Below are 136,285 nucleotides of genomic sequence, written 5' to 3' on the forward strand. Positions count from 1 at the left end.
TGATGGCACCTGGTGACCCGCTATCCATCTCCCCTGCACCCCGCCCAGCCGAGCCCCACGCACGCACCCTCAGCCTCACATCCTTGGAAAGCCCTGTGGGCGACGCCAGGTCAAGTTCCTTTCTGTCCGCGTCCGTGGGACCCTCTCCACTTCGCTCATGCCCCCCACGCCCGCGTGCAGGCTGGAGGCTCCCTGCACACCGCTCACTGCGGCAAGCCCGGTGCTTGGCACCCAGGAGGGGTCGGAAACACACGCCGGGCAGGGCTGGGCTGGCACCTCCAGGGCCGCGCCCTGGTTGCTCTTGGGTGATGGCGGCCCAGGGACCCAGGACCCGGGGGTAGCTACGCCCTCTGTAGACGGGCTGCCTGCGGGGGCGAGGACTGGACCCGAGGGAGGCTGGAGTGCTGACTCGGTGGGGGTGCAGCTGGGAGGGGCCTGGGGGCAGTGTCCACGGTGCTCCCCACAGGGGGACTTGCTCACGGGCCCGTCCTCTCCTGGTGGCCTGGGTTCCTGGACTCTCCCCGGAAAGAGTGGCCCAGACAGAGCGGCCCAGCAGACGGACGCTCGGTCAGCGCTCGGGGAGGAAGCTGACACTTTCAAAGCGAAAGGAGGAGAATGAAGAAAGTGACACGCACGTCTTCCCCAAGGCCCAGCACATGGGGCTTCCCGGGAGGCTTGAGATTCGAGCCCCATGGGGTGCACACGGCCTGGGCTGGGCTCACTACCCCCCGCCCCCAGGACGGCCTGGAAGCACGCAGAACGCGCAGGAACGACGTGTTCGAGGGTCCGGCTCTATGCAGCCAGGCCGGACCGGGCCTCTCTCGTGACTGCCCAAGACATGCCTGCCAGGGAGTCCCGGCTCTGTCCTGCACCCGGTTCCTCGCGCCGCCCCCTTTCCATGCTCACAGGCATCGTGGTTGGGCCCCTGTGACACGACTATCCTCGGAGGTCTACCTACTGGGTCTGTATGTCCGTACAGGGGTCTCTAAGGCCGCGTACTCGAGCCACGGTCGCCTAAAGGTGCGAGCAACAGAGCGGAGCGTGCGAGGTCCCGGCGTAGGAGGCTGTGCGGGCGCGTGGCTGAGCGGGGCCCCCCGGGGAGGCGCGGATCGGCCACGGGCGGCCGGGAGGAGCTCTGGGGGCGAGGGCCTTGGCGGCCCTTCCGTGTCTCCCGGGAGGCCCCTCTAGCTGTCCTGCCAGGATGGCCACACGCCTTGTGACGGAGTCTGGTGGCTTGGCGGCGCCTGCGGGGCCAGCACGTGCGGGGCAGACTGTGCTGCGTGGGGCGAGGCCACCGCGGGGGCGGCTCAGGCTCCCGTCCCGCTGGCTCGGCGCCCGCGGCCCCACACGGGCTGAGGAATCCCGGGAACGCGCGGGGCCGCCGCCAGGGCCTCATGCTCTGCGTGTGACCGGCCGCGTGCCTCCCGCGGGAGCCGGGTGGGGGAGGCGCGCAGGGTGGGCCTCAGCACCCTCGCCTGACTCCCCGGCGCCCTCCGAGCCGGCTCTGAGAAACCCAGAGCACAGATTCGAAGCGGGGAGCGGTCGCCAGGGGCCGCCCCCTCTGTCTTGGGGACGCAGGACAAAGCCGCCAGGGTGGTGAGGACCGTGGTGGCAGTGAGCCGGGGAGCGGGTGCTGCATGCAGGCACCCTCCCTCTTGGTCTCCGGGGCAGCCCCACCCGTGGGCGCTGTGGTCACACCCGATTCAGGGGCTGGAGTCACTCGCACGGCTGGTGGTTGGTGCAGCCGGGATTCGAGCCGAGGGCGTCCCGCAGGCCTCCACAGCCCGGGGGCTGTCCTAAGTACTCGCCTACTGGTTTCTACCCCCGGTGGCCCAGACCCACGGTTCACCGCGGCCACAGGACAAAACCCCCCCACACCTTGCCACGGCGCTTCTCACCTTGATTTCTCCTCCTCCTCCTCCTCCTTCTTGTTATTATTTAGTAGCATCATTTTAGATGTTATGAGCCGCAACCAAATGAAGCTTCTGGAAGCCGAAGCCTGACGCCAAGGGACTGCCCGGAGTCCCCCTGTCGGTAAGGACACCGGTTACACTGGGTTTCAGGACCCACTCTAAGGACCTCACTCATCCTTGTTATCTCTCCAAGACCCTATCTCCAAACAAGGTAATCCCAAGTACCGGGGTTTGGGACTCCAGCAGGACCGTGGCAAGGGCGTGGGGCAAGTCAGTTTCCAGCCTCAGTTTCCTCGTCTATGAAACGAGGTTGGGAGCAATCCGTCCCTCCCACCACGAGGAAGAGACACGCTGCTGCTCCGGCCAGCTCATCGCCGGCGCCCAGGGACACAGCGGCCGTCACCCCCCACGGCCGTCCTGGACGAGCTCAGCCAAGGTCAGGAAGTTCCTCTGGGAGATTCTGGCGTCGTCTGGCCTTTCCAGGGGCTTCTGGTGCGGGGGGGTGGCAGGCCCTGGGCTCCCAGACAGAGCCGGACTCGGCGTTTGCATCTCTGGGCGAGGGATCAGACGCCTCGCCCGTCCAATGATTTTGGGCTGAACATTCTTTGTTGGGGGGGGGTGTCTTGTGCATCTTGTGCAGCTTCCCTGGCTGCCACCCACCGAGGCGGGTAGCGCCCCCTCCCCGGTTACGACCCCCAGTGAGGTCTTGGACGTTACCCCGTGCCGTCCAGGGGTTGGGACCCTGCTGGGTTACCGGGTGCCTTAGGAGGGGCCCTGGTGCTGTTGCATTTGGAATCCCACACCCGCCTCTCTCTAACCACCGCCCCCTGCCCGGCAACCAAGGAAGATTCTGGAAACCAGGCCTGGGCCTGCACTTGGGGCAGAAAACATCTGGCACCGTCGCCCCCTCCGTGTCCTCAATGAGCTGTCCTTCCCGATCCTGCTACTGCAAGCCTGGCCGCCTGGGGTCACCTCAAGGTGACCGTGGCCTGGCCTAGGCACGGTGGCCAGGGCTTGGCTGTACACAGGCCACAGGAAGTGAGAGCAGGCCGGGCCCAGGCGGGCAGGGCCAGGAGCAGGTGTGGACAAGGCCGCTGACAGGCCGGACTTATCAGGCCCAGAGGCCCAGGCTGCAGACGAGCAGGTCGTGGGGCTTTATCAGCCGTGACAGTGACGGAGCCTGCAGCCATCCCGCGGGCCCAGGGCGCTGACAGCGGGAGCTGGCGGGGGTGGAGGTGGGGGGTGGGGGGCTCCCGGTCCCAGCCCAGGGCGCAGGCGGAGGGCACAGGATGGCGGTGCCCAGAGAGGGGCCCAGCCTTGCTTTTTTCCCCACTTGCTTCAAAGATTGAAGCCTGTGTTTATAGTTTCAAAGCTGATGCTGCTTTGCTGCAACAAGTTATGTTTATTAAAAAGGGGCGGGGGCGCTGGGGTGCACTGGGGAGAAAGGAGGAGGTGTGGGGGGAGCAGAGCTGAGTCAGGGGCTGACTCCCGGCTCCCACCTGCTGCCCCGTCACCATCTCCATTCAGCTGCTGGAACCAACAACCAAGGTCCCGCAGGCTTGGAGCAGGGCAAGCCTCACAGTTCCGGAGGCCGGAGTCCCTATGAGGCCAACGTCAGGTGTGGGAGGCCCACGGTCCCCTCTATGCGGGGAGAGCCCGGCTCCCAGCTTGTGGCCCCAGCCTGCCCGCCTCTGCCCCGGTCTCCTCCCATCGCCTGGGCCAAGCCTCCCTCCGCCTCCTCTTCTAAGGACGCCCGGGACCCTTATAAGGTCACCCGATGATCCAAGCTGATGTCCCCACCTCAAGACCCGTCTTTGGGTCATAGCCACAAAGTCCTCCAGTGGCCGTGGACCGCGACGCTCTCCGGGTGCAGGGAGGAGGCCGCGGACATCTTCCGGAGGCTTCCGTTAGCCCCTCTCACCCTCGCTGCTGCCCCAGCCCGTGGCCCTTCTGCTGGTCCTCAAACGCATCACCTCCTCCCTCCTCAAGCCCTGGGCTCCCCCTGGACTCCTGGGTCCTCCTGCTTCGGGGCTCGGGCCACTGTCACCTCTGGGGAGAGAGCCGTTCTCGTCCCTGCCTGGCATGCAGTGGGTGCTCACGGCACAATAGTGAACGGAAGGGCCCAGAGAAACCCCATTCTGAGCACCCAAGAGTCCTGGGGGGGGCCTGGCTCCCTGAGCCTCCCCTGCCTTTGTCGTCCCACATCTGGGCACAGGCTCAGCCCCAGCCCCAGCCTCCCCACCGGTGACCAGGCCCGTGTAGCTCCAAGCCTCATCTCCGGGGCCAGGGCCTTGGCCTTCCCTGGCCAGTGCCTCCAGGCAGGGTGGGTGGGTGGGTGGGGAGGGGCCACACCCGGGTCCCCTTAGGCACCCCCAGCACCGCTTCCCCACGGCAGTGTCTCCGGCCCAGCCCAGCACACCTGTCGTCCACCCACCGTGTTGCTCAGGCCTGTGTTCCCTGCTTGTCCCACAGGCCCCCGAGCACTGGGCGGGGTGACGCAGGCACGTTGCCACCACCCACCCACCGGGGCCTCCGGGCAAGGCATCCGCCTTTTCCATAGTAAAACTCAGAGCCAGCGACGATGGATGGAGCTGGATGGAGCCTGCCGGGACGCCAGGCCCTGCCGGCTTCTTCCTCCCCGGGGACCTGGGATTCCCTCCAGGGTGTGGAACTGCTCGTGCACTTGGTGTGCTCAGTAACACAGCGTGGCTCCCAGGGTCTGTTCGGGGCTCCTGGTGTGCATCGCTGAGCACAGAGAGGTGGCGGGGGGAGGGGGGGAAGGATGGAGGGAGGGGAGGGGAGGGGATGGAGGCAGGGAGGCAGGGAGGCCAGAAGCTGGCGTCAGAACCTGGAGTGGTGGCTTTCCGCGTCTGGGCGTCAGGTTCTCTTTCTCCTTAGATGTGGGGCTGGGAGCGCATGGCTTTCCAGGTCCTCTTCATCGGTGCTTCTCCTTGAGGCCGAGGGCTGAGCCGTCCTGGTAGCCAAGGCCCAGGGCACATGCTTCCGCCCGCAGAGGGGTGTGGGCCCCCGAGCTGTGCTCTCGGCGCACAAGCAGGCACCTGCGTGCCCCTGGGACCCCCGGGGACCAAGGCCCGTGCGATTCTCGAAGCACAGACCTGTCTACGGCCCTCGCCTTGGAGCTGGGAATAGCCGAGCCCCCCGGTGGGTCCCCGAGAGCACGAGTCACCTGTCACTGACCACGAACAAACAGTGTTCGAGAGGGTCCTTAACCGGTTTGCCGTTCTGTCTGCAGCTACTTGGCGTCACACAACGGAAGCCGTCCTGAGGAGACGAGCGCAGGGGCCGCTGTTGGTCGGCTCTGCTCCTCAAGTGCTCCCACCCCGGGGATGTTCTTGTCGCTCTCCTCCCTCACTAGAGTTTCCTCTTGGGTGGCAAGTGCCTGACCCCCTCACCCCCACCAGGTCCCCCAGCAGAGCAACGGGGGTGCAGCCCTGTTCACAGGTTGCTCCCCTGGATGGATCCGCACTTCCACGGGGAGCTGTCCCTCGGGCCTCCACTTCGGGGGTGGGCGGTGGGAGGTGAGCACAGTGGCCTCCAGGGAATGACGTGGGGGGGGAGCTCTGGGTATCGGGGGGTCACAGACTCAGAGACGGAAGGATAAAAGTCGGACCTTGGTTGTGCCTCTTTGCTGTGAGTCGAGACCCCGTGACTCAGCGTGTTGGTGTCTCGTGCTCTGGGAGGACGGGAGCCCTGTAGCCCTGGTTCCTGTTTGGTCCTGGTGCTGAGCAGGTGCTGCATGTCATAGACACTCAGCAAACAGCTGCAGAAGGGGTGGATGAGTTCCTCACTGTCCTCAGCTCCAGAATGGAGATTAAAATGCCCACTTGTATTATGCTGTGCTGGGTTAGTTGTCCGTTGCTATGTGATGAAGCAGCCCAAACTTAATGACCTAAAAAAAGTAGGTATCGGACCCACAGGTTATCTGCGGGTGAGGAATCTGGGGTGGCTGAGCCTGGCTGGGGGTTGTGGCACGGGGCCCCTCACGTGATTACTGTCAGGCTGTCCACAGAGGCTGCAATCTGAAGGCCCGACTGGGGCTGGAGGATCCGGTTTCCTGTTCGCCAACATGGGCTCGACAGATTTCTCGGTGGAAATTACATATAACAACCACGTGTTATATAGTTATATACAGTAATTCTAAAAATAACGGGCCTGATTGCTCTTGAATTGCGTGTCTATTTTGCGCAGGTCCTGAGACAAACGTCTCACACATCTTATTCCATTTAATCTTTCAACCATCTCGAGAGGTAGGTGCTGTTACTACAGGCGAGGCAAGGGGAGGCTAAAGTCGCTTGCCCCAGGTATTCAGCTAGCATTCGGTCATCAGTCGCTGCGTGACAAATCGCCCCAACATTTAGCAGCTTGAAGGGACAATAGTCATTTTGTTCTCTCATGGTTTTGTGGGTCAAGAGTTTGGGAAGGGCTCATGGGGTTTCGGTTCAGGGTCTTGTTTTTTTTTTTTAAGATTGATTTTATTTATTTATTCATGACAGAGAGAGAGAGAGAGAGGCAGAGACACAGGTAGAGGGAGAAGCAGGCTCCATGCAGGGAGCCCGATGTGGGATTCGATCCCAGGACCCGGGGTCACACCCTGGGCCGAAGGCAGACGCTCAACCGCTGAGCCACCCAGGCGTCCCTCAGTTCAGGGTCTTTGATGCCACTGCAGACAGACGGTGGCTGGGGCTAGAGCGGGTGGGGCTGGGCAGGCATTTCTGTCTCTTCATGTGGCTTCGGGCTCCTCCAGGTGGGGCCACGTTGGGCCTCCACGGCTCAGGCCTCCAGCCCCAGGATTCTGGACAGCAAAGCGGAAGCTTCTTCACCGCCACGGCCCCGCCTGAGAGCGCGGTGTCGCTCCTGCATAATCACAAGCCTGCCCAGATTCCAGAGGGGGAAGCGTGGGCTCCGGTTCGACGGGAGGGAGAGTTCAAGTCCCTTTGTAGGAAGAGCGTGCCGCGGGGGAGACCTCGTGCCCCACTAAAGGTTAAGTCCTCCAGGGACCTGAGCATAAACCGAAGGACACAGGGGCCCAGACCAAAGAGCCCTCGCAAATGCAAGGGGCCTGTGGCTGCCCCAACACAGCACCGCAAACTGCAAACTGCGCGGCTTAACGCAGCAGAAACGGATTCTCTCCCGGCTCCGGAAGCGGAAGCCCGAGAGCGAGGTGGTGGCAGGGCCCTGAGGGCCCTGCTCTCTCTGCAGGCTCCGGCGACCTCTCCTTGCCTCTTGCGGCTGCTGGTGGCCGCTGGAACTCCTTGGCTTGAGGACGCACTGCTCCCAGCTCTGTGCCCCTGGGTGTCCCTACCTGTGACTCTTCTCGTCTTCTAAGGAGACCAGTCATGTTGGATTTAGGGCTCACACTACTCCAGTGTGATCTCGTCTGAACTAATTACATCGGCAAAGATCCTATTTCCTAATAAAGTCATATTCTGAGGTGCTGGGTGGACATGAATTCTGGGGGGACACTGTCCCAGTACGATGTCCCTGTCTGATTCTCCTGTCCCTCTTATCATTCTCTCTTTTTTTAAAATGTGTTTATTTATTTTTTTATTCATGATAGAGAGAGAGAGAAAGAGAGAGAGAGAGAGAGAGAGGCAGAGACATAGGCAGAGGGAGAAGCAGAGGGAGAAGCAGGCTCCATGCACCGGGAGCCCGACGTGGGATTCGATCCCGGGTCTCCAGGATCACGCTCTGGGCCAAAGGCAGGCACCAAACCGCTGCGCCACCCAGGGATCCCCTTATCATTCTCTTTTTAATGAGGGAACACGGCTCCAACCATGGGGACAGGTCCCCAGATGTGTGCCGGAGGATGCGACTGGCTTCGGAGGGCCCAGGGCTCTGAGCCTGCCAGGGACAGGCCCCTTCACCGGGGAGTAATGTCAGGGGACAAAAGCCAGCCCGAGGCCGAGGCCGTTGGCTTGGCGCCTCGCCAGCGCCTCCCCCACTTCCCACGGGGGGTGGCAGTGTCCCAGAGCCACCTCCCGCACACCGGCCGGCCCTGCTCCCTCCCGCCTGACCGTCCCCAAGCACAGAGTGTCCTCTCCTCCGACAGCTCTATTAATATCCCCCACGAGGATGTTCCGGGACGGCCATTCATGATCTCGGCCTCCGGGTACCCCCCCTCCGTACCCCCCACTCCAAGCCATTCATGAGCGTGACCTCGGGCCTGGCCGGCTCCCTGCGTCTCTCCTGTGCCCTCCCTCTGTTTTCTGCTCGCTCACTCTCTCCCCTCTCCACTTCCAGAGCCTGCAGGGTCTAAGCCACTGTGTGCTGGTCCCCCAGGTGACCCCCCGAGCTAGAGGGAGATGCGCACTGTCCAGCCCTTTCCAGGGGCTGCGGTGTGAGCAGCGCCCCCTGCGGGTGTGCGAGCGGCAGCAGGAAGCCATGCTGTCCCTGTGTGTCAGGTCCCTGCTTCCACGATGGTCCCTGACTCATTCTCCTGACGCTCGTGACAAAGACTGTCAGCTGCTGTAGTCCTCTGGGGGGGGGCCAGTCACTCAGCATCGAGACCCCTGAACATGCTCATGCCTTCAATTCAGCCAGTCTTTCTTGGGCACGTATCCTGAGCAAACTATCTCGAGAAGTGGTTCTCAACCAAGGGCGATTTCGCCCCCATCCGAGGACACTTGACAACGTCTGGAGACGCCTTTGGGCTTCGCAGTTTGGGTGAGAAGGACGCTACTGCATGTCGGGAGACCGGAGGCTGCTAAGGATCCTGTATGCAGGACAGCTCCCCTCACCCCAACGAGGAGTGATCTGGCCCCGACACTGATGGGGTGGACATTGAGGAACCCACACCTAAAAGGACAAAAAGCCTACACATATAAAGATTTTTACAGCAGCGTTATTTTTTGAAGTTTATTTATGCTTTTAGTAATCTCTATACCCAACGTGGGGCTCAAACTCACGACTCTGAGATCACTCCTGTTCTTCCGACTGAGCCAGCCACGTGTCCCTATAGCAGTATTACTTAAACTAACAGCAACAGGGCAGCCCGGGTGGCGCAGCGGTTTAGCGCCGCCTTCAGCCCAGGGCCTGATCCTGGAGACCCGGGATCAAGTCCCACGTCGGGCTCCCTGCATGGAGCCTGCTTCTCCCTCTGCCTGTGTCTCTGCCTCTCTCTCTGTGTGTGTCTCTCAGGAATAAATAAATAAAATCTTTAAAAATAATTGGCAACAACAAAAACTTCTAGGTGTTATCTATCAAATTAAAAAGTAATTATATTAAGAATATCAAATTCAGTGGATTATAAAATGACCACTTAAAAAGATAAATGATAGCTCTTTAGCAACACTGAGAACTATATTAAAACTTATATATAAATATTGTATATAATTATACATATACAAATTCCTCAAATGATTGAACGTACAGTTGCTATATGACCCGTCCATTCCACTCCGAGGTGTACACGCCCAAGAGAGATGAAAGCGCGTGTCCTCGCAGAGACCGCCTGAGTGTTCATTCTGGTGTTATTCGTAACAGCCTAAAGGTGGGAGTAACTTAAAAGGTGGATGAATGGATAAACACAATGTGGTTTGTCCACGCAGTGGGATAGTATTTGGCTGTAGAAGGAATGTAGTTCTCACCCATGCTGCAACGTGGATGGACCTTGCAAACATTATGCTAAGTGAAAGAAGCCAAACACAGAAGGTTACAAATCTATGACCCCGATTTATATGAAATATCCAGAATAGGCAAATCTATGGAGATGGAAAGAAGAGTGGTTGCTTAGGGCTGGTGATGAGGGTGAGGGATTATAGCAAAAGGGCCTTGGGTTTCTTTGAGGTGATGCAAATGTTCTAAAATTGTCTATGAGGATGGGTGCATGTATCTGTGACTATAATAAAAGCCACTGAATTGTACACTTTATTTTTTATAAAGATTTTATTTATTTATTTGAGAAAGAGAGAGAATGAGCAGAGGGAGAGGGGGAAGCAGACGTCCCGTTGAGCAGGGACCTGACGTGGGGCTCGATCCCATGACCTGGGGTCATGACCTCAGTGGAAAGCAGATGCTTAACCAGCTGAGCTGTCCAGGCGCCCCAAATCATACACTTTAAATGGATGAATTGTATCTCAATAGAAATGTTTCAAAAAATACATGTGTATATGCATTAAGTGATGTAAATGCAAAAAGGAAGGTAAACACATTCACCTATTACTCAGTCAACACGTGTCTAAGGAGGCCGCTTCCGTGCGTCTGGCCCTGCGACAGCCATTCCAGGTACAAAATGGGCCAGCCTGACTCGTGCCCTGCGCAGCTTCCACCCCAGCAGGGAAAACTGACAGCCGCTGGATAGTTATGCTAGTTATACAGGTTCGGGAGACTGTCAGTGCAAGTCCATATACCTGATGCACTGGGGAAGGGTCTTCTGGGATGGCCATTGATGACCTGGGCCTATGTGCATCCTCCACTTCAAGCCATTCACGATGGCGGAGCCGGGTGGTGTGTGGTTGGCAAGGTCGATGCCGGCGTCCCAGCATCAAGCAAACGTGACACCAAGCTGAGCAGAGCTTCCCAGATGGAGGCAGCAGACACACTGTGAAGGGCCTAGGGTCTCAAGGACTGTTGGTCCGTTGGCTCGGGGGAGCTCAGGTGTAAAGCTTGTGCCCAGAGAAGTGGAAACGAGGTGCAGCGCCCTGTGAGGGCACTTGTGAGGGAGGCTAGGAGGTTTGGGTGAAGGTGAGCAGAGAGCTTGGTACAGTGAGACCAGCATTTGGCAGTGCGGTGGGGGTTGCATTATGGTGAGTGATGGCCTCCAAAAAGGTATGTTCATGTCCTCACCCCTTGCACCTGTGAATGTAACCCTCCTTGGAAAGAAGGTCTTTGGAGATGTAATGAAATTAAAGATTTTTTTTAGGGGGGGGCGGGCTGAGTGGCTCAGCTGGTTAAGCATCTGCCTTTGGCTCAGGTCATGATCCCAGGGTCCTGGGATTGAGCCCAGCATTGGGCTTCTTTCTCAGTGAGGAGCCTGCTTCTCCCTCTCCACCCATCACCCCAGCTTGTGCTCTCTCTTTCTCCCTTGCTGTCTCTCTCTCAGTCTGTCAAATAAATAAAATCTTAAAAAACGAGAGGGAAATTAAAGGTCTTGAGATGAAGTCATCCTGGATAAGAAGCAGGCCCTATGTCCAATGACAGGTGTCCTTATGAAAGAAAAGGAGAAGGGGATTTGAGACACAGACGCAGAGGAGCCTCGATGACCTGAAGACAGAGGCAGAGTTTGGAATGGTGCACCCGGAGCCACCAGGAGCTGGAAGAGGCCTGGAAGGATCCTCCCCTGGAGTCTTCCGAGGGATGGAGGCCTAGCCAACAACTTTGGTCCTGGACTTCCGGCCGCCGGAAGAGTGAGAGAATTTCTGCCGTTTTAAGCCGCTGAGCGTTTGGTAATTTGTTATAGTGTATGCGACATCCCAGGACCCCGACGGATGGGACTTCCCTTCCTACCACCGTACAGCTCGTCCTTGAGCCTGGAGACCAGGCCTCGTTCCCAGGGAAGACTCACTGCCGGGTGTACCGCTGAGGGTCCGTTAGAGACAGGAACCACACCAGTTATTTCAACAGAGGGAATTTAATATGTAAATCTGTTAATTAAGCAACGAAAATCTGAAAAAGCAGAAAAGAGAACGCTAGGTATCAGGGTGGGGGGAGAAGCAAAGCACGAAGTAGCTATTCACCCCCTTCCCTATTGGGGTAACACAGGGGAAAGGTGGGAATTATTCAAGTTTGGCAGCTTGAAGGAGGAGCCCCCGGGGGACCCAGCCCCGGGAGGTCAGTGCAGAGGCAGCAGAGGCACCTGGTGTCAGCGGAGCACGAGCCTCTTTGACCTTAGACACGCCGGTGGCCTCCGCTGTGCACGAGGTAACGTTAGCCAAAGTCCTAAGGAGAAGGCTGTGCTCTGTGGAGCCCTCACTGCGTGTCCGAGCCCATTTCCCACCGCTGCCCCCACTCCCAGGGCTGGCCTCTTTGCCGCGCTCCGACACGCCGGATTCACCGTGGGGCTTTGGCGCCGCCTGGTCCCTTCGTCGGGCCCATGTTTGCTGGAGACCGTCAACACTTTGCCGTGCTGGCCCTGTAGGTCTCCACCAGGATACTGTCGTCGACTCTAGCGACAGGGTCACTCACACGGTGCCCGTCAGTGAGGGCTACCCCCGGCCACACCAGCCGGCATCCAGACCCGGCTGGCTGACCCTAAAGGACCGCCGCGAGATGTTCAGGGAGCCTGGCTGCAGCTCCAGCACCACGGGGGAGCGGAAATCCTGTGTGACATCATCATGGAGAAGCTGGGCTAGGGTGCCTTGGACTGGGAGCAGGAGATGACCGCCACGGCGCTGTCCCCCTCCCTGGAGAAGAGCTACGAGCAGCTCGTCAGGGGGTGATCACCACTGGCCATGAGCAGCTCCATGCCCCCAAGCATTCTTGCACTCCTGGCGCCTGGGTATGGAGTCTGTGGGATCCTCGAGGCCACCTTCAACTCCACCATGAAGTGTGACGCTGACATCCAGAAGGACCTCTACACTGTCACGGTGCGGTCTGCGGGGACCATCACGTACCCCCTTGTCATTTCTGTCTTGCTCATCTGACAGGGTTGGGAAAGTCTGAGCCTCAAGGACTCCCTCCCTCCCTCCCTTCCTTCCTTCCTTTTTCCTTCCTTCCTTCTTTTTACTTATTTTTAAAAAAATTATTTATTCATGAGAGACACAGAGAGAGGCAGAGACACAGGCAGAGGGAGGAGCAGGCTCTCCGTGGGGAGCCCGATGTGGGACTCGATCCCAGGACCCTGGGGTCACACCCTGAGCTGAAGGCAGACGCTCTACCCCTGAGCCCCCCAGGCGTCCCTCTTTCTTTCTTTTTTAAAATAAGATTTTATTTTTTAAGTAATCTCTACACTCAATGTGGGGCTCGAACTTACAACTCTGAGATCAAGAGTCACATGCTCTACCGACCAAACCAGCCAGGATCGCCTTTCTCTGTTTTCCTTTCTTAACTGATGTTTTCCTGTCAGAATACAGTGGGTTGTTACTTGCCTTGAGTTGAGAAATGGTTTGCATTAACACCTGTAAATTTATTCCTCCTTTTAATTTATGTGAGGTTTTCGCATGCGACTCTCAATTCTTGAAGAGATGACAAATTTTGGTTTTTTACTGTCATGCGAGAACATTAGGCCCTGGCAATGCATCACTGTGGGAGGGAAATAAAGTGCTACAGTAAACCGGAAAAAAAAAAAAAATTAGGCAGCTGTCTGCACAGGCTCCAGACCTTGGGCTTTTACTAATGGCTGCAATGTCTTGTCCTCAAGAAACATCTCTAAAAAGTTTTAAAAATATTTTTTAATTTATTCATTTGAGAGATGCAGAGAGCACAATCAGTGGGAAAGGCAGAGGGGGTGCAGCCCGGGGGGCTCAGCCTTCAACCCAGGGCGTGATCCTGGGGTCCCAGGATTGAGTCCCACGTCGGGCTCCCTGCATGGAGCCTGCTTCTCCTTCTGCCTGTGTCTCTCCCTCTCTCTCTCTCTGTGTCTCTCATGAACAAATAGATAAAATCTTTAAAAAAAAAAAAAAGGAAAAGAAAGAAAGGCAGAGGAAGAAGCAGACTTCCCGCTGAGCTGGGAGCCCGATGACGTAGGACTCGATCTCAGGACCTGGAGATCATGACCCGAGCCAAAGGCAGACGCTCAACCATCTGAGCCACCCAGGTGCCCCTCAAGAAATATTTCTAAGAAAAAAGCGTGCAGTTTCTTTTGGGGACTGGGTCAGTTAAATAGCTTCGGGATGGAAGTGACAGAAATCTAACTTAAATTGGTCTGGGCAGAAAAGGGAGGGAGATTTATCAGCTCCCATGACAGCAAAGGCCAAAGTAGATTAACTTCAGGCATTTATGGGTCCGGGAGCTCTGATGATGCCACTGATGCCGGCTATAGAGGCAATATGAGCACAGGCCTTTGTGGAGGTGGTGGGAACACGCACACAGGCGCACTCACACACTCACACACACACACACACACACACGACTCTGCAGCCTCGGAATCTTCGCAGGACTGGCGTGGCACCTCTACAGAGCCCTTACCCCTCCTCCATCCTCATCTGCAAAATGGTCATCTTGGCCACGCTTTACATCCTTCTCCTTGCACACACAGCCACCAACTTACGCATCCCTCACGCCACAGCTTTCTGTACCTTCAGAGACGACAGTGGATTAATCTAATTCTGTCTTGCCGTCACCCTGGCAGTGATTAAGAGCATGAGGTCTGGAGTCAGACTGCCTGGGTTGCAACCCAAGCTTTACCACTTGTCAACTGAGAAAGCAGATCAATTCCTCTGAGAATCAGTTTCCCTCATTTGAAAAATGGAAACCGGTAACAGTATTTTTTCTCACATGTTTGGCAGATGCTATTTTTCTAAGGAAAGATTTGCTTCGAGGCCATAGCTTCTGCCTCTTGCTGCCTTTTCTCCGTCACCCATATCTCACTCTCTCATCCTGCTGCTTGTCAACACAAGGCATCTGGAAGGGGTGGTGACATCAGTCATGCATGCTTTAGGGGAGATTTAATCTGCTGTGTCTCTTCCCAGGGCCATTTTTCTTTGCAGCCTCATTTGTGATCACAGACAGGAGGCCGGGACCATCTGCTAACAGGAATTAGGTCATGGACGGTCAGATGAAGGAGGCACCGGGGAGGGGTGCTCCCCACACTTCTAGTGTCCTGCCAAATAGATAACCATCTTCCGGTCATCTTTGCCCTTTTTCCTGTCCTATGTTGGCTTGGTGGGGGTGGGGGGGTGAGAGGAGGCGTTGGCACCTGGAGGAGGTTTGATAGACGGCATTCCTGGGTGACTTCATCTCTGGGCTTTGCCTCTCAAAATTCCAGCCAAATCAAGCCCTACCGTGTAAGGGATGGAAGCAGGGTCAGCATTCCAGAAGTTCCTTGTCATGCTCAGGCTTTTAATCAGATGACATTGGAAAATGAGCATCCTTGTGCAGGCGGCGGGTGCGGGGGGGGGGGGCGGTGTCTCAGGGTCTCGTCCCTACTCCATGCTTGTCTTCCTGGCTGGACCTGAGTGGGGAACTAGGCCTGAGGGGAGAAGAGCCAAGACCTTTTGGGTTGAGTTTGCTCAGATGGCTCAGCACCACGGACAGCGGCCGGGCCCCGGGGAGCGGGGAGCGCAGCGCAGAGGAGGCGAGGGGGGGACGCGGAGGGGGGCGCGCCGCGGGTGGGCTGCGGGCTGGGGCTCCTCAGCTCTGAGTCACCCCGGCGCCCCGCACTGGTGGAGCTGTCTCTCCGCACTCCAGGGATGCTTGGGGGCGGAGGAAAGGCAGGGAAGGAGGGAGCGGAGGAGGCCGAGGACCTGTTGGTGTCCCCCTCCTGCCCCCCCCCCGGGGGCCAGGCCCACTTCTATACAAGGCCTGCTCTCCAGCCTCCACCCCGGCGGGTATGGTCGCAGGCGCGGAGGGGCGCATTCCCCCGCCCTGAGCTCAGCCGGCCGGAATGCGGCCGATAAATCAGAGATAACCCCAGGCGCGGGATAAGGGATAAAAAGCCCCCGTTGCCGCGGGATCCAGGAGAGCACCCGCCGCCCCAAGCGGTGACACTCGACCCCGGTCGCAGCGCAGCAGCTCAGCAGCCGGACGTCTCTTTCCCCACTTCTCTCCAGCGACATGGAGCCCTGCGCAGCGCTGCCCCGGGCCCTCCTGCTCCTCCTGTTCTTGCACCTGTCGCCACTCGGAGGCCGCCCCCACCCGCTGGGCGGCCGCAGCCCCGCCTCGGAAGCCTCGGAAGCCTCAGAAGCCTCGGGGTTGTGGGCCGTGCAGGTGAGCGCTCAGCCTGCCTGAAGGCCGCGGCGGGTGGCAGCAGGTCACGGGGGCTTAGCCACTGTCCCAAGTCCTCAGTCTCCCTTGGGAATTAGTGATAAGGGAATCAGAAAGTGACGAGATTGGGTGCCAGGACTCCATACCCAAGGCGGCGGCTTCACTTGGGTGCAAGGGTGGTTCCGCCCCGGCGTGGGTTCCTGAGGCTCAGGCCGTCCATTGCAGGAGCTGCTGGGCCGTCTGAAGGACGCAGTTTCAGAGCTGCAGGCAGAGCAGTTGGCCCTGGAACCCCTGCACCGGAGCCACAGCCCCGCAGAAGCCCCGGAGGCCGGGGAGGAACGCCCCGTGGGGGTCCTTGCACCCCATGACAGTGTCCTCCAGGCCCTGAGAAGACTACGCAGCCCCAAGATGATGCACAAGTCAGGGTGCTTTGGCCGGAGGCTGGACCGGATCGGCTCCCTCAGTGGCCTGGGCTGCAATGGTAAGCCGCCTCCCTGCCACCTTGGCTCCCCCTCCCCAGCCCCCTGGGTTCGACCCTTGGAACCCCTTCTGGGTTTGTTGTCTCGGGGGATCACACTCTGAGGAAAGGACATCTGGACATCGCTCCTTCTTGCTGACAGTCCTAAGGGCCAAGGAGTACGTTTCTGGAAATACTACGTGTGGACATCGTTGTCCAGGGTCCCTACCCACCTCCTAGCCCCCTCCTGCCTCTCGCACCCAAAGGGGCAGAATCATCTTAGGATGGAATCCAGTCGTTGTCTGGAAGCATCTCCTTGGAGCAGAAAGAGTCCTAAACATCGTCCTCGTAGCTCTCTCTGTCTGTCTGTAGCCACGAAGGCAGAGGTCAGGGTCACCAGGGCAGTGATGATTCCCAGTTAACAGAGGAGGAGACTGAGGTCTAGAGAGATGGATTATTCCAAAGCCTCAAACATCCAGATCGGCTGAGGGTGGGGGTTGGTGGCAGGGATGGCTCCTGGGCTTGGGAAGCTCGGATCCTGCCTCAGTCTCCCACCTGACGCCATCATCCCCCTCTCTCTCCTCCCACAGTGCTGAGAAAGTATTAAGAGGAAGTCCCGGCTGCAGACATCTGCATCGGATTCTTCAGCAGCCCCCTGAGCCCCTTGGAAGCAGATCTTATTTATTCGTATTTATTTATTTATTTATTTCGATTGTTTTATATAAGATGATTCTGATCCCCGAGCACGGATTTTCCACGGTGAAATAAAGTCAACCTTAGAGCTTCTTTTGAAACCGATTTGTCCCTGTGCATTAAAAGTAACACATCATTTAAAAAAACAAAACCCCCAAACCACAAACCCTTTTGTTTTCTTGAAGCTTCCAAGGATGTCTTAATGGCGGGGTGGGGACACGGCGGCGTCAGGGCTGGTCAAGCAGGAGCGGGGGCGCCTTCCTTCTCCTGAAGAGTTTTTCATGCTCTGGAACCGTCTATAAATACCCCAAGCACTCAAGACACTTTGCAGGAACTGCTCTTCAAAGTGGTGGTTTCTCCCTGGGAGTGGAAATGGGCCCTGATACGTTCGTTGGTGCAAGCGAGGGTGTGTGTCGGCCTTTGCTTTACTAGTTTCCCCTCTGCCCGGAATTGTGCGATCGATCAATTGATCGGACGCGCTCTCCTCGGTCGGTGGTTTTGTTTCCAGGAAGGCTAAGCGGAAATCTCAGAGATTAGGGGCCGTGTGTGTGGGTGCGAGGCACGCTGGCTTGCTCGCACCTCTAAATGGGGGTGAGCTCTCCACTCTGCCCCAAACCTCAGCCTCCAGTCTTCGATTCCTGATGTCATCCTGGGAAGGATTTTAAAACCCTGAGATTAATTGTATTTCCATGTCTCAAGCCCAGAGGTGTAGACGTGTCCGAAAAAGGCCCAGCGTTCCAGGGCGCCCCTCTCTGCGGGCTCCGCATCTTTACTTCTCTGCCTCGGAGAGAGAAACCTCTCCTTCTAGGGCAGGAAAGGAGCAGCCACCAGAATCCTACTGTGTCGCCTTATTCAGCAGGGAGTCCGCGGGGGTCACTGTCCTGTCCTCTGTAGCCCCCCCCACCCCCGTTCCCATGCAACCTGCCTCCCAGGCATCCAGGGCCGCGCTCCCCTGCTTTCGGGCTTTCAGGACTCGGCTCACGCAGCCCGTCTGCGCAGAATGCCTTTTGTGACCCTAGCTCTGCAGAGGGCACAGGACCATTCTTATCTCCATTTGGCGGGTGAGAAAACGGGGACCCAGAAAACCGAAGCCTCCCACCCGGCAGTGGGTGGCCACGAACACCAGCCCCGAGATGTGCGTGGAGAGGCAGAGACTCTGGAGCCTGTGCTCTTTGCTGCGCTCCTGGTCTTGACCTTCACCTCCTGACCTCTCTGCTGCTCTCAGCAGATGTTTCTCCGAGAGCGAGCGAGGGGAACCCCGAGTGGCGTGGGCTCTGTTAGTTCTCATTTCAACGCAGCGCGTGCCAGAGGGTATGGATAGCCAACGACATCAGCTAAGATTTTTCAAATGAGGTTTAGGAGTGAGTTACTTTCTAATAAGACCGTGAGCCACCGTTGCCTGGCGTCTCTGACCCGGGGAAGGCGACGAGTGCTCGGTGTAGTTGACTTTCACAGGGGCCTCGGTATGCCACAGGTACAGTTCTGCTAACTCGTATAGTCCCTTTTTAAAAAATTTTAATTTATTTATTTATTCATGAGAGGCAGAGACACAGGCAGAGGGAGAAGCAGGCTCCCTGTGGGGAACCTGATCCCGGGACCCCAGGATCATGACCTGAGCCAAAGGCCGACAGATGCTCAACCGCTGAGCCTCCCAGGCCTCCCTAGGCTTTTTGCAACAAATCTCTGAAGAACTCTCCCTCTCCCTCATTTTAACAGAAGGGGAAACTGAGGTACAGGGAGGTGATGCAACTTGCTCAAGACCATGCAGTGAGCAAGTGGCAGAGCCAGGGTTCAAGGCCACACAGCCCGGCTCAGCACCCAGGCCCCTAATCCCTGCACCCCCGGCCCCTCCCAGGTCAGTGAATCAGGCTTGCGGGTGGGAGGGCAAACTGCCCTCCTAAGGGCCTCATTCAGGGCAGCGTTTGGCGCCCCTGCCTGCGGGCAGCCTCTCCCCTTGCTCAGGGGATGAGGGCGACCTCGCCCAGAACACCCGCGCCCCCAATCCAGCCAGCATGTCACAATCCTTGCCGTCGAGTTTGGCTCATCCAGGTGGGAACATCTGTTGTTTGTACCTTTTCCCCAAGCAAAGGTCTAGGGAAGAGGACCCCAGAGAGAACTGCGAGGGAGCCAAATGTGTGTGCCTGAGATGCTGGGAGCCTGCGGTGCCCGTGGCGTCACAGCTCACCGAGCTCCCCAGGTGTCTGGTGTTTGTGGGAAGCCTGGCACACGTGCACCGTCTACAGATGCCCTTAAACCCCGCCCTCCCTCACCGTGATCCTGGCCCTTCAATGTTCCCCAGCACAGCCACAGCCATGGCCTCGACCTCCCTGGCTTCCCTATTACCAGTGTCGCCCAACGAAGCTGCCAGAGTTCGTCTCTCCGCAGATGCTCGTCGCTATAAGCGTCCCAGAAAGATGGGCCGGTGAAAATAGAGCCCAGGGGGCCCAACCCCAGGCTTCAGAGCCGGAGGGACTCTCCGCGGAGGGTGGACGAGCTTTCCCGGGGGCCAACTGTTGAGGCTACAGGAGTCAGGACAGCGCTGGGACTGAATGTCTTCTTGTGCCACCGAATCTGCACCTGTGACATCCTCAAAGGATGCTGAGCCTGCTCCATCCCTCTTGTGGCAGCTTCGACCCTCGGAGAAACTCTGACTCTCCCCCCACAGAGCCAGACGTGACCAAGACCACAGACTCGGCCTCCTGGCTTGGTTCCCGTGGCAGGTCTCAGGCTTCCGCCTCGGCCTCGGGAGGACTTCTCACGCGCTCCCTTAGCTTGCACAACCAGGCCTGTGTCACTAGGTGACCCATTTCTCCCATCGGGGCAGGGACCAGCCCCCTGGACCTGCCTGGATGTTCCGGAACGTTTCCCGGGTGCTGGCTCCCACCCTCACCGAGAGACCCTGGTGGCCTGCGTCTTCCACCTCTCCTGGGGGTTCTCTGTGGGACGAGGGCTCGAGCCCGCTTGGCCATGGTGGTCATTTCCTCCTCCTCCTGCCCATGTCTCCTGGGGTTGTGTCCAAAGTAAACTACTTGTGCTTGGATCCTTGTCTCTGGTTCAGGAGAACCCAAACCCAGACACTCCCCAGTGATTAAAGCTCCTCCGGGAGCTCCACCCTGGGTGATTAGAGCCCCTGGACTCTTCCTCGACGTCCTTCCTGCCGGACCACCCAGGCAGGCGCCGGGTCCACTCCGCCTCGTTCCTAGCATCTCCTACACACAGCCCTTCACTTCCATTCCTGGCTTGTGTCCTCATCACTCACGTTGACGTCCGCTCACCAGCCTTCTAACTGGCCTCTCCACTCCAGGCTCCCTCATCTGGTTCTTCCTGCATCAGGGGAGAAGCGGAACCTTCATGTTTTGGCCAGAGAGTGACGACTCCTCTCCGTGAAGGCCCCGGGGTGGGTAAGGTTCAGTCGTGGGCACTCAGGCATGTACCGCGGAGGGCTGGGTGCGTAGGAGAGGCGCTGAAGGCACACGCGTGGATTCCACCATTCGGAAAATATTTTCTTAAGAATCCGGATGCGGGGATCCCTGGGTGGCGCAGCGGTTTGGCGCCTGCCTTTGGCCCAGGGCGCGATCCTGGAGACCCGGGATCGAATCCCACGTCGGGCTCCCGGTGCATGGAGCCTGCTTCTCCCTCTGCCTCTCTCTCTCTCTCTCTGTGTGTGTGTGACTATCATAAATAAATAAAAATTAAAAAAAAAAAAAAAAAAAAAAAAGAATCCGGATGCGTCAGCTCCGCGCTCGGCGCTGGAACAGCACGGCAGGGGCGTCCTGCGGTGACAAGTGCACTGCCGCGTACTCGGCCTGTGTCTCTGGCCTCCCAGAAATGCAGCCTAGGCATAGGCGGCCCGGTTCCCCGAGCTGCGGTCTGACCGCCTCTCCGCCTCCGTGTGCCACCAATCCCCGTCCCCCAGCAGGCAGGATCACCCGGAGAGATTGCCAAACCAGTTCCCGAATGGATGGAATCTCGGGTCCCCCCACCCGCTACCACCTGAAGGAGCTGGGTAGTGCAGCCCAGAGGGAAGGGGAGTTCCTGGCCTTGGGGCAGCGGTGGGGTGCGGGTACGGAGTTAGAAAGGAGCCCATGGATACAGTGTTTGCAATGGGCTGAATCCCATCTCCCTAAAAGACATGTTGAAGTCCTGAACCCCCAGAACCTCAGAATGTGACCTCATTGCAAAGTAGGCTCATCGTAGACGGGATGAGTTAACGCGACGTCAGACCGGAGCCGCGTGGGCTCCTAATCCAGTAGGACTGGTGTCCTTATATGAAGAGGACAGAAAAACACAGAGAGAGGATGGCCTCTGAGGGCGGAGGCCGAGCCTGGGGGCTGCATCCACAAGGCGAGGACGCCGAGGGCCGGCAGGTGCCGGAGGTGGGAGGAGGCAAGGAAGTCTCCCCGTCACAGGGTTCGGGGGGAGTGTGGCCTCCCCGACACCTCGATTCTGGACTTCTGGCCTCCAGCACCGGGAGACAACAGGCTTCGGGCGCCGGAAGCCCTCCAGTCTGCGGCACTTCGTTAGAGCCGCCCTGGGGACCTAACGCACTGCCCTCACCCTGCTCTCCCCTCAGGCTCCCCCGGGCGCCAGGCTCCAGGAAGCTCCGTGGGGATGTCCAGCCGGACCCTCCGAACACTAAGGTGGCCAGCTTGGGAGCGTATCACCTTCTGTTTGCTCTCCCTCTTCTTCCGTGATGGGCAGCCTCTGAGGGGGCCCCGCAGCCCCCCACCTCCTGGACCCCAAGCCCTTGTGTAATCCCCGCGCAGCACGACAAAGATGTTGGGATGCCGCTTCCAAGGCGAGGTTACCGAGACTTTCCATAACCTCTGTCTCTACCAGAGGAAGTCAGCTGCACGGCTCCAGAGGGGCCCCGACTGCTGAGTAACGGGTGTCTCCGGCCAGTGGTCACCCCAGAGCTGAGGTCCGTCAGTGGACGGAGGGGTGACCCCGAGAGAGATCGTCCAGCCGAGCCTTGCGCTCACTGCAGCCCCAGCCAACATCTTCCCGAAGCCCGTGAGAGCCCCGAGCCAGGGGCCGGCAGCTGGGCGGGCCTGATTCCTCACCCACAGAACTGTCAGGTAAAGGGCGTGTGTCCTTTCAGGTTGCCAAGGTTCGGGGTAACTTGTTACACAGCAGCAGTTAAATAATACCCTGCCTCGTTTCTCTTTTCTCCTCGCTCTCGCTTTCCTTGAACTTTAGCAACTGAACTTTGGCCTTGAGCCTTGCTTTCTAGGGAACCTGCCGCCAACTTCCAGTCCCGGTGACCTCCACGCTGTGCCAAAGAAACAGAACATCGTTTTCAAAGTCAGAGACAACCATCCCTAAGTATGCACCGGGGCCTTACCGACTTCTCCCAACTGGGGCTTCTGCTTTAGACCACTTGTGTCCGACGGCATCACGCCGTGCCCGTGCCGGGTTTCTCACACCAGCCTTGTGCAAGTGTTACACTGCTGGGGTCTCACGGCTCCGGAAGCAGCCTGCGGCATCCCCACGGAGGATCCTAAAACAGAAACCCTGAGATGGAAACTAGAGACGCCCCAATTCTGGGCTCCCCCACCCATTTGCAGGGCTCATCCCATCCTATGACTAAGACAACTTCTTTCCAGTGATCGGGAAATAAAGGCTCTTGACTTTTTGGCTAATGAGGGACGTGGGGGTGGGAGGTGGATCTGGTTTTCTCTGCTTTTTGCTTTTCTTCTGTCTCACTCCTCCAGGCTGGCTTCCCAACGCTCTGTTATAGATCGACCCCTCCCAGCTGAGGAGGGGCGTGGGAAAGAAGGGAAACTTGACGTCAGGCCATTTTCGGTTACAGGCACAAAGCAAAGCTTTGCGAGGGTCGGGGTAATAAGGGTATTTGAGGATTGTCTTCCTACTAAGCCTTGTCAGGGTAGGAGCTGCTGTTGGTTCTGCGTGAAGTCCTCGGGGCAGCAAAACCAAATATTCTTTTTCTCGCCACCCCCCTTCCACACACACACAAAACCCCAAAACCAAAGCAAACAAAAACCCTAGCTAATAGAAGAAAGTCAACCACTGGGGCACCTGGGTGGTACAGTCGGTTGAGTGTCTGCCTTGGGCTCAGGTCACAATCCCTGGTCCTGGGATCGAGCCCCGTGTTGGGGAGTCCGCTTCTTCCTTCGCCCCTCCTCACCCCCCACCCCGTGCTCCCTCGCTCTCTTACACAAAAGTAAATCAATAAAATCTTTAAAAAAGAAAGAAGAAAGAAAGAAAGAGAAAAAAGAAAGAAAGAAAGAAAGAAAGAAAGAAAGAAAGAAAGGAAAGAAAAAGAAAGAAAGAAAGAAAAAGAAGAAAGAAAGAAAGAAAGAAGAAGAAAGAAAGAAGAAAGAAAGAAAGAAAGAAAGAAAGAAAGAAAGAAAGAAAGAAAGAAAGAAAGAAAGAAAGAAAGAAACTCAACAACTGGTACTAATGCCCTGCTCAGGATTCCGTCTGGAAGAGGATCATAAAAGGAGCTGGGAAAATTCTGATTTCTCCTCCTGGAGCCCTGAACAGCATTTCCGCTTCCCTCGGGCCGCCGCCAGCCTTCAGAAGAGGCTCGGGGCAGAGGAAGCCGCAGCGGCCCCCGGGCCCCAGCCTCCCCAGAGCCCACCTGCCCCGCCGCCCTTCCGGAAGCCGCCGCCCTGCAGCCAGGCCTGTCGGAAAGGGCATCTCCAGGAGCCGGGCCGCGTGACGCACCCAGCAAGGAGCGTCAGTCCCCCCAGGAGGCTGCTCATGAATCCTCTTTGCTAATAATAACCCTGCCAACCGCGCCATTAAGCTGTGAGCACATTCCAGGGACTCCTCTGCATCCAGGGGTTTGGCCCCCAGAGCTCCTCTTCGGCCTTGCACCCACTTTGGATTTCAAGCTGAGGTCAGCTGACCCGGATAAGGTTACCGGACAGGGCTCCTTTCTCCTTCTGCGTTAGAGTAACGTCACCCTGGGTGCCTCTCGTGACCCCTGGCCGCGTGCTGCCCCGACATCCTGCCCCCCCCCCCCCTCGCTGCCCTGGGGAACAGCCTGTGCACCTGATCGGCCAGCGGGGGTCTGGCTGGGGCAGAGCAGGTCATTCCACACACTTTCCTGAGTTCCGTGGGGTACGCCGAGGCACGGCAAGTGCCGTCAACAGGTTGTGGGGCTTGGACGACCCCCTCCTTGGGGTGGTCCACACACACTCACACACACGCTTGCCAAGCACCCGAAGCTACAGCCCCTAGGAAGGGGGCAGGTGAAGGAGCTTCTTCGAGGCCACCCGGGACAGGGGGTTCAGGGGTGTGTTGAATCAGGAACCGCCCTGAAAGGGCTGGTAAGGAACCATCATGCTAAGAGGCAGCAGCAGCAGCATCTGCGAAATGGGTAGGAGTGTGGGCATTGGCGTCAGACCTGGGGTTCGAGCCCTGGCTCTGCCACTTGGGAGCTGAGTGACCTTGGGCAGGGGACATAACCTCTGCCTCAGTCTGCGCCCCCCTGAACGGGCGGTGATGGCAGTTAGGTCATCCACACGGAGCTCTCGGTACAGCGTCTGGCACATACAGCTGCTCAATAAAGGTAACCGTCAGTACCATCTTGCAAACAGATGGCCCTTCATGGTGCGTTCACACCTTAGTTCACCTGACAACCTTGGTGGGGGGAGCAGGTTTTTACAAATGGGGAAAATGAGGCGGTGATGATGTGTGTAACCCGGTTTGTCTGGGGCTACGATGCAGGCCTCTCCACCCTTCACACTTAGCATTTGCCCCCCGGTACCTGGTGCATCGAGTAGGAAGCAATCAATCCATCAATGTGGAGTTCGGTGCTCAGTGAATGGAAGCCACTCGTTACACGTGGACAGGACAGTCTTGCTGCCTGTAAATTCTCTTTGGGGCCAGGAAAGCAGAGGCCTTGGTGGCTCATCACTCGTGTGGCCTCGCAGCAGGACGCAGGAGGCATTAAGGGAAACCGTGTGCCACTTCCCCACCCGCCGACTCGCCAAGGGAGGTTTCCCGGGAGGGTTGGGGGCGTCGGAAGCCTCACATTCAGAGCCTGGGGTTCTATGGGCAGCGAGGTGATGGGATGAAAATGTTGGCATCTCTACAAACCCACCTCCCTCCACACTGCAGAGGGGAAGGAGGAGGGGCTTGGCGGAGGGATGGCTGTGTTTCCAAAACTTTGCTTGGTGTTTATGTCTGGGAGCTGAATTCTTGGGACACTCATCACATTTGGTTCCAGGCTGACTATTTAATACTCTAAAAAATAACTCCCTCTTCACCTGACCGCTGAGAGCGAGTGCCAGGAGCGAGGGCGGCCCAGCTGGAGGGGAGGTCTGCCCCCACGGCCGATGAGTCAGGTGTGAGGCCAGCGTGAGCATCTGGACTAATTTGTCCCGAGCTGCAGGCTTCCTGCCACTTCCTCCCCTCCCGCCCTTATTTGGAGCCCCTGACAGCTGAGCAGAAAACCAACCGGGGGAGCTGGGCGCCGGCCAACCGTCACCCTCTGCCTCCCTGCGTGGGTCCCGTTGCTGAGGAGAAAGAAGCCCCAGGCATCGCTGTAAGATAACCAAGGACTCTTTTTTGCTCTTCTCACACCTTTGAAGTGGGAACCTCTTGAGGCAAATCAACAAGAATGTGGCTCTTGCCGCTGAGGGTCCGGGGCTGTTGGGCTGCTCAAGGTGGAGGGGTAGTGACAGGCTCTGCGGGCCTGATAGCTTTAAAAGGCCATCTTCTGCTGCTCCTCATTCAGCTGCTTTATCGCTGCAAGTGACAGAATGGGGAGGGTTCCGTCCCTCTTGTGCTCTTGGAGAGCCGGGGGGCTATAAAAAGAGGAGGCGCAGGGCAGCTGGGAGACAGAGGCAGACGGAGGCTGAGAGAGGGAGGCGAGAGGACAGGGGAGCAGCAAGCACCGGGCCACTCCTCGAGCGACGCCAGCATGGGCTCCCCCATCGCCGCAAGCTTCCTCCTCTTCCTGGCAGTTCAGCTCCTGGGGCAGACGGGCGCTAACCCCGTGTACGGCTCTGTGTCCAACGCAGACCTGCTGGATTTCAAGGTAGGGCCAGAACAGGGGCCACAGTGCGGGGCCAGGGGGCCTTGTGACGCTGTGCCGGTCAGTGAGACCTCTCCCTTTCCCTGTGTGTTCCTTTTGTAAAGAACTTGCTGGACCGCTTGGAGGACAAGATGCCTTTAGAAGATGAAGCCGAGTCTCCCCAAGCCCTGAGTGAGCAGAATGCGGAAGCTGGGGCAGCTCTCAGCCCCCTGCCTGAGGTGCCTCCCTGGACGGGGGAGGTCAGCCCAGCCCAGAGAGATGGGGGTGCCCTTGGGCGCAGCCCCTGGGACTCCTCCGATAGATCTGCCCTCCTGAAGAGCAAGCTGAGAGCCCTGCTTGCTGCCCCTCGGAGCCTGCGGAGGTCCAGCTGCTTCGGAGGCAGGATGGATAGGATTGGAGCCCAGAGCGGACTGGGCTGCAACAGCTTCCGGGTAAGAGATGCTGGGGATGGATACAGGATGGGGAGGAAGTTAGTTGTGGTTTCACCCTGTCAAAAAGTCCGGCCAGGGCATGCCTCCTGCAGTAGAGACCAGGGTGGAAGCTTACTTCCTTTGAAATGCTTGCCCCAACTTGGGGCAATGACCTCATCCTCAGCTACAGGCTGCCAAGGATACTCTAAGGGAAAAAAAAGGTACTGCCATGAACACTGGGAACTTAAAATGTTCATGGGGCCAAATCACCTTCATCCTGCTGATCGGTAGTTCATGTTTCTCCCCAGAATTGCCAGATCCCAAAGGATGAAATGATCATGACCAGGTTGGGGTGCTTGGGTGGCTCAGTAGGTTGAGCGCCCGACTCTTGATTTCCGCTTGGGTCATGCTCTCATGGGTTGTGGGATCGAGCTCCAGGTGGGGCTCCAGCCCCATGTCCATCTCCATGCTCGGCGGGGAGTCTGTTTGAGATTTCTCCCTCTGCCCCTCCCCTCACGCACACATGGATGTGCTGGTGCTCTTCTCTTTCTCTCAAATAAATAAATCTTAAAAAGAAAAAAAGCAAGCAAGCAAGCAAGCAAGCCATCGGGGTTGACTTCTAACTTTTACCGAGCAACTTGTGCACCCATTCGTGAAACTCCTGGCGTTGTCAGGCTGGGGTGGGGGGTGCTGGTGGGAAGTGAACACAGTCCTGTGAGATTGACCTTTCCAAAAGAGCCAGGTCACCAAGTCAAACTTGTGTCTGTTCTCTTTGTAGTACTGAAGATAATGGCCAGGGAGGAAAAGGAGGCCCTGGCCCGGGGGCAGACTCTGAGAGACCCTCGTCCCTTGGGGTCTCTCACTCAACTTTGTCCCAGCTCATTGCCATCAAGTTGAGCCGTGACGAGCACCGAGACCGTATTCAAGCTGCAGCCTCTTGGCGATGTTTCTCACGTTCTATGCTAAACGTAGATAACTTGGCTGAATTGTGGCTTTCCCACCCCTCCCACCCCACGCGTTAACAGTTTAGCATAGACACTCACCTGTTACTGAAAGGGGTTTGAAAACCAATAAACTTCAGCACCACGGACAGCAGCCAAGTCTGGGTTGGCGTGGTTGGCGTGCGGGTGGCGTGGTTGGCGTGGTCTTTCTTCTCCCAGTCTGAGGACCCGGTTACCTTTTGCCAGAGAGGAGAGCGCTCAGTTTCTTTCTTCTTCCTTTCAAACACAGTACGCTCTATTTCGGGGAGCAGTTTCAGGTTCGCTGCCAAATTAAGCAGAAAGTACAGAGGTCTCCCACAACCGCCTGCTGCACACACGCAGGGCCTCCCTCCCGCACGGCCAGAGCCGTGCCCTTGCTACACACCATGACTCTACACCAGCACATTCTTACCACCCGGAGCCCACACTTGACATTAGGGTCAAGCCTTGGTGTTGAGCATTCTGCGGGTTTGGACAACTTTTTTTCTCCTTTCATTCCCTCCCCAGCCCTCACCCCCAGCTTTTTCCTTGGTTGGAGGTGTGGGTGGGGCTCAAATTGCAGTTCACAATCTTGTTTCTTCACTCTGGCCTCATCACAGATCCCGAAAATGCCCCAGGAGATGGACGGAGAGGGCACTTATTTTTCAGATTTTGCTCACACTCGGGGCACTTATTTATTGAAGAGGAAACTTAACAAACATCTGGGCTTTTTTCATGGTGGCATCAAATGTCGCTTGTACTCCATGGACAATTTTTTGTACGACCAAGTTCTTTTTTTTTTTTTTTTCCCAGAGACATATTTATAAAGTGAGGACACTAATGAAATCTTTTTTCTTTCTTTTTTTTTTTTTTAAGATTTTATTTATTCATGAGAGACAGAGAGACAGGTAGAGGGAGAAGCAGGCTCCATGCCTGACGTGGGGCTCGATCCCGGGTCTCCAGGATCATGCCCCGGGCTGAAGGCGGCGCTAAACCGCTGAGCCACCCGGGCTGCCCACAAAATGTTTTCTGATGCATTTTGAGAGAGTTCGTGGCTGCGGCTGAGTGAGTTGCACTTGAAGGTTTAGGAAGAGTAGTCACCGTGTTTGGGTTTGAGAGCTGAGCAAGGTGTAAAGAAACGTTTGCTTTGTTGACCAATGGCATGTTTGCGTGTCTTTTGGGTAGTAACACATAATTAAAAAGTAGCCACCAGCTTGCTCTAATTCAGGTCCCAGGTGCCTCGGCTGAGGGGGAGGCACTGGGGAAGACACCATTTCTTTGTATCTGCTTCTGAAAAGCAGAGAATACCGGCCAAGTTAATGCACGTCCCCTTCTCCACAGCAGAATCTAGGACATTCCTCCAACCGCCCTCCCCCACCGACGCATTCACTTCTCCAGCCCTCATTCATCCTGTCCCTTCCTCTTGTAATGCCATTTATCCAGGGCTCCCGGGAACATTCTACACATTCAAGGCCCGTGGAGAATGCCACGTTGTCCCTGAAGCCTTCCCCGATACCACGTGCCTGGCACGAATTGAGCTCTGCCCCAGCAGCATTTTCCATATAACAGTTATAATACAACACAACTTGCCTGGGTTTGCCATCGCGTCTGTGCCTCTGGATTGCAAACTCCCTGAAGGCAAATGCCTGTTCAGAGCCACTGCGGCGCACGGCGTAGCCCGAGCTCTGTAAACGTCGCTGGAGATGTCTTGGTCTTGAGCAGAAATTAGGAAAAGGGGGAATAAAGTATTAATTCACTCTTTGCAGGAGGGAGGCCGCAAGTGAATTGACGGATAGGGAGTGGAGGTGGGGAAAGACCTCTAATCTACTTCCTTTTTTTAAAAAAATATTTTATTTATTCATGAGATAGAAGAGAGAGGCAGAGACACAGGCAGAAGGAGAAGCAGGCTCCATGCAGGGAGCCCGATGCAGGACTTGATCCCGGGTCTGCAGGATCACACCCTGGGCCAAAAGCAGGCGCTAAACTGCTGAGCCACCCGAGCTGCCCTAATCTAACTACTTTCAATAAAAATATTCTTCACGTGGACTTTGAACACAGGTGGGCAGAAAACCAGGAGGCAGAGAGGAACCAAGAAGGACCAGGGCAGGGACAGGATAAAGTGTCCAAACTGGGCTCCTGAGGCCCGGGGACTGGGAGCTGAAAGGAGGCAAGTGTGGTGGCCTGGGCACACTCCCAGGGTGTCAGTGGGACACGGGGGCACAGAACCTACTGAGAGCACTTCTAGTGCTGGTGGGATGGTGGCAACTTGAAGCAGATCGACCAGAGACAAAGAAAATCCTATTTCCGGCAAAAACAGGGAGCAACGGCAGACGGCACCATGGAAGCTAGTCCCGAGGCCTAAAGGCCTGTGGACTGGGCACGGACTTTCCGGGAACCCGTGAGCGGGGCAGATTCCTACGCACAGTGCTGTCGGGACAGTCGGGCCACCCGAGCCCCACTGCGGCAGCAGTCCCTGAAGGAGCAGGTGGGTTCTTACAAGCAGGAGCACAGGAAACGGGGTCGCACAGCGTCTGGAGGAGACCGAGGCCTGGGAACCTCGTGAGGTTTGCGAAGGACTAAGCTGGTAGCAGGTGGACCCCTGGGAATGAAGTCTTGCTGGCAGAGCTCTGAGACCATGAATCTACTCTCCCGCTTTCCGATTATTACACATTAGAGAGAAAGAGAAGCGAGTCTCTCTAAAGCAAGCACCGTGGAGACATTGAGACGGAGGTTAAAGGAGACAGATGAAGACATTTTATTCCGACAGGTTACGGTTACAGTGAGAACTTCCAAGTTCCAAAAGTTCAAATAAAAATAGAACTTTACAAATTAAAAAAAATACAATGTATGTACACCATAGAATTAGCTAGTGTTACTATATAAACCAACAGTGCAAACAGAACGAGGGAAGCCTGCGACTGTCGGGGTGGCCGTGTCCACGGAGCCGTGGGTAATACTGCACGTCAACGCCACAGGGCCCGGGACGGGGCTTCTGGCCTTTCCAGAGGCTTTCTAGTCTCCAGCGGCTGCGTCAGTACAACTCTGCGTCAGCAATGTCATATAGTTGGTTGGGTCAAGCAAGCGAGCGTCCGTCCCAGCCAGGAACCGTTAGTTGAACAAGGTCATGAGCAAATCACTCCCGAGTGCCGAGGCCCCACGGTGGGGAGGGACCTCCCAGTCACCCCAGCTGGGAGCCCGACACCGCAGGCAGGAGACCAGCACGCGGAGAACTGTCCCCAGCCAGCCCCAGGGCCCCTGTGCCTTGTGTGTGTGGACGTACCCTATTGCCAGGGGGCGACGGGGCTGGAAATAGGTGGGACGTGGACACCGTGGGTTTCTAACTATCAAGGGGGTGAGGCTTCCAGTTATTTTGTTACAAGTGGGGCAGTGGTTGTCTTTGGGCTTATCTGGTAAGGGCAGACACCCACGGAGGACAAGAAGCCACGTGCCTTTCCAGAGGGGCCTGAGTTTGGGTCCTCGGCGGCCTGTGCGGCCGGTTCATGCGGAGGGAGGCGCCTGCCAAGCCAGCTACCTGTGGGCCGCACCAGAGGGAACGAGCATCTGGGGACTGCATGTGCACGAGGGGAAAGTCCGACCACACTCACCCGGGGCCGCCTGGAGGCAGGCCGCTGCTGACCCAGACCCCGGAGGACTTTCCTTCTGCCAGTTTCAGGGAGGGGTGGGAAGAGGGCTTCAGTTTGTGGGACGGGCAATCCCGGTGTTCCCTGACCTGGGCGACTGGAAGGAGCAGCGCGGCCAGGCTCCGAGTGCCGCCGCAAGTGGCAGCTGGCGGAACACGAGCACGCCGAGCAGGGCTTGCCTTTTTGGTCCTTGTGATCTCCCCAACTACTTGCCGGGGGGTCCCATCCACATTTCACAGGCCAAACGCATTCAAGGAAGCTGAGACATTTAGAAGTCGAAGTATTTTTGGTCAGAGAGATGAGAAAATGGGAAGAATAGAGGCGGCCAGTCAGGAGGCAAAGAGCCTGAAGCAGCCCCTCACTGAGCTAAGCACACCGAGCATGAGACCTGGGCGGCCGCGCCGGGACGGGCGCCCACCCCCAGGCTGTGTGCCAGACTCTGCGACGAAGTCAGCCCGAGGCAGAGGGCGAGGGGACGGAGAGGCCGGGTGCCAGGCTCTCAGGCGACTGCCAACAGTTTACACAAAAAAGCCCAACAGGAACTTAAATGCAGACGGATGCCGTCTTGGTGCCCCGGGCGCATCTGCCACGGGCTGTGCCGGGCCCAGGGTGTGGCTGCAGGTGGGGGGAGAGCACAGAGCTTGAGAGAGTGAGTGCAAAACACCCAACACCGCATGTTCACTTTGGGGGTCTAGTCAGAGGGCCTCCCGCCTGGAGACACAGGTCACGGACACACAGGGGCTTCCTTCCTGGGGTCAGTGCCAGGGCTTGGGCACGTGCGGCCAGCTCTCCCCCAGCCCAGGGCCCCGGCGGCACAGTTTCCAGGTCTGGGCCCCTCGGCGGGCTGGGGACAGCCAGGACGGGCACACCCCCTCCCCTCCTGGAATAAGCCATCTGCTCCATCCTGACCCGGGCTTCTCAGGCCGCGTCACGTTCCTACAGTGGCCACTGGCTCAGGACTCGCTTCTGCCCACCTTAGAGGTAATGGTACCGTTTCCCAGAGTTGGGTGGAGCAGTTTTATCATGGGATGCTTAGCTTGTAGCTAACTTGGTCGGGGGGTGGGGGGGACATACGAATACCCTCTGGGCCGTGGCTGCTTCGCCAGGAAGACACGTGTAAGAACTCAAGGGAAGTTACTAACTCGGCGCAGAGGGTGGGAGGAAGGACGGACCTCGGGAAACTGGAATCACCAGGAGAGAAGCTGAGATGCTCAAGACTAGGGCGGCTGTGAACCAGACGTCTCGTCAGACTTATCCTTCAGGGCCGGTCAGGGGGATGTGTGCTTCTGGAGGGTGGTGCTTCCGAGGAGGCTGTGCCCACGGCGGCAAGCCTGAGCAGCAGCGCCCCCCAGAAGCAGTGTTTCCCTTCAGATGAACCGCTGAGCATGGCAACAGCCCAGCGAGGGAAGGCCTCCCCGACACACGGGCAACCGTCTCAGCGCTCGGTCCCTAAATTTGGTGATTCACTTCAGTTCACAACTGGCCTTCGCCCCAGCGCTTGCCTTGGCAAAGCCTCCCCCGTCGCGGTTTAAGGCAACAGCTGGGTTCCCTAGGAAAGCAGCAGGAGGGGCATGAAAAGTGCTCCAGGTGTCCCCCCCGCCCCCTGCCCCCCCCGGTGGCTGAGGCCTGGTGCCCCCTCTGATCCTGGCACGTGTGGGGTGGAGGGGCCTGGGGCCTGAGCCCATGCTGGACGGCAGGAAAGCAGGGAGCAGGAAACAGGAAGATACTTGCTGAGAAAGTCAGACAAGTCCAAGCTCTTGTGGTTCAACACCATCCCCGGGATCTCTGACCGGCGGAGTGTTGGATGATTGTAGGCTTTCCGAGCGAGTGGGTGAGTGGGAATCTTCCGTGTCCTGGAACAGCCCCAGCCAGCCTGTGGCGGCGGAGCACGAGCGAGCTGCCTCCCCGGGCAGCTCCGGGACAGGGCGGTCCGGCGTGTGGCAGTGAGGCCACGCCGGGCCGTCAGATGGTCTGGTAGTGCTGCCGCAGCCGGGCCTGCAGAAATTCGTAGGTCAGGTTGTGCCGAGTGATGATCCCCACGATCTAGGACAAGAAGAAAGAGATCCACGTCACCTGCAGGGTAAACCCGCTGGGGCAAGAAGGGGAGTGGGCTCAGCTTGCCTCATCCACCACAGTAAACGCTGGGGACGGACGCCCGGCCCACAGAGCGCCGTGACAGACGCCGACAAGCTGGTCACGCTATGCATGTCCAGGCCACCCCGGTTTCCAGAGGAGGAGGAGATCCACAGGGAACTAGGGCTCCTAGAGACCAATGGGACAAATCCAGCTCCAAGAGAAAGTTCAGGAAGGCCAGCTAACTCCGCATCGGAGTGTCTTTTTCAGCAGGCACATGCTCTCTAGGCTTCTCCGTTCCCACCACCTGCCCCCTGCTTCACACATGTGTGCAAGAGACAGACAGCCCAGTGCAGGCTCCGAGCCGCTGAGACCCCAGAACCTTGCTGTGGTTCACAAACACCGTCTCTCCGCACTACCTGGGTCCTTGTGTCACGGTGACTTTTAACAGGAAATATATATGTGATCTTCACCCTCGTTCTGGCACAAGGTCCTAAGAACTCTTGGGATTAAGTGATAAAGAGCGAGAAGGGTGTCCTTTGCCGTTCATGACGAGCCCCTTTCAGCTACATGAATGACAAACTTCTACAAAGCCCCTAAAGATGGAGGCTAGTTACCAGGGCAACCAACCATGTGAGCAGAGGCCTGGCTGTTCCAGCCCCGAGCCCCATCTGGGGGTGGGGAGCGGCCGGAGGTTGAATCAATCACCAATGGCCGCGATGTCCTCAATCACGTGTTCGTACGTAATGAAGCTACCAACACTGGAGAACGTCTGTGCTGGCGAGCACGTAAGGTGCCAGGAGCAGAGTGTGCGGGAGACGGTGTGGAAGCTTGGCATCCCTTCCCCATACCTGCCCCAGGCCTCTTCCACCTGGCCGTTCCTGGGCACACTGGGAACCTGCTAAGGAAACTGCTCTCCTGAGTTCCAGGAGCAGAAGAGCACGGGAACCTCCAATTTACTGCCACCTGCCCAGAAACACAGGCGACAACCTGGACTTTTGATTGACGTCTGAAGTGACGGCAGCGGAGGTGGGGGTGGGGGGTGGCCCAGTCCTGTCAGGCCGAGCCCCGAACGTGTGGGGTCTGGTGCTGTCTGCAGGTGGATGGTGTCAGCGTGGGGTCCTGTTGCCGGGCGCCCACCGACGTGCAGTCAGAACCGCTGGCACAGGGAGCAGCCTGGCCCCTCTAGTGACAGGGCCTGTGTGCGCAGAAGCTGAGCTGCTCACGGCGGCCACTGACTTGGCGCTTCATGCCACAGCCTGTTGGAACCGTCAGCGGGCTCGTGTTTCGAGGAACCAAGTTTGATCAGTGCAACCACACACCCCGGAGAGCAGGGCAGGCTGTGCTGTGCCCGCGTCCTGCTGGGCGGCGCTCCTTTACCGAGGTTTCACTGCCCGGAGGGGAGACTGGCAACGTAAGGGCATCAAAAGCCTCACGAGGGGGATGGCGACCCTTAAATACCGCCCACCAGAGGGCTGTGGCCAGCGGGACGCCGGCGAGCCCACTAAGACACCATCAGGGACCGCTTCCTGCCGCGGAGAGGCATCTCCCGCAGCTCGCCCAGACCAGGACGGTCTCCGTGCACACAGCGGTGACGCTCTCGTTAGGTCCTGATACGTAAAATCTCTCCTCGACGCAGAGGGAAAAACACCAAAGGATCTACCTTAGGAGGACTGTGGCTACCTCTGTGCGGTGGGCGCTTGGTACTGCTCTTTTGTTCATATTATCCTGCCCTGTATTTTCTTTTTCTTCTTTTTTAACAACTAAACAGCCGTGTGATGAGGAAAAAAAGAAGTTCTAAGAAAAAAAACCGGGATCCCTGGGTGGCGCAGCGGTTTAGCGCCTGCCTTTGGCCCAGGGTGCAATCCTGGAGACCCGGGATCAAATCCCATGTCGGGCTCCCGGTGCATGGAGCCTGTTTCTCCCTCTGCCTGTGTCTCTGCCTCTCTCTCTCTCTCTCTCTGTGACTATCATAAATAAATTAAAAAAAAATAAAAATGTATTTAAAAAAAAAAAAAAAACCAGGAAAGTCTGTAGCACTGATTACTAGTCGTATCTAATTGGATCTTCTACAATTCTGAGCGCCCTGCTGGAAATGCCCTCATTTACTGTCCTAAGTGCCCAGGACGGGCGGGGAGCAGCCCCTTCCTCCTCCAGGAGGTGCAGGCTGGGCGAGGCCTGCGAGGCCTGCGAGGCCTGGCGGAAAGAGCAGGAGCTGGCGGAGGACAGGAGGACGGAGGACGGAGGAGGACGCCCCGGACGCCCCGCGCTCGCGACACTGGCGACACCTGCTGGCCGAGCTGAGGGCGTGCAGGGGGCAGCGGCGGACGGGGCCTCCGGGGTCCTCCGGGGTCCTCCTGGGTGGGAAGCCCTGACTCACACAGTGGGGACGGGGTCCTTCCAGAAGCAGGCACAGCCGCGGGCACGACTGGAAACCAGACTCACCTCTCCCACGGCATTCACCACGGGCAGGTGCCGCAGGCCCATCGTTCTGAACAGGTTGAAGACTTGGGAGACGTGGGTGTTGGGTGAAACGGTGAAGGGCGAAGGGTTCATGTATGGGGTGACATCCTGCAGAGAAGACAACACAAGTCACCTGTGGCCACTCACGCCCTGCCCTGGACGAGGCGCGAACACGCGGACGAGCAGCGGTCGGCTCCGTGCAGGACAGGCTGCTGGCCACCTCCAGGGGCCCGGCCCCACGGGGACAGCCCTGCTCACCACAATCATGCGCGGGTTTAGGAGCGTCAGGTCCAGGTCGTGGATGTCGGGGTACCGCGGGTAATCCTCAGCCATCTCGGCGTAGGACAGGCGCGGCTGGCTGGCGCTCTGCAATCCCAACCAAGACACATCCTTGTACCCAGTACAGCCACCGTCGGGGACATTCACAGCCCCTCCCTCTCCACGTCCACAGCCCCACCTGGTGCGAGGTGGTACAGAACGGGGGCTCTGCCGTGAGAGGCCCGGGGCCCGAGGCCAGCTCCCAGCCTCGCTGTGCCCCTCGGCGAACCTCCTACTCTCTCTGAACCTGCTTCTCTCCGTCTGTGAGGTGCACACGGCTTGCCCTGGAGTCTACGTGAGAGCAGAGCTACCTACCAGCTCCCGTGGGTTGACGTGTCTCTCAAAAGACACGCCTGACTAGCGCTAACTCCTGCTACCCTGTGGGTGTGGCCATGTCAGAAGCAGGGTCTCTGCAGACAGAAGCCAGTTCAGAAGAGGGCAGGCAGGATTGGGGTGAGCCCCAGTCCACTGACAATATCAAGAGGAGAGGCGCACAGGGAGCACACCACGTGACACGGGAGCAGAGGCTGCAGTGGCAGATCCACGGTCAAGGAGAGCCAGGCATGGCTGGCAGCCTCCACGCACGAGGAAGCCAAGGCCCCGCTGACGTGCGGGCTTTGTACTCCGGCCTTGACAACTACGGAAGAACGCGTTCCTCCTGCTTGCAGCCACCTGGTCTGTGGCAGTTGGACACAGCGGCTCTGTTCCCACCCCTGCATCCCACGTCTCCCGCATTTGCCCTCAGCCCTCCAAGGGCACCTGGGCCACACCAACAGGGTCTCAGGCTGGGCGCAGTGGCCACAAGTGCTGGTCACTGCTCTGCCCTGGTCACTCTCCCCGCGGCTCCACTCTGCACGCTGCATTCTCCGCCCACCGCCCGCCCAGCGGCACGCAGCTCCCGCTGCTCCATCAGGCCAGCACTGGCTGGTTTCTGCCTTTAGACAAGGCCTCTAACGCAGCCCACCTCGGCCCTCCTGTGCTCCTGTGGGCAAGAGCTCAAGCAGGACAGTCAGTCTGGAAAGCAGGCCTCTGGGCAACCTCTGCAGGCTTTGTCTACAGGGGGTGACGTGTGTGGGGATGGCCAGGCCTTCAGGGCACGAGAGGGACCACTTTGAACAACACACCCCACCCACCCCCACTTGTCTCTACAAAACCCAAATGAAAGAAAAAAAAATTAGTGGGAAGAACAGCATTTTAAAAAAACTCAAAGTCTATTAAAAGTCTACAGGCTACAAGGGCAGCAGTTGTCAGGGGGCCTGGGGGAGCCCCCCACCGCGTGTCACCTGACAGGCGCCGGCCACGGCCGAGGTGACCACGGGGCTGGCTGCACAAGCACGGGACAGCAGCCCGCCGGCACACAGACTCCCAAAGGTCCACTTCTGTTCCCCGTGCTCCTACCACCCTGTGCCTTCCAGAATCCCAGCGCAGACCAGAGAGACTCACTGATTGATTTTCAGAGTAACAAACTCCTCGGACGAGCAGGGTGACAAGCTGTGACCGCAGGATCAGGCCGTGGAAGGTCAGAGGGCGGAAGCGCTCCTCCATGGTCCAGTCTTCGCTCGGGGACTGGTCAGGGTATAGGTTGGGGTAGGGAGTGTATCTGTTATATAAAAACCAGATGCTGCCTAGCACACCCTCAGCAGGATTGCTTCTTGCTTTGCCCCCACGTCCCTGACCAGCTCCCCGAATCCCCAAGGAGCTCGGGAGCTGCCTCAGAGCAAAGCGCCGGCCCTTCCTGAGCCCCGCGAGCAGGTGCCCACGCAGCGGGGGGCCGTGCTCTCACCTTCGCTCCAGCATCTGCTGCAGGAGGTCCTCCTTCTCGGCGGGCTCCTCGGAGGCGAGGTGCTCGTCACACACGTTTCGTAGCTCACTCGACGGGTATGACTTCATGGACTGGCTCCGTCTGCGCTGCTCGCCAGCCCGGGTGAGGATGCTGGATTTCTGTGCGTGGGAATGGGTGATGGGGACAGAGGTTTCTACCAGGGAGGCCACGGATTGCTGGGCCCGGTACGCCACCGTGACACCTCCGTAGCTTAAGGATGCGGGTCCAGTGAGGCCAAGCTTATGCCGACACAGCAATGGCAAGACGTCTTCGCCATGGCTCACGGGCCGGGGCTGCAGGGAGCCTCTCCGCTCTCAGGGCGTGCAGACCAGCCCAATGTCCCCCCTCCTTTGATTTGAGAACAGCACCTCGACTCTCCAGGGGGAGCCCTTTCCCATGCGATGTCATGGTGGGACCGTCCGTGTGCCTGGCCCCCAGAGCCAACGGTGGGCACACGGGACTCTTCCTCTGCCTAGATTTCAAATCAGGAGCAAAGGCTGGTGGCCACGCCTCCCAACACCCTCCGGGGTCTGCCAGCCGCCTGCACACCCAGCGCACCGCTTCTGGTCCCCCAGCTCCCCGGTCAGCCCTGCAGCTTCCAGCTGATTTGTCTTTGTCTTAAGAAGGCCAAAGTCCATTTCTGCCTAGGCAACTCTAGAAAGCTCCTGAAACCACTCACACACCACAAACAATGCCGACTAGGACAAAAAATTCCATCCATGCATTTACTTGGGTGAGAATGGACACGTGTCCTGACGGCCAGCAAAGTCCACACTTGCGGTCACGTCTACACTCACTGCCACAAGAACAAGGAGGCTGATGCTCCCTGAGAGCCCACCGGCGCCCCCATCTACGGGGTGTGGCAAGCACTAGCAGGTGCGTGCGTCAGGGAGCACCTTATTTCTCGTCCACCGTTCCCTCCGGCTGCCGTACCTTGAACCTGATGTTGTTACTGATGAGCTGGTTGCCCTTCATGAACTCCTTCTCGTTGCCCCGGTTCTCCGTGACCACCGGGAAGGCGTGGTGGACCGTGGTGCGCAGGATGCTCACTAGAGACTGGATGCGGGTGTGTGGGTAGACGTAGGTGAGGTTGGGCTCCATGATGTCACTGGCTCTCAGTCTGGGGGAGGGAGGAAAGCCGTCCAGCCTCACAAGAGCCCACAGTGCCCCAGGAGCGAGTCCTGGCTCCCCCGCACACCTTCTGAGCCACCTCCAGCAGTTACTTGCACACGCGCATTCCTTGGTACTTCTATCCTTCGGCAAGTGCCCTTCCCCGTGCCTGGAATGCACTTCCCTGCTCTGCCAAGCCGGTGGGCCTTTCCTCACCCCTCAGCTCAACACAAAATATCCTCTCAGCACAAACCTCACCTACTTGCCTGGGTGACTGGCCATCCCTTCCTCAGCCCTCTGTGGCAATTCCTCATGTTATCACGGATTGCTAATGGTACTACCAGAATTTATCAAAAAAAAAAAAAAAAAAAAGGCGGGGGGGCTATCCCTTTAGACCAGGGGGCAACCGCAGGTCCCAGGTCAAATCTGGCCTCTCCCACTCATTTACCAATCGTCCACGGCTCTGTCCGCACTGCGGTGACAGAGCTGAGGAGTTGTGACAGAGACCACGCGGCCTGCAAAGCTGAAAGGATTTACCAGCGGCCCCTTTACAGAAGTTTGCTGATCCCTCTGTTGGACTATAAGGGCCTTGTGGGATCCCCAGACACAGGAGGCCCAAACCATTTGCAGGCTGATGGATAAATCGGCGACTGTGCCCAGAATAATCACTGCTGATGGCATGACACTTCCTTGGGCACGCGTGGGGCAGGCTGGTTCTCACTCACAGGGCTCAGCAGACCCTTAGCGGAAACATCCGGTCCTAACGCAGACCTGATCAGAGACCTGCCTTCATGTTGAACCAGGAGGCCATGGGAGCCACACCAAACCATGCAGCAGCCGCCCGCCTCCGGCCCTCAGCTCCCACCACACCCCGCTGCTTCCGTAGTTACCTACCAGTTCACTGGACTCCCACCCCACTCCCCACCCTGATGACACCACTCCCCACCCTCGGGCCCGAGGTCATACATTCTGCAACCAGGACAGAAGAGAAGGGCGAGCCTCACTTGTCCATTTCCGCCTCTGTCTCCCATTCCAGGAGCGGCACGCCCCGCAAGCCCACGTGGATATCATAAATGCCTTTGTTGAAAAAGTCCCCTGTCCATTTGGCCACCTGAAACACAGAGGAAAGATTGAAAAGAGGCTGCTGGGGGGCTGAGCTCGGCCCTGCGCCTGAGAGAGGCCCAGAGGGGGAGTACTCACCATCAGAGTGATCATAATGGGGAGCCCGTATGTAATCTCGTTGGTAGATTCGATCAGGATGACCGTGAGACTGATGGTCATGCGGACCACCCCGCCCAGGAAAGCTGCGGCACCAATCAGGGCGAAGGTCCCCGAATAGATGTGGCCCAAGCCGATGTAGCTGGGCAAGAGAGAAACCAAGACCACGGCTTAGAGTGACAAGGTTTGCACACGTGTGCACATGCACACATGGCCATGCTCGCACACACACATGCACACACTTACCTTTTGAGGACATTGGCCACTAAACGTCCAAAAGCAGCTCCGCACAGCAGGGAAGGCACAAAAAGGCCACTTGGAACAGAAATGCCATAGGTCCAACATGCGAGCAGGAAGTAGAGCACGAAAAACAAGGCCAGAGTGACTGGGCTAAAAGTACCTGCGAGGCAAGAACCAACCTTAGTTCCACCACCAGGTGCCACCAGGTCCACCGGGCTGCCCTGGCCCATCCCAGGTCCTTCCACACCCCAACCAGTTCACTTCCAACACTGGAGGCAGAGACTCTAGCCTTGTCTGGGTTGCTAGTACAAAAGAAAAGTCCTATTTTGATCAGAATTGAGGGCAAGCCTGGCCGTGTCTATGGGCCAACAGAAGGTGTAGAGGAACCATCATCTGTTCCCTGCAGAAAGAAAACAATCACCCAAGAACGGGCAGGCTCCCAGATACTCACCATCCTGGTGGAAAAGCTGAAGGATGGCAGACTCCTGGGGATTGAAGAAGAGTGTGGCCATGTCATTGTAAGTCTCATTGGGACAGAAAAAGGTCTTGATACTTGAATTGACATCTTCTGACGAGACCTAAGACACAGGGATCAAAAAGTTAGTACAAGGGCAGTACAAAGTCCGCATACGTGACCAGGGCGCTCAAAGTCTTGGAGTGGCAGGTCTCCGCTGAGGTGGAGAAAGTCTGGCTTGCAAGCTTTACTGGGAGATGAGACAGGTGGCAAAAAAAATACATCTCTAGCCAAGAGCAGTCAACCATGAGACTATATTCCTTACACTTTGAGAAAGAAAGACCTGGGATGAGGGCGCTTGAGTTACGACAATGAAACACCACGGATCTGGCTCTGCTTCCCCTCCCAGTGCTAATTCTGTAAGTGATACCACTGGAAGTCTGGCCCAACAGCCCCTGTGCACTGTGGGGGAGACGAGGCAGGTGACAGGTGAGTAGCTGGGAGTTGACAGGTGATGGTGGAGGACAGGCCTGGGTACTGCCTGACCCCACACCCCAACTTTGGCTCCAAATGGAAAAGGTCTCTGCCCTGAATTTTCTGCAGAAGAAAACACACTCCCACATGGGGCCTGGATGCTCCTGCCTCTCCCTCCAAGGCCCAGCTGGCTGAACAAAACCCAACCTGGGAAAAGAGGTTATTTCTCCATATCTCAGACCTCTTGCTCTCTCCACCATTTTGTGCAGGACAATGGAATCCTGATACTTGCCTGACTCATCAGGGGCAAAGGCGCTGGAGTTACTTGCCTGACTCATCAGGGGCAAAGGCGCTGGAGTAGGACAGTCCTTATTTTTATTTTTTGCAAACACACGAGGGTTATTTACAAGCTCGAGCTTGGGTCCAAGTGTACCCGACACAGCAGAGCAGGATAGTCCTTATTTTGTAGCTGATAGTGTCCAACGGTGCAGCTGGTATACTTCACATTTACCCCAGCGCGCACACACACAGAGTGTTAGTACACGGTTCACTGAAAGGAATGGACTTTCCTGGATTCAAGTCTGTCGGGGATGCTGTAGAGATACCCTTATGTGGACACTATCACCACACTAGGTGATGGGGGTGCAGTCCTGCCAGGTGGGCCTGCCTGGGCAGGATGGCTGAAGACCGCCAAGAGAAGCAGGTCAGTACCCGCTCCTGGTGGAACCTGGCAGAGACGAGCAGCCAAAGGAGAAACGTGTGTGGCTCACAATGAGGCGACCACGGGATGATCCACACGTGCAGGGTTTCCCAAACCATGTCGGGGGGTACACCAGGCCCAGGGGCTCCCTGGAAAGAGTCCTGCGTCAAATGGGCGGAGATGCATCACAGCACTTGCTGGAGCTCAGAAGACCTGCTGAAGGCAGAGCAGAGGCTCCAGCATCAGACGGCCACTCTACAGCGACCGTGGGAGCGGCACTTCATTCTGTAACGCTCTGGCTGCCTCACCTGTGAAATACGTTAATGCTGACCTCATGGCATATACTATCCCCTGTGAGAGCAGGTCAAGACCTCACTTTGTGGGGCGCCTGGATGGCTCAGTCGGTTAAGCGTCTGCTTTTGGCTCAGGTCATGATCCTTGGGTCCTAGGATCGAGTCCCACATCGGGCTCCCTGCTCAGTGGGGAGCCTGCTTCACCTCTGCTGCTCTCTCACGGACTCTCAAATAAATAAAGAAAATTTCAAGAAAAATAAAAGAAAATAAAAAATAAATAAATAAATAAATAAATAAATAAATAAATAAATAAATAAAAAGAGAGGCCTCACGTTGTTTTCTCCTCTGTAAACGTGGATAATAACAGCAGCCAGCATGGCGGTGGTAAAGACCACACGAAGTCATGTATGTGAGTGCTTGGTGGGACAGCTGGCGCACAAGAAATACTCCAAACACTTGTAACACTTACAGAATTTTAAACGCCCTAAAATGTCCTGTATTAAAGCAATTCGTTTAATTTTGGCTAACCCCTTAGACCACAGGATTTTTTTCCATTTGTTTTTGAATCATATGCATCAGGGTTCCACAGAATGCGTCTAGGAAATACTGCTCTGTAATGAGGTAGCCTCAGTATTAGCAAGTAACAGGGGTTGGTGAATTTTTTCCATAAATAGCCACACAGTAAGAATTTTAGATTTCATAGGCCACAGAGTCTCTGCTGTATATTCTTTTTTTCCTAAACACTCTTTAAAAATGTGAATACCATTCTTTAGCTAGAGGGCTACAGAAAAACAAGCAGTTGCCAAAGCCACATTTGGCCAATGGGCCACAGTTTGGCAACCTCCGATCTAACACTTGTTACTCTTCATGGACATTCCTGGGGACACCAAAGGGGCAGCCATCCAAGACAGAGTCCCCACGAAGCTCCGCAGGGGCAACAAGATGACAAGGAACTTAGGGACCGTTCCTGAGCCTCACCCCTAGGGGCCAGAACCACACATCTGGCTGACCACAGGCAGCTCTCAGAGCCACTAGCTTGGACCAGAGATTATCAGGGCAGAGTAAGCTGGAATGCCTCCCTCACTGCCTCTGCTCTTTCAAGAAAAGGTTCTAGAAAGTACTACATATTCCTAGAAGAGAGGAGAAATGGAAAAAGAGCATAGGCCAGAACCTAAGCCCAGTAAGAACAAGATGCCCAGAGAGCCAGAGCACCGATCACCCTGAGGCAGACATTCCTTTCTCCCTGTCTCAAGGGTGATGCTCACAACCATGGGGGTGAGGCTGGTGGGCACCTTTCAGGGGTGAAGTGGTAAGAGTAAACTGGGGTTTGGTGAAGAAGCGGTCGTCTGCTTCCTGAGCTTGTCTCCAGTTACTTTTGTTCAACAAAGAGAGAGAGAACGAGAGAGAGAGAAAGAGAGAGAGAGGAGCTTCCTTCTACGATGACCATGACTCTTCATAGAAGTGAAAAAGACAGAGAAAGACAAGAGGAAGACAGTCTTTTCTCTTCAGTGAAAAGGCTCCTGCAGACCGGATACAGGCATGGAGCAAGGAAACACCTCTCCCGGCTGCAAGCAGAGGCCAATCACACGTTTGTGGAATCATCGTCTTTGTGGGAATAGGGCAAAGGCGGGGTGCGCAGCGCTTACCTGGAGCTGGAAGGAGTCATTACCGATTTGACCCGAAGCAGACATTTGTCGGCACTCTCCTAACACCATCGAGGCCGTAAACACCACCACGGTGGTTACCACAGACACCAAGAGGCTCTCGAGGACTCTAGGAAGCAAAGCACAGCTGTTACTATGGAATAGAAAGACCCCCCAGCCTCGGGAACTAAACAACACAGCCCTGTCTACCCCCAACCCTCATTTCCCCCAAAGAGCATGCCAGCAGCCCGAGTAAGAGAGCACACGTGCAGAATTTGCCAGCGACTTGCTCTATCCTGGCAATTTGTACGTCAGCTGGGGGTACCAGTAACATGGGCTGCTACACCCACTTCCTCTCCCTCTGAGGAACACAACAGCCTTCCATTTTAGGTCCAGGGGCAAGAGTCTCATCAACCCTTCTGACTCTGCCGTGTGTCCTTGTGGCTGGGAGGCAACCAGCACCTCTGATATAAATTAAGCTCAGACTCAGACTTTTGGCCTGTCTGACAAATAGAGTAGATCTAGGACCCGGTCTACATTTTTAGGCTTAGACATGAAATCAAGCTGGTGTGGGAAGCAGAGTCAGCTCGCACGAGTGCCTTCCTCGGGAGAGATGGCCTGGTCCACAGGAAGCTCAGGGAGCCACAGCAGGCTGGGGGAGGCGACCAGGTACCTGACGAGCTTAGGTTTCGGGTGCACGTTTCGCATACGGTACTTTGCAAGCCTCTTGTTCAGACAGTTGAATGTGGCTCCCAGGAGGCCCCCAATGACCCCCATCACGACGAAGAAACCCAAATCCATAGCTGTCCAGAGATGACATTTTTTATCAGAGTCAGAGCACTGAGAGAAGGGGCAAGGGAGGGAGAGAGAAAAACCAGAGTGCCCATGAGAACAGGAAGGGACAGAAGCAGAGAAGACAGAAATAAGAGGCGAGCTTTCCACCTACGAGAGCCAATGCAGTGCTGGAAGCCTGCCCGCACCGAGCACTGAGCATGCACAGGCGTCTAACGAGGCAGACAGGCCCCACTAGAAGCTCTACCTACCCTTCTGACAACTGCTCTCAGGTACTTTGCTTATTAATAAGAGCATTTTTCATGGGTCAAGTAAAACCAAAACACCCCCCATGACCCCAAAAACTATGGAAGAAAGGATGAAACATACCTTAAACTCGCCAAAGTTCAGCAATCCGGGGAGCTGGAAGGAACCCCAACTTCCAAACTGAATCCCAGAACGAAAGAAGTTGAGGGTGAAGGTGGCAGACATGGAACAAAAGAGCTAGGAGACAGGTGACAAACACAGGAACACTCAGTAGAGACAAGTCCTACTTCCTCCTGGGCGCTCGGGGCCTCAGGAAACCTCCTGCTCCCCTGCAGAAACCCCGAAGAAACTCCAGGTCTGTGTGGAGACCTGGGACCCCCCCCACCCCCAGCGGGCACACCGGAGGTGTGGAAAACTGCGAATCAGGCTGTGAGGGGTGTGCACTCAGCAGCCTACCAGGAGAGCCTATTTATCTAGAGCCTGTTACGGACTAGATCTTGTGGCCGAAAAGGAAGAGTAGCTACAAGAGGAGGAACAGGGTAGCCTCAGGTCAGGGACTGGGCAGGGCTCAAGTCCACCCCCTGCCACTGCCTGTCTGCCTCTGCCCCCAGCTGGTCTCCTGTTCTCATGCCACGTGGTTTCTCAAGAGACAACGGACAGGAGGCCTTAACATGAAAAGTACAGAAAAAGTACTATAGTTTGGACTTACTGGTCTAGAGCAAAAGAATTTCTTTTTTTTTTAATTTTTAAAATTCAAATTCAATTAATTAACATATAACGTATCATTAGTGTCAGAGGTAGGCGAGACTCATCCGTCTTACAGAACACCCAGTGCTCCTTACATCTCGTGCCCTCCTTCATGCCCATCCCCCACTTACCCCAGCCCGCCCCCCCTGCAGTGACCCTGTTTCCGACGATTAAGAGTCTCCTGTGGTTTATCTCTCGCTCTCTCATTTTTCCCTCCCTTCCTCTCTGATCCTGTTTTGTTTCTTAAATTCCACATATGAGTGAGATTGTATGGTAGTTGTCTTTCTCTGATGGACTTCATTTCACTTAGCATAATACCCCCTAGTTCCATCCACATCTTTGCAAGTTGCAAGATTTATTTTTTTAGATGGCTAAGTAGTATTCCACTGAACAAAGATATTTCTAACAAAGTCAACTCTCCTGGTTTCATCAAAACGACAGGTAACTGTACCACGTAAGAGATGTCCAGTTTCGTTTTGGAGGCAGTGGCTAATTTAGGAGAGGCTTCACTGCAAGTGCTCCTTACCACTTTCCACGTGAGCCCCTGGTTCCAGAAGGACGAGCCCTCTTCCAGACTGAACAGGGTACCCCCGATGGGAGCCCCGAAAGCTGCAGCAACTCCAGCAGCCGCCCCTGCTGATACAAAGTCTCGCTTGTCTCTGAGGGGAGAAGACGGAGAGGTGATTTACCCAGAAGAGCAAGAGTCCTCAGGAGGCAAAAGGCAGTTGTTCACTTCCTTGTCCACCAACACTGGGACCCGTGACCCACAGTCAGGGCTTACGAGGGGCAGGTGTCTGGCAGGCAGACTCACCAGCAAATATGGTTTACTCAAACCCTCCCCTTAGTCGGAGGGGCTCCCTGACGTCAGTCCGCTCTGAACGTGGGATCTCGTCACCAGAGCACAGACTTCTGGCCGTGTGAGCTGTGCTCTTACCAGATCTTTCTCCCGGAAAGCCACAGCATCAGTGACAACGTCAGAGTGCTGGTTACACGCAGAGGAGTGGGTAAGTGATCTACGGGAATCCCAGTATGAGTAGGAGGACAACTCTGAACTCAGGGCCGATTCCAAAGGCCGGGCAGGGTGCGCACGTCAGTACACATGCAAATCCCACCGGGCGAAAAAGTACCCAGACAAGCACTTTCTAACCCAGAAAGGCAGCTGACCAAGAACATCACTTTGGAATATAAAACACATTATTGATAATACGCCTGTGGACTTTCTTGGTCGTGTTTTCAATATTGGACCATCTTCACTGAGATGGTTCTAGGCCTTATGTCCTGACAAAATAGAAGCTACGATGTCAGCCTGGCCCTCGTGCTTATTTTCAGAAGCATCAAAGCCCCCCCTCCACTCTGACAGGTGGGTCTTGCACGCAGCCTGCCCAGCAGGGCAGCCGGTGAGCCAGCTACTGTGACTGTAGTCGGATCCGAGGAGCAGGAAATGAACTGGATTGAGTTTCCATACCTGTCACTTCGGAAGTAGGGGAAGTTAAACTGGATCTTCCGTAAGGAGATGCTCTGAAACTAGAGAAAGAGAAAACAAAGTGTGTGTGGGGAATGCCCACAGGGACCAGAGCTGCAGGAAGCCAAGGCACCAGAAGGTCCCCTTTGCTTCAGCACACCCAGGCAGATGTGTTGCAAGAAGGAAGAGGCCAGAACAGCAACGTGGAAAAAAAATCGTTACTTCTGGGAGGAGCTTCTTTTCTTGCCCCTCAGATTTCTAGGATCTTTGGAAATTGCATGTGGTACACAGTCAACACATCAGACAGAAAAAGGGGAAACTGCTGGGTGGAAGGAGGAAATGAAAGCTGCTGCTGAAGATGAAGTGGGCTCTGATCAGGGGATGTGGGTGTGGAAGGGGCTCAAGGAGCCAGCGTCCAATGAGCCCAGCAAGTTCTCACGCTGCCACCCGTCCTCCCCTAGCCTCCCCTAGCCTCCTTCGGCCTCTCAGCCCACTTCTGGTAGGCCAGGTGCTTGACATAAAGGAGAGGATGCAGTCACAAAAGAGAGACAAACAGATGGACTCTGGACGAAAGAGTCTTCTCTCCTTTCCGTCAACGGCCCACAGCCACAGCGACTCCCTCCCATGACGGCCCGAGAACTAACCATCTACAAGGGGCGGTTCAAAGGAACAGAGACGTCTCAAACTTGCAGCCAGGGATCTGGAATAAGCCTTAAGAAGAGGCTCTCTGCAGGCCCGAGCCAGTGCTAAGCCCTGGTTTCCTCAACTGAGAATGGGGAGGATGAGGACAAGCAAACCCCTGCAGTGACTCCAAGAAAGAAAGAAGCTGCTACACAGAGACTCTGGCCCAGAAAGCACTTTAGCAAACAGCAGCAGCTAATATTCCTGTGCTCCTTCCAATGGCCTCACCACAGACCCGGGTCTGGAACCGGCCCGGTCCGTGTGTCCAACCCCTTGGGGTTCGGCAGCACGTTTTGGCAGCTGAGGTGATCTATCAACTGCCTGATGGGCCGGTGCTCAGTACTGGCCTGTGGTACCAGGTGACTTTCACTTGAACACTTTCTCAGTGTCCTGTCGCCGCTCCAAGTACTCAGCAGGGCCTTGTTAAAACCCAGGGGTACCGGTTACCCACTCTCCTGGGGGACCAGAGCAGTTTCACATCAACCCAAACCGACATCAGCTCCCGAGGCCATGTTAGGTGCTCCCGATGGATCTGTTACAAACTTAACTGTGGACCTGGCCCTGCCCAGGGGCCCTTGCCAAGGGACCTGTCCTCCCAGCCCACCAGCTCTTACCTGAGGGAGGCCAGCTCCCACCACTGCTCCACTGTGGATCATGGGGCCTTCCTTCCCCACAAAGAGCCCTGGGGACAGGTGGAAAACGGGGAGACCATCAAGTCAGCACAAAAAGCTCTCTTGGTTAGGAGACCTTTGCTAGGTAGACCTTTCTCTTGATCACTATACAACAGAGGTGATGACGTGACTTTGTAAGATAAAGAGTCAAATTCTCATCAAATCAGAAAAACTACTCTTTAAAATGAGGAGTCTGAAAACTCTAGTCCATGGGCCAAGACAGGCTCGATGCCTGTTTCTACAGCCTGGGAACTAAGAACGGCTTTTACGTCCTCACATGGATCTATTTCAAATGGTTATATACGTTTGAGTGCCTGCATCGTACCTCCCATTTTGCCTCTTGGCTCAAAAAGCCTAAGATATTTACTATCTGGTTGTTAACACAAAAATCTTGCTGACTTTGCTAAAAGCTAACTCCACCAACCAAACGGTCATTCCACTTCAAAGCTAAGTGTGTGTTGGTCAGATATCTCTGACCGGCAACTTACTAACATTGCCCACGTTTAAAAAATAACCCATCAATACGCAGGGCAGAGATCTGTTAGAAGGCAGGCCTTTCAAATCCAAATCTACTTAATTTATATACGCAGTACCTCTTGTCATCTTCACCTCTTGAATACTTGGAAGACTAAAGGTCAGAAAGACCCTCCTCACCTCCAGCCACACTGAACAGCACTCCAAAGACTTTGCAGAGCAGGGTCCGGAGACGGACGATCCCGGGCACCTTCACACCATTCAGATAGCACTTGATTTCGGGTATCCCGGAGCCTGCTGCCACCGGCTGATGGGGGAGAGAAGGATGCCCATGAAGTCGAAATAGAAGTCCACCGGTTCTGTGGCTTGCCCGCAACAACCCTGCTAACAAGGGGGAACTGCCCGTCTTCCTTAAGCATCAGCATCCCCCGGTGGGTCTGTTAGACGGATGCTGGGCCCCACCCTGGGTTTCTGACTCCGCAGGTCTGAGGGGCAACAGGAACAGCTGCACCCCTAACAAGTTCTGGTGATTCGGCATCACCTGGGGGCCGTGCATCTACTAATGCAGACACTCCTGCTTCCGGAGATTCTGATCTCACTCACTAGAGCTGTGCAGGAGCCATTTTTAAAAGTATTTTAAAGTTATTTAAAGTCACTTTTAAAGTTGCCCAGGTGATTCTAATGTGCTCCTGAGGTTGAGAACCACCCTCCTAATCCACTTTTCCTTTGTCATTTCACCAGAGGCCGAACTTCTACTTTCAGAAATAACTCTAAGTGTAGGAGGGGCCGCTTTCTGCAGAAATCTATATCCCAAGGCTAATTGAGTTTCCTGACATTCCAGAAGCGAAGATGGAGGAATCCCAAACCTCATCAGCCAAAAGGCAAAACCCACACCACCTCACCTCAATCAGGACAAGAAGGCTTGCCAAGAAGACAAAGGTCAAGTTGAAACCCAAGAGCTCAAGGAGGGACAGCGCAAGGCAGCCTTTCTGGCTGCACTCCTCCACCGCTACAGACCCGGGGTTAAGGAAAACACGCTTGCCAGTCAGGGGCATCCCTCCATCACTGGTAGGAAATAGTGCAGTGTCTCTTCTTCTAAAACATGTTGGCTGCTTACTGCACATCTTCCTGTTCTCCAATGTAAACTTGAATAAGAAAACCTGAGGGTGCCTGGGTGGCTCAGCTGAGTGTCAGGCATGACACTTGATTTCAGCTCAGGCCATGATCTCAGGGTGGGGAGACTGAGCCCCACAATGGCTCCATGCTCAGCGGGGAGTCTGCTTAAGATTCTCTCTCTCCCCCTTTCCCACCCCAGCTCTCAGTCAAATAAATAAATAAATCTTAAAAAAAAAAAAACAAAAACTTATCTGAGAGTTCTTCTACATCAGGAACCATTTATGTTTATTTTTAAAAAGATTTGATTTGATGTTTTTTAAAGATTTTATTTTAAAATAATCTTTACACACCCAACACGGGGGTTGAACTCACAACCCCAAGATCAAGAGTTAACATGTTCTACTGGCTGAGTGTCTGCCTTTGGCTCGGGTCATGACCCCGGGTCCTGGGATCGAGTCCCACATCGGGCTCCCTGCAGGAAACCTGCTTCTCCCTCAGCCTGTGTCTCTGCCTCTCTGTCTCTCATGAATACGTCAAAATCTTAAAAAAAAAAAAAAATTATGAAATACTGATGTGGAGAATGAAGGCAAAAGAAATGTAGAAAAAAATTAAACTTCCTTACAACTTGCAGCCCACTGACAAATACTTAAGGCAGGCAGAGTGACCTTTCTTGAGGAGCTCGGTGGCCTCCATGCTAATGCTTTGCTAGAGGGGGAAAAGCAGCCTTAGCTTGAAGTTAGTGGATCCCCAGGATCCCATAAGTTGTCTTTAACATATGAAAATCCCTTGGAAACTTCCTTTATCTCTATCCACTGTGCCCCTCCCCCCCTCCCCACCTCATCAAGATACAGGTTAGCAATCATCCTCCAAGCACATGGCCCAAGTGATATCCATCTGACGAGGATTTTACTAGACAGTACTAAATAATCTTATCTTACCAGCTAGCCCCGCAAGGTCCTGCAGACCTTGCTTCTAAATTCCTTAAAGACTTAACGCTATCCCTAACCTCTCCCAAATTAAAAGAATATAATCAATCACTCTTCACAATCCTGGTACAGCTCTTTTTACCCACGGGTCCTGTCCCTGTGCTTTAATAAAACCACCATTTTTGCACCAAAAATGTCTCAAGAATCCTTTGACCATTTGCTCCTGGACCCCAACATTTCAAATCAATACTTCAAATGGTATAAAAAGCAACAAACACCCTTCCCCCTACATCCCTCTCTTTAACAAATCTTGACGTTATGCCATATTTGCCCCAGATTTTTTTAAAAAATTAAAATGTTAGATACCACAAAACAAATCCTGTTTCCCTCCCTCTCTTCCCTGGGAGAAACCACTAACCTAAAACTATTGTAGATCTTCCCTATATGTACTTAGTTTTAAGTAATTACTACACCCAACATGGGGCTCAAGCCCACAACCCCAAGATCAAGAGCTCCATGCTCTACCGACTAAGTCTCATTCCCTATGCATTTTTATACATAGCCGTATTGTTGTGTCTCTAAAACTAAAATGGGATTGCACTTTACACACATTCTACAATTTCCTTTTTTCTCCTTCAACATCAAGTTTCTGAGAATTAGCCATATTGAACTACACAGTTCTGGTCCATTCATTTTAACTTCTGCATAGGGGATCCCTGGATGGCTCAGTGGTTTAGCGCCTGCCTTTGGCCCAGGGCGTGAACCTGGAGACCCGGGATCGAGTCCCACGTCGGGTTCCCTGCGTGGAGCCTGCTACTCCCTCTGCCTGTGTCTCTGTGTCTCTCATGAATAAATAAATAAAATCGTTGAGAAAAAAAAATTATACTGTATGTGCACACTACAATTTTTCTGTTGTCCCATTTGGTGTGATTTCAGCTTTCTGCAATCACAAAGCTGTAATGAACATCTTTGTATACGTCCAAGGTCCACATGGGAAAGAGGGTTGGGGAGTCAGAAGGGGTGTATCTTGCTATTTAATTTCCATCTCCTTGGTTAGTGGTAAGAGGGCTCCCCTTACCTCTTCTATAGGTTGATTTACTGACCATTCCATTTCCCTCCTCTGAGAATTGCCTGTTCACATCCTCCGCTTATTTTTCTATTGGGCTGTTTGGGCTTTTTTCTTACTGATCTGTAGTTCTTTTGGTGTTCTAGATACTAATTACTTGTCTCTTAAATATACAGTGAGTAACCTCTCCTAGGCCGTGGACTTGTATTTCACCTTCTTTATGGTGTTTTACTGCTGTGGTTTGGGTTTTTTGCTTGTATGAAAAACAAACTTAATTTGACATGGTCAAGTTTATTGATCTTTTCCCTTTCACTTTGTGCCTCCTGGAGTTTCTCTGAAAGTTTTGTTTTGCCTATTTACATCTTCAATCCATCTGGAATTAATTTATAGTACAAAGTAGGAATCTATATTTTTCCAGATGGATCACCGAAACATCCCAGCATCTTTTATCACGCCCATCTCTTCCTCACCGACTTAATTCTGTCATTCACCCTACTTCTTCATATGCACAAGCCAATTTCTGCTCCTCTGTTATCTTCCATTGACCTAATTGACAATTCCTGCACCAATAGTGCAGTTTCAGTGACCATATCTTAAAGTACGCAGGCCTTGACATTGAGTAGGGCAAGCGCCTGTGCTTGTTCCAAACTGTCTCAACTACTTTTGGCCCTTTTACTCTTCCTGACAAATTTAGGAAGAGAATTTTCTGGTTCTACGAAAAACTCGATTGGGAGTTTTGATTGGAACCACACTGAGTTTATAGGTAATTGGCACAAACAGGCATTATTGTGGTATAATGTGAGTCTCTTTCTATTAAAGTCTTCCTCTTGTGTCTTTTTTTTTTTTTTTTAAAGATTTTATTCATTTATTCATGAGAGACAGAGAGAGAGAGGGGCACAAACACAGGCAGATGGAGAAGCAGGCTCCATGCAAGGAGCCCAATGTGGGACTCAATCTCGGGACCCCAGGATCACGCCCTGGGCTGAAGGTGACGCTAAACCGCTGGGCCACCAGGGCTGCCCTTCTTGTGTCCTTCAATGGTAACTAAAAAATGAAACCAAATGATTAATAAATAGCTCTTCACTAGATCATGTCTACTAGTCTCTGGACAAGAAAGCAGAGGCAGAAACTGCTGACTTCTGGGAACACCAAGAGCCATTAAAAGGATACATGTCTGTACCACTCCAAACTTGAGCTGGGTGAAGAGGCGCACGAAAAAGTCCACAAAGAGACCCACCTGTGAAGAGCAAGTGAACCGTCACACAGCTTTTCCTCACCGTGGTGCAGACACTTCACTCAAAGGCTGTGATGTCCTTTCCTGGCTGGTACATGCACCCGTGTTACCAAGAGACAATGAGTGAACAGGTTTCTTGCTCATCACTCTGACTCACCAGGAGACTTCCTGCCAGCCTGGCCCCATCGCCCTCCAGAGGACAAAGGAAGAGGGCATAGCTAAGCTGAGAGAAGGAGAGTAAAACAAAAGGAAAGGATGCAGGAAAAGCTGTGAAAGCAAGGAAGACCATCCGGTGCCTAGGAAAATAATCTAGAATCAAGGGAGGAGCCGCTCAGCATTTTCCAAAGGCAGTTTCAGAAAAAGAACTCCAGTAATACCTTCAGTGATGCTTAGCTGATTAAGCATATAGCTTAGGATGTTACTTTGAAAGACAACATTTACTCAGGTGTATATGGCTTTTGCGTGTTTGTTATTACTATTTTATACTTTGTAGGGCACTATTCTGATTTGCAGCCAATGGTTACCCTGGTAACCACCCTGGTAAGTAGAGAAAACCACTCAGCCCACCTGCCCACTTTAAGACCCAAGTCTTTGCTCTGGGCTTAAGGGAGAACTGGACAAGCCCATGATTTGGTGGATTCAGGATCAAAGGCTTCAGGCCTTTAGCTCCAACCTTCCCTCAAGCCAATGCCCGGAGGCTTTTAAATACTGAATGAAGCAATAGGTTGTGACAGATGGAAGGATAAACGAGCCAGTAGCAAGAGGAGCTAGTTGCTAAGTAATAAAGGGAAGTCGGCCTTCCAGCAACGTGAGGGGATGATGTGAGAGGACTAGTGAAGTTGCTAGTATCGATAAATGGCAGTTCCAAGGAGTTTGGTATGAAAGTAGCAGAAAGACTAACAAGTAGACGGCTCGTGATTATGATTACAGGGAAATTTGCAACCAGAAACCTATATATAGCAAAACAGACACTGAAATTTCAATAAAACAATTAAACCAACCCAAGTTTTAACCCACAACAGAATGTTACCAAAGAGGCCTTCTGAATGCCATTTGTCTTAACTAGTAGAACGTTCCTTGACCTCTGAATTTACTACAGTAAAAATCTGACAAATGCCAGGAAAATAAAAACTGGTCAGCCTTTGTGGCTGTATTATACTAAATACGTGCTTACAGTTTATGGGTATTATCACACAGAATCAAGAATGAGACTTGTAGTCAGTTCCGGTGAGATAAACAGGCTGCTGCTTAGAAATACATATAACCTGTTACAGGCTGAACACTGTGTCTCCCTCAAATTCATCTGTTGAAATTCTAGCCCCCACTGTGATGGCATTAGGAGGTGGTACCTTTGGGGAGGTAATTAAGTCCTGAGCATGGAGCCCTCATGAATAAGATCAGTGGCCTTATGAAAGACCCCAGAGAGCTCTTGCCCCCTTCTGCCCTGTGAGCATATAGCCAGGAGCCAAGAAGCAGGCCCTCACCAGAAACAAATCTGTTGGCACCTTGATCTTGAACTTCTGGCTTCCAGGACTGGGAGACATAAACATCTGTTGAGTAAGCCATCTGCAAGTCTATGGTATTTTATTACAGTAGCTCGAATGGACGAAGACCGCAGAGTTGAACACTGTAATCATGGAAAATCAGATCTGACGTGGATCATTCTGACTGCTGACTTTTCCAGTTTCTCTTCCCCAGCTTTAAGTTTGGTTAGGTCAGCAGTGAGGACTCTGGGCCATGTGCTACTACAGAATTTGGCAGTGTTTCATAATCTTTTCTTGTCTGTGATTCATCTGTGACCAAGCTGACCCCAGAACCCTGTGCATTCAGGCTATCCACAGCCACCAGCTCTACCTTCTAGATAAAACAAGCAATGTGCAGGAAGGCAGCCGAGGACATTACAGTAAATTGACATCTACGGTATCCTGTTTACTGGCATGCCATACTAAAGGAAAGGGTGTAATGGCTGGTTTTATCCCACAATTTTGTTTTTTCCCTACAGAATGACCTCATTTTCCATGAAGTGCTCCCCCCACTTTATTGTCCACCTGACAGGACCATACTATGTCATAAGAGCTAGGTCCTGACCAAGCCTTTGAGAGCTTAAGGAGTACCGGTGTTGTATGATTCACTTTCATAAAGCAAAAGTAAGGTAAATACAAAACAGTATCAGGATTATTACTTAAAAAAAAAAAAAAAAAAAAAAGGGAAAAAAAGAAAAGGTGGTCCTGTTATTCAGGACAAATGACTTGCCCTCTGACTCACCAGGCCCCCACCCACCCATCATGCCTCCCGTGTGCCCTCTGCTCACCAGCCCAGTGCAGACTCCAATGGCAAACACCATCATCCACTTCACCGCCTCATACTTGCGACCTTTCTGTTCACATAGGGAAAGACAGACTCAGCTTGTTACACGGTTTTGTTGGCAGCAGGGAAGGAACACATCTCGGCCAAACAGTTTTAGACTAAATTCCACAGGGACAGCAAACACAGCAATGGTGTCTGGGATGGCAGGTGCTTTATAATGCCAAATGGATGAGCTCTAAGAGCCTGGGCCAGGTGCAGTGACAGTGGGTACTTTGGTTGGCAGGATGAAGATCTAAGGAATAAATGCTGATTATCTCATGAAACGGGTTAAAAGCCATGGGGTATGGCTATTTACAGGAGAATGTGTATGGGAAAAAGAAGCTGCTGGTAAGATCTATTCAGTCCCAAGAGATCAGTAAGGGACTCACCTTATTGTCCATCGTCTCCAAAACTTCCAGGTAAGGGTCATTGATACAACGATCATAATCCAAACTCTGAAAGAGAAATGGAAGAAAGTCACAACCAGATAGGAAGAATTATGGAAACCTAGAAAGCATTGAAACTTTAGGTTGCTGTTACTTGAAGTATGGATGGGCAGGGCAGTGGACCTGCAGCACCTGGGACGAGTTGGTTAGAAATGCACAATCCCAGACCTTCTGACCTGCCACATTGGCCTGCACTTGACACACATGAACATCCAGGCAGCAGTTCATGCTTTGGGAGAAGCTTTCAATTACCTAAGCCCTAAAGCTTCTGCAAAACATGAAAAGACTGGTGACCCCTGGGTGGCTCAGTGGTTGAGCACCTGCCCCTGGCTCAGGGCGTGATCCGCGATCTCAGGATCGAGTTCCACATCAGGCTCCCTGCCTGGAGCCTGCCTCTCCCTCTGCCTGTGTCTTGCCTTTCTCTCTCTGTGTCTTTCATGAATAAACAAATAAAATCTTGAAAAAAAATAAAACATGAAAAGACCTTCGGCTACCACCAGTGTTACCCAACCAACCCCATTACGGGAATAAAAGTTTCAATTATCCAGAACCAAATTAATTCAGAATATCAGTTAATCCTAAGTATCTTCTGTAGTCAGCTTCTATGAATAAGTGGTTAGTCACAAGACTAACCAACATGGACACTATCTTAAAAAGCAACTTTCAGTTTATGTTAGGAAGAGGCACGATGCAGCATAGCTCCTAAAACTACGTCTACAGCAGGGTTCCTTCAACTAGAACATAGAACATAGAACACAGCTACTCTGCAAAAAAATCTGCCTGTGTGCCAGAGACATCTTGAGAAATAATTCAAAGGAACTAATTTTATTTCTTCTATGTTTTGTAAGAGAAGCAGCAGTCTGGCAACAGAGGAAAATGGTCTGCTGTGTGCTCTCTCCTTCCTGAACCTGTTGCTACCTACATATCAGCTGGCAAACAAGCTAGACACTGGCCTGGTGGCCGCACTCCCATGCAGGAGCTAGCCGTCAGCCAAACACGGGTGGGATGCATGACAACTTATTCCATCTATATCTATACTCAAAGTCCAAATCCCTTTTGTAAAAGGGTCCAAGGAACATCAACAGGCAATTTATTAAATCAATGATCAGACATCTGAATATGGAAGACTATGTAATAATAAAATAATTACGACAAGTCCACATAGATAGATGTGGAACACATATAACTATTAAGTAAAAACAAAAAACAAAAAACAAAAAAAACGGGGTGCCTGGGTGGCTCAGTTGGTTAAGCATCTTACTCTTGGTTTTAGCTCAGGTCATAGTCTCAGAGTCATGGGACGGAGCCCTGTGTCAGGCTCTGTGCTCAGCAGGGGATCTGCTGCAGATTCTTTCTCCCTCTGCTCCCCTTCCCCCAGACTCTGTCTCTCTCCCTAAAATAAATCTTTAAAAAAAATAAGTAAAAAAAGATACAAAATAAAGCCAGATGCAAAATAAAATGTGTAATAGGATCCTATTTTGATTAAACAAAATTAAGATGATTTGGATGTCAGCATATAACGTAAAACATCTGGGAAAACTGTTAACAGTGCTTATCTCTGAAGTGATACTTAGGAGTTATTTGCGTCTGGGTGTTGTTTGAAATTCTTACAGCAAACATGGTGTACTTTTTATATTTTAAAAGAATGGGGTTTTTCTGATTATGAAACAAAATACCACAGTCAGTAATAAATACTTCTGCTGGAAAACTGGACTCATCCATGAATGATTAAAAATATATATGTATTTAGTGACTGCATACATATAACATACTGTCCATATGTTGAGCTTTTAATAACAGATTTGAACTGAGCAAGTTCACTTATAAATTTTTTTTAAATGAATACAGTACAGTACTGTATGTATTTTCTCTTACGATTTTCTTTTCTCTAAACTCACTTCATTGTAAGAATACAGACTACTACACATAATACAAAATATGGAATAATTGACTGTTTATGTTGTCAATAAGGCTTCTGGTCAACAGTTGGCCATTAATTCAGCTTTTGGAGGGGTCAAAGTCATATGCAGACTTTTGACTGTGCAGGGGTGCGGTATACAGTATATACACATAACACACATATATTTTACCTCTGTGCTTATAAAAATATACACATATTTTTATTTTTATTATTGGCATTGTATATACATTTTTTAATGTAAGCTCTACATCTAACGTGGAACTTGAACTCATAACTCTGAGATCAAGAGTCACTTGCTCTATGGACTGAGCCACATACACTTGTTAAATTATTAAAATGACATCACATTCTAGGAACGGGAAAAAAAATAAAAAGGTTGAAAAATATGAATCCTTCTTATCAAATACATAAAGAAATTACTGGTCAATTATTTGCTTGCTGGCTTTGTCCAATAATGCTACGGCTTCATAAACATTGAAGAGATGTTTAAGATGTCCAGAACAGGCAAACTCTAGAGACAGAAAGTAGATTAGTGGTTGCTTAGGGTAAATATACTAAAAAACCCCCACTGCACTGTATACTTTAGATGGATATATGGTATAAAATATGAACTACAGCTAAAAAAACTGTTAAAAGGGACATTTTGAAAACAATCCTAACACCAGAACATCAATCTATTCTTTTTTTAAAACTGAATTTGAGGGCAGCCCCGGTGGCTCAGCGGTTTAGTGCCACCTTCAGCCCGGGGCCTGATCCTGGAGACCCGGGATCGAGTCCCATGTTGAGCTCCCTGCGTGGAGCCTGCTTCTCCCTCTGCCTGCGTCTCTGCCTCTCTCTGTGTGCCTCTTGTGAATAAACAAATAAAATCTTAAAAAAACAAAAAAAACAAAAACTGAATTTGACACTTTGAAAATACGTACCAATCATATAATGTTCTTAAAACTGAATTTGACACTTTGTAACTATGTGCCAATGGAGTACATAACCTGTTTTTTTAAATTTATTTATTTATTTATTCATTCATTCATTCATTCATGATACTCACACACAGAGAGAGAGAGAGAGAGAGAGAGAGGCAGAGACACAGGCAGAGGGAGAAGCAGGCTCCATGCACCGGGAGCCCGACATGGGATTCGATCCCGGGTCTCCAGGATCGCGCCCTGGGTCAAAGGCAGCCACCAAACCGCTGCGCCACCCAGGGATCCCCATAACCTGTTTTCAAATCCAGATATTGCTTACTTCTCCTATGTGAGGACTAACTTCCTTTTGTTTCTGCTGTATTCTGCTCTTTGGCTGGAGGGTGGCTAATAACGTTTTTTGTAAAATACAATTTGTGTAAGTGTCCCGCAGGCCTGCTGCCCAAGGTTATGAGCCAAACGGCATGTGGCCATAGGGGTAGGTGGGGCTGAAAGGCCACCCAAGTTCAACCAAGAAGGGGACCTCAGTGCTCTCATAAGCAGCACCTTCAATGGGCCCTGAACTAGCAGGATTGCAGATGCCCAGAGAGGCCTTTTATTCCAAGTCCTCTGTTCTGAGGGGTGCTGAGCAACACAGGCCTGAAAACATCACCGTTAACAGCCCCATCCCACAGATAGAGGGTTATTGTTATTCAAACCATTTAGAATGAGAATGGGAATCAAACCAGGAATTCTAACATCTTGTAAGAACCCAGACTTATCAAAGAAACAGTCAAGTAGGTGCAGTGAACTCTTAGTAAGGCAGGAAGGAGAAAGAGCACATTTCAGAAAGATTTTAACAGAAGGGTTTTCTAGTTGACCCCTAGTAAAATCTGAGCAGACTTTTCTGAATAAGCGTCTAGCTAAATTTGCTCTTACATAAAGCAAATGTCCTGAAGCTCATACTTGAAGAATTGAGAAATATTAATGACTCACATGACACATTAACACATAAAATTGACATAGATATGCATATCAGGTACAAGTAAATGCATTACAAATATAAGTACAATTTAGTAAAAGGAGTGAAGGATCCTTGGAACAGCAGGGTCAATGGAGCAGAGAAGCCATGGTGAGCTCCAGGGAGTAGATGAAGGCTGCCAGAAAGTTCCAGTCAAGGTGACATCACTGGGCTCAACAAGGGAGTGTAAGGTGACAGCCCAGTATGGGGCTTCTTATACTAATTCTTGTAAACCCCTCAACTATGTGTAAGGAGACAGATATTTTAGAAATATGGGAAAATACATCAGTAGATAGCGTGCTTTTTAACTCTGATTCTTTAAAAGTATTCCCATTAGTGTAGTATATTAAACTATACCATGGTGGTACAATTGGCAAATCCCAGAATTCTGTTCTGTTAAGTAAATTGCAAGGGGAAAAAAATGATGAAGGCGGAATCTAAAGATTAAAAATGTTTTAAAGGGGGTACCTGGTGGGCTCAGTTGGTAGGACCTGCAACTTTGGCCTTGGAGTTGTGAGTCTGAGCCCCAGGCTGGGGGTAGAAATGACTTTAAAGGTAAAGGAATGCAATGTGGATTCAAACTGGATTCAAACTATTAAAAAATTATAGGACACTAAAAAATTGTATGACATAAGACAACTGGAAAATCTGAACATCAGATATTTAATATCAAGGCATTATTGTTAATTTCTTAGGTATGAAAATGGTATTGTGCTAAAAAAAAATCCTCATCCTCTGGAGATGCACGTTTAATTACTTATGGGTGAAATGATGTCATGTATAGAACTTTCTTCAAAATAACATGGGAAGGGGGAGGGGATGAGAGACAGATGAAGGCTGGGCATGAGTTGAATGACTGCTGAAACTGATGAATACAGGGGGTTTCCATATACTATTCTGTCCATTCTTCATCTTTGAAATTCACTATAATGAAAGTTTTAAAACAATTCCACGCTATACTAATAAATCCTAATAGCTCCACTAAATTTTACAGCAAAAAATAAAATAGTAAAAAGAAAATCAGCCTGAGTATGTTATTGCCCTAAAATACTGAATTTTTTAAGTCTACGTGACATTTTAAGAAAAGCATTAAACATACAAGATTAATCACACTTCTTGAGATTGCTTAAAGAAGCAATTAAGGATGAAGAAGGGAATGCCTGGGTGGCTCAGTGGCTGAGCATCTGCCTTTGGCTCAGGGTGTGTTCCCGGGGTCCTGGGATCAAGTCCTGCATCGGGCTCCCTGCAAGAGGCCTGCTTCTCCCTCTGCCTGTGTCTCTGCCTCTCTCTGTGTCTCTCATGAATAAACAAAAATCTTAAAAAAAAAAAAAAAAGGGATAAAGAATAAAGGATGGTCAAAACTAGTTCATCATATAGTAAAGTCAAATAAAATAAATTGTAGCATAATAAAAGAGTATTCCTCTATTTAAAAAGATACCGTAGAAATATATTTAGCAATACAAAAATTGTTTTCAAGTTGAGAAGAAAACATGTTAAAATGGTTAATGTAGCTGAATCTCGCTTCTGTTATTTCAAAAAAGCAGGAATGTAAGCATGGAAAAGGATATTCAGTAAGGTTTATAGTTATCTTTTAATGAGTGAGGTTATGGATTTTTCTCTAGCTTCTTTTCATAAACGGTCTAAGAATTCTCAATCATAATCATGGCTTGTTTTCGTTATCTCAAAAATCACAGAAACAGGGGCAGCCCGGGTGGCTCAGTGGTTGAGCGCTTGCCTTCGGCCCAGGGCCTGATCCTGGAGACCCGGGATCGAGTCCCACATCGATCCCTGCATGGAACCTGCTTCTCCCTCTGCCTGTGTCTCTGCCTCTCTCTCTCTGTGTCTCTCATTAATAAATAATAATAATAAAAATCACAGAAACATTATCAGGAACTGATTAAATGATTAAAAAGGCATACTTGTTTGGTTTTAGTCCAGCATCACTGGCCTTACTGAACACACACTCCCTAGAATCCCATACTTGAACCAGAACTTGCAATCAAGAGCCCTTCAGAGAGAAGCTGCTTCAGCAGGAAACAATCATCTGAAAACTAAGTTCTCAAACAGGAGAAGGAGAGTCTCCTGTCCCACATCTGTTATGAGCACAGACTGTCAGCGGCTTTGACTCTGGGTCTCCAGCTGCAAAAGCAAATAGTTCAACGGTGAACATACCCTATCCAGGTTGCGGTGCCACAGATGTACGATCGCACATAGAGACACCAGACCCTGTTTGGGTGTCAGGATGAGAAAAGGGCTTGTTAAACAGCCCCTTTCGAGGGAAAGTACCTCTTACCCATTCATTCCCTGGGAGAGACATCACAGAGCATCTCCCGTTGGAACCCTAATGCTTTGGCCTGCAGTGACCGGGTCCCTTACTGCTCTTGTGAACCAAAGCAGCAAGTAAGAATCTCACCTCATAGTCTTTCCTAGGAAGGATCTCATCATCCTCCTCCTGGGTTTCTCCAAGGATGGTCTAGAAAAACAGATCCACAGAATGGTTAAATACTTACAAGGTTCAAAGCGGAAAGAGAAAGACATTTTTTTCTGAAATCTGTTGCTAATTTCCAAATCATCAGGAACGATGATCAAATGCGAACGAGATCTCGAAAATAAAAAACCGGGGGGATGGGGGTGATGGCGGCGGCTGTCTATGGTCATGCAGTTGAGCTCTTTGGTTCTACGGACACGTTCTCCAAACAATCAACTCTTGTCTTCAGGACACCTCAAGCATGTCCCACGCCAGATAAAGGAGGGGAAAAAAAAAAAAAAAAAAGCAGGCTCCACCTGACAATGTGCTGGATCTGAGAACAGAAGGGACCTATCAACTCTGGGTCACAGCAACTCAAGTTTTCCCAGGGTGCTTTGCAGGGAGAACCGGATTATCAATGACCCAGAAAAGGTGAGAAAGGGCTGCGGGAGCTGGACCAGCGGCTGGAGGAGCACGAAGTGCAGGGAAGAGGCTCATTCTGAAAACGCTCGTTTCGTGCAAAACTCCTTTCATATGGAAATAAAACACGGACGGGGTTCACTGCAGCGGGCCTGGCTTCTCCCTCGCATCCCACGGAGGGGTGATGAGGAAGGACCCCAGACTCGGGCCCGAGAGGCGGCGCGGATGCAGCGCGAGCCGAGGACGCGGTGCCCCGGCCCCACCCGCGGCCACCTGGGGCCCCAGCGCGGCCGGGCCCCACCCCCCGGCAACGCCTCTCGCCGCCCGGGCAACCGCCCCCCGCCCAGCTCCCAGCTCGGCTCCGCCCGCTGCTCACCAGCTCCTCGGGGGTGCGGGTCTCACGCTCGCCGCAGCAGCAGCACCACCTGCAGCAGCAGCACAGGGCCCCCCTGCACCCCGCCATCTCCCTCCTTTACTGCCGCCGCGGAGCCCTCCGCCGCCCCCTCCCACCAGACGCGCGCCTCACGTGACTGGCCCCGGCCGCGTCACGTGGTGCCCCGAGCTGGGGACGGAGACAGGGAGTGGCTGCGGGCGGGTGGGGCGAGGGCCCGCGTCACATGACGGTGGAGGGGCCGCTTCCAACGAGGCCTCTGGGCGCCGCCATGTTGGGGCGGGAGCTTCCGGTCGCCCGCCGTCTGGCCCCGCCCCCGCCGCGGCAACCCGACACCTGCGCCGCGCCCCGCCCCCCGCCCCCCGCAGGTCTGGCCGCCGCTCGGGCGCGCGCGCTGAGCCCCCCGCGTCCGGAGGGTGAGTGCAGGCGAGGCGTGGGGTCGCCAGGAGGGAGGGACGTCCGGGAAGTGGGGGCCGCCCACCTGCAGCGCGGTTCGCCCCTGCAGAGGATGGGCTCATCAGCTCTCGGGGTGGGGGCACGGGGGGGCAGGTGCGACCCCCGGGGCTTCAGCCCTGAAGGGCCCCTCGGGGTCAGCCCCCGGCCTGGAAGCGGGGCGCCCCGGGGAAGAGGCGGCCCTGGGCCCCGTCTGCACCCCCACCTCGACCCCGTGACCCGGTGACTCGATTCGTGGCCCCGCCGCGCAGGTGTGCGCCGGGCTGCGCGCAGGTGTCCGCGGGGCTGCGCGCAGGTGTGCGCCGGGCTGCCGGGCCGAAGCCGCGGTCGGGATGGCGAGGGCTGCCTGCAGAGCGCAGTGCGGCCGGGGCCCGGGGACCTCGGGGCACCGGAGGACGCGAGACCTGCAGCCCCACGGCGACGCAGGTGGCGGGACGCGAAGGAGCAGGTGCACCGCGGGCGGTCGCGCTCCCTCCCGGCTGCGGGCTCTGTTCCAGCGGACGGTGGGCCAGCCCCGCTCCCAGGGAGGACCCGGCCGGCCGCCCCGAGTGCCCTCCCCGTCCTCACCGACAGCCCTGCGGAGAAGCTGCACTTTGAGGCCCGGATCGAAGCGGGCATCCCTGGGGAGGAAGACCACTGGTTCGGGTGTCATCGCTCTGGTCTTGGCTCCTCGACTCTGGATGTGCAAGTCTGTGTTGTGTGCACTTGTGTCTTGCGTGGGTTTCGGGCCAGCGGAGCAGCGGGAAGGTCATCAAGGTCATCAAGGTCTCGGCAGCGGAGGACCCCAGACGCGGTGGGGACACCGGCTCAGCCGCGGCGGTTGGAGTGAACTGGGCCTGGTTGCCCCTCTGATGCCCCATGTCCCCACGCGATGGATTTTTCACTACGAAAGAAGTGTGTTTGCACACTTGTAAAAGTGTGTTTTTAACTTATTTTTTGTCTTATTTTCCCCCACTGGACTGGCCGGCGGTGCCGTGGGCCTGCCCTCTGCCACGCGGGGGGCTTCGGGCGTGGGGGCCCTGCGGTCTCGGGGGTTACTGTGAGCGACCTGCGTGGCCTGAGGGAAACAGCCTGGAAGGCAGGCGCGGACGGGACGGCTCTTGTTCCGAGGAGGACGTGAATTCGTGCCCTTACCGAATTTGAATCTGGTTACTCGCGGAAGCCAGCCAATGTCGCGTTCTAACCCACAACAGGGTCTATCTTGGAGTCGCGTGAACTCGGGAGAGACGTGGCTGCTTTGTCATGCCCACGCTCCTTCCATCCTGCGTGCAAGCTGTTCCGAGTAACAGGAGATGTGCGGGCTGGGCCAAGGCCCAGCTCTGCCTTCTTTGGAAGGAATCCGGTGACCCCGAGCGTCTGCTGGCCTCCTACCCAGCGAGTCCTGCCGTCCCCTGTCAACGCCCCCCTCCTTCCATCCGGCTCCTGCAACTGGAGCCTCAGCCCTCCCTCTGGCCGGGCAGCCTTGCCCCCGCCCCCTTGCGCAGGGCCCCAGCCCTAGCTCTGGGCTCTTCCCGAGTCACTGCTCCCTCCGCCCAGATGAACACACCCGCTGGGGAAGTTTCCTCTCGTTTCTAACCCACCCACTCGGGGACCTAGCTGGCAGAGATGGACCAGCCACCACCTGGGGTTCTCCCAGCCACAGTCCGCTGCTCCCGCCTAGGACTGTGGACTCTGGAGGCCGGCAGGGTCGGGTTCTCAGTGCCACCTCCATCAGGTAGCTGTCGCTGAGATGCCAGGGCCCCAAGGAGCGTGTTTCTGCGCCGGGTGGGGGCTGGTTGGTTTGGAGCCAGGAAGCGGTGGAGGGCAAAGCCTCGAGTGAGGCGGCGTAGACCGGGCACAGCTGTGGTAGGTGGAGCCCCTGGCCGGGGGCACTGCCACCCAACCCCCGCCGGCCCTCGCCCTCTTCCTGCGTGGAAATGCCGCATCTCTCACTTGACCCTGCCCCCCGGGACTTGGCTGCCGGTCCTCTGACGCTCCTGCCCCCACTCTCTGCAGCAGGAGCCCGGCCATGGTGAAGGAGCCCAGAGGGGACGGGGACGGCGGTCCCACTCCCCGCTCGGAGGGCAGCAGCAGCGGCAGCGAGAGCTCCAAGGATAGTTCGAGATGTTCCACGCCGGGGCTGGACCCTGAGCGCCACGAGAGACTCAGGGAGAAGATGAGGCGGAGGATGGAATCCGGTGACAGGTGGTTCTCCTTGGAGTTCTTTCCTCCTCGGACTGCTGAGGGAGCGGTCAACCTCATCTCGAGGTGAGTCGGTGTAGTGAGGGAGCAGGCTCGGAATGAGGGGGCCCGGGGGAGGCAAATTGGCCGCTCTCCTGCAGAGCCACCCTTTGACCTGGGAGGAAAAGGCAGCCAGAGAGGGTGGAAAAGAGCAGGGTAGATCATTAGAGCTGCAGCTTCTCCGCTGTCGGTTAAAGTCCCTGCGAGCATCTGGAGTTTTTAGACACACTCTTCAACGGGTTAAAAGTGTTGATTCTCTCAGACTGCATTCTGTGGCGGAACTTGGGGCTGGACAGGAACACGGTTTAGGAAGTCATAAAGCAGCAGCTTGGAGAACATTTTCACATTTTCAGCGAGTTTAAGAATTTGACTTACGCCTCTCAGAATCTAAAAATGTCGAATGAATTTTGTTAGCACATTATGTGTTGTGGCCCCCCCCCCCGGCTTTTTTTTTTTTTTTTAAAGATTTATTTGAGAGAATGAATGACAGAGAGAGAACACGTGGGGGTGGAGAAGGAGAAGCAGACTCTCTACTGAGCAGGGAGCCTGATGTGGGGCTCGATCCCAGGACCTGAACCGAAAGTCGACGCTTCACTGACTGAGCCACCCAGGCGCCCCCTTGGTTCCTTTTTTTATCTTTCCTAAGTTTATGCATTTTATCATTTGCATTTTTCGTGTGTCACCCTGAAGGTTTTGAAGTTGAAAGGCAGGAGGATGTTTAAATGCCCTGTTATAGCTGGTCAGACAGGCACGTGTGCGCACCTGTGGCTCTTGCGTCTCGTTCCGGAGCTGTGGCCATGTTCTGTGAGATTGCTGGCTGCTGCACCACAACCCCGGGGTGGGGGGGAGGGTGGCTGGAAAGTACCCTGTCTGCTGACCCTCCTTTTTCCTCTTCCTAGGGCGAGCCTCTGCTTGCCACTCTGAGAATTCCCTGTACCTTTGATCATCAAAATATCTTATCACCCAAGATAACAAACTGCAAGCACTTTGGAAAGGCTGCAGTGCTGCTCTCTCACAAAAGGGTTGCATTGTTGACATCAGGTATCTCTGCAATGATCATCGTCGTCATTGTCATCGTCAGCGTTCGGGGGGGGGGGGGCAGGGGGCTCAGTCGGTTAAGCATCTGACTTCAGCTGAGGTCATGATCCTGGGGTCCTGGGATCGAGCCCCACATCAGGCTCCCTGCTCAGTGGCGAGTCTGCTTCTCCTCCCTCCGCCCCCCCACCTCGATCTCTCGCTCACTCTCTCAAAATCTTTAAAAAAATCATCATCGTAATAGCAGCTCACACTGTGTACCGAGCGCTGCTCTAAGAGATGTGGAGCTGTCTATCATAGTATTTTTGGAGTCATTACTATAAAGTAAGTACTGTTCTCTGGCACATGTTTGAAATGAGGAAACTGAGGCTCAGACGCATTAAGTTACTTTCCCGAGAGCGGGCAGCTAATAAGTAGCAAAGCCAGGACGTGAACGTAGGTCGTCTGACTACAACCTGCGCGTGAGGTTTCCCTAACTCCCCAGGCCCATGGGAAGGTGGTGAAGGGCCGTGTGCTCTCAGGAGCCCCTCTTCAGAAAGAAATTACCTGCAGGTTTGATCGGATGGGGGCAGGTGGCCCCCTCTTCATAGATGTGACCTGGCACCCGGCAGGGGACCCTGGCTCAGACAAGGAGACGTCCTCCATGATGATTGCCAGCACCGCCGTGAACTACTGTGGCCTGGAGACCATCCTGCACATGACCTGCTGCTGTCAGAGCCGGGAGCAGATCACAGGCTATCTGCACAAGGCCAAGCGGCTGGGCCTGAAGAACATCTTGGCGCTGAGGGGAGGTGTGGAGCAAGCACTCTACTCCCTGGGACCTCGCTCCCTCGAAGGCCTCTTCTGCCCCTGGAAGGGTCCAACACCGAGCACGCTCAGGGTCCCCTCGCTGCCAGTAGTGTCAGTGGGCATTGTGGGTGGTGGGTGCCGCGGGGACCCCACAGGAGCCACTGCTCGACCTCCAGACCTCGAGGAGGAGTTCCATCAGGAGTGCGGCCGGTGCCTGGTGGCTCCACACGGCCTCATCGATTGCTGGCTGTACCCAGCTCTGGGTCCAGTCAAAGAGCATGGTTCTGGCGCTGATCCCAGGGCTGAGGCAGCTTCTGCGGCCTCTGGCACCTGCCGTCATCAGGCACCCTGAGTGTGGGAAGAGGACCTGGATGGGTGGGATTCTGTGGCCTCGTGCTCCCTGCAAGGACTCCCGGGAGGGTGGGAGGGTGCGGGTGTGCGACACACCCAGATCTGGGTAGGGCAGGGATCTCAGATGCTCCGGCTAACTGAAGAGCAGCAGCTGTCCCCTGGTTAGACTGGCAGCTCGTTGCCCGTGGGGTCGGGGCTCAGTAAGTGTGTGACAGGACGGCCACCGCTGCCTGGCCACCCCTTGCCAAGTGCCCTGCTGGGAGGAGGAGGCACACGCTTGGAGAAGCTCAGGGCCCCGTCTCTGAGGAGCCCAGGGCACCGGGTATGGGGTAAGGACAAGGAGGAAGAAGGGCATCTGGAACGCGGGTGAGACCCAGGGACCGTGACCTCTACCACCCCCGCAGACCCCGTGGGCGACCAGTGGGAAGAGGAGGAAGGAGGCTTCAGCTATGCCGCGGACTTGGTGAGGCACATCCGAAGCGAGTTTGGGGACTACTTTGACATCTGTGTGGCAGGTGAGTGGCCGGGCCTTCCCCACGCGTGGGGACAGGGAAGAGAAGGCGGGACACACCTGGAGAGGCACAGGAGGCCCCCACCAGCGTTCAGTTCAGGCCCCGGTAACCCAGGCCACCTGCCAGGGAGGGAGCCTCAGAGGTGCGTCGTACAGCGCCCTTGTTCCCGTGGGTCATCTGCTCCCGGCTCGGCTGCTGTCACCCCATACGTTTCTGTCCCTCTGCCTTCTCGGGCTCCCAGCCTGCTTCCCAGTCCGATTCTTCTTTTTTAAACACAAAAGGGGTATTTGTTACGATGGCAGATGTGAGACCAGGGGATTTCCGGGCCCCTATCAGGAAATGGCACTGGGCCGGGCAGCAGTCCGAAAGGCCGGCCTCCCTCTCCTGTCTGGAGCCATGTAGGCCCTCAGCTCTGCGTCCACTGCACACGTGCTCCAGGCTTCCAGCACACCCGATCTGCTTTTCCCTCCACCTGACCGGCCGCCGGCCCCTGGTCCAGATGGTTGGCAGGTCTCAGTGTCAGTTGCAGCTTCTCCGGAGGGAGCGTTGGGCCGGCTCAGCTCCAGTGCCACGGGCCACCACCGAGAGGCCAGGTTCACCCGCTAGAAGGCGTGGGTGGCCTTCCCTCTTACCTCCACTCGCTGGGATCGGCCTCAGCTTCTCAAACCAAGCTTGGGCCTCAGACCAGCACATGCCAGGGACGCAGGAAGTCTGGGGATTAATTTGACACATCATCTTGGTGTGACAGTTTTTCTCAAGATTTTTTAGGGAAAGTCACATCATTTTTATATTAAGACAAACACGGCTGCGCTCTGGAGTAGCATGTCAAGGTGACCTGAATGCACCGCGGCCTCCTGGAAGGGAGTTGGTGGTGGTGGCGTTGAACTTAGTCCCAGCCCCCATGTACCTGTCCACTCTTCACAGTCAACGGGGGTGTTCAGGGGAGTCTGGGAGGCCCCGATGAGGCATTAGGAACAGAGCCAGCATTTCCACCTGTTCAGGTGTTCGCTGCTTGCTCGGGCCATTTGGTCAGTTAACCGGGGAACGTGCACAGGTGCAGTAGGCACTAGGTGGTCGTGCGTGGAGACTGGCCAAGCTGTGAGCTTGCAGCTGCTGGGGGACCTGGGGCTTGGCCTGTCATAAAACAGACAAGCAGGGCGATTGGGGTGGAGAGACAGCACGTTGGCTGAGACAGAAAATACAGTAATGGAGCGAACTCTATAAGCAAATGCTACGTTTGTTTGGTGATGTTGAGGACTCCTAGCCACGGGTTCAGCTGTTAAAGCCTCCTTGTGTTTGAAACTCCTGCTGGAAAAATAGCCTCGTTATTGAAAGTGAAATTGTGGTGCTCGGTCCTTCCTCCCCTCTGCCCCTTGGGACGAGAGTTTTTATATTCATTTTTGATGACTTGGGGTTTCTTCAGAACAGAAGTGCCTTATCACAGCCAAGCAGCTTGGCCTCCCAGCAGCCCCGCTCAGGGTCCTGCCCAGGGCGCAGGCCCAGGCAGCCGGCGCACCCCCATAGCTTCACGAAGGCCCACTGTCGTCCTTTGCAAGCACGGCTGCCCGGGAGTTCAGGCTCGGGGAAGCAGGCGGCCCCGGGGTTCACGGCACTGGTTAGGAGCCGAGGCGACACGTAGGCAGATCTGGAGCCCCGTCCTCAGCCTCCCCGGCACGTGCTCACCCCGCAGCCAGTGCCGCACGCTCCGGGAGCTTGGTACTTGGTGGGGCCGCTGCTTCCAGTGTTAGGCAGCTCCCCGGGACCGATCCTGCCTCTGTCATCAGAAGCAACACAGACTGTGACTAAGAAGGAACCTGATGAAGGTCAATCCCTTTCCCCTCCGCGACGCACCTCTGAGCTTTTGGAAGTAGTTCCGGTGTTCGCTCCACTCTCCCCTCGGGTGAAACATCCCCACTTTCTTCAGGTCTCCCCTGGGTAATGAGGTTTCTAACTGAGTCTCTTGGCTCCCTGAGTAATTTCCGTGTTAAATTAAGAGCCCGGTTTTGAATCCGGGGCCCAGACTCCAGCCCGGGACCCCAGATGCCGCCCGACCCACGCTGAGGGCAGCATTTTTCTCTTTTCTGTGGCCACAGAGTGACCAGGCCTGATCTGCCCAGCTGCTTGCCAGGGACCTGAGGCAGGACAGCGTGGGGAGTTTGGTGCCACCCCCCGCCCCCAGCTCTTGGGCGGGTGGCCCTAAGCCACCTCTCACCAAAGGTCGTGTCCAGAGTGAGAAGCACATCGTTGTGAGCTCAGCCACTCACTGCCTCGGCCTGCCCGTGCTGCGGTATTACAAGGGCCAAGTCCAGAACCCCCGAGGCAGAGAACTCTTGGCCCCCAGCTTTCTGGTCTCTTCGTCACTCACTTGAGCACGTGGGAGCCAGCCTCTCCCTACTGTCATCCCTGCCGGCAGGTTACCCCAAAGGCCACCCCGACGCAGGGAGCTTTGAGGCCGACCTGAAGTACTTGAAGGAGAAGGTATCCGCAGGAGCCGACTTCATCATCACCCAGCTTTTCTTTGAGGCTGACACATTCTTCCACTTTGTTAAGGCTTGCAGCGAGATAGGCATAACCTGCCCCATCCTCCCCGGAATCTTTCCTATTCAGGTGAGGGTCCCAGGAGGGCCGTGGACCCCCTCGCCCCCGTCCCAGCGCAGGCCAGGGCCCTGGGGCGAAATGCCAATCTCTGATGCTCAGTAGGTTTCCCTTCAGACAGATGCTCTAGTCCTTGCAAACGTGCCACCCCATTTTGGTCACCTTTAGTCCAACCCCCCCCCCCCAAACAGCAGCAGTGTGTGTTGGGCTTGCTGACAACTGTCACTAAAAGGGATTATGGCTCTCATTTTAAATCTTGGTTAAATCCATGTTTCCTAAACTTGACTGTTATCAAAATTGTTTGAAAAAGCTTTTTGAAAGTTAGATTTCCAGATCCCCTGTCTAGAGGTTCTGATTTAATAGGTCTGAGGTGAGGCCTGGGAGCTTACACATCACTTCTTAGGTTTTACAGTTGGTGCTGACGATCAGTGCACCTTGGGAACCACTGGCCTTGATGCTCACCAGGTTATCAGTAAACACACCGAGGGGCGGAAGGGCAGGAATGCTGTGGCAGCTGCTGTACTCTGTGGAGGGGAAGCAGCAGGACAAGGCGAGGGTCCTCCTACAATCTAGACTGACTTTCCCAAGTCACTCTGTGAGACTGCAGTTGGCCTGGAGGCGTGGTGGGGATGGAAAGGGCGGTAAGTATTTCAGGGGAGAGATGGGCTGGGAGGTGGCACCCCACAGCCCCCCGTGTCTCGTACAGGGCTACCACTCCCTTCGGCAGCTCGTGAAACTGTCCAAGCTGGAGGTACCGCAGCAGATCAAAGATGTGATTGAGCCAATCAAAGACAATGATGCTGCGATCCGTAACTATGGCATCGAGCAGGCTGTGAGCCTGTGCCAGGAGCTTCTGACCAGTGGCTTGGTGCCAGGCCTCCACTTCTACACCCTCAACCGCGAGATGGCCACCACAGAGGTGCTGAAGCGCCTGGGCATGTGGATCGAGGACCCCAGGTAAGGCCAGTGGTCCTGGATTTGGGCCCAGGAGGCACAGAGGAAAGTGAGATGGGCGGAGAAGTCAAAAAGAGGTCATAGAACAAGCACGCCGTAGCAGTGCTGGCCACCACGGTGGTACAGACAGATGTCTGCCGTGGCTAGCAGTACACTTGCGTTCTGTCTCAGTGGGAACTCCATGCAGAGAGTCTAATCAGAGAACTCAGGCTGAGTGGTGTCCCCACTCCTCCTGCTTCCTCTAGCTAATCCCTTACTCATCCTGTCTCCATTCTCACCCAGGCGTCCCCTACCCTGGGCTGTCAGTGCCCACCCCAAGCGCAGGGAGGAAGATGTACGCCCCATTTTCTGGGCCTCCAGACCAAAGAGTTACATCTACCGTACACAAGAGTGGGATGAGTTCCCCAATGGCCGCTGGTGAGCACCTGCTGGTGGCAGCCCGTTGCAAGGGTATTCTGTTGCTTGGGGTGGAGACGGAGGGAGTTTGCCTGCTTATTTATGTGCTTTTTGGGGAGCAGCCTGGGATAGGATTCACAGGAATGTCCCCTAAGTGGGTGGGTGCAACCGTCCCTCTGTCAGGAGCCCCAGGTCAGGAGTGTGCCTTGCCCTCTGGGCACCTCCTCTGCCAGGGGCAACTCCTCCTCTCCAGCCTTCGGGGAGCTGAAGGACTACTACCTCTTCTACCTGAAGAGCAAGTCCCCGAGGGAGGAGCTACTGAAGATGTGGGGGGAGGAGCTGACCAGTGAAGAAAGTGTCTTTGAAGTCTTTGCTCGCTACCTCTCGGGAGAGCCCAACCAGCACGGCTACAAGGTGAGTGATGCTGGGGTGGGCTCCTCGGTTATACTCCCCTGCCCTTTCTCCCTGTGGGCCCGACCTCAGGGCCGTGGCTCTCAGTGCTCCTGCTCACTCAGGCCTCCCCTCCTTCTGCTTGAATGTGACACCTCGACAGAGGGAAGGGTGAGCTGGGAAGATCCCACCTAGGGTGCCTAGAAGGGCTGACGTAGTTGTAGGCAGAGCCCTCGAGAGGGAGGAGCCTAGGATGCCCTGTGTGATCGCAGCTTCAGCCTGTCCTCTCTCCCAGGTGACTTGCCTGCCCTGGAATGACGAGCCCTTGGCGGCCGAGACCAGCCTGATGAAGGAGGAGCTGCTGCGAGTGAACCGGCAGGGCATCCTCACCATCAACTCCCAGCCCAACATCAACGGGAAACCATCCTCTGACCCCATCGTGGGCTGGGGCCCCAGCGGGGGCTATGTCTTCCAGAAGGTGCGGCAGGGACCCACAGGGCTGCCCCACCTCCACCGGCACCCAGGGGTTCCCTAGAGATGGGGACAGAGAAGCCTTCCTCCCTGGGGTCTCTTCATTCTAAGGGGCAGAAGATCAGAGCGGCCAGGAGCCCACGCTTTGAGTCCCGCAGCCCTGGGGATGCAGGTCGCTTGCCCGCTCTGAGCTTCAGCTGGCTCTTCTGTAAAATGAGTTTAGGTCACATCCTGTTCTGGGGCCAAAACATGACAAAGCACATGCTTAGCAGGTGGGAGGAACGCAGGAAGCATTCACCTACTGGAGCCGTTACTGGTGTCCTGAGTTGGCACCTTTCTCCTGGGGCTGCTAGAGTTAAGATTACATTCTAGAATCGCAGCCTGTGGGCTTGAGTTTGAAAGGCCTGGCTTTGAGGACCAGCTCTGCTGCTTACCTTCAGCACAGCCAAGTTGCTCAGCCTCTCTGAACTTAGTTTCCACATCTGTGAAACGGGGATCAGTGCGCTCCCCCTGCAGTTTAACGCAGCCTACTCCCTGACAGGCAGTTGCTGCCCCGAGAAGCCCTTGGTGTCCGTGTTGGCCTCCAGCGAGTGGGGAGGATGGGATGTGTCAGGCCTCTCTCCCGGGTCTCCACTTACCAAACGGGGCCTCCCTGTCCGGCTTCCAAAGGGGCTTCTCCCAGGAGCCTTCCCTGGTTGGAAGGGTGGCACAGGTGTCCCTCAGGCCTGTCCAGACAGAAACCTCACATAGCTGCTCCCTCCCCTCTGCTTGTATTCGCCCGCTCTGAGCTCCTGATCTATCCACGTGGCCACACCAGTCCCAGTGTGTCAAGTCCTGCCATGCTTGTCTGCGGGGCGCCTCCCCGGGACGGTCGGAGGGCAAGGGTCTAGGGTCCGGGCGTTCAGGGACTGGGGTTGATGGGGCGGTGCCTGTCCTTGTCCCACAGGCCTACTTGGAGTTCTTCACTTCCCGCGAGACGGTGGGGGCGCTTCTGCAGGTGCTGAAGAAGTATGAGCTCCGGGTTAATTACCACATCGTGGACGTGAAGGTAGGCCGGCTCCCGGGGCTTAGACGGCGCTCCGTGGCCCAGGGTCCCAGGCCGCAGGCACCGCGTGTCCTGCTCTCCTCAGTCGGCGCTGAACACCTGGCCCTGGCCAGCGTGGTGGAAATGGGTACACGTACCCAGAGCCAGGCCCCTGCCCCGGCTCAGAGCCCCCAGTGTAGTGAGGGGGCCCAGTCAGCGGGTAATTACCAATCCAGTTGCACTCTCAACAGTAAGGTTCGTTAGAGGATGCTGGGGACCCAGGGACGGGACGTCTAACCTGGGAGGCCAGGGAAGGCTTGAGGGGTCCTCTGTGGCTGGAATCTTTGAGGACAGAGGGCGTCACAGGGAAAGAGCAGGGGTGTGTGAATGCATTGTCTGCACGGCCTGTGGGGACATGCCGAGTGGGTTCAGAGGAAGGCTGACTTGGGATTGACTGTCCTGCTGGGCGTCTGGGTTTTCCCCTGAAGGCGAGAGGGAGCCTTTCCCAGCAGTGGTGACTAGGCGGTGGATGGCGGTGGGGAAAGAGCGCCAGGGAGGACTGGAATCAGAGGCCCTGCGGCAGGCTGAGTGGCAGAGAGAGGCCTGGCTGGGCAGACCCGAGGGCAGCCAGCAGGAGCCAGCAGGCGTGGGGGGTGTGGAGCTTGGGGCACATGGGGGAGGAAGGAAATGGGCAGCCCCTGGGCTTTCACGGAGCTGCAGAGCGAGGAGGGCAACTGAAGCTGGTGAGCGGGTCCAGACAGTGAGGGGGCTGCAGTGGCAGCGCCCAGGTGTGCTCTGACCCCCTCCTGCCCTCAGGGTGAAAACATCACCAATGCGCCTGAGCTGCAGCCCAATGCGGTCACTTGGGGCATCTTCCCGGGGCGGGAGATCATCCAGCCTACGGTGGTAGACCCCTGTCAGCTTCATGTTCTGGAAGGTAAGGGGGCGGGAAGGTGTCGTCGGGGCCACCCCGGGGCCGGTGGCTCCGCCTTCCTGGCTGGGCCCTGACTGGACTCCGGGTGGATTCCTGCGGTGGAGGATGGGAGGCAGCTTTGGCAGCTCGCCTTGTTCTATTCCTGGAAATGGCCTGCTGAGCAGCGGGGAGGCCCTGGGGCGCTGAGCATGGAGCCCTGCCCCAAGGGCAGCCCCGTTCACCTTGCCTGCGTGTCTGCTCGGGGGCAGGATGAAGCCTTCGCCCTGTGGATCGAGCAGTGGGGCAAGCTGTATGAGGAGGAGTCCCCGTCCCGCATGATCATCCAGTACATCCACGACAACTACTTCCTGGTCAACCTGGTGGACAATGAGTTTCCGCTGGACAACTGCCTGTGGCAAGTGGTGGAAGACACGTTTGAACTTCTCAAGGGGCCCTCACCAGAGCGAGAGGCAGAGGCCGTATGAGCCCGCACCCCGGTGTCCTTGGCTCGAGGCCACCCGTGTCCTGCCTTCCTTCTCCCCAGTCCTGGTTTTCTGGGGGACCCCTCCCCTCCATTTCTCCCGAGCCCTGGCCTCCACTCCTCATGTGACAGCAGCTAGACCGTGTGAGGCTTCCGGGCTCGGGCCGGACCGGAGTCGGCCCCACACGGGAGCCTGGTGTCCTTGCTCCGCCGAGACCTGTGCTCTTCGGTGAGGAGCCTCTCCCTGCTGGCGAGGACCACGCGGGTAGAACAGCGTCCTCCGCGAGGGGGAGAGGCGGGGTGTTGCCCACTGGGCCCTGGAACCAGAGCAGCCCCGGGGAGATGCTGGCCTGGGGCTGCCGGTGGCCTTGTGCTCCCGGTGCACACGCCGTCACGAAGGGCCGCCCGCTGGCCTCCGAGGCGGGGGCCGCCGGCCTTTCTACCTGTGACTGGAGGGGCAGAGCGCTGTCCTGCCCACCTGCTTGCACAGGCCGCGGGCCGGGCCTCCGGACAGGCCTCGGCTGAAGCCCGTCAGCGCGAGAAATCCCCGCCCCATCTGCCCGAGAGCCAGCTGGGCTTTCACCTTCCTACCGTGCTGCTCTTCGCAGGAACAGTTTCTGTATTCCGGTGGCTCAGGAGGGAAGGTGCCCCAGAGAGGATGAAGGCCTCTGAGCCTTTATACCTTCCCCCCCCCCCCGCCCCCAAGCCCCCAGCCACGGACGGATTCCCTGCCTGTTCCTGTCAGGGCCAAGATAAGACTCCTCTGAGCAGGACTTCTTTCTTTGGGCTTATTTTTTCTTATTAGGTGGGACCTCTTAGTACCAGCCGCGTCCTCCCCTGTGCTCACCCTGTTCCTGACGCTCTGCCTGGCGCTGCTCCCTGGGAGTCAGCCCTTGAGCCTCCCTGCCTGCTGCTCTTCGCTAGCTCAGCAGGTGGGGGGGTGGGGGGTAGCTGTCCAAGGAGCAGCCTGATGGCAGAAGAGGCAGGCGCAGGCGCGGGTGTACCCTCTTCACTTCTCCCCAGGGTGACCAAGGGGGGCGCGGGGGGCAGTATTTAGAAGAGACGGAGCAAGGGAAGCAGCTAGGAGTAAGGAGGGTGTTTTATTGTCCTTCAGAGCTCAGAGAGCAGTCCCCTGTCACCAGGCTGTGCGATGAGTGCCTGGTGGCCTGAGCCTGCACTCCCCAGACGGGTGGGGCATGGTTTCCTCCTTCGGGAGGCTGGGCTCAGTGTTGTTTTTCTTTCCATGAGAACAAGTCACAGCTGCAGCTGGGTCCCCTGCTCCGCCCCAAGTCCACCGCACACATGGGCTCGGGCATCTTGCAGCTGCTCCCAGGGCTCCTGAGGCCTGCGGTTATCAGGCTGCTGGTGGCCCCTCTCTTCTGGCCCCTGGCTGCCAGGTGCTGGCACCACTTCTCAAAGGCCTGGAATCAGGGAGGAGGAAGGAAAGGCTATTTGGCTCCCTCCTGGGCCCACTGTATTTGCCAGGCCAACACCTGTGCCCAGCTCCTCCTGTGCCCAGAGGGAAGAGGAGACCCCTCCGTCCACCCCAGCCAGCCAGCCGGCTCTGCCCCAGGCCAGATGCACAGGCTCAGAACAGATCCGGACCTGGGAAGCTATGCCCAGAGTGGGGCAGATAAGGGAGGGGGCACTCAGGGACTTGCACCCATGGGCTAGTGTGAGTGGTAGCCGTGCTGTAGCCAAGCCTCGTTCCCACACCAAGTGGCCAGGTAGGACTGGGCTGAGCACGTGATCACCAGCTAAATCAGGATCCAAGCGGTGTTTTCTGTAATGGGCCTGCCCCCTTCCCCTGAAAATGGAGGGGCCCTGGGGGTGGTGACAGGGAGGGCCCCCAGCTCAGATATGACCAGGTCTGGTGCTGGTTTGGGAAGAGCTGCTGCGGGGGTGGGGGTAGGAGAGGGGGACACCCTCCGTACCTGGGAAAGGACCCAGCCACCTTCTTGTTGCTGTAATCGCTGAGCCACCCGCAGCTGCAGGACCCGCCGCCGCCACACACGCCAGGCCCACTTCAGGTGCCACCGCCTCAGCTGTGGGGGCGGGTGGTGAGCGGGCCCACTGCTGCCCCCCGCCCCTCTGCAGCCTCAGGACGGAGGGGCTGTGAAGGGGCCCGGGCGGGGGTGGGGGGTGGGGGGTGGCGTCCCCTGAGGTGTGTTCATGCAGATGCCTGGGCCCGACCCCAAGTTTTCAGACTTGGTCCATACAGAGACCAAGGTGCTTTGAGAGACCTCATTCCTTGGGGTTAGGGCTGAGGACGAGAGGAGCTGCCCCCACTCACCAGCGTCCGTGCCAGCCGCTCCCCGCCCTGAGCATCTACCCAGCGCTGCCATGTCGCTGCCAGGCGCCTGGCCCGCTCCGAGCCCTGGAGCCGGCGAAGCAACGCCTCGTGGCGCCAGCGCTGCCCGTATTTCCTCCTGGCGGGGGGAGGCCCCGGCGTGCACCCCGATAGCCGAGAGCGTCAGGACCCCCAGGCCCCGGAGGAGGGCCGGAGCCAGGGATCCCCGGATCCTCCGGGAAGGAGCGCGGGCCGGAGACGGCCCCGCCCCCGCCTCGACCTGGCCCGGTTAGGGCCCCGCCCCCGGCCCGGTTAGAGCTCCGCCCCCAGCAGGCCCCGCCCCAGCAGGCCCCGCCCCCGCCTCGACCTGGCCCGGTTAGAGCTCCGCCCTGGCTCAGGCCCCGCCCCCAGCAGGCCCCGCCCCCGCCGGCCCGCGCACGCGCACGCGCAGCCGCGCTTACCCCAGCCGCCTCCCCGCGGCGTCGCCCAGGACCTGGGAGCCCGAGGCCGCTGGGGGTCCTGCGGGCCGCCCTCCGCGGAGGGCCCGGCGGGCCGGGGGCTGGTCGCCGCCGCCTGGAGAGAGGGTGACAGAGCCCAGTGCAGAGGACGGCGGGCCGGGGCCGGGGCCGGGGTCGGTCTCCTTACTCCGCGCGCGGGTCGCCGGTGTCCGCTCCCGTCCGCCGATGCTCCGGGCGGGGCCGCACCGCGTGCCGAGGCGGGGGGTCTGGGGAGCAGCGGGCGGTTGCCTGAGCCCGGGCCCGCCTCCCCGCCTCCCCGCCCCGCCGCCCCGCCTCGGCCCCGCCCCCACGGCCGCGGCCCCGCTGCCCCCGCTGCCCCCGCTGCCCCGCTGCCCCGACGAGGCCGCCGCCGGCCGGTGCGGGTGCGGGTGCGGGTGCGCGTGCACCTGCCGCGCGTGGGGCCTGCAGCGGGTCAGCGGGCCTCGACCCCCCCAGCGCCCGGGAGCCCGCCTGCCTCGGCTGATGATGCGACGCTAACATCCTTAAACAGACCCCAAAAGTGAACTTGTCTCACGACACAGACCTGGGAGTAAAATGCCGAGCCCCCGGAATCGGCCGTTGCCGGGCCCCGTGTGCGAGTATGTGGGTTCTGCAAACGGCCCGAGCTCGTCCCTTGCACTTCCATTAAAAACAACAACAACAACGCAGGGCGCCGGGGTGGCTCAGCCTGTGACGCGTCCGACTCTCCGTTTGGGCTCAGGTCGCGGTGTCGGGGTTGTGGGATCGCGCCCCGCGCTGGGCTCTGTGCCCAGGCCCGAGGCGGCTTGGGATTCCTGCCTCGCTCTCTGCGCCTCCCGCCCGGGCGCACGCGTGTGCATGCGTGCACCCCGACTCTCAATAAATGAGACCAAAACACCAAAACACAATGTCCTCTTTTTTCTTAGAGCCGTTCTAGAATCTACTACTCTATGCCTCCTCACATTCGGAAACAGGATTCTGAGTGATTCCAGCTCATCCTCAGGAACACCGCGTGGCCTGCCAGTAACTCCGGGGCTGCGTGTCCCCCAAGGACGGTCGCTACACTGCTCTGCGGTGTCCCTTCTTGTGCCTGGCTTTCGTTGTGGCCTCAGCCCTGTTTGCCACCAAGCTCTTGTCACCATTTGCGGGTGTCAAAACTAACTGCTGCTGCTTTTTTTTTTCTTCTTCTTCTTCTTCTTTTAAAAAGATTTTTACTTTTAAGTACTCTCCACACCCAGTGTGGGGCTCGAGCTCACAACCCCGAGAGCAAGAGTTAACATGCTCCACCGACTGGGTCAGCCAGGCAGGCGCCCCAGAACTAACTGCTTGTGGTCCAGAGAGCGGCGGCGGGTGGTTGTCTTTGGGGAGACGGGGTTACGAAAGAAACCTTCCATTATATTTCCCAATGTTCCTGTGGTGAGCATATTTAATTTTTCCAATAAGGAATAAAAAGGACTTGGCAAGCAGCTGCTCCTGCCCCCTGGGCCTGCCCCTAGGCTGCACCAGGACTCCTATATGAGTTCAGGTTGTCTGTTGCCCTAGTAGCCTATGACCCCAGCACTCATCTCCGTGGCAGACCTGTGCTGTGCTGGCACTCAGTAGTGCTCAGTACGTGTTTGCTGATGGGCCCAGGGATGGCAGTCCTCCAGAGCCAGCAGGCTGTCCTAGGCTGCCCTCGAGGCCACTGGGCCCCACGGATGAGTGTCCAGCCACTTGCCACCATCAGCCTAGGCAAGCTGATTCTGAGGCCACCCACCCTCGGGTCATTTGGGGACCTGGCACCCGACCTAGGCTGCCTCACCTGCTTCCGCGGGGCTGGAGTGTCCGGCAGCGCTGGGAGGCACCCCTCGTTGGCTACCCCTGGGTCCCCCGCAAGGGCCTCCTGGGTCTCTGCCTGCGGCTCCAAGTGCAGGGCCCTGTGGGTCCACAGGAGGCCTCTGGACCCAGCCTGGGGGAACTGGGTGACGGCGGCTCGCTGGATACGGCCCTTCACTGCCGCCTGGGCCCAGGCCCCCAGGCCCCTGGGAGGAGGGAGGGAGGGAGGAGCCCGCATCTGTGCTGGGCTCTCGGGAGCCCTGCCTGGCTGCCCCTGCGCTCCTGCCCCCATCCCTCCTCTGGGGAATCTGGTGAGAACAGGCCCAGGAGCAGCAGCACATCACGCCAGGGGGACAAGCATCCTGTTGAGGGGACAGACGGTGTGCGGTCCTGCTGCCATTCTTGGCCTCGCCCTCCCTCGCCAGGACAGTTTACGGCGCATCTGCCGTGTGTCTGACCCCCAAGCTGAGTGCTCGCAGGCCTCATCTCTGTAAGGCAGGCCTCTCATCGTCCTCTGGCCTCTAGAGACTTGCTCAGAGAGGAGTCGCACTGCTGGAAAGTGCAGGTCTGGAATGTGGCCCTGGGACCAGCTGCAGGGCCTGGGATCGCGCCCCTTTGACCCCAGCCTCCTGAGCCCCGGCACCAGCCAGCGAGAGCTCAAGGCCTCAGAAGCAGCCTCAGCTGGGGGCACAGTGGGGCTGCCCTCGGGCCACGGGCACCCACCTGGCGCTCAGCTTCCGGGCGGCCTGGGCTCGGCTGCCCCGGTGCAGGCGGGACTCCCGTGTGTGCGGTGCCTGGCACAGGGTGGCTCTCTCTTCTGCCAGCTGGCGGACCCTGCAGCGCTGGCCCAGAGCCGTGCGCCACGCCGCAAAGGCCTGCTGGGCCTGGGCCCTCCAGAGCTGTCTGTCTGCCCAGCGCTCCTGCACGCGCTTCCTCCAGCGGCCCACGGAGGCCCGGGCCACACGCCGCTCCCGTGCCCAGGCTTCGGCTGCTCGGGCACCCTGCCACACGGCCCACGCCGCCCCGCGGGCCTCTCCCGGGCCACCCCGAAAGGCTCCTGTGGTTGGGAGTGCCCCTGTGTCTCTCATGACTGCACACCAGGCCGGGGAGTGGCTGCAAAACAGGGACAGAGGAGGGGCCTCAGATGCAAAAGTCACATTTCTTCAAAATCGCACCCGCAAATCCCCTGCAGAGTACCATAGGTTCTACGTGGCTTGGCACACACGCCCCCCTGAAGAATGCATGACCCGCATGGAGAACGCCCGAGCCGGTGTGTATCGGGTCCAGGCGCTGGCTCTGCGGGCCTCGGCAGGGGCGGCCGGCCTGGTCTCCCCTCGCAAGCCCAGTCTGGGGCCGGAGGTCGGCCCAGGAGTCGGAGGCGCAGGGCTCCCCAGGGCACCAGGTGGGGTTGAAGGATTGCCACCCCCACCACTCCAACGAAGCAGGTCATGGAAGGTCGGCGGTCATGGCCCTGGGGCTCCGTCCTGAGGTCCCCTGGGCTCTCTCTCTGCTTTTTTCAGATTGGGGATGACCCTCACCCCCCTACCCCCAGGCCCACCCACCTGTGCAGTAGAAGCTGCTCCGGCGGGGCCCCTGGGCGTCTCCGACGAGCTGCTGCCCGCCGCCAGCGCTGGAACATCGACCTCCTCAAGCTCTGGCGGTGGACCTGCACCCACCTCTGGTACTTTCCATGCAGGAACTGCTGCCCTGTGGCCAGAGAGATGCTGAGATGCCCCCTAGGCATCCATCCCAGCCTCGCCGCTCGGCCCGGGGTAACTGGGGGCCCCTCCTCAGCCACAAGTAGGGGACAAAGGAAGCCCCCCAACCATCTGGGTTTAATCGCTTCGGTTACAAGTGTCCTGTGATGACCGGGCCAACCCCGCTCATTGTTTTTAATTTCCTGGAAATGTTTACGAATCAGGAGAATTTGCACAAAAATCTAGATTTCCAGCTTTTTTTTTTTTAAAACTAGGTCTGACAACACTGGGTCAGCTTCACTGGGCAGTGATGGGCTGGAGAAGCAGCTGTCCCCAGAGGACGAGGATAGGAACTTTCCAGAACAACGAGGTCCTCGCCTGCCAGCTCACTGATCCGATGTGTTGGTGTAGTGGGAAGCCTCTAACACGGCCCCCAGCGATTCCCCACCTCCCACGCGGGGCTTTGAGGGCACCATAACTCAGAGCTCGGGCTCGGGCCCAGGGCTCCTGAAGGCCAGGTGAGGGTGAGGAGGATGAGGATGAAGATGATGCTGGTGACAGGCACACGCACTAGGAGCTGGGCTGTGAGCCAAGATGGGTGGCATGGATGGTGGCATGGACGCCCTACAATCACCCTATGAGGCGCGTGCAGCACGATCCCCATCTTACAGACGAGTAAGCTGAGCCTCAGGGAGGTTCTGTAGGCTGCGTAAGGTCCTCACGGCCGGGACCGCACGGGCAGTGTCCCATCCCGCTTCTGCTCCGTCCCGCCCCGTCCTGGCGCGCCCTGCCCCTGCGGAGGTCCCCGCCCCCCGCCGCCCGGCTCACCCTGCCAGCGCCCAGGCCCAGGCTCACTCTGCCAGCAGGTGCGCCAGCGCTGCAGGGCGCCTCGAGCCAGCGCGCGACCCCGAGCCCGGACCCGCTGCTCCACCTCCAGCCGCTGCGCCAGCCGCTGCCGCCACCAGCACAGCGCAGCCCGGCCGCACCGGCCCCGGGCCCAGCCGACGGCCAGCTCTCTCTGGGCCCCTTGGGCTGAGGCCCAGCGGCTCCAGCCGAGCAGGACGCTAGGAAGGGGAGCACCCACCTGAGGAGGCTCGGCCACCCTGGGCCCACACCCCCCTGCCCCCCCGGGAGCTCTAGCCCGCGAGGGGCAAAGCTGGGGGTAAGCGTGGCGCGAGGGGTGACTCAGCGGGCCCCCGGGAGGAGCTCTCACCCCGGAGCCCCTCGCCCCCACAGGGCAGGCCGGGGGGCAAGAGGTGTCGGAGACCTGAGTCTGGGTACCAACGGCCTGGGGGGTGACGTGGGGGCCCTGCGGGGTGCAGACCCGAACAGAGGCTGCTGTGAAGGTCAGGGTGGGCGGGAAGGGGGCTGGGAGGCAGGGTGACCACGGCGGCTCGCCCACGCGGGGAGGGTCCCTACCGCCTCTGGAGAGCGCGCAGGCACCACCTGGCCGCACCCCGGGACTGCCGGGCCCGCACCTGCCAGAGCCGAAGGCACCGCCCCTTCCGCCGCTGCCCAGATGCCCACCGAAAGCTCAGCCCGAGCATCTCCAAGGGGGCGGGCGCCCTGAAGACCTGGGAAGAGGGATGGAGTCCTGCACCCCCGGCCCTGCGCTGCCCCACCACGGCCCCCCGCCTGCCCCTACCGCCCCCGCCCGTCCCCTGCCTGCCCCTCACCTGCTGCGGCGAGCTTCGAAGTGGGCGGCTGCCCAGCCAGGGCTCCCCTCCCGGGAGGCTGCCCAGGAGCTCCGGGGCCGAGGCGCTCAGACCCCGCGCCGTCAGGTGCCCCCCGCTCAGGATGTGTTGAAGCTGCCGCAAGGCCCGGTCGGAGATGCTGGGGAAGGAGCAGGGGTGTCCTGCGACCCAGCCTCGCCCCGGCGGACGGGCTGCCACGCGGGGCCCCCAGCCGGGCCTCTGCCAGCGCCCTGCTCTGGAAGGGCCACCTCACCCACACCGTGTTGGCCGCACACGGGACGACTGGTGGCCGAGATGCACCCGTGCCCCTTGGGGTCCCCCCCACTCAAGCTTAACCTGGGCTTCCTCACTTTTCCAGAGCTCCCGCAGGGACTCCCACCAGTGCCTGCCTCACCTGGCCGATCGGAGCCAGGCTCCCGAGGGGAGGTGGAGCTGGGCCCCAGGCCCGAGGACCCCAGACTCAGGGGGAAGCCACGTCGGTGCTCTGCCTCTGCTCGGGTGTAAAGATGGGGAAACAGGCCTGCGGGAGGTCAGTTCCCCAAACGGCAAACAGCGGAAGACGTGGGACCCAAGTACGTCGTTGAGGTCGCAGGGCAGCCCCAGCTGTGTCCTGGGTGGACAGGGACAGTTCCCCGAGGCCGGGGCGGGAGCACACTGAGGAGGGAGAGCTACATTCCCAGGGATCACGTGAGCTCACCGACCCTCCCGGGAGTTCTGGGGCTTTCATCAAAACAGACGAGGGTCCAAGTGGACCAAGGGGGTGTGGCATGATGGATGCTAGGTATGTGGCTTCCTTTTTAAATTTCTTTAAAAAGATTTTATTTTGGGCAGCCTGGGTGGCTCAGCGGTTTAGCGCCGCCTTCGGCTCAGGGCGTGACTCTGGGGTCCCGGGATCGAGTCCCACATCGAGCTCCGTGCATGGAGCTTGCTTCTCCCTCTGCCTGTGTCTCTGCCTCTCTCTCTCTGTCTGTCTCTCTCATGCATAAGTAAATAAAATCTTTTAAAAATAAAAGATTTTATTTTATTTATTTTATTTTATTTTATTTTATTTATTATTTTATTGTTTTGAGAGTGAGACACAGAGCACAAGGGTGGGAGGGGCAGAGGGAGAGGGAGAAGCAGGCTCCTCCCTGAGCAGGGAGCCCGATGCGGGGCCCCAGGGCTGTGGGCAGGTGACCTGAGCTGAGAGGGGACGCTTAAACCTGTGAGCCCCCAGGTGCCCTGGTGGTGACTTTCCCCGAGGGAATTATTGGCCTTTACCTGCTGGCAAACGTTCCACTTGTGTCCCATCAGCGCAGCGGCCCCCTGCTCCCCTGCCCCCTGCCCCCCTCACCCACAGCCACCTGGACTCAATCCCAGCACGACTGTGGAAAAGCACCGGGACCTTCTTGCCCCAATTCGCAGTGTGATTTGGAGCGAGCTGCTCCACGCTGAGCCTCAGTCAGCCTGGCTGCGCGGTGAGGCCACCGGGGCGTCTACACTCGCCTGCAGGGTCTACGCTGAGCCGCTAACTTGCGGACACTTGCCGGGCGCTGGGTGGCGGCGGGAGGCACACAGGCTTCCCGCGCGGCCAGGTTCCCGCAGCCGGTAGAGGCCCGTGCGTGTGGCCCCGGCGGCCCTCTGCTCCATCGCGTCCCAGGCCCCAGGCCACCTCCCCCAGCCCCGCACCTGCCGGGCACCACAGCCCACGCAGGAGCCACCGGGGAGGGTGGGACCTGGCCTGTTCCCGGAGGGACGCTCTTCCCAGCGCTGAGCTCTGCCCACGGCCCGCCCCGTCCGCACCCCGGGTCCCAGGCTCGTGGACACCTACTCAGGCCTCTGGCGCTGGGACAGCCGCATCCTCCAGAGCAGCAGCGCCCGCTGGAGGGCCAGTCTCCGGCAGGCTTCCTGCAGGGAGCCCCGGCCCTGCTCCTGGGCCGGCGCCTGGACCTGAGCCACCACTCCCAGGCCACGGGCTGGGGCCACCCCAGGGGCTGCACCACAGAGAGTCGCGCTCCCTGAGAAGCAGTCAGAGGGTGAACCAGCCAGGTCCCCAGTGACCCTGCCTCACCCCCCTTAGGATCCCACTCCCAGGCACTGCCCCACCCCACTGCCTCCGAACCCTCCCCTCCAAGACACCTCAAAGATCCCACCTTCCCCTGTCGGATCTGGGGGACAAGGGATGCGCATTATCCCTCCACCCCAACCAAGAGCTTCCTGAGAGCAGAGGCCACCCCCCTCCTGCCGGGAGACGGAAGGAAGTCTCTGGCCTAGAGAAGCCCATGACTGGGAGTGAGGAGGCGGCCCTGCAAGCCTGCCACTCCCAGGGCACCTCCTGGACCCTCGGGGCCGACACACCGCACCCCCGAGTGCTCCGGGTTCCATCTCATCACAAGAATTCAAACCATCCCAGAGGGAGCTTTGGGGACACTGCTGGCAGGGGTGGGAGGGGAAGGGAGCTCCTCGGCGTGCCACTGGCTTGCTCACCTGCCTTCTGCCGGCAGAGGGACAGCTGGGTCACCTTGGCTCCATCGGAGGCCCGGAGCCGCCTCATCCGTAGCCACTGCTGCAGACACAGCCTGAGGGTGTGTGCCCGGCGGTGGGCCAGCCGCTCCCGGAACCCGGCCCCTCGTTGCGTGAACCGGTGCCAGGCCCCAAAGCACCTGGAGAGCCAGGGAGGTGCTGGTACGTGATGACGGCAGCGACAGCCACCTGCCCCGTGCCGCCGTGGAGGCCTTGGACAAGCCACTTGGCCCTCTGAACCTGTTTGTCATACGTAAATGGGGCAGCTGTCGGGACAGCGTGGGTGCCCCCGGGCCTGGACGCCCGCGTCCACCCTGGCCTCACACTGATGTTTCTCGAATCCCAGGTGCGGGCACTCACGGCCCTGCTGAGAACCCCCAGCGGCCGCCTCCTTGCTGGGGACAGAATGTCACCTCCTCTGCACCCGGACTGCCGGGCGGCGTCCTCCGGGCTCCCTGAGCTCCCGCGTCACAGGCGTCGCGGGCCCAAGCAGTCACCCTCGGGTCCCGGCGGAGCCCTCAGCGGCTCGGCGTCCTCCGCCCGGAGTTCTCCCCGGAAACCGCCGGGGTGCCGTCAGCAGGACGCAGGCCCCGGGGGATCCTATGGGACCAGCAACCCGGTTTCCTCCCCTGACAGGCGGCAAAGACCAGAACCGGAGGGGACCCCGCAGCTCAGACAGACCGTGGCGACTCGTCCGCCGCCGTTAGCGGGGGAACCCGTCCCGATCCGGGTTCACACGAACTACAGCGGGATGTGCGCGCCGGGAGCAGCTGCACCCGGGCGGGCCACAGATTTCTCGGTGTTCGGGCACGAACGTTCACTCTGAGGTGTGACCACGGCTCCATGTGCCTTGTGGGGAGTCCCTACTACAAAGACGCTCTAGAAGTATCTACAGGCGCAGCGGTACGAAGGGGGCCCTGCTTCAGACAACGTAGGTGGAAGCAGGTGGGGCACATGAAACAAGCTTTTCAGGAGGTGATTGTCTTTACTTTTTTTTTCTCTTTTTAAGATTTTTTTAAAGTTTTTTTTTTTTTTAAAGATTTCATTTATTTATTCATTAGACAGAGAGAGAGAGACTGGCAGAGACACAGGCAGAGGGAGAAGCAGGCTCCATGCAGGGAGCCCGACGTGGGACTCGATCCCGGGTCTCCAGGGTCACACCCTGGGCCAAAGGCAGGCGCTCAACCCCTGAGCCACCCGGGCTGCCCTCTTTTTAAGATTTTTTAAATTCATTTTAGGAGAGAGAGAGAGAGAGAAAGAGAGAGAGAGAGAGAGCATGAGAGGGAGGGGCTGAGGGCAAAGGAGAGACTCTCAAGCAGACAGAGCAAGGAGCCTGAGTCAGGGCTTGATCTCGCAGGCCCTGGGGTCACTCCACAAGGATACTGAGGTCACTCCCCATGGACCCTGGGGTCACTCCCCACGGGCCCTGAGGTCACTACCTGAGTTGGAACCAAGAGTCAGATGCTTAACCGACTGTGCCACCCAGGTGTTCCCAGGAGGTGACTTTACTGCAGCTCGGTAATGGGGACACGGGGTCAGCATCTATTCTCTCTGCTTTTGTGTAAGTTATAAATGTCTCATCATAAAACAACACAGGAAAAGCCGTCTTACAGATCTGCGCTCTCTCCCTTCCCAACACGTGACTCGGGCGGGACTGGCCCGCACCCTGTGTGACCGCCACGCTTCCAGGAGGGGGGTGGGGGCACCCAGCTTTGCTTGGGACCAAACCCCAGGCTCTGGGTAGCGTCTTGGGCTCTCAGTAAACAGCAGGTGTTTTCATTTATTTTTATCATCGTTTCTTTCTAAAAAATATATTTTTTATTTAAATTCAATTTGCCAGCCTATGTATGACACCAGTGCTCAGCCCGTCACGTGCCCTCCTCATGCCTGTCACCCAGTCACCCCACCTCCCCGTCCTCCTCCCCTTCTGTAACCCTGTTTCTCAGACTCAGGAGCCTCTCGTGGTTGGTCTTTATCATCCTTTCTTGACACCAGGAGTCCAGAGCTGCCTCAAAGGGTTGCTCCAGCTGCACCTCGCCCCCTGCCTCAAGGAAGGGTCCCCAGTCTCACATTCTCCACATCTCCCTACCTGCCGAGCCAGGCTCTCCGTGGCTGAGTGTCCGGCGAGGCCGTCCTGGGTGCGTCTACAGCATGAGAGCGCCAGGCTTCGGGGGGTCTCCCCATCCCCTGCGTCCTCGGTGGGACCCGGGGGTTCTCTCTCTGGGCCCCCCTGTCCTGCCTGTCCCATTTCTTCTGGTGGCACCACAGGAGGAAGACTGTAGAGTGAGGAGAGAGAGCGAGAAGAGAGAGTAGGGAGGCCCAGGACAGGAGGAGGCTATGTCATTCCCTGTCTCTGGGCCTCAGTTTCTCCGTGAGTGAGTGATGTCTGAGAGATCTTCCGGTTCACTCAAGCTTCCGCTGGGGCTGTACTACCCTCAGCGGCACACTGAGGCAGGACGTGCGCCCATCCCGTGTGTCCTCGAGCCGGTCACTTCTCTGTGCCTCCCCTCCCCGTCCGTGAACGGGCACAAAGCCCTGCCCAGGTCCCACGAGGCTCAAATGAGATCGTGTCTGGGAAGCGGACCGAGTAGATGCTCAGGGAACACTCGCTCGGGAGCCCGTGCCCTGCCCGGTGTGGGTGCTCGGGTCCCCACCCCGCACCCCCCGCTTCCGGGGGCCCACGGCTCACCGGCCAGGTGTCCTAAGGCCTGCAGCATCTGCGCTCCCCCATCGCCTCCATCTGGTCCCGGCCAGGCTGCCGCCTCCTCCCTCTGACTCCCTGGACCGCGAGGGAAGTTGCCCGGAGAGAAACCGATGCCGCCGCGGGCCGGGCTGAGGGACAGCGCACAGTCCCAACCTGGCCACCCGGCGCCGGACAGGTGCAGAGGTGCCCTGAGCCGCCGCTCCCCACCCCGTTCTCCCCCAGACGCTCCATCTCCTCCCCGATTATCTGAGTGACGGAGGGAGGGCCGCGGGCCTGCTCTTGCTTCATTCTCTTCCAACGCCGTTTGGACTCTTACAGCAAACACGTACAAACCATTGGTATTTGAATGATCGTCTTAGCTACGTGGGTTTCGATTTACAAATAAGAACAAACACCACACTTTGCCGTAGTGGAAGACCCAGCAAATGGAGGGGGGAAGAGTCACCTTGAATTTCACTGCCCCAGAGATGTGCACTATCTGCTTATTTCAGCATGGGTTTTTTGTTTTTTTTTTTTTTGGATGAAATACTTATTTTCCTTTTGAACACTGGTAAAAATGCACAAAACATAAAACTTACTGTCTGAACCACCTCTAAGTGAGCGGGTCAGTAGTGCTAAGTAATGGTGCCACATTGCACCATTTTTCCTTCTGTACCATTTCATGTGCGTAAAAAATATCTTAGACACCATTTTTTTAGTTCCTCTCCCCCCATTTGACATGTCATATAACCAATTTCTTCTTGTCACTAAAAATTCCATGCAAATACCCATGAAACTCTTCTAGGAAGGGGGATACCTGGGGAGGGGGTGAACCTTCCAGCTATTTGGAGTGTTTTTATCAAGTCAAGCACACAGTACTGTTATAATTAGAAATAGCGCCCAAAAGTTACTGAAATAAAAAAATTAAAAAAAAAAGAATGGGGAGGAATGTTAAAATCTTGATGAACATCGTATCTAACGGTTGCCAAATGCTCGTCATGCTGTTAAACCATAATTTTCTCACTCGCCCCATGGGCAGAAAGCGGGGTGGGGGGCGGCCCACCAGCACTGCCCAGGCCACACTGACCAACGGACCGCTGGGGGGACCCAGACTACCTGCTGCTCCTGGCGGGGTCCACCTCGGGCCCCCTTCCTGAGGGGTCTTGGCCTCCTCCTGGCCCAGGGCGTGGGGGTCCCGGCCCAGCCCGGACTGGGGGCTGCCCCTGCTTCTGCTGCAGAGTCCGGTTTCTCCACTGAGGAGGAGGGGGAAAGAAGGCTGTCAGCTGAAGCTCCAAATGTGCCCCAAGAGGGGACGGGACAGGGACGTCCTACTCTGAAGCCTTGGGTCTTACCCGGACGCTTTGGGAATAAATGAATGAATGGCGAGAGGGAGCCCGCGGTGCGGTGCCTTCCTCGGGAGGCAAAACCTGGGGCTGCGCCCCCCCCGGAACCCCCCTTTCCTCAGGACAGAAGAACACAGATGTGTCCTGCCAGTCCCGGGGGGGCCGACCGCTCGTAGGAGGTCGAGAGCACTCACGCTAGAGCGCTTGCTGTGTGCTGAGCACGGCTCCAGGTCCTTTGTGCTTATTAATCGGACCGCACAGCAACCCAGAGGTATGTACTCTTAGGATTATCCCATTTTGGAGCCAAGGAAACCAAGGCGCAGAGAGGTTAAGTAACCTGCCCAAAGCCACACAGTGAGAAGTTGTGGAAAAAAGAAAGTAGTGGAGGCAGGATTTGAACTCAGGCAGAGCTGGTTCAGGTGTGCGGGTGGCCATGGACCACTCGGGAGGTAGACGACAGGTGCCCCGGGAACCTCCTCCCCACACGTACCAGCCTTTCATCGCCTCCCCACACCACAACCTGGAGGCCGCTGACCTTTCGGAAGCTCTGGGCCAGCAGGGCCCAAGTGTGTCGCCCCCACGCCGCCTCCAGCTGGGCTTCCCGGAGCCGCAGGGCCCCCCGAAGCGCCCACAGGCCTCTGTGCAACAGCTGCCGCCGGCCCCTGGCCACCAAGGCAGCCGCTGCCCGCCGCCTCTGCACCCAGCGCCACCAGGCTCTGAAACATGGGGACAGCCACGGCCGGCTGGGGCCAGACCGGGGCTGATCAGGGCTGGCCTGGCCCACGGCCCCAGGAAGCAGCTGGGGGCTGGACACCCCCTGCGGCACCGTCCACGCCGGTGGGTGGGTGAGGCCTCCTGCTACAGCAGGCCCAGGAAGCCCCACGGGGAAGCTCCCGCTGCGCGCAGTGCCCCAACGGCCAAGAGCCTCAGAAGCTTCGGATCCCAGCAGCGACAGCAGCCCCCACCCCCACTGCCCCCCCCACCCCGTCCCTGTCCTTGGGCCCTGGGGCCCCCGCATGCCCCAGCAGGGACAGTGTGACCCCCCACCCTGAGTCCTGCATGGGTCTGCCTCCAGGGCCTGACCTCAGGTGGGACCATCACTGGCCCAGGAGTGTGGCCACCCCCTGCGCCCCCACAGCCCACGGCCTCACCCGGCTGTCTCGGACTCCAGGCCCGCGATGTTTCGGGCTTTTTCCTTGGAAAGCAAAAGGGCAGGACAGAGTTCTCAGGCTGAGAGCAAGCAGGACAGGACACCCTCTGCCAAGCCTGCCTGCCCAAGGTCTCCCTTTCTGGGGGGAGGAGCCAGCTAGCAATGAGAATCCCGGGGTCCCCCGGCCCCCACGCCCAGCCTCCTCTGGCCCCTACCTGTAGGCTGCTCCCTGCTGGGGCTGCATCTGGGGGCCAGGAAGCCGTCCTCTCCTCCTCCCTGCTGCTCTGCTCTTGAGGGGCCACCTCCCCGCCTCCCCGCCCAGGTGGGACGCCCCGGGCAGCACTGGACCGGGCCCACGAGCAGCGTCTGGCCTCCCTGCTGCCCGCCCCTGGAGGGAGCTGGGGGTCTCCCCTCTGCCAGCTGCCACGTGGAGGCCCCGGGGAGCTCTCTTCTTGCCTCTGGGGGGTGGCCGGAGGGACGCTGTCCTTAGGGGCAAGGCAATCCCCAGCCAGGGTCCCCAGCGTGGCCTCCAGCGACGACGCAGGCCGCCTGCTTGCCTGAGAGCCTGCGGGGCCAGCCTGGCTCCCTCGAGTCTCTGGGCAATCTGCGCTTCCCCCGAGGCGGCCCGGGTGCTCCTTCCTCCCACCGCAGGGAGCAAGACCAGGTCGGCCGGGCTGTGGGGGGGCGGCGAGAGCCTGGCCCGAGCTGCTCCAGGGGGCCCGCTGAGCAGGGCCCGGGGCTTCCTGGGATGGTCGGCACCCGAGACGAGCTACCGCTCGCTCCAGGTGTCGCACGGAGGCCAGCAGCTGGTGCACGGCGGTGTGGGACGGGGCCTGAGCCCGGCCGTGGACAGGGACGGTCAGGTCCTCCAGGGTGAGCGGCTCCCCCATGAGCCGAGAGGGCCCACTCCGCAGGCCACCCCAGGGCCCGGAGTCCGGCTGTGCGCACCCATTGAAAGGGGCCGAGCCTGCCGCAGGCGGGACATCTGGGCAGGGGGTGTCCGTGGCCAGCAGCCGGGGTGACCTCAGGGTGGAGGACGGGCAGGCCAGCGAGCCTGGAGGCCGAGGGCTCCCCTGAGCTGCCCCCCGGGGCCCGACGCTCTCCTGAAGCTCTGGCGGGGGGCGGGGGCTGCAGCGCCTTCCCCCAGCCAGGCCGGCGCCCCTGGCGCTCAGGTTGCTCTGCTGGACGGCAGGGTCTCGGGCTCTCCCCTGGGGCCTGGCGGGGGGCGGCAGGTTGCTCTGCTGCTGCAGGCTCGAGTTCATGAGCCGGTCCGCGTCTGTCAGGACGAGGCTGGGCGCAGCCAGGTTGCTCTGCACCCGGCCGGGCTCCCTGGCGCAGCACCGCCCCCGGGGAGGGCGAGGGGAACCTCTGCGCCCCGCACGTGGGCGCCCCCCGGCCGGGTCCCCTGCCCGGGCCGGCGTCTAGGCTCTTCGGCCATCGCCGCTGTTCTGAAGGGAGGAGAGACCATCAGGTCCCGGGGGAGGATGGGTGGCCAGGGCTCGGGCGGCTTGGGGGCCCCAGGTGGGAGCGGGCCAGGGCTCCCCCCGTGGACGGAGGGGTGGTGTGAGTCGGGGCCTGGCCGCGGGGCGCGGGCATGGGGAGGGCACAAGGAAGTGGGGTGACAGTAACGAGGCCATTAGGGCATCCCCTCCCGGGTGAGAGGCGACAGGGCTGGGATCGGGGGTGGCGGTGACGGGGGAGAGAAGGACTCAGATTGGGATATGCCCCGAGACTCAGAAGGGGCGGTGGGTGGGGGGGAGTCAAGGGGGCCCGATTTCTGGCCCGGGCAGAGGTGACAGGGACAGCGCCCGGGGTGAGACCCCCGCAACCAACAGCCGCAAGGGAGTGGTCTGGGGCCTCGGGGTGGGGGTCAGGCTCCCTGCCCCCCAAGGCCGTCCCACAGCGGAGACGAGGCTCCCCGGGGCCGGGCAAGTGCTTGGGAGGACCCCGCACCCAGAGCGGGCCACACTTGCACCTTCGCGGACACCAACCAACGCCCAGAGAGGTCTGGCCACTCGCCCCACGGTCACACAGCTAGAACCTGGAGAACTCGCCCCGAGGATCAGGATCTGCCCTGATTTTGTGTGGGGGCCGCTTCCCCCACGGCTGTGCCAGCTCTGGGCCTGGCACAGACCGCCCCGGGGCTCCCTTCTCGGCCGGGGCCCCCGCCAGGCCCCGTGCTGCTGCCCTCCGCGGGAAGGCCCTGTCCAGTCAGTCCCCGGGACTCGGGAGGCCGGGCTGCGCTGACGGGCAAGGAGCCCCGGGCCCACGGCCGCCCAGCTGCCCCGCCCCCACCCGGACCCACCTGACCACCCGGGGGGCGTCGTGGGACCGAGCAGCACACGGTCCTTGCGGCTGCCATAGCGTCTCAGCTCCGCGGGCTCCAGGGCGAGGCCAAGGCCATGGCGTCCGTGGTCCACGTGGCCCGCGGTCCGGCCGGTTTGATGGGATGGGTCCTGGAGGGCGAGGATGGCAGGTGCGCTCCCACCCGCCTCGCCCCTGCCCTGGGCCCCCCCCCCACACTCTCCCCCCGCACCTGGCGGCCCTAGGGCCCGACCCCCGCGGTCCTGCTCAGGCCCCACACCACCCCCTTTCCCTTGAACGTGACTCGTGTCCTCCGGCCCCGCTCCTTCCAACGCCGACCACAGCCCCCCAGTGGGCCCTGCTCTCGGGGCAGCCCTCTCAGGTCGGGGCCTCCCAGACTGCTGGGGCCCTCTGCTGCCTGCCGCCGCTTCCCGCCTTCTCCCCGCTCCAGGGGGGAGCACTCCGCCGAAGCTCCAGGCAGGCCCTGAAACCAGCCCAGGGCCTGTCCCCTCGTTCCTTGAAGGCTTCAGCCCTGGCTCACTGTTGCAGTCTCCGACACACACCTCCGTCTGGCGCTCTCACCGTCCACATGGCCACGCCTCTCACTCCTGGCCTGCGGAGTCCTCCATGTCCTCCCCTCCCACCATCCTGCCCTTCGTCCTGCCTCAACCACCTGCTGCCATGGTGCCCCAGGCCCTGCCGTCTTAAATAACTGCACCCACCCCATAATTTCAGTTTCGGGGCCTACTCCCATCCTCTGGCGCTCAATGTGGTGCTCTTTGCCCCATCAGACCCCCGCTCGGGTCCTGCCACCCTCTGACTGCCCCTCACCGCTGCTGGCTCACCCTCCTCCCACAGTTTAACCGTCGGGCGGGTGTGTAAGCGCCCTTTGGCACACCCCGGCCCTGGCCCCGCACCCCTGCTCTCTCTGCACACAGCTGATGAGTGGTTTTCACCCTCCTGCTGCACTGACCGACAACCTCGCTCCAAGTGACCACCTTCGATCCCAAGTGGGCGCACAGGCTGCTGGAGAATCAGACTCTACTCCCTTTCCCCTCCCTCGTAAAGGCCAGGTCACACTTCCTGGCCTGTCCTCAAACCCGGGCCACCCTTTCTCCCCTCCCCGCCCCCCTCCAGCAGACTCACAAAATAGGGCAAAATCAGAAGAGAAAGGCATTCTCTACCGGCCAGCTTCCAGGCGGAGCCTCCTGGCCCTTCCCCCGTCCTGTGGTCCCATTCCCAGCCTGACCACCCCCCTGCACTCCGGGCGCCATCTCAGGGCCACCACAGTCTCCGAGGGGTCCTTCTGTGAGTCAGGAAAGGCACCTCTGACCCCATAGCCCCACCGCAGACTTAGGCCTGAACCGGGGTGCAGAGCCCGGGGGTGGGACACACGCTCCGACGTCCCTGCTCCAGAAACCACCCCTCCCCCCATCAAAACTTCCCTCTTCTTTACTGAATCATTCCCATGAGCACTTAAGCAGGTGGTTGTTTCTTCCAGCTTTAAAAGACGGAAAGCAAGACCTGCCACCCAGAAAACCCAGCACCAGCCTTCCTGAGCCTCTAGGTCCCTGGCTGCCTCTCCCACTGTCCCCACACTCAAATCCCAGTTCCTCTCCCATCCCCACCTCCGCTGACCTCACTGCAATTGGCTCCCCCCGCCCCCACCTGCCCAGAGCTGCCTTCCTCCCTCCCGGTGATCCCCGAGATGCTACCCCCACCCCGGCCACCCCTGGGGCAGCGGCAGCACTGGGACGGTGGTCACTCGCTGGTCCCCTGGGGAACCCCGCCTCCCTGGCTCCAGGATGCCCCCTTCTTGGATGTCGAACCAAACTAAAATGGAGTCCCTTCTGTCAAGGGCAGAACGGAGATGCTCAGTGCAGGTGCATAAAGGACGTTTAGCCTAAACTTAGGGGAATTTACAGGGAATTTTTTCAGAAATCAGCACAGGGCCCCGGGCAAACCCCAAGCACCAAGCCGGTCCGCTCTCTCTGCGCTTCCTCCCTCCCCTCAAGTCCCTTGAATCAGCTCCCTCGATCCAAGTAAGAAAGACCATTAGGTGACCAACTGGCAACAAAAGCCAGATAACTTCCATATTTATCCCATAAAAACCCCTTCCCTACCTGCGAGCAGTGGGAAGGCATCGCCTGCAGCCCTGAGCGGAGAGCCTGGCAATGAGCCCGACTCTCTGCTTTGTTTTATTCAGTTTGGGTTTTGACTGGGTCTTCCTGCCCTCCCCTCCTGCCCACCGGCTTCGTCCCTGCTCTTCTGAGCTCGCCTGAAGGCCCAATAGCGGGGCCTGTTATGTAAGGGAAGTTATGTTGGAACACAGCCCCAGCTAGGGATTATGGCCTTGTTGCTTGCTTGCTTGCTTTTTTAAAGATTATTTATTTGAGAAAGACAGAGACGGAGCATGAGTAGGGGAGAGAGGGAGAAGCAGAGTCCCCGCTGCTGAGCAGGGAGCCCGACGTGGGGCTCGATCCCAGGATCCTGAGACCCCAGGACCCTGAGATCACGCCCCGCGCTCCACCTATCGAGCCCCCGGGCGCCCCCCATGGCTTGGCCTGGCTACTCTCTAGGTACCAGGGGCCAGAGAAGTTGGAACAGAAACCTCCTGGACCTCGAGGCCTAGACATGTGCTCCTTGGCCTTTAGGGATGTTTGCTGACCCCTGTCCTGTGCTACCTGGCCCCCAGTTAGCTCGTGACCTCACCCCGAGTCCCTCCCTTGCGCCGTTCCCTGTGCCCGGGGCCTCTCGCTCTCGCTCTCTCCTTCCAGGCCTGCCTCGACCCTGGCACCGAGCCCTTCCCCGACCGTTGTCCCCGACGTGGCAGCTCCCTGAGGAGTACAACAGAAGCCAGAGAAACGTAGCTTCATCCGAGTCTCCATCCTGCAGCCCCCGAGGAATACCTGAGCCGGGCAATAGGACGTTCCTGTAGGAAGGCCCGGCTGCCCTCATGGTGATGCTGCATCACAGACGTCCAACAGCCAGACCTCCAAGGTCCTGCAGACGTCGGAGGACCAACATCTCAGCGACAATTCCCGACACACTGACACCGTCTCTACCCCTGTCCCTCCGCAAACGTAAAAGTCCGTCATCAGCCACTCCTCACAATCCCGGTGCAGCTCTTCCTGCCCATGAGTCCTGTCCCTGTGCTTTAATAAAACCACCTTTTTGCACCAAAAATATCCCAAGAATTCTCTCTTGACTGTTTGCTCCCAAACCATATATCCAATCACGTCATTCTGGTGCCCAGCGTGGGGCCTGAGTCATCTCATCTCCACCCTGAGTCTCGGTGCCAACTTGGTATTTTCTCTTTTTTTACTTTCATTTCAGGGGCTTTTCAAGGAGGACGGTCTTCCTGGAACACTTTCCTGTTGATTGCTCAGGAGGCAATCCTCCAGCCCAGGGCCGTCCTCCGCCGAGGAGAGAGCCTGCCTTCCGGCTGGAAGCTACACCCCTGGCCAGAGTGGTAACAAGACCCAGAAACTTGATGCCTTCTCTTTATTCCTATTTTTATTTTTAGATTATATTTATTTACTCATGATAGACACAGACAGAGAGAGAGAGGCAGAGACCCAGGCAGAGGGAGAAGCAGGCTCCATGCCGGGAGCCCGACGTGGGACTCGATCCCGGGACCCCAGGGTCATGCCCTGGGCCAAAGGCAGGCGCTCAACCCCTGAGCCACCCGGGCTGCCCTCTTTTTAAGATTTTTAAAATTCATTTTAGGAGAGAGAGAGAGAGAGAGAGAGAGAGAGAGAGCATGAGAGGGAGGGGCTGAGGGCAAAGGAGAGACTCTCAAGCAGACAGAGCAAGGAGCCTGAGTCAGGGCTCGATCTCGCGGGTGCTCAAAGAGAGGCATCCTGGCGTCCCTCTTTATTCCTATTCTTCAAAGATTTATTTATTTATTTGAAAGAGGGAGAGAACACACACAAAGGGAGAAGGAGAAGCAGGCTCCCCACCAAGCAGAGAGCCCGACATGGGGCTCGATCCCAGGACCAAGAGATCGTGACCAGAGCGAAGGCAAATGCCCAACCGACTGAGCCCCTCAGTGCTCCTCCTTTATTCCTACTCTTATACACAGTTGTCTGTCTTGGGCACAGGACAGCCACCTAAGGGACCAGCACAGCAGCCAATCTTAAGACTCCCATGTGAGGTTTCCTCCTCACCGGGGCTCAGTGATCCCCTCCACATCCCAGGCCCAGCCACTTCTGGCTGTGAGAACTCCCCCGGGAGCCAGCTGAAAGCAGCACCTGATTGAATTAACCCCCGGCCGGGACCATTTCCTAGGGAAGTTGGCTATAGGGACTAGATGTGTTGGGATGTCGCTTAAACCACATGGATTCCTATCTTTACCGTTTTCTCTCAACATCCTCTAGCACTTCAGTTACATTGGCTAATTTCCTCTTGTAAAACTTTTCTAGCATGTTCCACGGGTTAAAAATGGCGGGTTCTTTGTGGCACAGCATGGCAAGGTGAAGACCCATTTGTAGCCTCAGATGCAATGGGGAAGCAGGGTGGGGGGCGCCAGCATCCCTCCTACAGGGCAGGGATCATAGCAATTTTGTTAGAGGGACACTTTGGGGTCGCTTTGACACCAGGCGCCTCGGATACATCCTATGTGGGATGCCACCAGGGAGTGGCGGGGGGTGGAGGGTTCTTGGTAACAGGCCTTCTAGGCTTCTTTTTCAGTTCCCAAGGACCCTCCCTTGGGAAGGCCCTTTTACCCGCTGGAAACAATTGGGATTGCAAGATTTAAGAAAGGAGCGGTGTTCCGGAACACTGCGTGGCCTCTCCTTAGGAGACAAGGGAAAACGGTCCGTTAATGGGACCCTGAGCTTCGACACAATCAATCTGGCAGGTCTCTTCTGCAGGACACAGGGTGAGCGGATGGAGGAACCCGGTGGCCAGGCCTTCCTGGCCCTCAGTCAGGGCTCCGAGCTGCGGGCCTCGTAGAATGTGTTTGGTTTCCTAGACTGGCCAGTCTCCTGACACACGGGATGATGTCGTCTAAACAGGCTTCCTCCGACCAAACCCAGTTTGCTGGAGGAAACACGGGCGGTCGCTGACGAAGGGGACGCTGCCTCACCGTTGCTCCTGATGGTCCCAGATCCCTCCAGCGGTGTGTGGGGGCCTCTCCCCCCTTCATTTCCTGGGTCAGTGGCTCTGATCATTGGAGCCAATCGTCTTGGGACGGGGCCTTCACCAATATTCCCAAGCAGCTGCCAAAATCCCTTTTGTTTTGGGGAAGTTCTCTGTCTTCTCCTGCCCGACATGGACCGCCTGTTTCCACTTGTTGGTGGAAAGAAAATCTGTCATTTCGTCCGTCCAGGCTGAGGGGCTTCAGGCCCGGGAATCCTCTTTCCCTGCCCCCTGGGCTTTCGTCCACCGCCAACCCTCCTGGAGGCGCCTTGGGGGCTCCTCTCCTGCCCTCTCCCGTTCCCCCTGGTTCTGCACCACCTCGGGGACCACCTGGCTCCCGTGCCCTCCTGGCGCCTCCACCTCCCTGGCTCCTGCCCCTTCTCTCGCTGTCCGGGAGCGAGGAGCACCCCAGCCCTTGGACTTACACCGCCCCCTTCAGATTTCCCGCCACGGCCCCACGTAGACCCTGACAATGGAGAACAAACTGACTTTGAAGTGGACCCAGGAGGAACATATTTGATATTTAAACTCAATTTAAGTTTGCTGAGTGGATGAAGACGTGCCTTTACAGGTGTCAGCACTAAACCTAAGACTTCTATCCTGCTAAGGTTTACAAAAAGTCAAATAAGCTCGTGACCTCTGTTCCAATCTGTCAGCAAAAAGAGGACTTAAAATGATGGTTGATTTTGTCTGTCTCAAGGGTTTCATGGGTAATCGTTAGGATCACTTTCAAAGTCTCTGGCAACCTAGGGAACCCTGGGTGGCGAAGCAGGTTTAGCGCCTGCCTTTGGCCCAGGGCGCGATCCTGGAGATCCAGGATCGAATCCCACGTTGGGCTCCCGGTGCATGGAGCCTGCTTCTCCCTCTGCCTATGTCTCTGCCTCTCTCTCTCTCTCTCTCTCTGTGACTATCATAAATAAAAAAATAAAGTTTAAAAAAAAAGTCTCTGGCAACCTGAAGCTTTAAAGGTTCATTTGGATGAGAAATGGGATTGAATGCCCTGGACATCGAGGTCTTTTCCAAATGAGAGAAAATACTAAAGCAATGATTACTGGACGCTGGTTTGTGCTTTTGGCTTCATATTGCAGAGAAGCTGAGGATACTTGGGTCTGTTGGTAAACATGCTTTGTGCTTTACTGAAAGATTGTACTTCGGCAAAACATGTTTTTAAAATTCTGAAAAGTATGCACAAATTTGCCATCTAGAGAATTCTGGTGTAGTTCACAATTGGTGAAGACTAAAGTTCCTGAGGGTTAAAGTCTTGCTAAATGTAATTGAGACTGATGGAAATAAAGGAAACAACTCTGACTAGAAAAGGTTACAGGGGGGATCCCTGGGTGGCTCAGCGGTTTAGCGCCTGCCTTTGGGCCGGGGCTGGTCCTGGAGTCCCGGGATCGAGTCCCGCATCGGGCTCCCTGGATGGGGCCTGCTTCTTCCCTCTGCCTGGGTCTCTGCCTCTCTCTCTGTGTGTCTCTCATGAATAAATAAATAAAATCTTTAAAAATAAATAAAATAAATAAATCTCTTTACTGCTTGCAGCCTGCCGCTGAGTATGTGAGACAGAGGGTGACGTTCCTCAAGCAACTCATGGTGATGTTGCATCACAGACGTACAACAGCCAGACCTCCAAGGTCCTGCAGACGTTTCTCTCAGCCACAATTCCCGACAAACAGTCGCCTCTACCCCCTCTCCCCCGGCCCGGCCCTCCACAGAGGTAAAAGTCCATCATCAGCCACTCCTCACAATCCTGGTGCAGCTCTTTCTGCCCATGAGTCCCGTCCCTGTGCTTTAATAAAACCACCCCCCGTTTTTGTTTTGTTTTGTTGCACTGATAACATCTCAAGAATTCTTTCTCCAGGGACACCTGGGTGTTGAGCATTTGCCTTTGGCTCAGGTGTGACCCTGGGGTCAGGGGATCAAGTCCCACGTCGGGCTCCCTGCATGGCGCCTGCTTCTCCCTCTGCCCCTGTCTCGGCCTCTCTCTGTTTCTCATGAATAAATAAATAAATAAATAAATAAATAAATAAAATAAAATCTTAAAAAAAAAAAAAGAATTCTTTCTCCAGTGTTCGACGGTCGGCTCCTGAACCGCACAGGGATCACATCATCCCCACTCTGTCCTCTCTTATCCTGCAGGACTTTTCTCCCCCAACAGGCCAATGCAGCGGGGCTGCTCCCCCGCGGGGCTGCGACCCAGTCCCCCGACCCCCTCCGCTGGGCCCAGCCTCTTTGCTTCCACCCTGCGCGCAAAGAGCCGTCGGACGCGCCCGTCAAATCCGCACCGCAGCCCCAAGCCCTGGGTCCCTTGTTTTAGAGACGAGGCCCTGGGACTCCACGGGGCCACCTGCCCAGCAGTGGCTGCCGAGGCGCCCAGGCTCCAGGCCCAGCTCCAGGCGCATGCTCAGAACCAGGACCGCCCTGCCCCCACCTCTTTCCGAGGGAGCCGGGAGGACCCCTGACCCCTGCCCCCGCGGGATCCCTTCCTGCCCTGTGCCTCCCGGCTCAGTGCTCCTCTCCCCGCCCTGTCTGCCCCCCCCACCCCCCCCGCTCCCCCAGCTAAGGACCTCAGAGCCTGCCCTTCCCCCCCACGCACCTGCCAGCTGAGTGCTCCTCCCCCACCCCCCCCCCCCGCCGTCTGCCTCCCCCCCAGCTAAGGACCTCAGAGCCTGCCCTTCCCCCCCAAGCACCTGCCAGCTGAGTGCTCCTCCCCCACCCCCCCCCGCCGTCTGCCTCCCCCCCAGCTAAGGACCTCAGAGCCTGCCCTTCCCCCCCACGCACCTGCCAGCTGAGTGCTCCTCCCCCACTCCCCCCCCCCGCCGTCTGCCTCCCCCCCAGCTAAGGACCTCAGAGCCTGCCCTTCCCCCCCACGCACCTGCCAGCTGAGTGCTCCTCCCCCACCCCCCCCCCCCGCCGTCTGCCTCCCCCCCAGCTAAGGACCTCAGAGCCTGCCCTTCCCCCCCACGCACCTGCCAGCTGAGTGCTCCTCCCCCACCCCCCCCCCCCGCCGTCTGCCTCCCCCCCAGCTAAGGACCTCAGAGCCTGCCCTCCCCCACCAGGCAGAGTGCTCCTCTCCCCGCCCTGTCTGCCCCCCCCCCCCCCCCCCCAGCTAAGGACCTCAGAGCCTGCCCTCCCCCCCCACGCACCTGCCAGCTGAGTGCTCCTCCCCACCCCCCGTCTGCCCCCCCGCCCAGCTAAGGACCTCAGAGCCTCCCCGTCTTCCCACCCAAGAACGGGGGCGGTGTTCCTGGCCTCCTGGACCTGCTCCTGCGTCCATTGGCCTCCCTCGGGGCCTCCTTCACCCCCTGGGGCTTGAGCGTCCGCGGAGGCTAACGACCCGGCGGGGGAGGGGCGCCGGGGAACCACGGAGCCTGCAGGTGCACGCGGGAGCTCGCGGCGGGGGCTCGAGGCGGGGGCCCCGGGGCGCGATGGGGCGACCAGCCCAGCGCCAGGGCGAAGCGCGCGGCCTGGGGCAAGGGCTGCCCTTGCGAGACGGGAGACGCCGCCGGCCGCCGGGTCCCCCTGAAACGGCCCGGAGTTCCCCCGCGCCCGCTCCTCCCGTGTCCCAGAGCCCGGGGGTGGGCCAGGCGTGCCCACCTGCCAGGCCTTTGCCATGCTGCTCCCATGGAGCCTGCCTTTCTACCCTCTGTCCAGATCCGTCGCTTTCCCGGTTCCAACCGAGACAGGAAAGGGCACTTGGCCCCGGGTCAGAGGACCCGTAAGGCCATCGTTCTGCTGCTTGTGCCCTAAGGCCGGTCCCTAACTCCTAGGACCCTCACTCAGCTTCTCATCTGCAGCCGCGGGGGTGGTATCGCCTCCTCTGCCATCTCACCGGTTTGAGGCGAGCCTTTACCAAGTAACTGCCGAAGAGCCTCCTAAAAGAGAAGCAGTTCTGGAAGGAGGAGCAACTGTTACCTCCTGCCCGAGTCTGTGGGTCTAACGTCTCCCAGATCTCGTCTACCGCCCGCCCCTTCCGTTCCTCGGATCTTGGTGCTCTTTTATCTCAAGTAATACTTGATGCCTTGAAGGCGAGTTGGCCTGATTCTTACTAATGCGGCTACACCAGCTCTCTTGGGTCATCATTTGCCTGTTCGGACTTCTTTTTTTTAAAAAAGATTTATTTTTAGGTAAACGCCACACCCAACGCGGGGCTCGAACTCAGGTCACGGAGATCAAGCGCGGCGTGATCCACTAACTTAGCCGGTCTGGCACCCCCGCCTGCCTGATGTTCTTTCATTCTTGCACGGGCAGCCCTCCTGTGTCTGTGTATCTTAGGTGTGTCTTTTATAAACACAAGCAGGGCTGGGAGTTTCTAGGAAGTCATTTGCAAAGGTATGATCGTGACGTGTATATACAAAAACCATCTTATTTTTGTGTTTGCTAATGGTCCAACTTCATGTTTCTTTTTTTCTCCTTTCTCGACTTTTTAAGAATTGATCAAACAACCGCCACCACAACAGGGGAGTTGATCAAGGCTCTCTCTCCCCCACAGGCCCAACACTGTCCTGGAAGTTGCACATTCCACCTCTATTCTTTCAGTGGTTCTCTGAGACACTAATTTGGCAGAATCTGAAGTTAATCCAGTGTTTACCCTCCTTGCAGACAGAAAAGGACTTTATCACACTTTGTGCCTGGCCAGCTCCTCCCGCCGTGTACCAGGACTGTTTTGATCATTAAATCGTGTTTACTGTTTCCTTTGTGTATGTCAGCCCTTCCTTGTGGAAAAATGCCTTCGGAAGATTCTTCAGATGTTTCTGTATCAAAGATCTGTTGGTGACAAACTCTGTTGTCATTTCTCTGAATAGGCCTTTATTTTCCTCATTCCTGAAAGATAACTCCTAGCACACAGCTGCTTTCGCACCACTCTGAAGATACCAGTCCCCTGTCTTCTGACTCCTTTTGTTGCTGTTGAGACATCGGTTGCCCATGTAATTGTCATTTCTTTTAGGACAACATCTTTTCTACCCGGTTGCTTTTGGGATTTTTTAAATTTAATTTTTAAATTAAAAAAAATTTTTTTTAAGTAATCTCTACAGTCCGACACGAGGCTTAAACTCATGACCTTGAGATCAAAAGTAGCCAGTCAGCCGCCTCCGCTCTCGGGATCTTAATGTTCATGTTTGGTGTCCTGAACCACTCATTCTATGTTTGTTATAAAGCAGTGCCAGATTGCTTCCAGGTGTCCAAGATTAAGCAACTCTGAACAAAGGGCCACCAGGATGACTACCGATGTGGATTTCTTACGTGCGGGGATGGTTTGGCTTCCCAAATCTGCATTTGGTGTCTTGTCTGTTCCGGAAAATTCTCTGCCATTATTCCTTTGACTATTGCCTCTCTCCCAGGGGCTCCTTCCGAACTCCAAGAGAGTTATGTTGGATCTTGTCCTGCTATCCTTTGTTTCTTTACTAACCTCTCTTATTTGTGCTTTTTGGTATATTCTGAGCAATTTCTTTGAATATATCTTCAAGGCTACTATTCTTCTGGTGTTTCTATTCTTTGAATTAACCCATCCATTGAGTCTCTAACTGTTCTATTATTTCTGGAAATAATAGAGTCAACGGGTTATTATAGAACATTACCATGTCAACAATCCTTTTTTTTTTTTTCCTATTTATTTGTGGAAGTTCTATTTATTTCCTTTTAAATTCTACTTGGCTTCCTAATCTCCACATTGGCACATTCCGGCCCTAAAATCAAGAAGTCTCCATGTACCCCTCGGCCAAGTCTCCTGTTTGTGGGCCTGTGTCCTGAGCTATGAAACAAGGTGGATGTAGAACAGTTGTGCCCTACCTCAGAGTGGCGGCAGCGGTGGTGGTGCTGGTGTGCTCTGCCAGACCTGCTCTGTCTTATTCCTTGGCCAAGATTTCTTTTTTAATCAAGGTTTTGAAATTAAAACTTTCAAACTTCTGGGCTGTGGGAGCTTGAAGCTCCCCTTGAGTTCAAGTTTGTGAATCTGAGTGTAGATTTTTGATATGGGGGCACCTGGGTGGAGCATCTGCCTTGGGCTCAGGGCATGACCCCAGGGTCCTGGGATCGAGTCCCACGTCGGGCTCCCCGCATGGAGCCTGCTTCTCCCTCTGCCTGTGTCTCTGCCTCTCTCTGTGTGTCTCATGAATAAGTAAAATCTTAAAAAAAAAAAGGATCATTGACATGGTAATGTTTTATAATAACCTGTTGACTCTGTCAACAGTCTCTACATTAATAGGTATGAACGTGAGCCCTCAACTACCCGGAGAACTGGACCCTCAGGGCTCTGCTATTGCCAGTGAGGAAAACCTCTGTTTTATAATTTTTTCAAAACTTGTAGAAAGCACTCGATAAATTATTACGGAATTGATCATGAATGAATAAATGAGTGGATGGTCAGACAGACTGATGGGCTCAGGACATGCTACCCCCAAGGCCTGGCACTGTGGCGTGTTGAACATCTTACCCTAAGCTTTTGGGGAAAAAAAATGCCTGAAGCAAGAAAGTCACTCTGCCCCCGTCCCCTGAACCTCCCTAAAACAAGCCCTAAATCCCTACGTGAAAGGTATTCTCCGTGTGCCTGGGAGAGAGGACATCCTTATCACCAGAGACGGGGCTTCCTCTCCGAGAGATCTGCCTAAACCAACCTCGCTAGACTAACCCTGGTCTTCCTGCTGCGTCACCTTCACTACCCCAGCCCGGGCCCCACCTCTCAATTCTTCGCGTGTTCATCGTCTCGTTGTGTGAAAGGCATGAAAACGTCCTTCTGTTGTGAAGGTTCTCATGTACGTGGGAAAGTTCGAGAAAACGCACATGCTTTTCTCCTGTTCGTGTTTGTCAGTTTAACTTTCAGACCCAGCCAGGGACCCTCGGAGGACGGAGGAAAGCTCTCTCCTCCCCTACGCTCGTCACCCCCTCCCTCTCTCAATGATTAACGGTCACAGCACAACGAGAAACGCTGATGTCACACATTTTCAGATCTCACTCGTCCCGGGGCCAGGCACTGGGACAATCCCCACTTCTCAGATGAGGAAACCGAGTCATGGTGAGGGAAGGGGCTGTCCTGTGTCTCGTACAGCCGGTCACGGGGGGCAGTGGAGATTTGACCAAAGCTTTCTGGCTCTAGGGCCGTTTTGGAGGGGGAGGCGGGGAGAGCTGGAATTTCCAGGCTGTTCTGGAGACTTGAGGCAGGATGAGCCTAAGGCGGGGGCCCCTGCGGGGACGGCTGGCTCTGGTCCAGTTCCGGCCAACAGGACAGGACAGTGACCTCTCCCGGGACCAGGGCTTATCTCCAGCTCCTTCATCTGGAAAGCTCAGCTTTGTGAAAACAAGAAACACAAGAGTTGGGAACCGGACAGGTGGCTTCAGCCCTCACCAGCAGGAGACCCGAGGCAAGAGGAGTTGGCAGCCTGCGGTCGAGAGTCCAGAGCGGCAGACGCTACAGACTAAAATGCGGAGTGCTGGCAAGAGTCTACAGGGACGCCGGGGTGCTCAGTGGTTGAGTCCCGCGTCGGGCTTCCCACAGGGAGCCTGCTTCTCCCTCTGCCCGTGTCTCTCATGAATAAAGAAATATTTAAAAAAAAGAGTCTACAAGAGCTGGCCTTTTTGGAAGAGCTCGCTGTTGAGACGGTCGGTTGGAAGCTCCATTCCCGTCTGGCCCTTCCCTGGACCCGGCCTTCCTGCCGCCCGCCCCCAGCCGGGGGCAGCTGGAGCTCTGAGGTGCTCGGGCCCCAGGCCTTCTCCTTCTTACACCCCGGCCACGAGTGAATCCTGCCGCTCTGCCTCCAAAACACACCCAAGGGCTGCCCTGTTGGGAAAGGCCGCCTCTTGCAAGCTGGCTGCATCCCACTCGCCGGGTGACAATGGGGCCTTGAGGCTGGAACACTTCCTTACCCAGAGATGCAGAGCCCACGCAGGCGGAGCTGACCTTGTCACCCGTGTGGGAATATCTTACTGTTTCAAGTCCAAGGTTTGCTCTTTTGTTCTGCTCAAGCATGCGTGTCATGTGGCCCCCGGCCCACACCACTGCTGCGCCTGTCCTCGGGGAGGGGTGAGAGTAAGGGCGCGGGGGTTGCTGCTGGCCAGGGGGGACTGACACCCCCCCCACCCTGTCCCACCGAGGCTGGTCTTCTCCTTTCGAGTAGAGCGTGGTCCGTCCAGGGCGCGCCTGCCCTGCTGCCCTCGGTGTCCCGACCTCCAGGATGCAGTGGGCAGGACTCGGATGTCCCTCCCTGGGACCGAGAACGGGTGCGTGGTGTTCTGTTCAATGTGGCCAGCAGCACCCCACTCTCCCCGCCCGCCCGAGCCAACAGGGTCCTTTCAGAGTGTAGGTCAGACCGCCAAGCCCTCCAGCGGCCCCAGCGCACTCAGAACAGGCCAAAGTCCCCACATGCCCTCCTAACCCTTTGCTACCGGGTCCCTGCTGCCCTTCTGACCTCATTCTTTCCTCCCTCCCTTGGTTCCAGCCACGCCGGCCTCCTGACTGTGCCCGGAAACAGGCTGGGCAGGCACACACATGCTCAAGCCTTCCCGCGAGCTGTTCCCCTGCCTGGAAGCTCTCACATCAAAGGGAATCGCCTGGTACTTGGGGCTTTTTTCCCCCTGATGTTGGCAGCCCCAGCAGCTAGAGGACTCCCAGCTCCCACAGGCTCTTGGTTGCTTGTTGAACGAATGCTAGAATGTCAGTTAGGAGACCTGCTGTTTGGAGAGGGGGCACCCCACTGGGGGCCCTCGCTGTCCCTGGGCCTCGGATCAGGGCTCTGCTCTTGCAGGGCAGCCTGTCCGGTTCCCGGGGCCACTTGGCCTGCGGGTTCGGGGAGCCAGTGTAGCTGGGAGGTTCAGTCGCCGTCCCCCGAAGCCGGAGCAGCCCCCGGCCAATGACCAGAAAGCCCAGCTCCCCTGCTTCGCCTCAAGCCAGACACTGCATTCAGGGTCTGCTTTTGGGGACCCCGACCTAAGACAGGGGCCCTCTCTGCACGACCTAAGACAGGGGCCCTCTCTGCACCCCTCGTAAAGATCTGGTCTGATTTGAAGATCTGGGACTATGAGGACCCAGAGTCTCTGAATATACTCTTCCCGCTGCTTGACACAGGCAGTTAGCGGCCCCCCCACTGCGTCCCCCTCACCTTGTCATTCCCCTTGAAAACCTGATACATTCACAACATACGCACAGGGGCATGTGCGGCGCAAGCCTGCCATGTGCCAGGGGCTGGTGTAAGCAAAGGACCCAGGACTTGGGGTCAGTCCCTTGCCCGGAGGCCCCACCTCCGCCCCCCAAGGCTGCCCCGACCACGAGCTTGCAGGGTCCTCCCTTCTAGCCCACACTTCTCTAGTTCACCACCCACTCGCTCACGAACGACACACGGGCTCGCTTGGCGGGTTTCAAGTTCATGCTAACACGTCGCAGGGGCCACTCTGCAATCTGCTCACACGGGGGGACCGACGTCGACAGAAACAGGTGTGGTTTATTCACACGCGCGGCCTGCTGAGCCACATCCACAGAGTGCACGTACCGCGGATTATCTATTCACCCGCCTGACGGTGAAGCTGCCCCCGCTCGGTGTCCCTGGGTGCCGAGTGCGGGTCCCTCCCCACAGGTTCCTTGTGGGGCTCCTGCCTCCTGACAGAGACTCCTGAGGTCTGTCCCCTGAGAGCAGGCTCCAGATTCAGCCCCGCAGCCCTGGCTCAGCAGCAGCAGGTCCTGAGCGCCCTCGGATGGATGGACACGGGGTGTGGGGGAACGTGCCGGGGACAGGCAGGCCGGCCTGGGAGAGCACAGGCACTTGGTCCGGTCGACACAGGGTAGGAGCCTGGCTGTGGGACGCTCTGAGCGAGTGCTAGTCCCGTCCCCCCCGACGGCAAGACACAGGGTCTGCCCAGAAGAGGTCACCCCCCACCTACGGACCCCACAGCACCCCAGGATCAAGGAGCAGCCCACCAACTGTGCCGCCACTTCGGGAGCTCTCCAAGGGCCGGGCACTGCACGCTTCCCCTGCATCACCACCCCGGCAGCATTATTAGCTCCTTTCCAGAAGACACTGAGGTCGGAGGCGTGAAGTCGCTTGAGGCACGCGGCCAGAAGCGGCAGAGAGGGATTCAAGCCGGTACCCGAGCCCTCTGACTCAGACACACGGAGGCCGCTGACACCACGCAGCGCCCTCCACTGCTGGGCCTTCGCTGGGCCAACGCGGGGCGCAGCGTGGGCCCGGCTGCCCGTGAGGCCACGTCCTCCCACAGCAGACAGGCCAGCTGAGTCCCGGTTCCCTGTGGACTCAAAGGGGAAATAGCAGGCAGGTCCAGGCACGGCCCAGCTGGGGGTTATAGGCTCAAAGTGCACGTAGCCACGTGCCCCGACTCCAACGCCGGGCTTCAGGAAGGACCGCCCTGAGGCTGTAGTGGGTCCCAGGTGCTGCCCCCAAGCCCAAGGACCCCACGTGGCAAGCCACCAGGCAGTGAGCAGCACAGGACCCCCACCGCATGCCGGGCTGCTCCGGGGCTGAGTGCGACCCACAGGCAGTCAGAGGCCAGGAGCCACAGGTGGGGCCTGGCTCGGGCGAGGCTGGGACGGGGCTGCACGGGGCAGCTGCGGGAGGCAACGAGACCCCAGGTTCCCGGCCCCGGACCAGCGAAGGGAGAGGCGGCCGCAGGGAGCCTGGGACGGGTGAGCACTCAGGGCACCTGACGGGTTGGGGACAGGGGAACATAGTCCAAGACAGGGGCGTGGGGTCAGGAGCGTCTCTGGGATGCCACCCGCGGCGCAAGGGGGGTGATGCCGCTGGGCCATCTCCGGGCTCCACCACCCTCGCCCCTGCACTGCAGCCAAAGCCGGCTGGCCTCAGTATCCTTGCGGGGAGTGGCCCCTGCCCTCTGAGCCTACAAAGGGGTCCGCGGGCACCTCTGGTGACTCAATCGTCTGGTAGTCACTGCGCTCCTGTGACGGCCCAAGGAAACCTGGGGGGATCACAGGGGAAAGAGAAAGACGAAGGGTGAGGACTCGGGACATTCCACTGAGCCCCAACCAAGATCCACCCCCGACCAGGAGGGCACTGAGACGCCAAGGGGGTGACAGTCCCCAGCTTTTGGCCGGTGCGCAGCTAGTCCTCCCGTAACCCTACAGAGCAGGTGTTCTTTTTATCTATCATCTATCTATTTATCTATCATCTATCTATCTATCTGTTTTATTTTATTTATTTTTTGAGCGGGTGCTCTTAACAGATGGGGAACCTGAGGCTCCAAGAGAGGGCCTGACTGCCCCTGAGCGCGGAGCCTGAAGCCGAGGGCATTACGCCAGGGCGGCGCGAGCCCGCAGCCAGTGCCCTGGCCACCCCGCGATGGCCTTCCCGGAGCAGCCCGCGCTCGGCGCTCTCTGCTCTGGGCCCGCAGGGTCCTCCCCGCACAGTGGACACCACGTGACTCTGCAGAAGGCCCAGAGCTGGCACTCGCAGAGCCCAGGGTGCCAGGGGCGCGGACTCCGTGTGCCCATACTCTTCGCTCCCCTCCTGCCCTGCACACCGTCCTGTGACCCAGCACAAGTCCCAGGGGCTCTGGTCGCCCACTCCCTCATCTGTCCCACGGCAAGAACGTTCCTGGACCGTCCCCAGCTGGGGGCCAGGCCAGGGCAATGCTGAGGCCACAGGCCGCTGCTGCCCAGATCCAGCTGCTCCCGCGGGCGGGTCGCGGGCCCATCGGGCCTCTCTCCTTGGGAGGGGACAGTGGAAGGCCACCGCCTACCCTCTCCCTGCCTCTGAGAGAAGGGACGGGAGAAGCATGGGAAGGAGAAGAGGAAAATGGGCCAGGCACCACGAGGAGGAGCGTGGGGGCACAGGCGGGCCAGGGACGTGGCCGGGACGCCCCCAGACAAAGCGCCCGCGGTTCCGTGCCCTGCTGGCCGAGGCTCCGTGGCCCAGGCCAGCAGCTCCCGTCCCTTGGCCGCGGAGCCCGCATGTTGCTGGGGGGGGCTCTAGGCCCGGCGCCCCGCAGGAGCCTACCCCGCGGCATCCGAGCTCCGGCTGACACGGGGTCTGGGCCCGCCCCCAGCTCTGCCCGCAGCCTGTGGCGCTGCGACACGGGAGCCTGCATTCCTGCTCCCCGGCATTCCGGGCCCCGCTCCCCGGCCCCACCCTCGGACCCCTCACCCCGGGGCCAGGCCCGCTCGCTGGGGCAGGGGCTGCGGGTCAGGCGGGACAGAGGGGCCGGGGGCGGCGGCCTCACCCGTATACAGCAGGTGCTCACCGCCTGCGCTCCCGGTACATGTGGTAGACAAAGCAGCAGGACAGGGGCTTGAGCAGCAGGCTGAGGATGGCCATGCCCGCGCCGAAGCGCTGCGTGTCCGAGAAGCCCGTCCGCTGGTAGAAGACGCTGAGGTGGACGATGTCCAGGAAGACGGTGGCCGCCAAGCCGCCCAGAAACTGCAAGACAGAGGCACGCGGGCCTGTGCCGTCCGCTGCCACACGCGCCAGCCTGGGCGCTCCGTCCGCGCTCCCGTGGCCCCGGGCTGTGCTGGACGGCAGGTCGGGCCGCGGGCAGGAGCCGCGGGTGAGACGCCCGAACGAGGGCGACAGGGTCGAGCGCAGGGTGGACCCGGGTCTGGGCCTAGCCCGTCACCACTCCCGCTCTTCCCTGTCCCTGAGGCCAGGATGGGGCACAAGACTCGGTTCCAGAACCTTTGGGATAGAAGGTCCCTCGGGTTCCCCGGTCCGTCTCTGCCAGGGGGAGCTCCTTCCTCCGCAGTCACCCTGACGGGCCCTCGGGGTGCAGTGGGGCTGGGGGAGCGCCTCCGGGACAGAGTTCAGCACGGCTGCATCTGCTCTGACCTCACGACGGAGACGAGCTCCCCGTTGGTGGGGCTCCTGGCCGCACCCCTCCCTGGGGAGGCGGGTTACTGGGCATGTGCTCCAGCGCCCCCGAGGAGCGGGACGCTGGGGCCCCTGGGGGACCCCACCCATGCTTCTGTCGGGGCAGCCACAAGGGACTCTGGGCTCTCAGAGCCAGGCAGGCCGGGTGAGACACCTGGGAATCGGGGGCAGGTGGGGGCGTCAGGAAGAGACAGGATTGGGATGGGATGGGATGGGATGGGATGGGGGGCCACGGCCCCTCAGGCCGGTCACCTCCCACTTCCCCCGTCTCACCAGACTTATGGCATCGATGGAGTCCCGCTGAGCCACGGCCCACACGCCCACGGCCAGGACGGTGAAGTTGGCCCAGGGATAGGGCCCCGAGAACGTGATGCAGCCCCTGTGGGAAGAGGTCCCGTCAGGTGCCCACCCTGCAGGTGCCCCCCCCTTCCCGAGGCCACTGCTCCGGGGTCCCGGGCCCCTGTGAAGAGGCCGGGGCGCTCGCTCTCCTCCCGCCCAGCTGGGCGCTGGAACCGGCAGCAAACCCCGTCGCCCTCGCTTCCCAAAGGGACCCCGCTCTGGCCCCCTCCAGCCACACGGCCCCCCACCCGCCAGGACCCGCCACCGGGGCCTCTCCCCGCGGGCCCCGGACGCCCACTCCTGCCCACCGGCCCTTCCCTCAACAGCAGCGACTAACGTCACCGGGTGCCGCCCCTCGTCTGCTGAGTCTCCCACAGCTTCCTGCCCACGTGCCATGAAACACAGACCCGCCCCGTGGCCCGAGGAGCCCCGTGACCCGAGGGGCCCCGTGACTCGCCGCCGGCCGCCTGCGTGCGCCGCCCTGAACGCGGGGCCTGCTGTGCCGCTTGAGGCTCGGCCCCGCGTGGACGCCGCGCCCTCGCCCTGACCGACTGGTGTGACGCGCCCCCTCGGCTCTTCCTCACTCGGTGCCGCCCCGTGTGGTTCCCGGGGTGTCGTCACCGACTGCCGACCGACGCGTTTACCTCGGTGGTCGTCAACCCAGCGAAAATAGTAGTTAACCCAGAGCCCCCGGGGGCGCCTGGCCCCGTTTAGGCGCTTTACGTGAACTCAGGGATGCGCGTTTATGGTAACGACCCTAGAAAGCGGGGCGCGCAGTACCCTCGCTCTGAACAGGAGGAAGCCAGGGGCCTGGGCGGCTCGGCTGGGGAAGCATCTGCTTTGGGCTCAGGTCACGATCCCGGGGTCCTGGGAACGAGCCCCAGGTCAGGCTCCCTGCGGGGCACAGAGCCTGCTTCTCCCTCTCCCGATTCCCCCTGCTTGTGCTCACTCTGGGTCAAATAAATAAAATGTTTAAAAAAAAAAAATGAAGACGAGGAAGCTGGGCCACGGGGAGATGACGTGCCTCGGCCCAGGCCGCACAGCCCCCAGGTGCTGCGGCCGGGACGGGGGCTCAGGTGCCACTGCAGAGGCGGCTCCAGCCACACTCGCCCCGGCCCGGGCCGCCCCTTCACAGCCTCGCGGGCCCTGGAGCGGCCCCTAGGGAGCCGCGCAGCAGTTCAGAGCAGAAGGCGAGCGGCGCCGCAGCCTTAGAAATCACCGGACTTCCTGGTCCTCAGGAGCGAGTGCGGCCCGACCACAACCCAAAGCCCGGGAGTGTGACTGAGAAGTCCGCGTCCTGACCCTGCTTCCCGAGGTCATCCGCCGTGACCGTGTGCGACACTCGCAGCGTACTTGGGGGGCTGCCAGAGGCGCGGGAGCTCAACGGTTCCCAGCGCTGGCTGGACAGCGAGGTCGCCCCGGCAGCCCCACGGCGATCGTGGAGTCGCCCGCCACCCTCGGGCCCTCCTTGGCGGCAGGCCTCGGTGGCTGGATGGCACGACACGCCCCCCACCCCCAGCCCCATAGGGAGGGGTGTGCCGTCCTTACAGATGGAAACCGAGGCCCCAGGGGGCGGGACACTCGGTAAGGCCCTGCTCAGGCCCTGCTCAGATGCGTGTGAATCCTGAGTCGGCCGTCTCTGGGCAGGACTGCGATATGGGAAAAGGGGTCCAGCCCTGCGCCTCGGGTCGTGAGCATCTCCTTGACTCACCCACAGGTGCTCGGCCCGGTGGCTGCTCCCAGACACCCTCCATAAGCCATCGTGCCTATTAGTGTCTGGAGCTGTGCATTCACCGCCCGGTGACCTTACACGGGTCAGTTATGCCCTCATCTTATGGGTGAGAGAACGACGCAGGGAGTCCCAATGACTGACCCAAGGTCACAGACACGAGGAGCTCTAGGCCCAGGGAGTCCAGCTGCCCACGAGACCAGCCCCCTGGCTTTAGCACCTCACGCCCTCCAGACACGAAGGCCTGGGGAGGAACCAGAGTCAGCCGAGCCCCAAAGGGCAGTGCCTGGAGGAGGGTCTGAGCCGTGCGGACTGCCCTGGGCCGGCCACCTCCCTGACGATGACGGCTTGAAGCCTCGACGGGGGGCAGGGATGGCAAAGGCCTTTGGAAGCCGCCTGCCCCTCAGACAGTCTTGGAACACGGGGGTGCTTGCTGATGACGTTCTAGACAGAGGGGCTGTTTAGTCTTAGACCTGGCCAGGAGACACGCGGGTAAGACCAGGGGACGCGTGGACAGGATCCCGGGAGATACATGACCCAGGACCGGGCACCTGCGGAGTCACTCACCAGACGGTCAGCAGCCAGTGAACCAGCAGGATCATCTGTGGGAAGGAAGGAGAGAACTGAGTGAGACGCCCCCCGGGGCGGGGAGGCAGGGAGGCGGGGAGGGGGGCTTGTGGAGCCAGGAAACACAGGAAGCCCCTGCATAGGGCCTAACAAGCTTTGCAAACACCTGTTGAAATACAAAAACCCACCAGCCACACTGAGCGAACCAGGCTCAGGTGAAGGACGAGGAGCGAGGCCAGGCCCGGGCTGCCGCGTGCCCTGGAGCAGCAGATGCCCACAGCCCCTCCTGCTCCCAGAGGCGGGGTGGGGGGGGCTCCTCGGGGGCACCTGGCAATCGGCTCTGGCGTCAGCGGACGCCTGGACCGGGAATGGCTGGGGTGGGGGGGTGCATGGGACTCCATCCACCGAGGCTGCTTTCTTGGCACAGCAGAGCTGGGGTACGGTGGGGGGCCACCTGCGTGCAAGGAGCAGGAGAGCACCGGGGGGCCGGGGGAAGAGCCAGGGGAGGGCGGCGGGGGGCCCGGGAGGAGCAGGCCTTGGGGCCTCAGCGGAGCATGGATTTTATCTGAAGTGCATGGAGGGAAGCCACCGAGGGCTTTGTGCAAGGAAGTAACTTGCTGCGGTTTAAGGAAACAAAACACAACCCCCGACTTTTTTCTAGATTTCTGCGCTATCCCGTCCCTTTCACCTGTCCCGGATGTGTTTAAAATAACAGCCCGTCTTCGTGGAACTTGTCTCCACTGCTGGTGAGGGCAAGGGCCCCGCTTGGAAGTGGAGGAGGAGGTGCAGATGCCATGGGGAGGGCAGGGTGCTGCCGGCGGCGGGCGGAGCTTCAGGAGGAGGGCGCTGGGTGCCAAGGGACAAGCAGGGCCCAGCCTGGCAAAGGGGAGGGGCAAGGTGTGCGAGAGCCACAGGTGGGAGCACAGACGGGGAGGCAGGAGCCAGAGCCCGGGCAAGGGGGCAGAGAGCAGACCTGGACCAGCAGGGGGCCAGGGCCCCCGGACCCCCACGGGGGCTTCCTCGGGGTCCCCGTGGTAGAGGGGGGCCTTGGAGGAGTCACTCAGGGGATTGGGGGGTCGGGCTGGGGGGGATGCCGAGAGCCCAGGAGGGGGCACACAGGGCGAGGCCATGCAGGGAACAGCCCAGGCTTCTGGACCCCGCAAAGGGCAGAAGGGCACGTGCTGGAAGGAGCCGTGGCCGTGGAGGGAAGAGCCCTGCGAGAAGAGCCCCGCTTGCTGCGCACCCAGCGGCGCCCAGCCCTCACGCGAGCCTTTGGAACAGATGCCACGATCGCTCCCCTTCTATGGACGGGAAAACCAGACTCAGGAAGCTGAGGCTGCCCCGGGCTCCCCGGACGGCGGGTGGTGGGCCTAGGGGTCAGCGGCGAGTGTGGCCCAGGCTCCCAGGGTCCAGGGGAGCTGCCTGAGCCGGTGGCGACCGCGCACACTCTCCGCAGGCGGGGGAGGTGGAATCGGGTCAGACGGCCGGGACGTCCAGCTGCACCCCGGGGCCCAGCGCCCGCCTCTGGGGAAGCCGCTCTGTCCACCCGGGGGGCCGGGGTGGCGCTCCGGGCATGTCCTGAGGGCCGCACACCCTCCATCCTGTGCGGGGAGCGGAGGAGCCATGTGCAGGGGAGGAGGCCGCGGCCCCTGACCGCCAGGCCTCTGGGGGCCCAGTGTGCTCCTTGCATTACAAAATGGGGACACCGAGGCAGAGGAGGCTGAGGTGCCAGGGTGTCCTCCCGAGAGGCTTACGAGACGTGACCAAATGGGGCTACGTGTCTCAGACATCTGGACTGTCGGCCGGCGCCCCTGGCATCTGCTTGGCACCTGCCTGGGGACCCAGCGGCGAGCGGGGCACACGTGGGGCTGGGCGGCCCTCCCAGAACCTCATGTGGCGGGAGACACCTGCTGAGTAGATCATCACCGCAGAGCGAGGGGTCCAACGAGACCGTCTTTTTTTTTTCTTTTTTGTTTTTTTTTAAAGATTTTATTTATTTATCCATGACAGATACAGAGAGATGCAGAGAGAGAGAGGCAGAGACACAGGCAGAGGGAGAAGCAGGCTCCGTGCAGGAGCCCGACGTGGGACTCGATCCCGGGACCCCAGGATCACACCCTGGGCTGAAGGCGGTGCTAAGCCACCAGCAGCTGCCCCAATGAGACCGTCTTTCCGAGGGAGATTCTAGTAAAGGAAGAGGAGCCTCCTGTACAAGGGGGGGTGCGGGGAGGTTACGAGGCCGGTGAGCGAGGCGGGCGTCAAGAAGAGACTTCGCGGGGCACCTGGGGGCTCAGCTGATTAAGGGGTCGGGTCACGATCCCAGGGTCCGGCCGGAGCCCGTGTCCGCTCCCAGGTCACTGGGGCGTCTGTGCCTCCCTCTCCCTCTGCCTGTGCTCTCTCCCTCTCCATCAAATAAACAAAATCTTAAAAAAAAAAAAAAAAAAAGAGAGAGCATTTTAGGCAGAAGGGGCAGCACCTGCAAGGGCTCTGTGGCAGAAGGCAGCACGGAACACTCTGGAAACTGGAAAGACACCAAGGTGGCCGGACAGGAGACCGTGGAGGGCACACAGGAAGCGGGGGTGGGGGAGCTGGGGCTTGTGGGGAAGACTTCTGATCTTTATCTCAAGAGCCAACCACTGCCCCCCCAGTCTTGACAGGAAACCCTGCCCACAGGGGAGCCTGCCTCAAGGCCACAGCACGTGACCGGCCGCAGTGGTTCTGGCGTCCGCCTTTCCCACTAAGAGCGGACCCCGGGGAAGGAAGCACAGGGCAGGGGCTCCTATCACCACCTTCCGCCTAAGACTCAACACCTGAGCCTCCCCCCTCGTTGGCCTTTATTCCAGAACCGTCTCCATCTCCAGGCGCTCTGGTTCCCACCTCCAGACCGCGCACACGGCGGGGCTCCAGCACGGGGCGCTTCTGGGCCCCGCGGCGCCTGCGTGACGAAGGGAGGGTGAAGGGCTGAGACCCACAAGCCGGCGGGGACGCGAGCTGCCGGGGGCAATCGCGGTGTCACCTGCGAGACAAAGACTTTGCCAAGAGCTAGAAAGACCTGGAATACGCAGTGGGCCCCTGCCCGAAGCCCAAACCTCTGCCGTCTGTCTTGGGAAGAGAGCGACCCGGAACTGGGACGCGGGGTGCCCTCCACGTGACATCACTTTCATTTTATAGTTAAGAAACTTGGCAGCTTTGGATCGTGTCTCAGCCCTCGGGAGGAGAAAGCCCCAGAACACTACGTCTCCTCTCCCCAGGTGTCCCCATCTTTGTAAGAGGAGGGAGGGCACAGCCACGCAGGCCTGCAGAGGCCCGACGTCTGGGAGAGCTCCCAGCAGAAACCGAGCCACGTGGGTCAGCCCCTCCCGACCCACGAGGGCCCCCCGACTTGTCTCAGCACAAAGAGCCGCGTGCCTGGCTGCTCTAGAGGTTTCTGGTAACCGGGGGGGACACCAGGGATCCCCAGGTACCGCCTGAGACCGGGGGAGGGAGGCACTGGGCTCTGACAACGCGCCTGGGCAAGAGCAGAGCCGGGGGCTCAGGACTCTTCACACAGTGCTCGGCCTGGGGGCTGCCCGGCTGTTCCCCAGGAGACTGGGGGCGGGGGGAGCCAGGGCAGCCGGGGTCGTGGGGTGCTGCCCTGGACGCCTGGGGTCCGGTCCGGGGGCCGCAGCCCTGGGTGTCTGTGCACTGGGTTCGTTCTCTGTGCAACAGAGGCCACCCTGTCCTCCCCATGTCCCAGTGCGGTGTCTCCTGTGCACAGACACGGTCCCGCAGGCACCGCGTGTCCACGCACTGACCATGGGTCCCCACGTGGCTCAGGCTTCCTGCACCACCCTAACGACACAGCTCCCGCCCCCGACCAGGACCGCTGCGTCTGCACTGCCCCGACCGAACATGCATGTGTGTGCGTGCATGTGCGTGCGTGTGTGTGTGTGTGCGCGCGCGCACCGACGCTCTTAACCCCGAGGCGGCGGGACATCCCGCGGCCCACACGGCGATGCTCAGATACACGGCGCTCGGTGCAGGCGTCTGAACGGCTCTCGGGTCTAATAAAAACGCAACGCCACCCCCCTCGTGGACCGCGGGATCGTCCTCTTGTCACCCCAGGACGGAGCGTTTATTCTGACCCTCTTCTTACGGGGAGGAAATGGACACTCCGGAGGGTAAGAGGCCCCGCGAGTCACACAGCTCGGGAGCCGCAGGTGTGCACTGCGCCGCAGGGCCTGGAAGAGCAAGGGAAGGGCGGCGCAAGCAGGAGGCTGAGCCAGAAGGGCAGGCCAAGGGCAGGCCAAGGGCAGGCCAAGGGCAGGCCGGGGCCCGAGGGCAGGACCCAGCCCCGCACTTGCCACACAGGGCCCAGGGCTGAAGGGAGCGGGACAGGCCCACCTCCTAGGCAATCCGTTTGCATTAGTCCTGCGTAAAGGTCCAGCGGCCCGCGGACGGGGTGGCAAGCCCCCAGGGTGGCCGGGCTGAGAGGCCCACGGCAGCACCCTCCCGCGGCGGCAGAGTCAGGCGGGGCTTCCCAGCCTGGCTCCGGGGGGCAGGAGCCGGCACCCCTGGGCAACTCGCCGGGCCCTCGAACTGCTGTTTGCTCTTCCATAAAGTAGGGCCCATCATGCCCGTGTCGTGGGGTTGTTCTGTGGAGCCTGGGGCCCAGGGCGGTGGAGGGGGGCGTCAAACACAGGACACAGAGGGCACCTGGGGGGCTCAGCGGTGCAGCGTCTGCCTTCGGCCCAGGGCGTGACCCTGGAGTCCCAGGATCGAGTCCCACATCGGGCTCCCTGCAGGTGGCCTGCTTCTCCCTCTGCCTGTGTCTCTGCCTCTCTCTCTCTGTGTCTCTCATAAACAAATAGATAAAATCTTTAAAAAAACAAAAAACAAAAAACCACACAATAATAGCCTGCCAGGTGGTCAGCCCCGTGCATGGCCCTGCTCGCTACTACCATCAGGAAGTCGGCTCCCGAAGTCCTTAAGCGCGCACACTACCCTCCTGGACCCTCCTCCCACCCGCCTTTTCTGGAAAGATCTCCCAGACCGAAGCCTATTCCTTTCTAAGCCTGTTACAATGTCACGTCTCCGGCTCAGGACCTGCCTCACGGATGGGACTCGGTTAGGGACGGCCCTTTGTGTGAAGGGCCTGGGGCAGCTGTTGCTTTCGCCGGCACCACACTGGCCACTCTGGCTGGGCTGGGCACGACAGGCATTCAACCAGTTGCCGGAGAACGTAAGAAAGGAGGGGGTGCAGGCCCACAGGGGCGCATTTCCCCAGCCCCCGAGGGGACCTGACTTCAGAACATCCCACTGAAGTGCCTACAGAAAGGAGTCATCAGCCACCACCCACCCCCCCAGGATGCCCAGATTTAACGACACAAATACAGGACACTCAGTTTCGAATGTTGGTTAATAAACCCTCTGTCAGGGTGTCCCAGACCCTGCCTCGGATACACTTATGGCCAGGAAAGGACATGGCCTTGAAGTCTGACCCCAGTGGGCTCGAAGCCTGACTCTGCCACTTAATCCCTGTGAGACCCTGGCAGGTTACTCATCTGACCCGAGCTGAAGTTTGCTCACCTGTCAGGAAGGTGACAGTGTCAGCTTTCTCGGGAGGCGGCTGTGACCAAGTGAACAACCTGGCGAGCCACAGACGCTCCAGGAATGAGTTTCTGCAACTCTGTGCCTCAGCGGGTGCTCCCCTGGCAACAGCTTTAGGCGAATCTCACATCGGAGAAAAGGTAGCAGCGGGCGCGGACTCCTCACTGCCTGACGCCCCGCTGCCCCCACGGAGGTGAATATTGATTCCCCCGCCCCTCGGTTGCCCTCGGGGAACCTCACCGGCTGGAGGCTTCTGATTAGAGAAAAATCTGCCCCTGGGGAGTCGTAACACAGATGCCCCCCCAGTAACCCAAGCACGGATCTCGTGTCCTTTCCTGGTCCCCCATATCTCCCTTTCCATGCTGGACACCACGGGGACTAAATGCTTTGTCACTGGTGAGTAAGAGGGCGTCCCTGGGTACAGCGTCAGAGGGGGCGACCCGCACCCCGAATGGCAGGTCTGGGCCAAGCTCCCCACCTTCCTGGGTGGCCAATGCTGCCCGGGAGCTGCCTGGGAGCGGAGCCCATGGGGCCAGGGGCGGCGACAGAAAGAAGAAGCCGCTGGCATCTGGAGGGGCGGAGGACAGGCCACAGGAAATGAAGACACCCCAGGAAGCCTCGCAGCGTCTTCCTAGTGGCCCAGAGTTGAGGTTTTCTGCTTTTAAGTAACTTCTATCCGTTGTTCCGGTTCTTAGGAAATAAGGGCGCTGGAGCTACAGGCTTGGAAACGACGTGTCGGGAACTGCGGGTTTTGTTAACCCGCTGACGCCCACAGGGACGAGGCGGGGCGGCTCCGGGCCTGCGGGCCGCGGGCGGGGTCGGGCGGGGTCGGGCGGGGTCAGCCGGGGTCCCCGAGCGCAGGTGTCCGCCCGGCCCGCGGGGGCTCTCGGCGCCCCTCCCGGCCTCCTGCAGGGGGCTCGGGGCGTGCAGGCCCAGGCGGGGTCGGCGGGGTCACCGGGGAAGGGCAACGCGCCGCCCGCCCGCCCCCCGCGGGCCCCTCCCCGGAGCCCTCGGCCGCGGCGGCCGCCTCCCCCTCGCAGCCGGGCCCTGCCCCGCTCGCCGTCCCCCGCCCAGCAGCCCTCGTGCCACCGCTCTGGGCCCGCAGCCTCACCCGCCGGGGACAGCGGCGCCCGCCCCGACCCCGCGCCACGCGGCCCCGCCCGCCGCCACCTTGAGGTTCACCGTGGGCAGCTCCATCCCGACGCGGCCCAGGGCACCTGCGCGGCCGCCGCGGCCGCTCCCGGGCTCCGACTCCCGCGACTAACTTGGCGGCCCCGCCCCTACGCCCGGCTCACCCCTCCCGCCCCTCCTGCCCCGCTCGCCCGGCCCCTCCGCCGTCCGCCCCGCCCCTCCTGCCCCGCTCGCCCCGCCCCTACACCCCGCTCGCCCCTCCCCCCCGCCCCGCTCACCCCTCCCGCCCCTCCTGCCCCGCTCGCCCCGCCCCTACGCCCCGCTCGCCCGGCCCCTCCGCCGTCCGCCCCGCCCCTCCTGCCCCGCTCGCCCCGCCCCTACACCCCGCTCGCCCCTCCCCCCCCGCCCCGCTCACCCCTCCCGCCCCTCCTGCCCCGCTCGCCCCGCCCCTACGCCCCGCTCGCCCGGCCCCTCCGCCGTCCGCCCCGCCCCTCCTGCCCCGCTCGCCCCGCCCCTACACCCCGCTCGCCCCTCCCCCCCGCCCCGCTCACCCCTCCCGCCCCTCCTGCCCCGCTCGCCCCGCCCCTACGCCCCGCTCGCCCGGCCCCTCCGCCGTCCGCCCCGCCCCTCCAGCCCGCGCCGCTCACCCCTCCCGTCCCTCCTGCCCTGCTCGCCCCGTCCCTCCTGCCCCGCTCACCCCTCCCGCCCCTCCTACCCCGCTCACCCCGCCCCTCCGCCCTCCGCCCCGCCCCTCCTGCCTCGCTCGCCCCTCCCGCCCTCCTGCCCTGCTCGCCCCGCCCCTCCGCCCCGCCCGCCCCGCCCCTCCTACCCCGCTCACCCCGCCCCTCCGCCCTCCGCCCCGCCCCTCCTGCCTCGCTCGCCCCTCCCGCCCTCCTGCCCTGCTCGCCCCGCCCCTCCGCCCCGCCCGCCCCGCCCCTCCTGCCCCGCTCACCCCTCCCGCCCCTCCTACCCCGCTCACCCCGCCCCTCCTGCCCCGCTCGCCCCTCCCGCCCTCCTGCCCCGCTCGCCCCGCCCCTCCTGCCCCGCTCGCCCCGCCCCGCCCCGCCCCGCCCCCACCACGTGAGGCGCGTCACGTGGCCCAGCCCCCGGTCGCTAGGCGACGGCGTCGCGCCCTCCGGGTTCCCGCTCCGCCGCCTCCCGCGCAGGCCCGCAGAGGGCGCGTCGTCTTGCCCGGGGCGCGCCCCAGCAGGTGCACGGACGGACGCCCTGCAGCCCAGACCGGGGGACCGTCCAGGGGCGGCGCTGATGCCTCCTCCCGAGGGCGCCCCCGCCTCCCCGCCCTCTCACCCCTCCCCATCCCAGCCTCACCCGTAACCTGCCCCTCCGAGCCGTGCGGGGTTAGACGGACTCCTCCGTTGGTGACGACGGAAGCCTCTGGCCCTGGCTGGACCTGGTTCAAGACGGTTGGCGCAGGGGCATCGCCGTTAGGGGGACAGGGAGGGAGCCCGCCCCCCGGGGCTCCAGGCCGCCTTGGGAACTACCAAGAGCAGCGGTCAAGGGCGGGGAGAGTCTCCCTACACCGAGCAACAGGATTCCAGCACCGAGACACCAAAGACGGGGGTGGGGACGGTGCCCCGGGGGCAAAGCCGGGGATCCCCACTCAACTGAGTGCGATTCTTGCTAAAGCTGGATCCTGCGGCGCCCGCAAGGACAGGGGGACACAGGCCAGGCCTGGTCGGGAGGAGGGCTCGGAGGAGCCTAGCTAGAATAAGGTCGAGGAGAGCGTCTTTGCCGCGCACAAGGTCATTACCATACACTGGGGGGAGTCCCCTCAAGTCTCCTACCAAAAGCTGCAGGAAAACGTAGCTGGAAAACAGCAGAACATCTGTAGGACGCACCTGTCTCCAGAAGGGGGAGAGAACAGAAAGATTTTACCTAAACGCTGTCTGCCCCTTGTAAGTGGGAAGAATTGCGGAAAGGAAGGGCGGGAACCGGCACCTCTCTTAGCGATTACCCTCTCCCCACCCCAAATAGGAGCATTGATTCCCACTCCCTCCCCTCACCCCTCCCCAGCCCACCCTTCACCGTAACCGGAGAACATTTTCATTTGGAGAACACCCGCTTTCCTGAGCGTCACTTGGGGTAGGGGTCCCCCCTCAGGGTGGGTCTGAGTGCTTGCTCCTGTTTCTAGGAGGGAGAAACCAGGTGGGAGGCTGCGAAACAGCCTGGGACTGGCCGTGGGGAGTGGGAGGGTCCGGAGAGCCTATCAAGACACACAGACTCTCTCCGGACACAAAGAAAGGGGGACTTTTTGCAGGGCCTCAGGGCTCACGGGCCTGCTTCGATGCTCCAGCCCAGGGGACAGAGCACCGCAGCACCTGCCACTGTGATCGAGAGCTGGGAAATGGCCACACACCGAGCTTGGTTTTTCCAGAGTCAGCACACAGGGGAACAGGTGTCTGTGTCCTGGCTTTGCCACTTACTGCTTGAACTTGGGCAAGTTGCTTTGCCTCCCTGTGCTTTCGTTTTTTCACAGTAAGATGAGGATAATAATGATCACCTCCCTCACAGGGCTGTTAGGATTTGCTGATACAGAAAAAGCATTTAGAACAGCGCCTCGCAGGTAGTAAGCACTAAATGGTGGTGGTGTTTTTTTTTTTTTTTTTTTATGAATTTACTTATTCATCAGAAACAGAGAGAGAGAGAGGCAGAGACACAGGCAGAGGGAGAAGCAGGCTCCATGCAGGGAGCCCGACGTGGGACTCGATCCTGAGTCTCCAGGATCACACCCTGGGCTGCAGGCGGTGCTAAACCGCTGAGCCATGGGGCCGCCTACAGAAGGCGTTGTTAATGATTGGTTATGTGATATCTTAGAAGAGAGTAATTCCCAGGATCCCTGGGTGGCGCAGCGGTTTAGCACCTGCCTTTGGCCCAGGGCGTGATCCTGGAGACCTGGGATCGAATCCCACATTGGGCTCCCGGTGCATGGAGCCTGCTTCTGTGTGGCTATCATAAATAAATAAAAATTAAAAAAAAAAGAGTAATTCCCAAATAAATGGTGGATATTATAACATTATATTATTTATTAATTCTCTTTGTTAAAAAAGTTTTAATTTTATTATTTTTAGAAGGATTTTATTTATTTGACAGAACAAGTACAAGCAGGGGGGGCAGCAGAAGGAGAGGGAGAAGCAGGCTCCCCACTGAGCCGAGACCCCCTCCACCCCCGACGTGGGGCTCCATCCCGGGACCCTGGCATCATGATCTGAGCCGAAGGCAGATGCTTCGCCCACTGAGCCACCCAGGTGTCCCTATCAGTCCTCTTCTAGGAGCTAGTCCCCTTGCACCGCAGGTCCTCGCCGCGTTTCCTCCAAGCCTCTGGATGTGTAACGAGACCGCTGTCGCCTCAGAAGGAGCACAGTGCACCCCGAACAAGTCCCGGGAGTACGGGCGACATTAAGTACTTCATCGGTGGGAGGCAGTGTGAGACCCGCTCCGTCACAGTGACCCCGCGGTGTAGGTGTCATCCCCGCCCTTCGGTCCAGCAGGGCCACTGAGGTGAGGACGCGACAGGGTTTCCCGAGGCCCCGGTTGGTGGGCGCCTGGCCTGGGCCCCGGAGCGCTGGCTCCTGCCCTACGTTCGGCCCCTCAGGCTAGAGCCTCTGTGTCCCGGAGACAGCGCCCAGGCTGGGCTGCGAAGGCTGGGGCGAGCGGGCAGCGGAGGGCACCAGGCGGGGGCCATGCAGTGTCCCCGCGGCTCCCGCGGTCACCCTGCGTCCATCCTGGGCTGGCGGCCTGGGCGAGGGCCCGGCCTGGTGGCTGGACTTGGCGGGTCGCTCTGGGGCAACAGAGGAACGTGCCGGCTCTCCCAGGAGCCCGAGTTTCCACCCCAAGCCGCTCCTGATCCCCCGCAGAGTGGATCCCCGAGGCTTTGGGGTCGTGGCCTTGGCGAGCAGGCCGGGGGAACCGGGGCTCGTTTCCGCGCCCGCACCGGTCCTGTGTGCCGCGGCCAGGCCTTGCCTCTGCGCCTTCGACCCAGAAAGACGTGCAGGATGGATGCTTTCATCCGCTCACCCGCCCGGGCCGGTCACCCAACACCTATTTGGGAAAATATCCAGGAGCAGAAGGACCGGGTCACGTGGCCGGTGTCGAGTCACCTTTTTAAGAAATTGCCAGACCGCTGTCCCAGACGCCGGGGCACCCTATCCTATTTTCTTTGTAGCGCTTATCGACGTCTGAAGGTGTGGGCCTCTCGGGCTACCTGCGGGCTATTTCTTATCTGCCGCCCCCCCCCCCCCCCGTGTGCCACAGGGGGTCTCGCTCGGGGTGCTCGGCCGCCCACCTGGCGCGCAGCAGGCCCTGGGGGTGAACCGACCCACACACCAGCCGACACGTGCATGTGCACCGCTTCCTCCCATCACAGGACCTGGGCGACCTGCCACCCACCCCTCGGCCTGTGCTCAGGGTCCCGCTGGGAGTCAGGCTCTGCTGGGGGCGGCGGAGGGGCGGGCCTGGGGCGGTGGCCCTGCCTTTAGAAAGGCTCTTGGCTCTCTTTTCACATCTCACGTGGCGGGGCGGCCACTCCTGCTGTGTCACCGGAGAGGCTGTTGCCACTCGGATGACTTGGCCAAGGTCCCAGAGAGCAAAGCCTGCCTGGGGGCCAGGTAAGGAAAACGTGCCTTTGCCCTGTCTGCCCACGGACGCCGGGCACTTGGTGTCAGGCCCAAGCCCTTCCGCGGTCCCGGAGGTGAAGGGGGCGTGTGGAGCCGAGAACTCCCGCCGCAGCGACAAGTGCGTCCCGGAGAGCCACGGCGGCCGGTGGTAACGACTGGCTCTTAGCTTCCCTGCAGTTCCCTTGGGATGCGGGTACCCCAGGAGGTCACTCCCCGTGATGCAGGAAACAAAGACCGGAAAAATTAAATTTCCTTTCTACCTACAGCCCACGGACAAGTCCCGGACACGGGCAGACGGACCTTCCTCCGGGGACTCAGCTGCCTCACTGTCAACACTTTGCTGAGGGCACCGGGTGAGCTTAGCCCGACCCCCAGGAGCCTGAGAGTCTAACATACAGAGACTCCTTTGGAGGGGCCGCCGGGGGGCTCAGCGGGTGAGCATCTGCCTTCAGCTCGGGGCGTGGGACCCCGGGGTCCCGGGATCGAGTCCCGCATGGGGCTCCCTGCATGGAGCCTGCTTCTCCCTCTGCCTGTGTCTCTGCCTCTGTCTTTTTCATGAATAAATAAAATCCTTAAAAAAATTCCTTTGGTAATTTTTTAATTAAATCCTGCTGAATTTAATCCTGCTGATTAATAAATCAGCTGATTTATTAATAAATCCTGCTGAATGGAGGCACAGGGGCGACCCCTCTGATGGACAGAAGACCCCATCCTCCTTTTCCTATTAGAGACCTCTGCATTCTGGCCCACCCCCACCCCCCGCTGCCACTTTGCATCTGTCACTTAATCTCTCACCTAATCCCTCCAAATTTTTCTCTGCATCCTGACAATGAGGACAGTGATAATCAGTCCGGGGCACCGAATATGAAAAGGTTTCTGAAGCTCCTTCCCACTAAGGTCCTTTGGTTCTCAAGGCGCGGGAGGCCCACAGCTGTGATGCCGCCCAGCCACTCCCTTTCCGGAGCCGGCAAATCAAACTGGGAAGGAAAAGAGCCAAGAGCGTCACTGAAACACCGTCGTCGGAGTCACACGTGCCTGTCAGAAAGCAGGACCCTCCGCAAGATCCGAGAAGGGCCTGGACGCAGAGCTGTGGGCCCTGGTGGCACAGGGGCTGTTTCTGGGGTCTGACCTGAGACCTGTCCTCCAGGGTCTGTGTCAGCTAGTGTCCATCATGCAGGCTCTGTGTTTCTCGGCCTAAGGTCCGGGGTTAGGGAAGGCCTGGGGTCTGTGGGTCAGTGTTGGCCTTGGGATCTGCGCCTATGCTCTTCCTTTTTTTTCTAACATTTTATTTATTTATTCCTGAGAGACACAAAGAGGGGCAGAGACACAGGCAGAGGGAGAAGCAGGCTCCATGCAGGGAGCCAGACGCAGGACTCGATCCCAGGACCCCCGGGGTCACGCCCTGGGTGGAAGGCAGATGCTCCACCCCTAAGCCCCCCAGACACCCCCGTGGCTGTGCTCTTCTTTCTCCTCCCGAGGGCCAGCTGCCGTGAGCAGACGGCCGGGCACGGGCAGGGGCTAAGGGCCCCGAGTGGAGCCCGGTAGGACTGGGGTCGGGTGGCTCTCTTGGGCTCCCAGCTTTCACTCGCTGTCCTTCAGCCCAGAGCCTGGTTGATGCCAAGACACCGGAAGCATCAAACACCACTGTGACTCGTCAGGACAGTCACCACGTCGCAGCACCGCTCACTCGGAGCCAGGAAGGGGACACGATCCTGGGGCAGCACGGGCCCAGAGGGAGTCGGGTTCTGCTACTTCTCCTTTCCCGGGTTTTCCAGAGGCGCCCGGACAAGGCTGGGAGGTGCGAGAGGCCTCCTCTCTAGAGGACGCTTTTGTTTTTATGATTGGTCAAAGCCAGGGGGGCCACTTCCAAAATATGTGTCCGAGTGACTCAGAATCCGGGCGTGTGGCAGCATCACGGCCGTCGTCCATGGGTCCCAGTCAGGTTCCTCGAAACCAGCCTTGAGCTTATTTTATTTTATTTTTATTTTATTTTATTTTATTTTATTTTATTTTATTTTATTTTATTTTATTTTATTTATTTTATTTTATTTTATTTTATTTTATTATTTTATTTTATTTTATTTTATTTATTTAATTTTATTTATTTTATTTATTTTATTATTTATTTATTTTTCAGCCTTGAGCTTTAAAATGCAGCCCGTGATTCCCGGTGTCCCTGAGGCTTTGCCGCCTCGTCGGGGTGCCGTGATCCTCGCTGGCGGGAGCCCCATCCTGGCAAGGCCTCACCAGACCTGCCCCGTCCCTCCAGAGCCCACGCTCACGTCAGGACCAGAGAACGCGTCAGAATGGCCCACGGGGCTCTCGGGTCCAGGTCTGCGGGCTCCGTGAGGTCTCACCTTCCTCTGCTGGGGGCGGGCAGCAGGGAGCCTGCGCCCGTGTGGGGGAGACAGAAGAATGGGGACGTGGGCGCTGGGGTCAGGCAGCCGGGCCCCTGAGAGGGACCTTGACCTGAGGGGCCTTTTGGGAGGCGGCCCAGGGGAGCCATGCCCTTCGGTTCTGGCCGCCCAGGGCTGGGGCCTGCCCAGCAGACCTCCTGTCCCCTACTGGCCCTGAGCAGCCTCGGTGGCCCTGGATGCACCGGGCAGCCCCCGTGACCTGGGGTGTGGGCGGGGTGGAGGGGGCGAGCGGGACAGGTGCCAGACTCCTAGTAGGTGCTCAGCAAACTCGTGGCACTTGAGAGGCAACGTGAGACGGGGGCACGTAATCGGGTCCCGGAGTCAGAGAGGCCCGGCTGGGGCCCCTGGTACCTGCTACTAACCAGCTGCACCGCTTTGGACAAGTGGCCTTTATCTCTCGGTGTGGTGTGTGCCCCGCTCTGGGAGGGCGGCTCCACCCATTTGCAGCTGCACAAGGGGAGGGTGCCCCCCACCCCCCGTGGGTGCAGCCCGGCAGATGAGCTCGCGTCCCGCTCTGCACACGCCCTGAGGCGAGGTCAAGGCCCAGCGTGGACAGACACCAGGACCGCGGTGCGCGGGGCTGGCCAGCCTGGCCCTCTGGACGGTCACCTGCGGGAGGGGCCCGGACGTCCTGCGTGGTCCCCTGGGCACAAAGACAGGTGTCAGGGTCCGCCATCACCGAGGAGCAGGAGGAGGGGCAAGGTCCATGATCCCACCTTCCCGCACCCCCCGCCCTGCAGGGTTTCCCGTCCCGACGTGAGGTGAGGACGTGTGTGTCCCCTCACATGACAGATGGTGGTCACTGCTGCCACCTGACGTGCAAGCTGACGAAGGACCGAGATAGCCCAGAACTTCAGGACGCACCAAACACAACTCTGCTGCGTGCCCGGGCGCTGTGATCCAGAGCTGGGCGCCGAGCTCCAGGAGCCCCCCCGTGACGAGTGGTGTTCGGTCTCGTGGCGGCCCAGCTGTAGCAGGTGAGGATTTAATCACAGGCTGACCTAGGCGCAGCCGAGACGGCGTCATCATCTACAAGCAATCGGCTTCAGGTGAAGGAGAACCCTGTGGGTGGGCCTCATCTCATCAGGTGAAGGCCCGAAATGCCAAAAACTGAGATCTCCGAGAAGAGAGGTGGTCGGTCTCGAGACTCGAATCAACGCCTGCGGGAGGTTCAGGCCCGCCCTGCGGATTGCCGGCCCTGCGCGAGTGTGAGCCGGTGCCGCAGAGTAGAGCGGCATAAATACAGTATAAATACACAGACGTGTAAAGATACGTAAATACAAATTCTAAAAAAAAAAAAAAAAAACAAATTCTATTGGTTCTGCTTCTCTGGAGAACCCTGGCTGACACCCCAGGGCAGCTACCTGAGCCCCAAGGGCAGCACCCAGGCTGCCAGCAGGGAGCCGAGACCCCCGTGGCCGTGGGTTCACTTCAGTAACGCTCAGACCCTTATGAGCACAAACGGATCTGAGGGGTGTCTGGGGGGCTCAGCGGTGGAGCGTCTGCCTCCGGCTCAGGGCGTGACCCCGGGGTCCCAGGATCGAGTCCGGCATCGGGCTCCCGGCATGGAGCCTGCGTCTCCCTCTGCCTGTGTCTCTGCCTCTCTCTCTCTCTGTGTCTCTCGTGAATAAATAAATAAAATCTTGAAAAAATAAGGAAATGGATTTGAGTTGACGTCCCGGGACAGAGGGGTTTTTAAAAGCCTAGCGGAGTGTTCTGCGAGCACGCGCCCCGGAGTCAGCCGTACAGGCCTGGGGCTCAGCAAACTGCAGACCCCGGGCAGAGCCAGCGCGCTGCCCCTCCGTGTGAACGAGGATCACGGCTCACTCGTTGGCGCGTATCCGCCTTCAGCCTTGTCTGCAATGCTGAGCAGCAGGGCCACGGTGACGAGGACCCTGGAGCTCATATGAAGGGGGAGCTTCGGGCTCGACGCCCCAGCACCATCCCCAGCGCGAGGCTCACCAGGCGCCTGGGGCCTGCGGGGGAGGAGACTGAGCTCTCAGGACGGTCTCAAACCCAGGCAGGGGGCTCGTCAAACACGCAGATGGCCAAGCCCCCTCCCTAGAGACGCTGAGCCACAGGCTCCAGTGGGGCTCACAAACTGGTTTTCTCCCCTTAGAGGACCTTTTTTTTTAAGATTTTATTGGGATGCCTGGGTGGCTCAGCAGTTTACTGCCTGCCTTCAGCCCAGGGCATGATCCTGGAGACTTGGAATCGAGTCCTGCATCGGGCTCCCTGCATGGAGACTTTTTCTCCCTCTGCCTGTGTCTCTGCCTCTCTCTCTCTCTCTCTCTGTGTGACTATCATAAATAAATAAAAATTAAAAAAAAAAACTTAAAAAAAAAGATTTTATTTACTGGAATGCCTGGGTGGCTCAGCAGTTTACCACCTGCCTTCAGCCCAGGCTGTGATCCTGGAGAACTGGGATTGAGTCCCACGTCGGGCTCCCTGCATGGAGCCTGCTTCTCCCTCTGCCTGGGTCTCTGACTCTCATTCTCCCTGTGTCTCTCATGAATAAATAAATTTTAAAAAAGATGTTATTTACTTATTTGGTAGAGAGTGAGCTCGCATCCCAAGCAGGTAGGGTGGGGAGGGTGGCAGGCAGAGGAGAGGGAGAAGCAGGCTCAGGGAGCCTGACGTGGGGCTCAATCCAAGTCCTGGGATCCCGACCTGAGCCGAAGGCAGATGCTTCACCGCTTCACCACCACCTGGGCGCCCCCCCTCCCCGCCCAGCCCGGAGGGTCCTGATGCTGGGAGTCCCAGGCCCACGTTTTGGGAAACCCGGGATTAGGGGGTTCCCCGTCCCGCCTCCATCCAGGCTACAGTCCCTCGGTGGTGCTTGGGCAGGGAGAGTCCCAGAGGGACAGCAGGCCTTTGGGGGCCTCCCTCCTCTGTGGTACCCCAGCCCTCAGGAGAGCCTGGACCCCCCTGGCTTCAGGACGCGGAGGCACCGAGAGCGGCGATGCAGCCTCGCTTTGTGTTGCCCTCAGCCAGGCCTGGCAGGGAGCTCAGCGGAGCCGGGTGGCGCTGGCTGGAGCTGCCACCGAGATAAGCGACGGCCCTCCTGGTGCCAAGCCAGGCCACCCCCTGGCCAGTTCATGCCCTCTCCCAGGATGCCATCTGAGCCTGCCCAGGCCCCGCGTCAGGTGGCGGCGCTTTATCCTTCCCATTCCGGGGGGAGTCGGCGTCTGCTTTTCACTGCACGTGGCCACCCAGGCCCCGACTGAGGCCGGCCTGCTGCGACCTCGGCTGCCCCAGCCCTAAAATGGAGAGGGAGGTGCAGATACCAAATTCCCACCCAGAGGTCTGACGGAAGGAGCACGAAGAGGTCCAGCTGAGGACAGAGACGGTCTTGTTTCCCGCTGAGCTCAGCGCAAATGCTCGAAGACGTGGTGGAGGAAATACTCGGGGCCCCGCAGGGAACGTGCTCCCCGCCTGCCCCGGATGGTCTCGGGGAGAGGCAGAGAGAGACACTGAGGCAGCTCGACAACCATCGGCTCTTTATTTACAGCTCAAGAGAACACATGCAACACGTCATCACAGGACTACGGGGCACGGCACCCCGCCGCCCCACACGTTCAGGAGGAGGCACAGGACCCCAGGGAAGCTCGGAGAGTCGGAAAACCCAAAGCCTGAGGCCCCCGCCCGGGAGGCAGGGCCCCGGGCCCGGAAGTTGGTCCCCGCTGGTCGCTAAGTCGGCAAACCAGACCTCGGACTTGCGGCTCCCGGCTGAACGCAGACGCCCTGAATCGCCAGCCGTCCCCGACCATCCACCTCTTCTGTGTCCCTTTATGTGTCCGAGACCTGGGTCTCTCACGCTTCATTGTGCCCAAGAGCGGCCCGGGAACTTGTTAAAACCCTGATGTCCGTCCCCCCTGCCCCGGCCAGCACCGCCAGCGGCTCGGGGTCAGCGGGGCTGGGCTGGGGCCCGGGACCCCGCACTCCCGCCGAGCCCCGGCCCGATGCCGCGCTGCCGGCCCACCCCGAGCCTCCTGCGCCCAGAGGAGGCTGAGGATCCGACTTCAGACCCGCCCGGACTCGGTTCAGAACACACTCCCTGCAGCGGAGGTCTCCGGTTCTCACTCTGCCGCCCCCTCCCTGAGACACACACACACACACACAGATGCACACGCGCATGCTCGCTGCCGCCCACGGGAGGCCAGGTCATCAAGGCGGTGACGGGCCGCCCCGCGAAATCCTAACGGCTTTGCTTCCCTGGCTCCCCTTGGGTCCCCCCAAGCACCCACTCTCCTTGCTGTTCTGCTGTCCTATAAACTCGTTCCGGGCAGGGTTCTGGGTGCTCCCTGCCCCCCCAACCCTGCAAAGCGGATCCCGTTGCGGGGGCCGCGCACCCGACACCCCGGCACTAGCTTGTCGCCAGCGGCAGGCACTCGCGGGGTCGAGGGGCCTGGAGCTCAGGCCCCGCCTGGGGGGCCTCGCACACACGAAGCCCAGACACAACCCAGACCAGTGGAATCGGCATCTGTGCAGGGGCCTGGCACCCGCTCCTTCGAGGGCTCCCCAAAGTATTCTAACGTGAGCCGCGCTGGACACAGCCAACCAGAGCAGGGACCTGCAAACGACGGCCCCTTGGGCCACATCCAACCCACCGCCGGCTTTGCGGCTGCAAGTCAGGAGGGGCTTTCTACATTTCTAAGTGGGCTTTGGAAAATCAAACGAAGGGTAGTATCCGGAACATGTGACAAGCATATGAAATTCCAATCTCAGCGTCCGTGAACCGTTTTATTGGACCACACCTAAAATATTTACCTGCCCTTTATGGTCAAAACTTGCTGAAACCCCGGATTAAGGGGAAGTGACCTCTGCACTTGCCAAACAAATTTAAGAGAGACCTAAGGAAGAACTGGGGGGCTCTGGGGTCTCTAACCCTGGTGTTAGGAGGTTTGCACCCACCCCCTTCGCAGAGAGCTAGACGCCGGCCGTCCGGCCGTGGAGCTGCCCTGGTGCATGAGCACAGCTCCCCGGGGCCCTCGCTGTCCTGCCCTTCATGCTTTCCGCTGTTGATGTCCCGGGGCCACCCTGTTATCCCACCCCCCACCCCTGACACATGCAAGGCCACGCGTAAACCCTGCCGCATGTCCTGCCTGTGGCCTGCCCCCTCGGGGCTGCGTCACAGTCTCCAGTCAGCCGCCCCCCAAGACACGCAGAGCACGGGCGCTGCCTGGGTGCCCTCTGGCAAAGCCGCCGCGGGTTCGGTTTCCCGGTAGCCGGCTTTCATCTCGCCTCGTTCGCCCCCACCCCGAGGACTCCTTGCCCGTGGAACGTGGACAGGGAGCAATGAGCAAGGATATTTGGTTTCTCCTAGATGTCTCTGCTCTGCTGGTGCCAGGCCCCTGACCCCGGCTGGTTTTCCCAGGGGAGCAAACAGCCCAGGCCCGCGGGTGTGGGCCCTCGGCAGGCGTCCAGGCCGGCCGGGAATGTGGACGAGGAAGGCTTTTGTCCTTTGCAACCTGGTTGGCCCGGGACCAGAGGGCCGACCAGGAGTGGGGGGCACTTAAGCGGCCCTCCCGAAGTGACCCCCGGGGCCAGATGTGCTGGGGCAGCGGGGGTCCAGCTTGTGGGGGGCAGACACTTGCAGGCAGCACCCGGACTCCCAGGGGCCCCAGCTCCTCAGTAGGCTCTGCTGCAGAAGCGTGGGTGGGGGGTCTAGAGAGGGTCTGCGGGAGGCCGGGAGCCACGGAGGCTGTGTGCAAAGTGGCTGCACGTGCACAACGTGTGCATTTTTGCTTTTTTTTTTTTTTTTTTTTTTGCGTCCATATCAGCACTGGATTCCCAAAGGGCATGGACTACAGAAGCCAAAGAGGCTGTCAGAGCAACGTCAGGGCACCTGGCCTGGGACGGGCGAGCGAGCCGCAGGACGGGGAACGGCACTGCGGTCCTTCCCCCAAACACGTCGGATCCCAGGACAGCGCGTCCAGGGGCAGCGGCCAATCTGCCTGCGGCGTGCCTTACCGGGAGGGGGCCCAGCGGTGCTGAAGACGCCGCACGCTCTGTCCAGGAAGGAAGAGCACCTCCGGGCCCCGCGGACCTCACGGTGGTGACGGGGCCGCCGGGGAACGCTCGCGTCTCACTGAAGGCCGCGGGGGGGCCGGCTTGAGCCTCCGGTTGTGGGGAGGCAGGGATGCGGGCGGGGAGCCCCACACGCTTGGCCCGGGAGCAGATTCCAGCTCGGCACGGCTTTGCTCCCTAGGATCCGGGTGCTCTCAGCGGGGTCCTCCCCGCGGCCGCCCCCCCACCCTGGGAGCCTGTTAACGCAGACTCGACCCAACCGGAATCTGCGTGGTAGTCAGACCCCGGGGGCCCTTACAGGGTGAGGTGTGAGGAGCATCCATCTGGGACCCTGGACAAGTCCCAGCGGGCTCTGCCTCGGTCTCCCCGCCTGGAAGACGGCGGTCATGCCTCCTCTGGACGGTCGTTGTGGGAGCTCAGTGGGGAGACAACGCAGGGCCGTGCTGGGCCGCGCCTGCGACACGGAGCCTCTGGCCCCGGCTGCGGCTTCCGCGAGTCTCGGGCAGTTCCTCCCGTCGAGGGAAGCCTCTCCGTGGACTCGAGGCCGCTGCAGTGCCGAGGCCGGGCCGTGGGGGGCGCTCCCCACACCGCCGTGGCGGGACTGGGGCGGGCGGGGGGCAGGGGTGGGGGGCAGCTGGCGTGGGGCTCCCCTCCGGGCCGAGGGTCCCGGGCTCCAGCCCGCAGCCCCGGTCTCTGGGCCCCATCGGGTCGCCCACTAGCTGTCAACAAAACGTCCGGCTTCTCCAAACCTGCGGGGTCCCCAGGCCGGTGGGGGGCGCCCCCCGCGGGGCTGCTACACGTTGATGAAGGACCCCTGGTCGCCGTCGGCCGACTCGGGCTCCACGCAGCGGCCCTTCCTCCGGGTGACCCTGCGGTTCCGGTGGAACCTGGCATAGCAGCGCAGCCCTGAGCGAGGGAGGCAGGGGTCAGGGGCGCCCCCAGCCCGCGCCCTCCTCTTCTGCCGCACAACCCGCCCGCCCCGTCCCCACTGGCAGCCCAGCCCAGCCGGCTTAAAAAAGCCTTTAAAAAGGCGAAAGGAAGGAGAGACAGATGGAGCTCGAGGCTATTTAGAGCCCGACGCTGTTCCTGCGGCGATGCCTCGAGGATGCAGGGTCTGTTAAAAAAAGTGACAAAGGAAGGCGGACTCCAACCTCCCCTATAAAACCCCCAAGACCCCCGCCCCCGTACTCAAAAGGAAATCCAAACTTCCCTCTCTGGCTTGCAAGACCCCCGGGACCTGGACCTGCCTCCTGTCTGCCCCTTCCCGTCCGCTCTCCTCTTCACGAGCTCCAGCCACACAATCTTCTTGCTTTTCCTCAACACCCAGCCATGTGCTGCCTCAGGCCCTTTGCACTTGCTGTTCTCGCAGCCAAACTCCCTGGCCCAAGCTTTGCATCACTGGCCTCTTTGGGGCCTTGAGGTCTCGGAGACCCTCCCCGACCACTCAAGCTGGCGTGGGCGTGGCCCTCCTGGCCACCGCGGGGAGGGGTCGGAGCCGAAGCTCCGTCTGTCGTGGCCACAGGCGTCCCCTGGGAGACACGGCTAAGCATATTTTTCATTCGAGGCTTCAGAAGGCCACCCCTGCTGGGTGGTGTGAGTGTGGCCCGAGCAATCCCTGCACTTCAGGTCAGGCGTGGCCCCGGGGGCAGAGGACGTGGCTACTCTAGGATCCACTTGTGTCGCTCCCGAGAGGATAAAGGAACCGCTGTGAAGCTTGTGCTTTCAGGGGCCTGGAGTTTACACCTGGGTCATGGGGCCACACGAGTGACACTTGGGAAGCGGCCGGGGACTCACGAGCAGGAGTGCTTGGCTCCCACGGAAGTCCTTCCAGAACCGTCCACGACCCAGGCTGGCCGAGGACCCTGGGCTGAGGAAGCCGGGAGTCCCTCCCGCGTGGCACCTTGGTGACAGCCTCCTCCTGGACCGGCTCTCATGAGCCGCCTGGGCGGTCACTTCCAGCTTCTTTTTTCTTTTCTGGAACCTAAGTCTCCAGGGAGGAAGCAAGAGCTTCCTTTCTGACTCAGAGGGATCAGAGGAAATGAGCTGCAGGGGCTTCGGGGGTGGCCTGGAGAGGGTCCAGGGCAGGAAAGAAGGAAGGAAGGCTCCCTGGCCAGAGGGGCCGCCCAGCCCGGACCAACCTGGCACGTGCAGCTCAGTAGGGCCGCATCCCCTCACCTGGGCGCCGGGGTGGACCTAGGGGCCCAGGAGCTGTGAGGGGACCTCAGTGCTGTCGGGACTCCCCGGGCTGCACTGCCCTCTTGCCCCCTGCACCCCTCAGTCTCCTGCTCTGTGAAATGGGGCCTCAGCCCTGCACAC

General features: G+C 58.4%; 8 protein-coding genes across 31 annotated transcripts in view; 3 read left to right on the top strand and 5 right to left on the bottom strand.

The window, feature by feature from the left end:
• Positions 1-15,340: 15,340 nt before the first annotated feature.
• Positions 15,341-16,985, top strand: NPPB (natriuretic peptide B). Its single transcript, XM_038529657.1, has 3 exons — positions 15,341-15,737; positions 15,960-16,215; positions 16,782-16,985. The coding sequence occupies exons 1-3, from the start codon at positions 15,585-15,587 to the stop codon at positions 16,796-16,798; spliced, it is 426 nt and encodes a 141-aa protein (XP_038385585.1). The 5' UTR covers positions 15,341-15,584; the 3' UTR covers positions 16,799-16,985.
• An 8,620-nt stretch (positions 16,986-25,605) lies between these two features.
• On the top strand, positions 25,606-27,404 carry NPPA (natriuretic peptide A). Its single transcript, NM_001313851.1, is given in 3 exon segments — positions 25,606-25,897; positions 25,999-26,325; positions 27,083-27,404. Coding segments are annotated over 3 exon segments (450 nt in total). The 5' UTR covers positions 25,606-25,780; the 3' UTR covers positions 27,089-27,404.
• A 2,590-nt stretch (positions 27,405-29,994) lies between these two features.
• On the bottom strand, positions 29,995-64,856 carry CLCN6 (chloride voltage-gated channel 6). Of its 4 annotated transcripts, XM_038532010.1 has the most exons (24): positions 64,623-64,856; positions 64,056-64,371; positions 62,171-62,230; positions 55,863-55,928; positions 55,439-55,504; positions 53,064-53,130; positions 49,688-49,794; positions 48,966-49,092; positions 48,255-48,322; positions 46,963-47,021; positions 46,024-46,156; positions 44,874-44,987; positions 44,386-44,552; positions 43,716-43,842; positions 40,600-40,726; positions 40,155-40,308; positions 39,891-40,050; positions 39,695-39,801; positions 38,514-38,700; positions 37,542-37,699; positions 37,202-37,358; positions 35,699-35,806; positions 35,423-35,548; positions 29,995-32,947 (listed from the first exon to the last, which is right to left on the bottom strand). In XM_038532010.1, the coding sequence occupies exons 2-24, from the start codon at positions 64,104-64,106 to the stop codon at positions 32,867-32,869; spliced, it is 2,577 nt and encodes an 858-aa protein (XP_038387938.1). In that variant the 5' UTR covers positions 64,107-64,371; positions 64,623-64,856; the 3' UTR covers positions 29,995-32,866. The 4 variants fall into 4 exon arrangements, 3 of the variants coding, with proteins under 3 accessions (XP_038387938.1, XP_038387937.1, XP_038387939.1); XM_038532009.1 differs by lacking the exons at positions 64,056-64,371; positions 64,623-64,856 and adding an exon at positions 63,021-63,164; XM_038532011.1 differs by lacking the exons at positions 49,688-49,794; positions 53,064-53,130; positions 64,056-64,371; positions 64,623-64,856 and adding an exon at positions 63,021-63,164.
• Positions 63,395-76,390, top strand: MTHFR (methylenetetrahydrofolate reductase). The gene is given in 13 exon segments (XM_038532012.1): positions 63,395-63,451; positions 65,484-65,735; positions 67,296-67,534; positions 68,288-68,398; positions 70,809-71,002; positions 71,697-71,947; positions 72,227-72,361; positions 72,574-72,754; positions 73,026-73,208; positions 74,148-74,249; positions 75,042-75,137; positions 75,139-75,162; positions 75,408-76,390. Coding segments are annotated over 12 exon segments (1,971 nt in total). The 5' UTR covers positions 63,395-63,451; positions 65,484-65,496; the 3' UTR covers positions 75,624-76,390.
• Positions 76,391-76,700: 310 nt separating this feature from the next.
• Positions 76,701-107,968, bottom strand: C2H1orf167 (chromosome 2 C1orf167 homolog). Of its 20 annotated transcripts, none has more exons than XM_038531993.1 (20): positions 102,545-107,968; positions 93,575-93,725; positions 91,485-92,717; positions 91,271-91,314; positions 90,655-90,862; positions 89,893-90,029; positions 88,783-88,925; positions 88,183-88,369; positions 86,058-86,233; positions 85,402-85,588; positions 83,986-84,201; positions 83,574-83,730; positions 83,317-83,471; positions 82,753-82,961; positions 81,763-81,907; positions 80,924-81,313; positions 80,187-80,406; positions 78,371-78,633; positions 77,554-77,664; positions 76,701-77,040 (listed from the first exon to the last, which is right to left on the bottom strand). In XM_038531993.1, the coding sequence occupies exons 3-19, from the start codon at positions 92,529-92,531 to the stop codon at positions 77,661-77,663; spliced, it is 3,888 nt and encodes a 1,295-aa protein (XP_038387921.1). In that variant the 5' UTR covers positions 92,532-92,717; positions 93,575-93,725; positions 102,545-107,968; the 3' UTR covers positions 76,701-77,040; positions 77,554-77,660. The 20 variants fall into 20 exon arrangements, with proteins under 20 accessions (XP_038387921.1, XP_038387918.1, XP_038387922.1 ...); XM_038531990.1 differs by having other exon boundaries at positions 102,310-107,968; XM_038531994.1 differs by lacking the exon at positions 102,545-107,968 and adding an exon at positions 101,939-102,089 and having other exon boundaries at positions 90,655-90,835.
• Positions 107,969-108,126: 158 nt separating this feature from the next.
• AGTRAP (angiotensin II receptor associated protein) lies at positions 108,127-121,058 on the bottom strand. The gene is given in 6 exon segments (XM_038532016.1): positions 108,127-109,629; positions 110,890-110,914; positions 110,916-111,086; positions 111,807-111,912; positions 114,169-114,203; positions 120,928-121,058. Coding segments are annotated over 6 exon segments (480 nt in total). The 5' UTR covers positions 120,955-121,058; the 3' UTR covers positions 108,127-109,513.
• Positions 114,213-120,229, bottom strand: LOC119876090 (formin-like protein 5). Of its 2 annotated transcripts, XM_038532014.1 has the most exons (3): positions 119,737-120,229; positions 117,046-117,184; positions 114,213-116,591 (listed from the first exon to the last, which is right to left on the bottom strand). In XM_038532014.1, exon 3 carries the CDS (start codon positions 115,296-115,298, stop codon positions 114,315-114,317), a length of 984 nt encoding a protein of 327 aa, XP_038387942.1. In that variant the 5' UTR covers positions 115,299-116,591; positions 117,046-117,184; positions 119,737-120,229; the 3' UTR covers positions 114,213-114,314. The 2 variants fall into 2 exon arrangements, with proteins under 2 accessions (XP_038387942.1, XP_038387941.1); XM_038532013.1 differs by lacking the exon at positions 119,737-120,229 and having other exon boundaries at positions 117,046-118,979.
• Positions 121,059-134,600: 13,542 nt separating the features above from the next.
• DRAXIN (dorsal inhibitory axon guidance protein) overlaps positions 134,601-136,285 on the bottom strand; it is a 9,843-nt gene continuing 8,158 nt past the window's right edge. The window contains exon 6 of the mRNA XM_038529658.1: positions 134,601-134,875. Coding sequence (XP_038385586.1) covers positions 134,763-134,875 — 113 coding nt within the window. The 3' untranslated portion in view covers positions 134,601-134,762. The remainder of the gene's footprint in view (positions 134,876-136,285) is intronic.

This window comes from Canis lupus, chromosome 2, assembly GCF_011100685.1.
Source record: "Canis lupus familiaris isolate Mischka breed German Shepherd chromosome 2, alternate assembly UU_Cfam_GSD_1.0, whole genome shotgun sequence".
Taxonomy (NCBI): domain Eukaryota; kingdom Metazoa; phylum Chordata; class Mammalia; order Carnivora; family Canidae; genus Canis; species Canis lupus.

Excerpts from the sequence above, each read along its gene's own strand:
- NPPB (XM_038529657.1), top strand. The coding sequence starts at position 15,585 with ATGGAGCCCTGCGCAGCGCTGCCCCGGGCCCTCCTGCTCCTCCTGTTC. Across the intron at positions 15,738-15,959 it reads CGGGGTTGTGGGCCGTGCAG|GAGCTGCTGGGCCGTCTGAA; the intron begins GTGAGCGCTCAG and ends CGTCCATTGCAG.
- CLCN6 (XM_038532009.1), bottom strand. The coding sequence starts at position 63,107 with ATGGCGGGGTGCAGGGGGGCCCTGTGCTGCTGCTGCAGGTGGTGCTGC. Across the intron at positions 48,323-48,965 it reads GCTGTTCAGTGTGGCTGGAG|GGCTCTTTGTGGGGAAGGAA; the intron begins GTGAGGAGGGTC and ends ACCTGTCCCCAG. Across the intron at positions 40,051-40,154 it reads GTGGCCAATGTCCTCAAAAG|CTACATCGGCTTGGGCCACA; the intron begins GTAAGTGTGTGC and ends TCTCTTGCCCAG.
- C2H1orf167 (XM_038531993.1), bottom strand. The coding sequence starts at position 92,531 with ATGAACTCGAGCCTGCAGCAGCAGAGCAACCTGCCGCCCCCCGCCAGG. Across the intron at positions 81,908-82,752 it reads CTGGCGCACCTGCTGGCAGA|GGCAGCAGTTCCTGCATGGA; the intron begins GTGAGCCTGGGC and ends CTCTGGCCACAG. Across the intron at positions 78,634-80,186 it reads CTCCAGCCCCGCGGAAGCAG|ACCCCCCGCCTCGGCACGCG; the intron begins GTGAGGCAGCCT and ends GCTGCTCCCCAG.
- LOC119876090 (XM_038532014.1), bottom strand. The coding sequence starts at position 115,298 with ATGGCCTCGCCCTGTGTGCCCCCTCCTGGGCTCTCGGCATCCCCCCCA.